At 46.1% G+C, this 138,287-nt stretch overlaps 8 protein-coding genes across 32 annotated transcripts; 2 read left to right on the top strand and 6 right to left on the bottom strand.

Moving 5' to 3' along the window:
* Positions 1-18,404: 18,404 nt before the first annotated feature.
* Positions 18,405-20,350, bottom strand: RPS26 (ribosomal protein S26). Its single transcript, XM_057703035.1, has 4 exons — positions 20,199-20,350; positions 19,760-19,937; positions 18,813-18,943; positions 18,405-18,510 (listed from the first exon to the last, which is right to left on the bottom strand). Exons 1-4 carry the CDS (start codon positions 20,199-20,201, stop codon positions 18,475-18,477), a joined length of 348 nt encoding a protein of 115 aa, XP_057559018.1. The 5' UTR covers positions 20,202-20,350; the 3' UTR covers positions 18,405-18,474.
* Positions 20,351-22,644: 2,294 nt separating this feature from the next.
* IKZF4 (IKAROS family zinc finger 4) lies at positions 22,645-47,699 on the bottom strand. 3 transcript variants are annotated; one of them, XM_057703809.1, is made up of 8 exons: positions 47,490-47,699; positions 39,488-39,539; positions 32,614-32,718; positions 31,358-31,618; positions 30,427-30,594; positions 27,653-27,802; positions 27,055-27,186; positions 22,645-26,442 (listed from the first exon to the last, which is right to left on the bottom strand). In XM_057703809.1, the coding sequence occupies exons 2-8, from the start codon at positions 39,525-39,527 to the stop codon at positions 25,682-25,684; spliced, it is 1,617 nt and encodes a 538-aa protein (XP_057559792.1). In that variant the 5' UTR covers positions 39,528-39,539; positions 47,490-47,699; the 3' UTR covers positions 22,645-25,681. The 3 variants fall into 3 exon arrangements, with proteins under 3 accessions (XP_057559792.1, XP_057559793.1, XP_057559794.1); XM_057703810.1 differs by lacking the exons at positions 39,488-39,539; positions 47,490-47,699 and adding exons at positions 33,971-34,045; positions 36,130-36,210; XM_057703811.1 differs by lacking the exons at positions 39,488-39,539; positions 47,490-47,699 and adding exons at positions 34,152-34,245; positions 36,000-36,086.
* Positions 47,700-48,368: 669 nt separating this feature from the next.
* On the bottom strand, positions 48,369-52,995 carry SUOX (sulfite oxidase). Of its 3 annotated transcripts, none has more exons than XM_057700735.1 (4): positions 52,465-52,995; positions 50,974-51,033; positions 50,535-50,712; positions 48,369-50,309 (listed from the first exon to the last, which is right to left on the bottom strand). In XM_057700735.1, the coding sequence occupies exons 1-4, from the start codon at positions 52,596-52,598 to the stop codon at positions 48,900-48,902; spliced, it is 1,782 nt and encodes a 593-aa protein (XP_057556718.1). In that variant the 5' UTR covers positions 52,599-52,995; the 3' UTR covers positions 48,369-48,899. The 3 variants fall into 3 exon arrangements, with proteins under 3 accessions (XP_057556718.1, XP_057556716.1, XP_057556719.1); XM_057700733.1 differs by having other exon boundaries at positions 52,497-52,995; XM_057700736.1 differs by having other exon boundaries at positions 52,445-52,490.
* Positions 52,996-54,619: 1,624 nt separating this feature from the next.
* On the bottom strand, positions 54,620-69,755 carry RAB5B (RAB5B, member RAS oncogene family). 3 transcript variants are annotated; one of them, XM_057702029.1, is made up of 7 exons: positions 69,624-69,653; positions 68,327-68,387; positions 59,717-59,979; positions 58,443-58,594; positions 58,050-58,172; positions 57,378-57,471; positions 54,620-57,078 (listed from the first exon to the last, which is right to left on the bottom strand). In XM_057702029.1, the coding sequence occupies exons 3-7, from the start codon at positions 59,877-59,879 to the stop codon at positions 56,963-56,965; spliced, it is 648 nt and encodes a 215-aa protein (XP_057558012.1). In that variant the 5' UTR covers positions 59,880-59,979; positions 68,327-68,387; positions 69,624-69,653; the 3' UTR covers positions 54,620-56,962. The 3 variants fall into 3 exon arrangements, with proteins under 3 accessions (XP_057558012.1, XP_057558013.1, XP_057558015.1); XM_057702030.1 differs by lacking the exon at positions 68,327-68,387 and having other exon boundaries at positions 69,624-69,755; XM_057702032.1 differs by lacking the exons at positions 68,327-68,387; positions 69,624-69,653 and adding an exon at positions 60,847-60,966.
* Positions 69,756-70,934: 1,179 nt separating this feature from the next.
* On the bottom strand, positions 70,935-77,217 carry CDK2 (cyclin dependent kinase 2). Of its 3 annotated transcripts, XM_057702540.1 has the most exons (8): positions 76,123-77,217; positions 75,323-75,400; positions 75,094-75,214; positions 74,256-74,426; positions 73,753-73,854; positions 72,949-73,092; positions 72,442-72,645; positions 70,935-72,164 (listed from the first exon to the last, which is right to left on the bottom strand). In XM_057702540.1, exons 1-8 carry the CDS (start codon positions 76,236-76,238, stop codon positions 72,060-72,062), a joined length of 1,041 nt encoding a protein of 346 aa, XP_057558523.1. In that variant the 5' UTR covers positions 76,239-77,217; the 3' UTR covers positions 70,935-72,059. The 3 variants fall into 3 exon arrangements, with proteins under 3 accessions (XP_057558523.1, XP_057558524.1, XP_057558525.1); XM_057702541.1 differs by lacking the exon at positions 72,949-73,092; XM_057702542.1 differs by lacking the exon at positions 70,935-72,164 and having other exon boundaries at positions 72,513-72,645; positions 72,949-73,001.
* On the top strand, positions 77,193-86,903 carry PMEL (premelanosome protein). Of its 2 annotated transcripts, none has more exons than XM_057702539.1 (11): positions 77,193-77,334; positions 81,542-81,652; positions 81,810-81,956; positions 82,773-82,907; positions 83,294-83,455; positions 83,985-84,341; positions 85,093-85,209; positions 85,448-85,532; positions 85,643-85,848; positions 85,951-86,038; positions 86,655-86,903. In XM_057702539.1, exons 1-11 carry the CDS (start codon positions 77,259-77,261, stop codon positions 86,794-86,796), a joined length of 1,626 nt encoding a protein of 541 aa, XP_057558522.1. In that variant the 5' UTR covers positions 77,193-77,258; the 3' UTR covers positions 86,797-86,903. The 2 variants fall into 2 exon arrangements, with proteins under 2 accessions (XP_057558522.1, XP_057558521.1); XM_057702538.1 differs by having other exon boundaries at positions 83,700-84,341.
* An 82-nt stretch (positions 86,904-86,985) lies between these two features.
* DGKA (diacylglycerol kinase alpha) lies at positions 86,986-105,893 on the bottom strand. 16 transcript variants are annotated; one of them, XM_057702526.1, is made up of 25 exons: positions 105,878-105,893; positions 105,645-105,796; positions 100,117-100,264; positions 99,633-99,706; positions 99,169-99,301; positions 98,849-98,923; positions 98,338-98,387; positions 97,925-97,999; positions 97,632-97,751; positions 97,404-97,518; positions 96,747-96,835; positions 96,491-96,610; positions 96,207-96,305; positions 95,890-95,973; positions 95,613-95,686; positions 95,226-95,300; positions 94,739-94,824; positions 94,558-94,647; positions 89,198-89,358; positions 88,882-88,946; positions 88,555-88,645; positions 88,073-88,271; positions 87,841-87,961; positions 87,588-87,648; positions 86,986-87,337 (listed from the first exon to the last, which is right to left on the bottom strand). In XM_057702526.1, the coding sequence occupies exons 3-25, from the start codon at positions 100,178-100,180 to the stop codon at positions 87,254-87,256; spliced, it is 2,205 nt and encodes a 734-aa protein (XP_057558509.1). In that variant the 5' UTR covers positions 100,181-100,264; positions 105,645-105,796; positions 105,878-105,893; the 3' UTR covers positions 86,986-87,253. The 16 variants fall into 16 exon arrangements, with proteins under 16 accessions (XP_057558509.1, XP_057558511.1, XP_057558515.1 ...); XM_057702528.1 differs by lacking the exon at positions 105,878-105,893 and adding an exon at positions 104,376-104,483 and having other exon boundaries at positions 105,645-105,802; XM_057702532.1 differs by lacking the exon at positions 105,878-105,893 and adding an exon at positions 104,376-104,483 and having other exon boundaries at positions 100,117-100,193; positions 105,645-105,802.
* Positions 105,894-108,862: 2,969 nt separating this feature from the next.
* On the top strand, positions 108,863-123,585 carry PYM1 (PYM homolog 1, exon junction complex associated factor). Its single transcript, XM_057702543.1, has 3 exons — positions 108,863-108,914; positions 122,163-122,256; positions 122,643-123,585. The coding sequence occupies exons 1-3, from the start codon at positions 108,881-108,883 to the stop codon at positions 123,124-123,126; spliced, it is 612 nt and encodes a 203-aa protein (XP_057558526.1). The 5' UTR covers positions 108,863-108,880; the 3' UTR covers positions 123,127-123,585.
* The last annotated feature ends 14,702 nt before the right edge of the window (positions 123,586-138,287 follow it).

Here is a 138,287-nt window from a genome sequence, read left to right as displayed (position 1 = left end):
TACACAAGCTATTATTTTTTCTTAATTGAACTATAGTTGATTTATAGTATTGTGTTAATTTCAGGTGTACAGCAAAGTATTTCAGTTATACATATATACATTCTTTTTCAGATTCTTTTCCATTATAGGTTATTGTAAGATATTGAATACAGTTCCCTGTGCTATACAGTAAATCCTTACTGTTTATTTTATATATAGCAGTGTGTAGCTTTTAATCCTATGCTACAAATTTATCCCTCCCCTCTTTCCCCTTTGAGAATAAGTTTGTTTTCAATGTCTGTTTCTATTTTGTAAATAAGTTCTTTTGTATTAGTTTTTGGATTCCACATATGTGATATCACATAATATTTATCTTCCACAAGCTATTATTAAGTCAGCCTATACTTGTTCATCAGTTATGAACTGAATGAATGAGGTTTCATTTATCTTGGCTAATTATCATTTTTTTGAGATTCATCCTTCTTCTGGCCTTTCTATTGCCTTTTGGATTCTGATTATGTTTTCCACTGTGCAAGCTATCTGAAAATCAGATCACTGTAATTCAATCTTTTATTCATCTTTTATACTCAAATGCTGGACTATTCCCATGGATTCTAATCTCATCTCTAGTTTTGCCTCCCACAATCCATTCTCTTTACTGCATTTTGTGATGAAAAACAAAACAAAACAAAAGAAAACCCCAGAAATTTCATCAGACCACTCCCTTGCTTAAAATCTTTTAAAGGATTTTCAATGCCTTCAAGGATAAAGGGCAAACTTCTTAACTGGCTTACAAGGCCCCATACTGACCCTGCCCAGTCCTCCTGCTTTATCTCTTACCACTTCTCTATCCCTGCTTTGTGTATCTGCCACAAACCGACTCTTTTCTGTCAACCTCCAAATAAGCTGCTTTTTCTGGAACATTCTTCCTTCACCAAATATTTACTGAGCCCCAACTACATTGCCAGGCGCTGTTCCTGAGCTCTCATGGCGCTTACATTTTGTGGAAAAAAAGATAATAAAGTACACCGTACACATGTCACTACAACATAAGAAAATAATAAAGCATAAGCAGAGTCCAACACAAGAGTAAGAGGGAGGGGTATGCGTGGTGCGGGAGAAGGCAGCCGCATCCACCTTTCGGATTTCGCAAAGCCCGCCGAAGCAAAAATAAAGACAAAACAGAGTAACTAGTTGGCAAAACCAAAAATTCACGGGCCAGATTTATAACAAAATTAGACGTCAGGGTATCCCCACAAACCCCAAAATACCAGTGAGAATGAACAAGTCACGGGACCTGCCTGTTGCCGTGTCTACGCAGGAGAGAGCAGAGGAAACAACAGATGTGTCCAGGAGCTGGAGGAGATCCGAACAGAACGCGGGGCAGGCCGACCTGACAACCAATGCTGGAACCCAGAGAGGTTTTGCGCCCCCCAGTGGCGCGTGCAGGCAAGGGCCCGCACGTGTCAGTAAGGACTCCAGAGTTTGCGGTAACTTCGCCCCTTTCAACCCTCCAAAAGGACCATCCAGGGCTTCCTTTCAGGATAGGCCCCATGCTGAAGGAAGACTGCTGAGAGAGGAATCAAAGTTGAGCAGCACAGGGACAACAGAGGCAAAGGAAGAGAAGGTCCAGAGAAAACTGGGGTGGGGGCACCCAGCCGGAAAAACCTGAGAGAGCAAGCCACTGTATTTTTGAACACGGCTGGAAGCAGCAAAAGAGGGATCTCGGTCTACATAGGTAAAGCTATCTGAACAAATCCTTCAGAAAAATTAAACTGAGGTAAAAATGAGCAATAGAAAGTATCAAGTTAAATCCTATACAAAATTACTATGAGAAAAAGGAGAATCAGGGGACTTCCCTGGTGGTCCAGTGGTTAAGACTCGCGCTCCCAATGCAGGGGGCCTGGGTTCCATCCCTGGTCAGGGAACTAGATCCCACATGCATGCGGCAACCAAGAGTTCGCATGCCACAACTAACATCCGGCACAGCCAAATAAATAAATAAATAACATTAAAAAAAGAGAGAGAGAATCAGAAAAGCATCCCTAAGACAAAGAAAGCATGCCAGAGAAATATGCTCACAAAATGGATGAAATTTATAATGTCAAAAATGCTTTTACTAATAAGAAAAAAAGTATCAAGTTGTACACTTTAAATATACGCAGTTTATTGTATGTCAAAAAAAAATGAAGCAATAGAACTCGAGGAAAAATTAAGTAAAAGAAAAAACAGTTTAGAAATGAAGACTAGGGAATTTCCTAGCAGTCTAGTGGTTAGGATTCTGCACTTTCACTGCGAGGCCCTGGGTTCATCCCTGGTCAGGGAACTAAGATCTCACAAGGCACGCTGGGAGGCCAAAAAAAAAAAAAAAGGACAAAACTATGAGGAATACGAGCAAATAAACACAACAAATAATGCCTTTGAAAAAAAGGTAAATTTTCAAAGTAAAAAGAAGTGAAGTAAGAGGATTCGGGAGAAAATGACAAACATTAAAGACAGACAAGGAAGATGTTATAAAATCCTAGGCTTATTTTCTTCTTTTTTGCTTTGGCCACACTGCACGACTTGAGGGACCTTAGTTCCCCAACCAGGGACTGAACCCATGGTCCACAGTGGGAGCGCCAAGTCCTAACCACTGGACCACCAGGGAATTCCCCATATTTTCTCTGCTTAGGTAACTTTCTTTCCTTTTCTTTCTTTCTTTCTTTTTTTTTTTTTCTTTTTTTGGCTTAAATGACAAACATTTATTTCTCATAGTTCTGGAGGGTGAGTCTAAGATCAAGGCTTTGTAGATGCAGTGTTTGAGGAGGACCCACTTCCTGTCTTAACAGACAGCCGCCTTCTCCCTGTATCCTCACATGGCTGAGAGAGAGAGGAAGCAAGGTCTCTCTTGCCTCTTCTTGTAAGGGCATCAATCCCATCATGAGGGCTCCACCCTAATTACCCAATCACCTCCCAAAGGTCTCATGTCCAAATATCTTTAGGTAACTTTCTTTGAGTGTCTTCATGGACCCCACTAATGGGTTAATAGAAATCTCTGAAAAAGAAAAACAAAGCAAAGGAACAACAACAACAAAAAAACACCAACTACTACTCAAAAAAACTTTCCTAAAGTTAAAAATTTCAAAACTATATATTTAAAGAATATAGAAGATACTTAAAAATATTGACCTAGAATGACCAACACCAAGACATATTCTAATAAAATTACTAGACTTATAGGGGAAAAAAAATCCATGATCAGACAAAAAGAGTATGACTCATAAGGAACAAGTTAAATAATTATCAGATTTTTTGACAGCAGTGCTTTATGCAAGAAAAAAACGAAGTTATTTTTAATACTCAAGAAAAGTGCTTGTGAGCCAAAGCAAACTAAGCTTCAACAGTAATGGCCACAGACAGATTGTTACCAATATGCAGAAACTCAGGCAGTATTGTTCCCATGAATCTCCCCTAAGAAATCCACTAGAGAATGCACTTCAGACAGCCAAACTTCCTAGACAGACATCAGCATGAGGGCTGTGAGCATTGTAATATTATTTACTCACAGAACTGGGACTGAATGAAGGTTAAAAGAGAGAGTATAGTATGTAATGACCATATCATCTGACAATGCAGATATTATAACCATACAAAATGGGAGAATGGGGATAGAATTTACAAAAATTTTTTAAATAAATTTATTTTATTTATTTATATTATTTATTGGCTGAGTTGGGTCTTTGTTTCTGTGCACAGACTTTCTCTATGGCAAGCAAAAGCTACTCTTCATTGAGGTGTGCAGGCTTCTCATTGCAATGGCTTCTCTTGCTGTGGAGTGCAGGCTCTAGGCAGGGGGGCTTCAGTAGTTGTGGCACACAGGCTTAGTTGCTCCTTGGCATGTGGGATTTTCCCAGACCAGGGATCAAACCTGTATCCCCTGCATTGGCAGGCGGATTCTTAAGCACTGTACCACCAGGGAAGTCCCTGAAAGTTGTTTGATCTTCTGTCCCATGAGCATCCATCCAGCTGCCTGTCAACTGGTAAACTGCAAGATTGCTGCTGTCATTAATGCCTTTGAAATCTTTAGGATAAGAGAAGGTCTGCTTTTGCTTAAAATTCCTTGTTCCATGCCATATAGCCAACCCAACTCTTCACACCTTTATATGAAAGGTCTCCAAAACCTGCACTCCAAGCAAGCCATCCACGGATAAAAACATATATCCAGCGGGGGTGGGGGTTGGAGGGGAATGAATTGGGAGATCGGGATTGCCATATATACATTACTAATAAGAAAAAAAAAAACCAAATTGTACACTCTAAATATATGCAGTCTAAAAAGAAAGCCTGCACACAGCAAAAAAGACCCAACACAGCCAATAAAAAAATATATATATATATGCAGTTTATTGTACGTTAACTGTATCTCAATAAAAGTTCATTAAAAAAAAAAAACTTAAAACAAAAACAAAAACCGTACATCTGGTAGCAAAACAAAAAATTGGTCCAGACACATCAAAGACTCAAGTTGACCCCTTCAACTTCCAGCTAATTCTGCCTAGTGCCTGTTTAGTGCCTGTTTGCCTGTGCCTAGAGTGTGAAGCATGTGCTTTAGAACCTGGGAAGAAGCAGCTTCATGTAAACTTAGGGGCAGTCTCTAAGAAGAACAATTTTCTTTCTTTTTTTTTTTTGGTCATGCCGCGCCGCTTGCGGCGATCTCAGTTTCCTGATTAGCGACTGAACCACCCGGGCCCTGGGCAGTGAAAATGCCAAATCGTAACCACTAGACCACCAGGGTACTCCCAAAGAACCACAATGTTTGATGGAAGAAAGAAAATGTAGACTTTTGGGGTCTGCAAATTTGAACTAGAAATGTCCGTACGAACACTATAGATACATAGCTTTGTCCACTGAAAAGACCTAGAGTGACCAGCACAGTGGTTATGAGCTTTCCTAGTTCATGGTGCTCTCTAATGGCCATTTCTCATTAAAGAAAGCAAGATTTTTGGAGCAATAGGTGGAAACTGTTGGATTCTGGGGAAACAGTAGGATCTATGGGTTGGAGGTGAACGTGAAGGAGACAAACTATTGAGGTAAGCATGTTTGAGCCAGTGACCTGAAGGTGAGGTGGTTATTGGAGAGCTGGGTTTGAGGTTTCTAAGGTGACACAGTTTTTTGGTGATGCCAAGGTCTATGTTATGACTGGTGGGATAAAGGAAAGATCACTGAGGACAAGGTGGTCAAGAAACTGAGAAGTCAGAGAATTAGATGGGAGATCCAAATGGATGTTGAGGGCACTAAGAATAATGAAGGAGGATGGTCTGCGGAAGAAGGCAGTGAACCAGGAGCCGAAGTTTTCAGAGAGTACGTCAGTGACCTGAGGGGCAAACAAGAGCATCGTGGAGGGACAGGGTGTCTGCGCCTGACTGAGTGAGTGTGTAAGGAGAAGGGGGTAGTGGGTGGTCTGCAGGCCATTAAGGAGTGACTGGGACAACACCCCCTGCCCCTAAGTTACGTGGAGGTATGAGAGAAGCCTAGAGAAGGCAGCCAGCAAAGAGGTGTGCTCTGGACACAGGCAGGTTTCAGTTAAGGTCAAGAGATGAAGGAGTCTTCCTAGGGTGCAAATCACAGAGTGGGGGTTCAGAAGAGCACAGAGGAGGGAGTTAGAGCGGAGGGAACAGGCTGGGACTGTGGCGGTCAGGGAGGTACACAGCAGTGTTGGACTGAATGTCTGGGGGGAAAGAAGGAATGAAGGAAGGAAGGACGGAAGAAGGGAGGGAGGGAGGGAGGAACATATGATGGGATTGGTCCAGATAGTCTCTTTGTGGAGAAAGACATTTCTTCTTAAACAGCTTTATTGGGGCGTAATTGACATACAATGAACTGCCTATGTTTAAAGGGGTCAGTTTGAGAAAAGCCTTCAGCTAGAATGACAGCCCCGTGTCCTGAGCAGAAGGGAGCTCCCAGAGTCCTCCTCATTGCAGTCAGTCCTCTGGACAATGTAGTTCATGCCAGGGTCATTCCCTTGTTCTGTGTTTTAATTGCATTAGTTTTTTAAAGTATATTAGCATATTGCTTGCAAGCAATGCCGTTTTAGCTCTTTCTGCTAAGTATTACACTTCTTTCTTTTTCTATTCTTAGAACATTGGCCAGAATCTCTAATACAATTCACTCAAAAAATATTGACAGTCAATTATGTTCAAGGTACTGGGGAGACAGTGCTAAACAAACATTTCTAAGGTCTCTGCCCTCAAAAAGCTTATGATCTATTTGCAAAAAGAAGCTACATATTAAATGGTAGTGAAGATAGTGGCCATCTGCATTATACTAACTGTAGTTAACATATGATACACACCTGTTAACCTTTACCAAGTGACCCTTCCTTCTCTTAGATTAATGAAAATTGTTTTTTAGATTTATTATAAATAGCATCCAACTTTACCAAAAGCTCTTTTTTGTCTCTCTTTGGATAATCCTATAATTTTCTCATTGAGTCCATTAACGTGATAAGTGACATTTTAAGATTTTCTGTTATTGAATCATTCTTGCATTTCTGGGATAAACTATTTGATAATTTATTTTAAATAGCCATTTGATTTCATTTGATTCAGTTCACTGCCACTTTTAAACAGACTTATTGAGATATAACTGACATACACTGAGCTGCAAGTGTGTAAGTTGATAAGCTTTGACAAATGTGTATGAGGGCATCATCATAGTTAAAGAATATATCTACGACTTACAAAGGTTTCTTGGGAGCACTCATTTCTAATGCATTACTTGGGTAGGGCTGCTTTGGGGGCCCACTGTGGTGGGGTCTGGTGGTGTGAGGGGACCCAGTGGTGGCAGTGGTGTTGCCTCAGTGGTGGCTGGGGGGCTGCTCCCTCAGGTTGCACTCCTGGCTAATTCCTTGTCATCCTTGGCCCTCAGCTGAGACCACGTTACTCTTAGACGCCCTCTCTGACATCTCCAGACAAGATTGGCTGCTCCTGTTCTGCTCATCCATTGCACCTACCATATCATTGGTCTCCTTTTATGGTTACTGATGGCTTCATTTTCTCCCTTTCCAAATAGATTGTGAGCTCTTTGAGGGAAGAGACCATCTCTCTGTTTCACACTATATCCCCAGTACCTTGAGCATAGCAGGCCTTCAATAAGTATTTTCAAATGAATGAATGAATGAATGAATGGATTCAGCGTTTTAAGTGAAGATGCAAAGATGAATAAACATTGGATCCTGCCCTAAAAGGCACACAACCTAATGGAGGAGCATATAGGTAGATTCCTTAATTTCTATGAAGTGCAGTTAAGTACTGTTACAGAGTACAGTACTGCGCAGGCACAAAAGGACTGGTTATCTTCTTCTGCAGAGGACGGGGTTTGGGAAGGTTTCAGGGGGGATGCAGTGCTTGAGTTAGGGTGACTGACCTAGGACAGAAGCTTTGGGCTGCTGCAGGCTGATTAATGGACCCCAAAGATGTCCAAATCCTAATCCGTGAAACCTGTGACTATTACCTTACATGGTAAAAGGGACATTGATGATGTGATTATGTTAAGAATCTTGAGATGAGAAAATCTCCTGCATTATCTGGGTTGGCCCAATGAGATCATAAGGGTCCTTATAAGGGAGGTACGACTGTCAGGGAAATTTGAAGATGCTATGCTGTTGACTTTGAAGATGGAGGAAGAGGCCACAGCCAAGGAATGCAGACAGCCTCTTGAAGCTGGAAAAGGGAAGGAAGTGCATTTTCCCAGAGCTCCAGAAGGAACTCAGCTCTGCTGCTCTTTTTTTCCCCCCTTTTTTGGCCGTGCCACATGGCTTGCAGGATCTTAGTTCCCTGACCAGGGATTGAACCTGGGCCCCCTGCATTGGGAGCTTGGAGTCTAAACCACTGCACCACCAGGGAAGTCCCTCTGCTGCTATATTGATTTTAGTTCTGTATGACTCATTTCGGACTTCTGACATCTAGAACTGTAAAGTATTAAATCTGTGTTGTTTTAAGCCATTGACTTTGTGGTAATTAGTTACATGGTAATTAGTTACCATGGGAACTGTCACAACAGTACACTCCCTGAAACCTTCCTACCTGACCTCTGACACCCTCCATTCATTCAGTGCCGCACCGTTCTAAACATCATTGAGGAAACAGCACTAAAATGAGATAAGGCCTCTGCCCTCAAGGAGCTTCCATTCTATGGAGGGTAGACAGTCAAGAGAGAACTGAAGAAATAACTGAAGTAGTAAGTGGCATGCCCAAAACAAAACGAGGTACTGGGGAAGTGACTACTGGTTTGCCAGGGGAGGGGCTTCTCTAGACAGAATGGTCAGAGGGGTATTCTCTCGGAGGACATGTGCACCAAGCCTCAGATGACGAGAAGGACTGGTTGTACGCAAAGCAACCGGCAAGGGCACAGGCCCTGAGGGAGGGAAGAGCTTGGAGTGTCTGAGGAACAGAAAGTCCATGTGGCTGGAGCAGAGAGGTTCCTCGGGAGGAGGTCAGAGAGGAAGCGAGGAGCCAGATCACGCAGAGGCTCACATCCACAGCAAAGAGCTGGGATTTTACTTTAATTGCAGCACGAGGCTATTAAAAGGACTTCAGCGGGGGAGGGACAGGATTGGGTTTATTTATTTAAATAATCAAGTCTTGTTGCTGTGTAGTGAATGAACTATGAAGGGTGAGAGTAGGGGCAAGACAACCAGTCACCAGGTCACTGCTGTAATCTAGGTGAGAGGTGATGGTGGCTTGGACCAGTGTCCACAGCTTGGAGGCAACAACTGCTACCAGTTTCTGGTAGATCTGCAGCATGCGGATCTCAGTTCCCTGACCAAGGATGGAACCCACGCTGCCTGTAGTGGAAGCTCGGAGACTCAACCACTGTACTGCCAGGAAAGTCCCAGTTTCGTGAGAATCCTTCTAGAACTGTTTCAAGTACAAATACAAAAAACATTTTTTTCAAATCCATTAAAAAAAATTGTTTTCATCTTTATTTTTTTCAATGACAATTTAAAAAGGTTAGTAAGAATGTATCCTGCCTATAGAGTCATAGAGTGTGCGTTGTGTTTATACAGAAATGATCTTTCCTAGATAAAATTATCCCTATAGTAGAGAGGGGCAATTTACTACTTCAGCCCTAATCCTGTGTGATTTTTAGGTTTATACTTTGGTCTCCTGAGTTAACTTATCTGCCTGGAGGGACTGTCCCACAGAAGGTACTGATGTTGATTCTTTTGCTAGGGACAGGTGCTGTTAAAAATACAGACACAGATTGGCACCTTTGCTTTAGGAGACAGCTGAGCGAATAAAGACAGAATTTGAATTGGATAGGTCCAAATCTGGGCTTTGCAATTTACTGTGTTAACGATTTATTGGTGGTCCAGTGGTTAGGACTCCAAGCACGCACTGCTGAGGACCAGGGTTCAGCCTCTGGTTGGGGAACTAAAATCCCACAAGGCACAGCCAAAAAAAATTTTAAAAACAAACAAAAAAAACCTATAAAAATTAGAAATGGGAGGAGTAACCAGAAAACCATGATCTTCATACAGAAGGCAAGGTACATTTGGACTATGCCAGAGTTGGGAAGTAAAAGCCCTAGAGGCTACTGGCACCTAGGCTGCATGCCACACCAATGGAACACAGGGGCTTGGAGGGAAAATCCTCAGAGGATCTGGGCAACAGAATTCTAGGCCCCTATCCCCACTGGCCATTCTAGATGTCTGGGTGGATACCATAAGGGCCCTCAACTTTTCTATGCTCGGCTTTCTTTTTCTCTTTTTTTAAAGCAGCAGCATTTTAATTCTTTTTTGGGGGAGGTTGCGTTGGGTCTTGGTTGCTGCGCACGGGCTTTCTCTAGTTGCCATGAGCAAGGGCTACTCTTCGTTGCAGTGCTTGGGCTTCTCATTGCGGTGGCTTCTCTTGTCGCAGAGCACGGACTCTAGGCGCGAGGGCTTCAGTAGTTGTGGTGCACGGGCTTAGTTGCTCTGTGGCATATGGGATCTTCCTGGCCCAGGGATCGAACCCATGTCGCCTGCATTGGCAGGCGGATTCTTGGATTCTTAACCACTGCGCCACCAGGCAAGTCCCGCTATTACCATTTTTAAATGAAGGTTTGGGGGTTCCAACAGAAAGTAACTTGCCCAAGGTCAAAAAGATACTGCATAGCAAAAGAATTCAAACTCAGGTCTGATTCCAAAGCTGAGCGCCTAACTGCTGCATTATACCACCCCCGTGGTCACCCCAGGTACTAAAATTGATGAAGCCTGTCTTCCCGTCCCTGACATCATCTTTAACTTAACTTTCATCCAGGTGGCCGGGATCAAGGTAGGCCATGGAGTACTTGATAACTTGAGAAAAGGGTTTGTCCTCAGAACTTCTTTTAGGGGCATGGGGAGATGGGAGGGTGACTCTGTACTGCTCCTCCTCACCCGTTTCTCTCCTCCTCTCCTGGTGTTCCCCACTTCCATCCCAGTGAGAGGGCCACTCTCACCTTGCTTCCTTCCCAGAAACCCCCCTATGTCAGCAATGTTGAGGGCAACACCGACCCAAGACAAGAGAGCAGAGAAACAAGGTCAGGAAAACAGCCCTGAAGAGGAGCTGCGAAGTCTGGGTCCCTGTAGACAGGTGAGCTGGGACTCTGGGCCCCACTGCACACCTGGCCTGCGAGGCATAATGTCTGCCAGGGCTCACTGCACCGTGGCCCTTATCCCTGTTCATGGGTGGTGCAGTTACCATAAGAAGCCCAGGACCCCAGGTGACCCTTCATCTGTCTCCCAGATGCTAATTCCCATGCAGTCCTTTCTGACCCTTTCTTCTCATCTCCTGAAACATTTTCATGGCCCTCTAGAACTCAGGGCTCATCATCAGCAGAATCCCCCAACTTTAACATTCCCTTTACCATCTGCTCTAAAGGAAACCTGGCTCTCCCAAAAGAACTCTTGACCAGTAACGGAAATGCTCCGGATTTTCTATTTTAAACATTCCACTCTCTGACTTCATAATTTTTTACCAGCTCTACTGTCCTAACTCCAAACAGAACTTGAACCTATTAATCATACACTCTTTCCACCGGACCTCACCCTCCGCATGTCCTATTTTTCCTGTGTCCACCTTAACCTCCATGATGCCATTATAATCACTCCCTGGAAAACACTCTGAAATCCTTTGCCCGCTCGCTCTTCAGCATACTCATTTGGCTCTGGTTAAATCCAATTCTCCATCCACTTTGGGTCTGCACCCAAACAACTGAACAGTTGGGGAAAAATACTTAATCGTGCCAGCTTGTCTCACTTTAAACTCCTGCCCTCCAACCTCAAGTGCTGCTGGGCATTCATCCTACATCAACCACACTCTTTAACACACGCACTTTCCATTCCCCCAGATACTTTTTTCTGTCTTCAAACCCCCAACTCCCCCTCCATAAACCCTCAATCTCAGCTGATGACCTTGACTCCTACTTTCCTGAGATGTAGAAGTAGCAAACAACCTACTTGCTTTTGGACTATATATTCCATCTCTCCTGTTATTGTAGATAAACGGTCCATGCTCCTATCCAAGGCCAACCTCTCCACTTGTGCACTGGACTCCATCCTTCTTGTCTGTCCAAAGACATGGTTCCCTGTCTCCTACATCATGTACTTTTCTCTATTTCTCTCAATTTTCCCAAGTTCAAGGAAAATATTTCTACCATTGGATAAAATTCCTCTCTTGACCTCTAGTTCTTCCTCTTTCCTTTGTCAGCAAAACTCCTTGAAAAAGATGTCTCCAATGTTCTTTCCATTCTCTCTTCTTACAATTAGTATCATATTTAATGATAATATGGGAATTCTATGGCGGTCAGTCCAGTGGTTAAGACTCAGTGCTTTTGCTGCTGTGGGCCTAGGTTCAATCCCTGGTTGGGGAAATATGATTCCCAGAAGCCAAGCAGCGTGACCAAAAAAAAAAAAAAAAAAGGGGGGGGGGTCTATACGCCATAGTTAACGATAATATACATTAGAGACATTCTGTCCCATTCTTTTTTTGGGGGGGCCTTGCAGCACGGCTTATGGGATCTTAGTTCCCTGACCAGGTATTCAATCCAGGCCCCCTGCATTAGGAATGCAGAATCTTAGCCACTGGACCACTAGGGAAGTCCTTTTCTTTTTTTTTCTTAACATACTTATAGTGATTTTTTTTTTCCCACTGCATGAGGTCTCAGTTGAGTCACGTGAGCTCTTTGCTGCGATGCGTGGGCTTCTCTCTAGTTGTGGCACACGAGCTCCAGAGCGTGTGAGCTCTGTAGTTGCGGCATGCGGGCTCTCTGGTTGTGGCGCACAGGCTTCGTTGCCCTGAGGCATGTGGGATCTTAGTTCCCTGACCAGGGATCGAACTGGTGTCCCCTGCATTGCAAGATGGATTCTTAACCACTGGACCACCAGGGAAGTCCCCATGATTTCTTTTTTTTAATAACAAATATATGTGAAAAGGAGTCAATTTAAAGAAAATGACAGTATTAGGACTTCCCTTGTGGCACGGTGGTTAAGAATCTACCTGCCAATGCAGGGGACACACATTCGATCCCTGGTCCGGGAAGATCCCATGTGCTGCAGAGCAACTAAGCCTATGTGCTACAATTACTGAGCCTGCGCTCTAGAGCCTGAGAGCCACAACTACTGAGCCCATGTGCTGCAGCTACTGAAGCCTGTGCACCTAGAGCCCGTGCTCTGCAACAAGAGAAGCCACCTCAATGAGAAGCCCAAACACTGCAACGAAGAGTAGCCCCTGCTTGCCACAACTAGGGAAAGCCTGTGCACAGCAACAAAGACCCAATGCAGCCAAAAAATAAATGTTTTTTAAAAATTGGGGGGCTTCCCTGGTCACACAGTGGTTAAGAATCTGCCTGCCAATGCAGGGGACATGGGTTCGAGCCTTGGTCCAGGAAGACCCCTCATGCCGAGGAGCGACTAAGCCCACGCACAACTACTGAACCCACGTGCCACAACTACTTAAGCCCAAGCACCTAGAGCCAGTGCTCCACAACAAGAGAAGCCACTGTAATAAGAAGCTCGTGCACTGAAATGAAGAGTAGCCCCCACTTTCACAACTACAGAAGGCCCATGCACTTTCACAACTACAGAAAGCCCATGCGCAGCAATGAAGACCCAATGTGGCCAATAAATAAAAAATAAAAATTTTTAAGTTTTTAATTGAAAAAAAAAAAAAGAAAATGACAGCAGAGATATGACAGAAATACCAAGAAGTACAAAAATGCCTGAAGTTTGGGAAATACTCATCTAGCATTCCAGAGGCAGCTGCGGCATAAGAAAAAAAAACCGAAAAAGAATAGCTGGGGGTGAGGGGAGGGGGGATTGGATGAAGGTGGTCAAAAGGTACAAACTTTCAGGTATAAGATAAATAAGTACTAGAGATGTAATGTACATGATAAATATACTTAACACTGCTGTATGCTATATATGCAAGATGTTAAGAGAGTAAATTCTGAGTTCTCATCACAAGGAAAAAATATTTATTTCCTTTAATTTTGTATCTAAATGAGTGTTCGCTAAACTTATTGTGGGAGTCATTTCATGATGTATGTTAAGGCAAATCGTTATGCTGTATACGTTAAACTTATACAGTGCCTGTACATCATACATCTCAATAAAACTGGAAGAAAGACTGACCCACTTACAGTGTACAATTCAATAGTTTTTAGTATGTTCACAGAGCTGTGCAACCACCACCACAATCAATCAGAAAATTTTCATTACCTCTAAAAGAAATCCCATACCATTTAACAACCGGTTCCCTTTCTCCCATCTTCCCTATCCCTAATCTATTTTCTGTCTTTATAGTTCTCCCTATTCTGGACATTTCATATAAATGGAATCATACAATATGTGGTCTTTTATGACTGGATTCTTTCACTTAGCACGTTTTCAAGGTTCATCAGTGTCCTAGAATGTAGCAAAACTCCATTCCTTTCCATGGCCAAATAACATTGCACTGTATGGATATGCCACAATTTATCCATTTTGCAGTTGGATATTTTTCCCTATTTTTCAACTGTTACGAACATTCAGGTACAAGTTTCTGTGTGCACACATGTATGTTTTAAATTCTCTTGGGTATACACACAGGAGTGGAATGGCTGGGTCATATGGTAATTGTGTTACCAACTTTTTGAGGAAGTGCCAGATTGCTTTCCAAAGTGGCTACACCATTTTACATTCCCACCAGCAGTGTGTAAAGGTTCCAATTTCACATCATCACAAGCACTTGTTATTGTCTTTTTATTACAGCCATTCTAGTGGGTGTGAAGTGGTATTTATCTCATTGTTTACTATCAGACCTTGAGTGAAGTCCAGAGTCTTTGCCAGGGCCTAAAAAGGCCCCATGTGATCTGGACCTGTCTTCTCTAACTTTATGTACCACAGGTACACAACCCCTTGTCTGCAACTAAGAAACCAAAGCAGCTCTAAAAATCAAGATTTTTTGAACTCACATGGCAGCAAAACCGGATATGAAACTCATGTTAGGTAATTTATAGTCTTTTTTTCTACTTAACATGACCACTCACATTTAACTGCAGAAATATTACTATGTTTGATGCTGGGTGCTGTTTCAGATCACTCTGAGGATGTTATCTATTAAATAGCATATGCTCTGTATTACTGTTATAAAATCAAAAAGCAATTCCAACGCAATTAAGTTTTCAAGGATTTCAAATGAAGGATTGTAGACATGAACCACTTGAATTTAGCCTCTGACTGCCTCGCGTTTTGTGACATGCCAGGCATACTCTTGCCTCAGGGCATCTGTACTTCTCATTCCCTTGACTGGAAAGCTATTTCCCCATTTATTCAAATGGCTTGCTCCTTCACTTTAATTTTCTAATCAAATGTTATCAATCTTATAAGGCCACCATATATAAAACTTACATAAAAGTAATGGCCTTCCTAATGCCAGATCACCATCTCACACTCCTCCCCCACTAAAATATAAAGCTCTATGAGATCAGGGTCTTGGTCACTGCTTACGTCTTTAGCACTTAGAAATGCCTGGCACATAATAGGTACTCAATAAACATTTCCTGAATAAATGATCATATCACTTAAACCACATCAAAATACTATGATTTAAGAATGACTGTCCTAAAGATTAGAAAACTGAAGACAGAGATTAGGTAACTCACCCAAGGTCACATAGCTTGAAGTATCAGAGGTGAGATTTACATCCAGGAGTCAGCTCTTAGATTAACTAGACGTCTGTTTTAATAGGGAATTGGGACTCAGAAACAAAGTGCCAAGCACATGGGCAATTAGCACTTACCAAACAAATAAATGAATGTAGATTTTAGCCCACTCTTTCACCTACTGCTCAGTCTCTGTTGACAAGCCTATTAGCTTGTTAGAGCCTGTGAAATGGACAGCCCTCTATACCTAAGTTACGGAGAGAATAAATAAGCTAAAAGTGTAAACTGAAAACACATTAGCCTCAACAGTGTGATAGGCAGCAATAATTTTTTCCTTATACATGCTAAGCTATGGAGAGGTAGGCAAAGAAAAATGAAAATCCACCAATTCAGGTTAAAGGAAAAGGTGGTCCAGAACCTCAATGAATCCTGGCTACCACATGGAATTGACCTGAAATCCAATAACCTCACAGGGGGGACACTGGACCAATGCCTGGAAGAGCCCAGAGACTTCTAACTGGCTTGAATACTCTTCACACATTGAGTCTGGAGAACACATCAGAAATGTTAGGGAGGGGCTTCCTAGGTGGTGCAGTGGTTAAGAATCCGCCTGCCAATGCAGGGGACATGGGTTTGTGGGATCTCCAGGAAGATCCCACGTGCCGCAGAGCAACTAAGCCCGTGTGCCACAACTACTGAGCCCATGTGTCACAACTACTGAAGCCCACGCGCCTAGAGCCTGTGCTCCACTAGAGAGACCATGGCAATAAGGAGCCTGCGCACCACAATGAAGAGTGGCCCCCTGCTCACCGCTACTAGAAAAAGCCTGTGCACAGCAATGAAGACCCAACACAGCCAATAAATTAATTAAACAAAATGTTGGGGAGGTGCTATGATTGCAATTAGCTTCCCCCTCGTAACAGTCCATTAAAACCAGGTGGGGGAAAAAAAAACCAAGGTGGGGGTGGGGATGGGGGCAGGGGCAGGGGCTCAAAGGTCTACACCACCTCTTTTGTGACCAACGACTAGAGCATTAGTCCACAACAGCTTATGCAGAGAAGGCTGCTGATCTGCAGTGTGAATATCTTGAGAACCTCAAACTGACCTGTGGGCCACTTCTGACAACTTAAGCGGCTTTCTTTTCTGGGATAGATGGCTGCCTACGTAAGAGGTATCTTTCTCATGGGTGGAAACTGGATATCCTGGTTGCTCATCAGACACGATTCTAGTTCTTTGCAACGGGTGGACTGCGAGGTGGGATGGGGCTATTCTACAGCCTGAGGCACACAGACAGCCCTTTTGTGAAAGGTATCTGGGGCACTCCAAGGTCGGTGAGTTTGGGATTATCTTCAAGAAGATAAACAACGAAACCAATTCTTAGCTTTTAGGCTCTCAAAGGTAGGATCCCTGGAGACAAGATTATACGTTGCATAAATCAATTCCTTAAAAATTTTTTATTTTTTGGGTGCCTTGGCTCTTCATTGCTGTGCACGGGCTTTTCTCTAATGTGGTGAGTGGGGGCTACTCTTCGTTGCGGTGTGAGGGCTTCTCATTGTGGTGGCCTCTCCTGTTGTGGAGCATGGGCTCTAGGTATGCAGGCTTCAGTAGCTGCAGCACGCAGGCTCAGTGGTTGGGGCTCGCAGGCTCTAGAGTGCAGGTTCAGTAGTTGCAGTGCATGGGCTTAACTGCTCCCCAGCATGTGGGATCTTCTGGGCCCAGGGATTGAACCCATGTCCCCTGCATTGGCAGGCGGATTCTAAACCAGTGTGCCATCATGGAAGTCCCACGCATAAATCAATTTTTAAACCCATGGGAGAGCCAGTTAAGACCTACCCTGAAAAAAGGATAGGCTGTGCCTATAAACATCTCAGCGGAATCTTGCAGCAGTCACATGGTCCTGATTTACTACTTGAATCTGGCTTTACTGAGCAAGCTGGGATTTGGCACCACCAGGTTTGGCATTCATTTTCACCTTGAACCTGATTTTCTACTATCCAACATTTTATCCCTGGTATAACAGGGTCATTACAGTGTAGAAGAATGAAGGAGCACAGGTATTGTGAGTCTCCCCCAAAGATGGAGACTCTAGCCTACATTCAATGTTCTAACAAATGCAGGACAAGCCACAGCTGTTCCAGCATATGCTTAGTACACTGACCATGAGCAAGAGAGGTCAACAGTTTCCAACTGGGTTTTCTTCATTTAAAGGGTTCTCCAATGAATATGACCACCTCTGTGCTCTGAAATACTCCACCCCTTCTTTGCTATCATATTCTTTTGAATACAGACATTTGCAAAAATGTATTTCCCAGAACAATGTGTATTTTAATCAACGCTTCCAACTTACTACTTTAGGTTAACTTACGGAAAAAAAAAATCACATAACCTAACCAGCAAAGAAAGTCCTTAGCAATCCATTCCCAAGTGAATTTCTCAGACATATACTCTTGACCCGTGAACAAAGCATGGTTTAAGGACACCACCCTGTCAAAAATCCTCATATAACTAACTTTAGAGTTGACCCTTCATATCTGTCTACACTTTCACAACTGAGGATGCAACCAACTGTGGATCTTGCAATGTGTATTTATTGAAAACAAAACAAAATGAAACAAAACCGAACCCTGATGTTAAACCCATGTTATTTAAGGGTCAATTGCACATCCATATCTGTTAACTTTCTAATTTCTGAATTCTGGGACAAACAAGCCTTTGTCACACAAATAAAATTAGGTACAGCCTTCCCTCTCGTGGCACTTCCACAAATTTTTATGGATGCCTGGTGTCCTGGATATTTTCACCCCATACATCAATGTACCATAGAAAAATGAAGGCCGGGTGAGAACTGGCTTACCAGAAGACCAAGGTAGGCAAATGAATCTCATGAAGTTAAGGATCTGAATATATACCCCCTTAAGCTATCCATGTCACGCACTTTGTGTCCTCCACCAGGGGTATGCACATCTCAGTCTAAGTCACTTCCTGATGATCTCCTCACTCAACAACACTCCTTACCCTGCTAGTTCCTTCACATTTTTAAGACACCAACTTAAGCCACTTGCCAGGCTGAATTATTCTAACACCCATAGATGCCTTAACTCCTTCCCTCCACTATGCAAATTGGGGAGGCCAAAGACAGAAACACTTAACTTACATGGATAAGCCTTCTCACCCCATGAAAGGGCTAACCACAACTGAATACCTGATAAAAGTAATTACAGTTCCTATGACATATACAACCCCCACTCCATGTGGCAGCAGACACTCAACATGCTACATAAAGTATAACTTCCATTTTATTTTCTTTTCAGAGAACAGGATTTCTTCAGTCTTTAAGGACTTAGCTCCTTACATGGGCTTTGGTGGAGGTCGTGGGGCAGCACCCTGAAAGACAAAGTGAAAGGATTAGAAAACTATGGATGGAAGATCCCCCCCTCACTCTCCTATCACTAACAAAGTATCTGGGCCATAAAGGCATGGACACATGTAGAAGACTACACTACTCAATCTGAAACAGATTCTAATAACTTTTCTTTAATCTCTAAGCAAATGTTTTAGATGTGGGTCTTACCAGAGTTAGCTGATCTCACCCACAGGCAGAATATCTTCATTTGATATTCCTTGTCCTCATCTATCTTTTGTCCACTACCCCTCTGGCTTCCACATCTCCTCTTTAAGATACTTACCGCAGGTCTAAATCGGGGTGGAGGTGTTCGGTCCTTCCGGGCTTCTCGAGAACGATTCCTAACTACTTTACTGTGAATGGCACAACTCACACAGTAATGTAGTTTCACATACAGCTTGGGCAGTACATAGGCTAAGAAAAAGAAAATGAGAAATGTGATATTAGGTATAGTACCCACCTTACTCTGTTCTTTCTGTTCATTCTATCAGTTAAAAGTAAGCTCACTTAAAGGTCTGTCAGGCATATCTACAAGATTTCAATCCCAAAGCCAACCATTCAGTTCCTGATATCTAAACACACACACGCAGTTTCACAAATGAACATTTCCTTACCAGCTAATAATGCTGTCACCATGGGGACTAAATCCACAGTACAGATGTAACACCACCAAGAATTCAGTTTCTTCAGCAACTGCATCAGCCCTAATGCCTACTCCTGAGCCCCTTCCAGTTACCTAAAAAAGCTAACTTGTCTTAAGAAAAAAAAAAAGATCAAAACACCACCATATTGCTTCAAAGATCACCTCTGTCGACCAAACAAGACTGCTCCCCCTCTTCAAGACTCTTTTCCACAAGTACTCAGACGTTCGTCAACAATTCAAAAGCGTTTTCACATTTACCTCTTATACAACCAGTACTCCCCAAGTTTTGATATAAGATAAGCACTATAAATGCTTCCGGAACCTCATCCCCTACACAGGCAATCACAAAACAAAACTCAAAGACCGTGCAATACGACAAAAAACTCCCCTGTCCAGACAAAGCTCGAAACAGCAAACAGCACAGCAAAAATACCACACTCTTCTACCAACAACCACCTTAAAAGACGTGCAACAAAATTGCTGGAGACGCTCCAATGAATAGACCCTGCGGGTTGGGGGCGGGAGCGGCAGAAGGTGGTTTATAGGTATTGGGATACTTGCACAGCTCGCGCCGGCAGCTCACTCACCGTCGAAAACACTCGCTTCGGAAATGTCCCTGACGGCTGCGGCCTCTACGATGTTCCGAATGACGAACTTCTTAATGGCCTTATCCTTGGGCACGCATCGGGCACAGTTCGTGCAACGAATTGGCTGCACGTGGCCGCGGCCCTTTTTGGCACGACCATTGTTCCTTCTTTTCTTGGTCTGCGTCAGGATAAAGATCCCATAGGGAGAAGGCCCACTTACGCACCCTTAGCCCCCTTCCGGCCACGTTCCGCGCCAGCAGCCCCCAGAAAGCGCCACTGAGATCTCCAGTCCCTCCGCAGATCCCTCCAAGCCTGGAACAAACTTACGTTCTTACCGTTCCTCCGCCGTGGTCAAGGCTTTCAACCCCCCACAACTCCAGAATCGGATCCTTTCAGCCTCCACCCGGCCCCCCCACGTTCACCACGCGCCACAACTCACCATCTTGGAAGCGAGGAGACGAAAGAGGACCCGGCGCCCGGTCAGGCTCTCTTATATAGAGCGAGATTCCTACGCTCACGCCGGGAGATTCCTCCAAGATGTCACGTCAAGAAAAGCAATCTACTTTACGCAGATTTTCTTTATTGTTCAGGGCCTCCACTGAAAGCTAGGGTAGGAAGATGTTTCTCGAGTTTATTTCCCCTGGCGCAAGGTGACTATGGGACTATTTAACCTGCTGGCGGAAGGAAATTAGAGTGATCAGTTTCCCAGCAACCCCTGCGACGCCCTAACCCGGAAGTAGTTCTGGGCGGTTATAATTATCAGGTTTTGCGACTCTAGGCGCGGAAGTTGCCCTGCGTAGGACCGCAAGTCATATTATTATTAGAAGCCGGAGGGGAAGAGATGCATGGCGGGAGTTGTAGTGCGAGGTTGGCAGGCCTCTGGCCTCAAGTGCTTAGACCGAAGGCGGCACTAGGCCACCGGGGGACGCTCTCGGCTTGTTTCTTTGACAGTTTTGTTACTTGGTGCGAGATTGAGAAACGGAAGCGGGTGGAGGAGGAAATAAAACATTTTGTTAATTCCTCTCTCCAATATGGAGAAAACCCCATAATGAGGAGCCATGAACAAGTTCGTTGGTGCTAGGGCTGTTTCTCGTTCACCTTTTTATTCCTGGGTCCTACTAGCACAATGCTAGGCGCTGTAGTAAGCATTGTATTAACTCATTTAACCCTCAACAAGCCTATACGGCAGGTTCTGTGATTATCCGTACTTTACAGGTATAGAGAGGTTGGCCAAAGTCACATCGTGCTAGTAAAAGGTGTTCTGGCTCCACTGTACTATGCTGCCTCTTACCTAACAAACAAATGGATGGAGGTCTAGCCTGGGCTAAGTGACTTAAACGATTTGTCTCAGACTCCTAGTAGAAATATATTTCACATTGGTAGTCAGTACGTATACAGATATACACACACAAAACTGAAACGCAAATTTCATGAAATAATGCCCTTACGACGTAAGGTGCAATTATGGTGCATGGTTCTATTTTATTTTAATAAGTGTTGACCAATCCCCACCAAGGTGATTTCACCACTCATTGAGGAATCTGGCCCCCTACTGACACATACTTTGTTATGTCTAAGTTCCCTTTACCTCTGGAGAGCCTTCAGAGAGTCTTTAGCCTTTAGCAGGAGTGGCTATACATGGGTAGACAACCACGCAGTTGTCTCCAAAATTGAAGAAACTTGGGTGTCAAGGTGACCTCCCAGCATTCAGACCCTAGATGGTACAGATGGAGACTGACCCTTCATTCATGAGTCATTCTGGAGTTCTGAATATACCAGATTCGCTTTTCCTCCCAAAACCCATTACGGTTTCTGTTAATTTGGAACCTACTTTATTGAGGTTAAAATTTATTTTCTAACTTTTGTTTCAGCTTCAAAACAACTATATTCATGGTCTTTTTCGAGTTTCAATTTGCTGGTTTCAATGGGGCCTGGTAAATGACAGACTCTAGATGGAAGTACCTCCAATTTCACCTCAATATAGTCTTATGGAAAACACAAAGCAGATAATATTGTGTGGAATGGCAACGAGGTAGCTAGAACAGATAGAAGTTCATGGAAGGGGACAGAAAATAGTTAATATTTAACGCAGAAGCAAGTTAATGTTTTTATGTTACCTTTCTTTGGATTTTCATAGGTGGAGGTTTTACTGGCTGGATTTCTGGGCATTAAGGGATAAACACTAACTTTGGAGTAACACACCATATCCTTGGCTTCAAATATGGGTTCTGTCACTTACTGGCTAATAAGTCTTGGGCAGGTTATTTATTCTCTCTTGGGCTTTCATTCATTTTTTTTTTTTTTTCCCATTCACACTGGGAGGCATGAGGGATCTTAGTTCCCAACCAGGGATTGAACCCACGGAGTCTTAACCACTGGACCGCCAGGGAAGTCCCAGTGGGTTTTTCTTCTTCACTAGTAATCATGATCATTCTTTTATAGGTTGTCTCTATAATTAAATGAATACTTGGCGCAGTGCTTGGCACTTATAAAATGCTTAATAAGTGGTAGACCTTATTATCATCATTATTCATGTTATTGTATCTTATATCTCCCCGGGCATATGGTGTGTTTTACAGATAGTAGGTACTCAACAAATGTTTGATGACTCTCTGCTTTGGATAGATAGGCAGGTTGGGCTTTCTCTCCTATCCTGAAGGCACTCCTGGTGGGAAAATCTCTGCCATTTCCCATTCTAGGTTGAAAATTATTCTGTTCCGTAGCAACAACTAGAGCATTTGTGTTTGGTTTCTTCTCAGCCTTAGACTTGTTCACCTTCAAAATGTTTAGTAGTTGGTACAATATGCTGCGAGGATGTCCCTCTCCCTCCCAGCAGCAAAGCAAGGCAAAGGAAGTCTGCAAAAACAACCAGGGGTGTTAAATTACTCATGTTTATTTATAACAGACCTTCAGCCAGTACAGTACAAAACTTACAGTAGTATATCTCCGTTACACAAATATTTACTTACAATATATTACATATACAAAATGCTTTGCAATAAGTCTCAAAAGCTAGTTTAACTCCCCTTGAGAAAGGAGAAAAACTCTTTAAAAAAAAGGGGGGGGAGGGGGAACCAGAGGAAGAGGAGGTGGTGAAGGGGTGGTAAGGTCCAAGGAGACACCAAGCATAGGCTACAAATGAAACCCTGGGAGAGAGAGAAGAGAGGTGGTATTGCACTTGCTTCTGTGTTTTTTTTTTTTTTTTCTTTTTGTTCATAACTTCTGATTAAAAATATATATTATATATATATATTATGTACATAAGGAAAGAAGCTGCCAGAAGTATTACAAAATCCCATCTGCAGCTTGGACACTGACACACAAAAAACAAATGCCTGGAAAAGTGTCTGTTTAGAAATTTTTTTGTGTGGTGTTGATTTTAAATATCAATATAAAAGGAAAACACCTCTTTTCTCCATGTGGGTTTCAATGTGTTTTTTCTTTTTCTTTACTTTTTTTTTTTATGCAAAAGGAGCTGGGAGAGAGCATGAGGATGTTTGAGGTTCCAGAGCTGGAAGGCTCTGGAAAGTAGGATTTTGTACCTAAGACCCTGGTTAAAGTGCAGTGATGGTCTGGAGGGAGACAGAGTGCCTTTCTCTCCCCTCCTTAGCACCTGGTCTTGCCCTTCCAGTCTCTGCTCTCATGGGCTCAGAGTACAGCCTCAGAGCATAGTCCTTCATGTTCCAGGAGGTTACAGGTGCCAAACCTGACTGGGGGAGGGGATGGGGCACCCTAAGGCTCTGATACCCCAGAAGGGACTCGTCCTTATGAGGTGTCACCAAATACACAGCAGACGCATAAGAGGTGGTGGGGGCAGGTCTAACAGGAAGGGGCTCAATAACCAAAACAGTTGAGGGGAACCCCAGATATTAACCTCAGCTCTGCTGCCCTTCTGAAACAAGGAGCTAGTTCCCTGGGAGGCTCTCTCCCCCCAGCTGGCGCCCCAGTCCTCTGCCCTCTGGCAACATCTGTTTATTGCTACATTGTCAGGGAGGAACAATCAACGCACAATGCCCCTCCCTGACAATCTGGTTCCCCTGGGGAGACCACGCAGTGGGGGAGAAAAGGAGGAAGAAGTTTTTTAGGGTCTCCCTGCCCATAAGAGGGTAAGGTAGACTCTCTCAGAGCCCTTAAGAGCCCCAACCCCAGGGTCTGTTCCTTAGCTAACCCTTTACCATCCCCCTAAATTATCCCTGATAGGGAGTGAGAAAAGTAGGAGGCAAAAGAGCCAATAAGGAAAGGACACGTGGAGAGAAAGATGGAAGGGAAGAGAGAAGGGGAGAGAGAGAAGGACCAAGTGTTACAACTTGTGAGGTGTTATGTTTGGTTTTTACTTTTTTTAATCTTTAAATATAGAAAAACAGGCTTTGGTTTGAATCTCAAGGAAGCAGAGAATGGGATGGCTGTGGCCTTGGGCAGGGAACTCTTGTAGAAAGAGACCTCCACTTGCAATGGAGCTGTATCTCCTCCTGCCCCCTTCTCACTAACTAGGTTACCCAAATAGCCAGGGGTCTCTGCAGTAGCCAGGAGAGTGCCTCCTCCTGCCCTACGTCTGGGAGCTGAGTGTAGAGGGCGGTAGTGAAGGATGACCCCCCAGTTCAGTTGTGCCCATCCCATTCTTGCTGGGACAGGAGTGGAATGGGGAGAGGGGCCTATGCCGTTGCTCATCCTGGGATAATTTTTGGTTATACTGAAAATCAGGAGAGAGAAAAGAGATATCCTTTTCTCCCTGCCACTGATCCTAAGAACAGGGCCCAGGAGCCCAGGAGTGAGAGAGTGAATCCTGCCGGGGCAGGGGGAGAAGAAGAAGGCAGCATGACTGGGGGGCTGAGGATACTCCCTTGTTATCAGGCAGCAACCCACCAGTTTCTCATAGGACCGGGACCAAAGGAGCCCTTGAGAGCCCAGGAAGGTCACTAGAGTGAAGAAGTTTGAGAGGTGGAAGAGAAAGAGAAGAATTTTGACCCATTCCCTCCCCTGGTTCCCAGTTAGGCACTGGCGGCTCCAAACACGTCAGAGACAGAGGACTGCTGACCTAGCCTTGGCCCCTGAGAATATAAAATTGGAGCACTCCAAGGAAAGAAAAACCACCACCGAGTAGACAGGCAGTTTGAAGAGAGTACAGCAGTGTTGGGGGTTGTTCGAGGAGAGAAGAGAAAGATATCACATCCTAGAGGCAGATCCTGAATGTGGGCTTTGGGGAGCTCATATACTAAGGGGATGTCAAGAGGACCCTCACTCCCATGGTGCCTGGGAGAAATTCTTCGGCCTCTCCTACTTCCAAATGAGGGATTTCTTCATTCCATCAGGAGTAGCGCAAGCTGCCTAGAGTGAGAGGGCACGAGAGGTATGGAGTACCAGGTTGAAGGGTCCCAGAGAGGAGATATAATGCCACAGAGCTAAGGAAGGGCCAGAGGGAGCTAACAACATCAAAACTGAAGAGTCAGATAATGTAAAAGATGAGGACTTAGATCAAGAAGCTCAAGGTCTCTTAGCACTAAGAGGAGCTTCCTACCCCTGGGGCTGCTGGAGAAAGCTGGATCAAAGAGAAAACTTAGGCCCAAAGTGGAAGGGGACTGTGGGCAGGAAGGTGGGGGTGTGTTAAGTGACTGATATAAGTTAAAGAAAAAAGCAAAAGAAAACTCAACAAATTATATTCATAAATAACTCAGTGAGTATGGTGAGATGCGAAGAGAAGAGTTTTAAAAAGGAGAAACGTAAGCAAAAGACCTGTTTCATCACGATACTTAGATCAGTCAGGGAAGAGGAGCAGCGTGGGTGAGGAGGGGTCAGGGTCAAGTGTGACGTCAGGCCGCCAGTGGTGGGGGCTACACAGCCCAACTGCTTGGGACGTGGCGGGGACAGGGCTGGACTCCTGCAGGCAGGCCAGGGCAGTGGTGGACTGGGGAGGGCGGGAGGTCGCTAGCCCACCTTGTGCTCGCCCCGGACAATGTGGGAAGAGAATTCGTAGCGGTCCTGGCTGTGGTGGCCACAGATGTTGCACTCAAAAGGGTCTCTGAAGCCATGGCAGCCCATGTGGATAGTGAACATGACATGGTCCAGGAAGAGGATGCGGCAGTGCTCACACCTGAAGGCCTTCACCGGCTCACCGCTCTCGCCCACCACCCGGAGCACTTCCCTGGAGGGGCCTGGGGTGCCCCGCAGTAACCCCTCCTGTGGCTTGGGGTCCTCTTTGGCGTAGGCAGGACTGGGCCGGCCCACCACAATGGTGGGAGCAGGCTGGGGTGGGGGACCCTGAGGGAGGGACACCACCCCCCCAACCCGATCTTCGTGGTTGCTCTCTGTATCCGTGGAGTCCTGGCAGCCATTGCTGGGGGATGCCCCAGGGTCAGTCAGGGGGCCTCGGGCCCGGTAGAGGAGGGGACCTCCATCAGCCAGATCCTCGGGTCCCTCACCTGCTTCTCGGGACCCCGGAAGCTCCAGTCGACCAGGGAGGGGCTGCATCTGCGTGTAGACAGAGCTGATGACGGGGGTGAGTTCTGAGATGCAATTGGTGGGTGGAAGGCGGAGGGGACGCAGATGTTCTGCCCCCACAAAGGCCAGAGAACCTCCAAAGCCAGGCTCCAGGCTGTGGTGTGCCACCAACTCCACATCCTTCTCGTAGCCACCCGAGTTCACATCGTAGGGGAGGTCCGAGAGGCTGAAGCGCATCTGCTTTTCGCCTGTGGACGGGAGGGTCAGAGCAGGGCTGGCTCTGGATCATTTCTAAGCTGCCCCAGGATCACGTCTTTCTTTTCTTTCCCTTGGGGATGGCTGTACCATTATTCACGAGCCCTCATTCACTTCCCTCGAGGTCCGGTCCTCTGTGGGGCTGCTCCCTGACTCTGGGCTACAACCTTAGGGAAGGGCTCAGTCCCAGCCTACTGGTCTTGGATACTTTCTTCACTGCTCTCTATAAAGCTCCAGGTCCTGAGACAGCGCATGACCAGGGCCAGGTCGGGGGACCCCATACACACCTCCTTTCTCTGACTCTAAGGGCCCTTCTCTCAGCCCCCTTAGACTGAAGTCCTTCCTGTTTTCAAAACCTGGAAGACCCTGAGCCCCCTGACCCCCTCCTCTTACAACCGCCCGGATAGCCCTCAACTCTGAGCCCTCTTCCACCCTCACGAGGGACATCCTCCCTCTTGGGATAGATTTTGAGCACCAGAGACTATCAGACCGCTTTCTTTCCCCCAAGCAAATCTCCAGACGCAGCTGGTCTAATGGCTACCAGTGCTCAGATTTAGATGAGCTGTGGCTTAAAGCTGATGTCTCCTCTCCAGCTGGACTCTTACCTACAAACTTCTGGGGGGTGGAACGCTTGCGTTTGGTGAGGCTGTTGGCCAGACGATCAATGAACGTTGGCCTCTCAGAGGATGAGTGCAGCATGGAGTCTGGCACCATCTCCAGGTCCCGCATCTCATCACCTAGTGGGAGGGAGGTGGGAAGAGGTAGGAGCAGCTGAGTAGGGGTAGCAGGGGCCCAGCTCCCTTTGCCTGGAGCAAACCAGCAGGACAGTAGCTGAGGAAGGTCACATCCCATGCCTGGGAAGTGGGGCTCTACTTGCTTCACCCCATCTAGAGCTCAGCACAGCACGTTTCCGATAACTGGGGGACAATTAAATACGTTTGACCCTTGATTGTATACTTCCTTGTGCTCGCTCTCTCCCATTCGACTGAGGACATAGATCAAACCCTCCCCTACCTCAGGACCTCCCAGCAGGACCCACCACAGGGCTCTGCACCAGCGAGGGTGCCCAGCACATTTACTGGGGTAACTGTCCCTGTTCCAGAGACCCCATCCTTTTATGGGGGTAGGTGCTGGGATCACCCTTGCGCGGCACCCCCTCTGGCCTTGTCCTCCACTCCCCGACGGTCCTGCCTGCAGCCTCACCCGACTGGCCAGCCAGAGCTTGGGCTTCAGTGCTGAGACTCTGCAGGTAGTTGTGGCAGCGCTCCTTGTGCTCCTCCAGGGTGCTCTGCTGTTTGTAGCTCCGGCCGCAGTAGTTACACTTGTAGGGCTTGCCCACTGTGGGAGAGGAGACTGGAGGAGAGAGAAAGAAAACACTGGGGTTACTTCTCGCTGCGCCCTGGATCTGCAAAACTGCCCAGGAGCAAATGTACACGGGCGTGAGGAGGAAGGGGTGTTGCTCAGTTGAGTTCTTCTGCTTGTCTTCCTTCCCCCAACTTCAGCTGCAAGCACAGACAGATGACCAAACCTTGGAGAAGAGGGACAACACGCAGCTGTGGGGGGAAGAGGGGACCCAGGGCACATGGCTTTGGACTGTGGGTAGGCCTCAAGATGGCCAAGTTGTTGTTCAAAGAGAGGGAGGACCCAGGGACTTTGCAGGGGATCATCCCTGGCAGGCAGGCTGGCCCCACCCCAGGATCTCAGAGTCTGGGGCCCAGACTGTGGTTTAACCTTTCCATGTGGCAGGCGGGTGTAAGTGCTGTTTATCAGACAAGGGGATTTTTCTGCTTACGAACTATCTGCTTCAGTTTGGGGGAAATTGGTGGGCTGGAGTGACAGAAACAAGAGCCCTGAGATCTGCTAATGTGGGGGGAGCAGTTTTCACTGACCTTTACTTGTACTTCTACCTCCATCCCCGGCCTGGTTGTACTGTTCGTTTTTCTTTCTCTCTACACTGAGATACCAAGAGAGCCCTAGAAAAACCATCACTGATAGAGAAATTCTGAGAAGAGAAAAAAAAAAGAAAGAAAGAAAGAAAAGAACAAGAGAAGGAGAAGAATAAAAGGAAGAAAACACCAATTTGGGGGTCTTTTTTTTTTTTTTTAATGAAGAACAGGTTATAAAGATTTTTTTTCCACTGAAGAAAAAAAGACTGGGAAAACTAAGATCAACACTTCCTTTAAAAACAACTTGAGAGATGATATTTGTGAAACTATCCTGCAACTACTGAGCAGGGAGACAGAAGATATCTCCAGGAGACTGGTAATTACTGTCTCCCCTCCCCACGCCTAAACAGGGCCTAGACGCAATCAATCTACTGCCATTCTGCTCTTGCTCTGTAAACCCAGGCATTTGGGGGGTGAGATGAAGGCCATGGTCCTCATCCACCTGAGACTCTTGGGGAAACGGTCTAACATCTGAGCGAGGAGCTCCTTTTTTCCTATAGGGTGGGCTGTGTTAGAAAACATCTGACAGTAGGTCTGTGTCTGCTTCTGTCCCTAACAGTCTCCTACAGAACAGTGTCCAGCATCCCTCCAGCTGGCCTCACTGTTGTTGGTAGGAATTCTAGGGGGCCAAGCCATCCTTGTTCCAAACCAGCAGGGGGAGCCACCCCTTTCCCTCAGGAAAGGAGCACGGCTCCCTGACACCTGCTGGCAGCAGGATTCCAGCGAGGCTGCAGAGCAGCTCTGTGACAGTAACATGGACCTTGGAATTGTTACGAGGATCACATGAGGGAGGAGACACACGTGAAATGCTTTGTAGATTATAAAGTGTGAAACAATAATGATCTTTCTCCCTGGTTCTCCACATACATAGAGATAAAGAGGTCCCAGCTCCAAAGTGAGAGAATCTAGAACAAGGTAAGCAGCAGGGAAAAGTAGAGGCTGGTGAGGTGACTGCTCTGTCCCTTTAAATCCTGGCCCAGGAGAGTTTAAGAAAAGAGAAAAACAGCAAGGAAAGTTTCCAAGGACAGACCCTACTAATTCTTTCCCCTCTGCCCTTCTTCCTTCCTTTTCCGAATCCTGAACTCCCTCCTTCCTGCCAGCTCAGCTCCTGGACTCTTCCCAAGTCCAAGTCAAAAGCTTAAAACTTAGTAAAATGCTTCAAAAGTGCTATCTGTCCAGCGGATTCAAAAAGATGTTGACTCAGCCCTTGGCTGGGGCAAGGAAACCTGGTTAGTCGAGCTCTTGGCCCTGTTCTAAACACCGACCTCGGGGCACCCTCTGGATTTGCTCTCACCTCTGGGAAGGTGACAACCTCTTGCGATGGGAAACAGAAGTGGGATATTCTTTCCCTAGGCGTCCTTTCTTCCAGTTTGGGAGGCCCATGGAAACTTACAGGAGCCAGCAGGAAGTCAAGGGGAGGACAGAGAGAGGTTGCCCGAGACCTCTGGTGTTGTTGGGGGAGATGAAGATGGTGACAGGTGTGTGGGGCCTAGGGCACACGGGAGAGGAAGGAGGGGTTTCCCTGGCACTCAGAAGTTGGGGGTGATGGGGCCCAGATGGTCTGGCATCAGCGTGAACTTTAAAAAACCAAGTCAGGGGACTTCCCTGGCAGTCCAGAGGTTAAGACTCTGCACTCCCGATACAGGGGGCCCGGGTTGGATCCCTGGTCAGGGAACTAGACCCCACATGCATGCTGCAACTAAAGATCCCACGTGCAGCAATGAAGATCCCACATGCCGCAACTAAGACCCGGCACAGGCAAATAAGTAATTAATTAAAAAAACAAAAACAAAAACCAAGTCGGGGGGGGGGTGACTGTTGAGAGCCAAGAACACCACCCCTGCTCCTCTTGTTCCATGTCCCAGAGCAGGGCAGATGTGACGTACCCCATCAACGAGCCCCAGACTCCCCGTGGGGCCTGCGGCCCCCCTCTGAATGCTCTGTCCTCCTCAGTGGCAGACATCGTGACTCCCCCAATACAAGAGAAGTGGCTGAGCTCCACTGGCTGGGTGTCCCGGACAGGCCACCTACCGGAGTGTGTGCGGAGGTGGCCAGTGAGCGCATCACGCCGGCGGCAGGCATAGTTGCAGAAGGGACACTTGAAGGGCTTCTCTCCAGAGTGCAGCTTGATGTGGCGCAGCAGGTTGCCCTTCTGGGTGAAGGAGGCCCCGCACTGGTTGCAGTGGAAGGGCCTTTCCCCTGCGAGTGCAAGAACAGATCCCAGAGGACTGGGCTTCAGGAACTGTGAAGGTTGAACCTAGTCCCCCACCCTCTGCTTCACCCACTCGGAGGAAGGGAGGTGCTCAGAACACACTTCTATGAGGCGGGGCTACGCCACACACACAACTCTTGCTTTACAAAGACCCCTTGGGAGCAGTCTCACCCTGAGATGCACGCTCGCAGTGTGTGGGGGGGGAAGGGCACTAGACCTGGAACTCTGAACCAAAGACTCTTAGCAAGAACTGAGCCCTGCAGGGCCCACTCTGCCCCAGACGTCGGAAGCCCAAAGCCCAGGAAAGCTGCGAAGAGGCTTTTCCTTTGTTAAAAAATCATGAGAGAGGGATCCCGGGCGGTCAGTCCAGCGGTTAAAACTCAGTGCTTCCACTGCAAGGGGCACAGGTTCAATCCCTGGTCGGGGAACTAGATCCCACGAGCCATGCAGAACGGCCCCCCACCAAAAAAAAAAAAAAAAAAATCATGAGACAGAAGGACCCACACAATACCCTGTTGGACTGCAGGACTCTTCTGAGGCAACAACACCTTCCCTCCATTATCTCCTGAGACACATACCAGCTTTTCTTTGTAACAAGAGCGGAGGGAAGTGCCAGGAAGTACAGGTATGGAGAGGCTTTCATCCCCAGCCATTTTTCCATCGGCTAGAAGTGGTGCTGGGAGAGACCCTTCCCTTCCCGAGGCTACCCCTGCGGTGCGGCCGCTGCCTCGGGGCACCTGCCACGCTCACCCGTGTGGCTGCGCTTGTGCACCATCAGCACATTGGGGCCGATGCAGACCATGCCGCAGACATCACACTTGAGCTTGCCGTTGGGCAGCCGGATGCCACCGGGGGAGTGAGGCTCCGGCCCACTTCCATCGCAGTAGCCCAGGGGCTCCGACAACGAGTCTTCCACGATCACGCTGTCGTCTTTTTCCAGGAGCCGCTCATCTGGCCCCAGCAGTCTGCTCGACTCCTCATCGCTGTACATCTCCACCTTGATGGAGTTGGCTGGAGGGTGGGAGGGTGTTTAGGATAGAGACAGGCAAATGGGGGAACCTGCCCTTGGGCCAGAAAGGCCCTCCTAAAGTCGGAAAGGCTGTCTCCATGCCCTGAGACACTCAGGCTTTAAAAGAAGCCAGTCCCCTAAGTATCCTAGGTGGTGATACGGGGGTCCTGCTGGGACTGGAAACAACCTTTTCCTCCTATCACACCCACCAGGCAAATAGGTTTCAAGAGAAAAAAAAGTTGGGGTACATGGGATGCCTTCAGTTACTGGGGAGAGGAGGAGGCTAAGGGGAGCCTTTTTCTCCTCTCTCTTGTCATTAAGAAAGATGTCTGGCTTGGCCCTGGGCAGGAAGCCAGCAAGTAACAGTGGCGGGAAAACGGTCCTAAGAAGACCGAGATGGTGGGCTAAAGAGAGGGCAAAACTGGAAGACAGGCATGGCTCCATTATCCTCCCATCCCACAGGACCGAACACCTCTACCCCCCTTCGTAAAAATCTGGAGAGGGGGACGGAGGAGGGAGGAGCCATTGAGGAGAAAGCTTTGGCTCCAGCTCTGACCTACATTCCTGGCGATTCCAACCATTTAGAGAATGTCACAGATCCAGGGCCAGCTGAGGAGGGGCAGTCATGGGGACCCTGTCTGGCAGGAGACTGGGGGGTGGTGATGAGGGGATCCTCCTCCTCTCTATTTCCTATCTAACTCCAGCTCACGACCATTTCTATCTACTCATTTCTCCAGTTCCAGAATTTCTCTTTGGAGCCTTTACCTTAATCCCATCCACGCCTCTTTTAATTCCACCCTAGTCACTGGGCAGGGACCGTTCACTCTCCTCTCAGAAGTCAGGGAAACCCTGGCCTGAGCGCCTTAGTCCTGTTAGAGACTCTGAGCCGGAAGCCAGAGGGAGGCTGTGATGGGGAAATGGCTGCCATGGAAGGCGGATGGAGGGCCGAACACAGGCAGGGCGCCTCGTGCCAGGGAGAGCAAGGGACTGCACTTACCACTGAGTGAGCGGCTGGGAGAAGAGTGCTGGCTGTTGGGGGTGCTCACTGAGGGCCCCACTGGGGCCCCGAGGAACTCCTTCTCCAGAGATGAGTCCCCGCTACCTTGGAGGAGAGAACAGGAGGGAAGGTGAAGCTGCAGCTCGAGCCATTTGCTCTCCATTGCCTAATCGCGTCGACGTGCAGTTAGGGTTCACAAACATTTATCTTGCAGCCACATACAAGGCAGTGTTGTATGTGGGGCACCGTACCTCGTGCCCTCGCCAGCCTGGGTGCCCGGTGCTGACTTCCGCCAGCTCCGTGGCGGCGCCTTGCCCACCCTACCTTCATCTAGGCCTGAGGGGAAGAGCATCACTGCCTGACGTCCACAGGAAGCAGGGCTGGGGCTGGGCGGGCCGGGGTGGAGAGGAAAATGGGGGCCTCGGGAGGGAGGCGGTTCAGGACAGCCGTTCTTCCCTACTGTTCCTCTCCGGAGCCCCCGACACCAGGTTCGGGATCTGCAGGAAGGGCAGCTGGAACTGTCTCTGAATCTAATGATAATAATAGTAATCATAGTAATAGCAGCTAACACTTTAATTTTTCAAAAAATTTTTAATTTTTTTGGGCACACCGCACGGTATATGGGTTCCTAGTTCCCAGACCAGGGATCGAACCCGCACGCCCTGCATTGGAAGCACGGAGGCTTAACCACAGGACAGCCAGGGAATTCACAATCGTAGCAAATATTAATTGAGTGCTTACTGTATGCTGGGCATTGTTCTATGCACTGTAAATGAATTATATAATCTTCACAACAACTCTGTGAAGTAGGTGCCAACATTATTTAATTTTACAGATGAGGAAACTGAGGCACAAAAAAAGGCTATGTTACTTGTGCAAGGTCACATAGCTGGTAGTGGTGGATCCCTGATCTGATCACAAACAGTAAGTACCAATGTTCTTAACCATTTCCTGTATAGCTAATTGGGAGTCACCGTTTCAGTAGGGGAGAGCTGAGCCCATTCGACTTTCTAAGATCAGCAAAACTGTGGCTACTCCAGAAAGCCTCCATATGATATATTCCAATCACATATTTGCTATTTGATGTTCCCTTGCCAGTGAAATAATCAGGTGATTCTCAATATATTCATTTTAACTTGTCGACAAACTGCTTTGTAAAACTGCTTTTTAAGAGTGTCATATATGTTTTTAAAAATCAGATCACACACCTGAAGATACGAATCATGTCTTTAAAAAAAATCCCTCCTCCCCACAATCTTCTGCACAAATATACAGATGAAATAAAGCACATGTAGATAAACACACACACAGACACGGACACACAGCACACATGTAGATGCACATGAGGAGAACACACCTACTGGGATGAACACAGTCAGAGCCTTCCACGTTATCTGCTAACACGAACATGCACAGATGTGTGCATACAGGCCTAAATATGGGAGACAGACAGAGAGAGAGAGAGACAAACCCTAAAACCCATCCCTAGAGTCCACCTATTAGTACTTTACCCAGTTTCCAGCTATGCACATACTTACTTTCACAAAATAAAGATTCCATTATAAAATGGTTGGAGTCTTGGGCCTGAGGCAAGAAATCCGGAACACACCCTCCTGAGGGATCCCTCTCCAGCTTTGGTCAGTGGGAAGAAAACAACCACTCAGGACTTTGGGACCATTTCCCATTCATATCCTTTACTAAAAGTCCCATTTCCCCCATTCTGTCCCATCAAAGCCTGAGGAAACTTGTTCACTGCCTGTGGAAGAAGCTTTACGGCTTGAAACTGAGGTTCCCCAGCTGGAGCTCTTAGATGAGCCACGGTTATCTAAAAACAGTTGCCCCATATCAGGACCACATGCATACTGTGAAGTGAGCACCTCAGAGTTCTGGGTTGAGGTGTGTAGACTCGGACCCAGTTGTAAAATATGTCCTTTCAACTAAGAGTAGGGTTTGCTAAGATTAGAAGGGCTGGAAGGGTATCTTCTAACTCCTTTTCAAATGTTAGTGCTGACTTGGCCTAAATCACTGGATGTTAGTAATGGGGGAAGAACGGGGCTCTGGGCCCTGGCGCTGAGTCCTTGACCCTAAAAGGATGAGTGAGCTTGCTGGAAATCCATCGCTGGTCCCAGCCTGCTAGGCTGAGGCTGCCTCTTGGGGCCTGGGGCTTGATATATGGGGAAAATATCCTTAAAGGGATATTTAGCGACATTAAGGGAAAACCATCCTTTGTGGCTCTCCCTCTTAAGGCCTGGGAACAGGAGGAAAGCAGGTACCTCCAGAGTCACACCAGTAGTTCAAGGGGTTCTTTGATGCTGTTGCCCTCCTTAGGCTAAAGGTAAAAGGCAAAACAGGCTCCATTCTACTTTTATGGAGTCAATACATAAAATAAACCCATTGCAGGGGTCAGAGAGTCTTTTGGGGCTCCAGAGATTTTGAGTTTTAGCCAGAGGGTGAGGAGAACTAGAGTCAGATTTAGGAAGTTCAGCAGTTCCTCTCTCAGCCCCAGAAACCCCAGTGAGGGAATTTCAAATGCCTGGGACTCCCAAGAAATCCCAGACTGTCAAAGCCAAGAATTAGGGCTGCTCTCAGGTCTCAGAGAAATTTTCTTGGTCAAAGTCATCACAGATTGGCTAAACCCCGGAGGGCAAAGCCAAATCATGAGGTTCACATCAGAGGAACCAGGAGGTGGGTAAAGGGCAGAAAAGCAGGAGGCACAGAAAGGAACCAGAGCGACGTCCCCCCAGCTGCATGTGTCCCCCACGTTGAGGGGGCCCAGCCCTCTGCTCCCTCCGCTCCTGCCGCCCTCCCTCCATCCCTTCCAACAGTGGCCACCTCTAGGGAAGAGCTGTGAGGTCCGAGAGCCTCCACACTTCTCTGCAAGGGACCTCATCCTAACTGCTTTCCCTTTCTTGACCATGGGCTCCAGGGGGCAGGATGCTAGCCGGCTAGCAGGCAAGAGTGGGGACAGGAGCAGAGAAAGACGCCCATCCCCAGCTCTATTGTGGGGAGGAGGCTGAGGCCCCTCAGATCTCAGTTCCAGGCCGAGGCAGCTGCTGCCAGGGCTCCTCTTTACCTCCATTCCTCCTGTTACCCATTCCCGCCCCAGCCTGTCTCGGCATTTCACCCCAGGCAGCTCTACATCTGTCCCCGAGGCCTAATCAAGATGTCACCACACGCTCCCACTGTCCAAGTCGCAGCCTTTGCTTAGCAACACCAAACACCCTTTCCCATCCTCCGCAAGTGTGAGGAGGAACGCCCCCTCCCCCGCTACACACGCAGCCCCCGTCCTCTCCCTCTCCTCAGGCTTGGGAGCTGTTCCTGAATTGGCTCCTCGGCCCCAGCACCCCCCGTCCCCCCTCCACTAGCCACCTTCTGCCTGAACTTACATTATCCTTCCCTTGCCGGTGAGACCCTGGGGTGCGAACGCGGCCGCCGCCTTGGAAACGGCGAGGGAGTGCGGGTGGTGTGTGCATGTCTGCGTCTCGGTGGCAGGCAGGGGTGAGCCCAGCCACTCACCTTCCAGGAAGCGTGGATTCCTGGAAGTGAGGGGAACCGCCGTCATTTCGCAGGCAGCGGCAGCGGCCCGGTGAGCAGGGGCCCACGGCTGCAGCCAGCAAGAAGAGCTCAGCCCAGGGTGTGTGTATGTGTGTGAGTGTGTGTGTGTGTGAGTGTGTGTGTGTGTGTGAGAGAGAGAGAGAGAGAGAGAGAGAGAAGGGGGGAGAGAGAGAGGGAGAGAGGGAGAGAGAGGGGCGAGGGAGAGGGAGAGCAGCACAGGCTTGGATGTGCCTGGGGAGGGGGCTGGAGAGAATGTGGGTGGGGGGGCGCTAGGCTACAGCATCCCTCTCTCAAGCCAGTGGAGGGCTGGGGGTGGCGGTATGCACATGGGGGGGGGGGGCAGATGCCGTTGCCCTCATGCCCAGCAGACAAAGAGGAACTGCACAACAAATGCCTGAGAGAGACAAGAGTGTGTGCAAGAGAGAGAGAGATGGATGGGCCCGCAGGGTTGGGGGAGAAAAGGGGGCCCCAGGGAAGGCCCAATCCTCTGCCAGCTGGGGAAGCCAAGGCCTCAGAGGTCATGGGGCCCAGGACACAGGGCAGCTTCAAGGCTCTCAGATCGGCAGAGAGCCCCTCCCCCACCAAACTCAGGCACTCCTATTCCCTCCTTTCCTTCCTCCTCCAGGAGGGAGGTCGCTCTCCAGATCTGGGGACTCACAGCCTCCCCTGTCCCAGTAGCCAGAGGGCCCTGCACAGTCGGATCTCAGGCTAGTGTTGCTCTGTGGCCCTGAGCCCTTTCAGATCCCAGGCAGAGTACTGGTATCGGCTCCCCATCTCCCCTCCCCTCCTGTGCCCCTGGGGCCCAGCAGCCGACAGCCCTGGATGAATCCGCCCTCTATCAAGACAAGGCCTCTGCTCCCTTCCCTTCCAGAGGAGCTGCTCACTGACGTGCTGACCTACTTTGGAAGACTAGATTTTCTGATTCCAAGAATTTGGGGGTGGGAGGGGCCATGAAACTTTGGGCTGCCTACCCCTGGATCCCTTTCAGCCAAGGTTCCCTTAAACATTTCACAGTCCCAGAAAACTTGGGACAAGCACTGCTCAGTCAATTAACTTCATGAGCTGGGTTTGAGCCACTCAGTTTCCCTTGAAAGATAGGGAATGGGGGTGGGGAGAGCATCTGTGTGGTAAATTAATGGACTCCTCCTTTCTTCCCTCTCTTCCCCAGGAGGGGATGATGTGCATCTGTAGAAAGAGATAGGGGAAGAAAAAGGTGGACTTTCTGAAATAGGTTCTGTGCTGTGGGAAAATCTCTTTGAAGAACAGGAGAGATACCCCCTTATCAACTGGCCAGGCAACGGAAAGCCCCAGGTGTGGAGGCGGAAGAGCTGCGATAACCCTGAAGGGGCCGCCGTGTGCTTTAGGAGGGGTGCACACTGCAGCCTTTCCCACTGCTTCCACATCAGTCCAGGAGAGATGGGTCAGCGACAGGCCCTCAGGCGCCCCTCCTGGACTGTCTCAGCCACGCCCAGTCCTGCAGGGGCTGCTTTTCAGATCTAATGTTTGCCCTGCCTTGATTTTCCCCTGTCCCTCTCTAAGATACAATAGCTGCTGACGTCTAGAATTCTCAAAACAGGAGGGGTTTCTGGCCTCCACTTTCATTCAAAAACCATCCTGTGCAGAGGACTCTTCTTATCTAGGAAATGCCAACCTGCGGAAAGCAGGGAAAAGCTTGGTTTCATAGCACAGTGAAGCCAACACCCTCAGAAGTTTTCTTCTAATATCCAACATTCTCCAGAGATAGGACCGAAAAGAGCCCCATGGGATATTTCCCCAGCCAGCTTCCTAGCTTCTCACTTGCCTGCCTTAGGGCAGGGACTGGTTTTTCTCCATCTGAGTGTTCCCCTGCACCAAGGCAGGGTCCTGAGAACAGGTGTTGCTCAGTTGTGGTTTTCTGAATAGGCTTAACTGAGCAGGAGGTAGGAGGATTGGCTGGTTCCTCAGAAGGGTCATGACTTTAGTTCCAATAAAGTCTCTTTCAACTAAATCAGCCCACTTGATCCCTGTTACTCTGTCCAGCATGTAGCAGGTATCAAATGCCTGTACCCATTCCAACTCCTTCCCTCCTTAAATGAGAAAGGGGTCAGAGTCAACCTCTTACCTTGACATTAAGCAGGTGTTGCCAATGACTCATATGTGTGTCTGACCCATCTTGCTATCTCCCTTAGCGCATGCCCATAATTCCTCCATTGGTCCCACTTTAAGGTAAAGAAATAAACTATAGGTCATTTCTACAATGGTGCTTGGATTACTGATGGGGATACACATCATGACAAAACCCAATTCTGGCCTACCTTACCTCTTACAATCATTTCCTGCCTGCACATTCTAATGGTCCAAAAAGTGATTCCTTCCATCCTAGAGACAAACTCTGTTTTAGGCCCTTTCCTACACCCTCTGAGAGAGAGCCAGATGAAGTTCCTCATTTATTTTCATCTTGTGAAACTCTTAAGAGCGTCCTGATTACTTTCACATCCCTAAAAGCCATCTGGACTATAAGCAGTGATCGCTTCTGCCTCAATAAGAGTATTTGGCAGGTATGAAAAGCTACAACATATTATGATCAGGGAAAGGATTGGGGGAGAATCGGGCTCTCTATCTCTGCTTCAAAGGTGTAAGCTCTTGGCCCACTGGCTGAATTCAGTCCAGAGACAAATTTGGCTTGCCCCATGGAACATTTTTTAAAATATGGAGTTATTATTTTTAAATGGAGACATTTCATATAAAATCCTGATTTCTGATTTCCTTTGAAATACTAGAAGTTTGGGCCACACTGGATACATATTCCCACACGGCAATGCCTGGTGGGACCTGCAGAGCTGCTGCTCCTTGAGGTGTGGCACGTTCTCCCCAGTCCACGATGCTCCCCATCTTTCTCTTCTGCTCATTATCCAAACCCAGTTCACTCTTTTACAGACCTACCTGGTCTGTAAGGTAGGACCCTGCAGGCCTTTGAAACCTGTTCTACTCTCTACCTGGCTGGGACAGAATGTCATGTTTGGCTCGTGACTTCAGAGCACAGGAGAAGGAACCATATCCTCCCTCCATCTCTTTGTTTCAAATCAGTCCTCTCTCTTACAGTCTCCATCCATATTCCCCTCCTATTTCCACTACTCCTATCCCCCAAGAAGTCTGGGAAGAGAATCACTTTTTAGGGAATGTAAAATGACCAGAATAAACCCACACTATCAAGAGTGAGTGACAGCTCTGTGACCGGGGCACTCAGAGGTCTCGTGCTAGGCTGAAGGCTCTCCAATCTGTTCCACAGGAGAGTGTCTGCTCCCAGCCCCTTACAAATAAAATGCACAAGAGGGCATACCAGACATATAGGAGCGGCCATTGCAATCTTCTATGTCCATCTTAGAGAGATTCTGCTGGAAGAGAAAACAGCTACTATTAAAAGCCAGATCTGGGGCTTCCCTGGTGGCACAGTGGATAAGACTGCACTCCCAATGCAGGGGGCCTGGGTTTGATTCCTGGTCAGGGAACTAGATCCCACATGCATGCCACAACTAAGAGTTCGCATGTCACAACTAAGGAGCTCACCTGCTGCAACTAAAGGAGCCCATGTGCCGCAACTAAGACTTTGTGCAATCAAATAAAATAAATAGATAAATATTAAAATAAAATAAAATAAAAGCCAGATCTGCAAAGGGAGGCTTCTAACATTCTGGAGTTTGCAAGAACCCTAAAGGATCACTTAAGTGTGCCTTGACACTAGCTAAAGAAGCAAAACCTCATACTTTGTCCTGCTGAGAAAGATGATGTACCCTGACTTAAAAACCTCAGGATCTCCTCCAACCCCCAACTTCTGCAGGCTTCCCCAGTCTCTTGGGTGAAAACAGTGTCTTATTTCAGACTGGTCCCTGACTGTGTTGTTTGGAGAGTAGACCCTCTCCCTGTAAATGGAGCTGATGGTGTAGGAAAGGAGACAGGTTACAGCTCAGCGGTCACAAAGCAAAGAAACAACCCCATAGAGGCTCTAAACCTTAAGGATGGGGTAGTAATAGGAGGAAGAAGCTAGATTCAGTAATTCAAGTGGGATACTTTTTGGGGGGGGAGGGAGGGGGACAGGAAAGCAGAAGATAGAGGAGAGCAGCCCACCTCAGGTTCAGGGAGGAGTCCTCTACTAAAGGTGTAATAGTCAAATTAAACCTTTAAGTGGTTTCCCCCTTCCTTCTTGTCAATTACTTTACTATGTTTATTTTTTTAAAAGCATAGTTGGTGAGGGGGACCTGAATTTAAAATGCAGGTTAGTCTATTTGAGGGAAGTCAAACAGTAACTGGCAGTAGAGTATTAAACAATCAAGAACTGAGGACAATTAAAAGTGATAATTTGTTGCAATGAGTTATCTCCTTAGGAGCCTGTGGGAGGAGAAAAAACAGTCTATTTGGTGGAAATTTACATATATCCAAAATTGCTTTCACCAGTCACCTAATGAAAAATAAATACCCCGGGGAGGGGGGGGGGCTGGAGTGGGGTGAGGGAACAGCCTGAGCTGCCACCAGGATTCTTGGTTTCTTTGAAGGAGCTCACTGAGGCAGATGGATGAAAATTTGGTTTGCTTGTAATACTGTATACTGATAGAGGTGGTTTGGGGGGTTCTGGAGGGCACGCAGGGGAGAAGTATCTATTATCCTGTCTCCCCACCACCACCACACCCTTGTCACTCTTGTCTAGTGCTGAGAGACATCATACTCTAAATAAAGTCTCATGAGAAAGCCTGAGACACGGGCTTTCCTTCACTTTGCAAAGCAACTCTCCTAGATTTCATTAGAGAGATTTCTAGTCTCACCCAGGAAGCCTGGGTGTGAAAGAAAAAATTCCCCAGGTTCATTTTCAACTCCTCTTTTCTTGACAGCCTCCCTGTGATAGACTGAACTTTGGGACCAGGCTGCTAGACCAATCAGTGGTTCCTTGAAGTTTCCCTTAGGGGCAATGATGCGAAAAGCCCAAGTCCACAGTGCTTAGTGAACTCATATCCTCTGGAACTAGCCATAGAACTTGCAGTGGTCAGAGATGCAAATACGAGGGAAGGCGGTCTGGTACTCTTGGGGCCCCTTTCATTTCCGAATCATTAGCTCCATAACTGCCCTTTGGGATTTTGCACAGCTCAAGATGCCACACATGACTCCCCCCGCCCCGCCCCTCCTGATGCAGGAGAAGCAAGAGTGAGCAGGTTTTTCCTCATTTTCTGCTTGGAGAAACTGAGGCTCAGAGCAGCTAAGTGACTTGTCTCAGGGCTCATAGGGAGCCTGGAACAAGGAAGAGAACCCAAGTCTCCTGCCTCTCTGAGGTGTGCTCTTTCCATTAAAATATCTTGCTTCCTTTCAAAAGCCAGGGTACTCAAGGCCTTCGTGGATCGTCTTGCTTTTCCCTGGTTCTAACATATTTTCCTTTGGTGTGATCCCTGTGGGAGTGGGGTCTGTTACTTAAAAAGTACGAGCAAATTGAGCAGCCTATGGGGAGAAATATCCTAATGCAATTTTGTGTGTGTGTGTGTGTGTGTGTGAGAGAGAGAGGGAGAGGGGGAGAGAGAGAGTGGGGGGCGGAGAGGGAGAACTGGGAGCTAGACAGGCACTAGGTGGGCAGAGCAGTTGAAGCGTAGCATTCGGCTAGTACTGGCTCAGGAAGTGCATCTCATTCTTGGACACCTGCCCAAATGGCCCCAAAACAATTTCCAGAAGGGTCTGAAGGAGTTGTTTTCTGAGTTGGACTTTGTTCCTAGAAGTAAACTGGGCTCTTCTGCTTCTTCATTGTTCTTAACAGGTGCTCCATGACACATCTTGGGCAAAATCAGCCTTTAGCTGCCTCCAACTGGTCTAAATGCCAAGCTGGTGGCCCTGGAAGTGAGACGGGATTGAGATTCTGCTGTTCCTGATCCTGGTATTCTGAGAGCCAGGAGCACATCAGGAGATGTAGTTCACTGTTTGCTCAAGTCTCCAGACAGCACACCCCTCTGCACCTTCCCACTCCTTGCCCCTCAAAGTACCTCCTCCCCTGCCTGGCCTGCCAGGCAGATCTTAGTGCCTCCTTAGAGGAACTGGGTCAAATTAGGCAGTGCCAGTTGGAGACACACCACAGCGGGAGGAGGTATAAGGAGGGAGAAGTTAGCGACACAAGACAGGTTTAGTTCAAAGATCTCAAAAGGAAACTGGTTTTATAGCAACACAGACATCATTCAGTGATGGATGTAGGCACATATGTACTGTAAATTCAGTTCAGTGAGCTGAATACAAAGCAACTAGAAACAGCCAGTCTCCCAGGAAGTATCTTTATGAGGAGGGAGGAAAGGTTGGTCGTTGTAACCTGAGACAAAGATTTTCTTCCCTGTTCTTGTGAATGCACCCGGCACCATCATAAGAATCCTCCATGGCCCTGGCTTTCTCCCATCAACATGATATCGCATTTAAACAGGGTCTGGGCAGGTACGGGTATCCCTCCCAGACGAAGATTTCCCACCACACTTCCTGACCAGCAGCAGGTGAGACCAGTCCAAGGTCTGACTTCCAAGGTCAGGCATCAGCTACCACCCTCACCTCCCCTTCTCCACAAAAATGTTCCCATACTCTGTTGGTGACAGAAGTATCAGAAAGTCAAGCTTTCTCTATGTAGTGGCTCTGAAAGCCTGAAATAATATGGACATCACAAGTTATTAAAGCTCTTCAAATCCTCCCAAGAATCCTGTTTGATCCAGTGACACTCCAAAATTGGAATTTAAAACACATTCCATGTGGCCTAGTGGGTAGATAGGTAGTGAGGAGGATGTTGTTGGGAAAGAGCGTAAAAATAGAGAGGGGGCAAGGATCCATGTCATCCTCCTGGTTGTAACAGGGAGAAGGGGAATTCTTTTTCTCTGGGCTCTCTTAGGATATGGGATATGAGGTGGAACCCAGTGACTTTGAAAAAATTTTTTTATTGGGGTGTAGTTGATTTACAATGTTGTATTAGTTTCAGGTGTATAGCAAAGTGAATCTGTTATACATATACATATATTCACTCTTTTTAAGAATCTTTTCCCATAGAGGCCATTACAGAGTATTGAGTAGTGTTCCCTGTGCGATACAGTAGGTCCTTATTAGCTATCTATTTTATATATAGCGGTGTGTATGTCAATGCCTATCTCCCAATTCATCCCTCTCCCCCTTACCCCCTCCCCCAGTAACCACAAGTTTATTTTCTACATCTGTAACTCTATTTCTGTTTTGTAGATAAGTTCATTTGTAGTCTTTTTGTAGATTCCACATATAAGCGATATTATACGATACTTGCCCAGTGATTGTTAACAAGAGAGGTCTTCCCACCTGCCTGGGACTGAGCAGAGCAGGTACTACAGGTGGACCAAACCTAGATCATTATCCTCTCTTGTCTGTGCCTTCCTGAACGGAAGGAAATCTGGGCAAAAAACATGTGGGAATCACATGGCTGGCTCTGCTCTCTATCAGGACTGTGCATAATTGGGGAGGGGGAAAAGGTAAAGGGTTGAGGGAAGAGGTGGAAGAGGTGGAATTAGGCTTTGTCTGCGACCTGACTACATGCCCCTTTCCAGGAACCAGACCTAGATATCGAGTAATTTGCAGCTCTGAAATGCTCTTTAGGTCAACCTAATGCCCGCTGAAGGAAACCCACCAACGTTTTCTCAGCTTATGTGTCTGTATTTACAGCACAAAGATCTGACTTATTTTTTCACCAGGTTGTAGATAGTGACTTTCTGTCTACATATAACACAGACGAGGACTGCTCAGCTTCATTATCCAAGTGCTTGGGGGCAGTACGGGGTTCGGGGGGTGGGAGTGAATTCCCAGGTCACCCTAGCAATGGCCAGTCTCTAAAATAAGAAGGGGTAAGAGCTGGGTAGTGGGAAAATACCACCTCATTGTCTCCTTTTAGCTCTCAGTTGGATGCATCTTTTCTCTTGTTCTTTTGCTTCCCTGGCCTCCCCACGTAGACTGCAGAAGAGAGAAAAAGCTGAGGTTTATGGGTGGGAGGAAAGACAATCTCACCCCTCCCATGTCTCATTTCAGGACTAAGGAAAAGGCCAAACTAAACAGTTTAAGTCACTAGGTGTGATGCACATGAGATGATACTTTCTGGGGTTTTTGGGTATACCCTTGAGTATATAAGCCCTGTGTTTATAGAAAGGCCCCACAAGGTCACTGCTGTTTAGCTGTACATTTAGGTAGGGGTGGGTAAAGTAGAGCAGGGCAGTTCAATTTGAGTTTTATAATAATGTTTTGAAGCCAAAATGCCCCAAACAGAGTTCGCTCTCTCAAATGAAGTTTGAAATGACACGGAAGTCTCAATTAACTCTTCTGATTGGGGTAGGGTGGCAAAAAGGTGGAAGAGCCAGGAACAGCTGCCTTTGTTGGCAGTCCTGGCCAGAAGCCCCTAATGCATGGTGACCAAAAGAGCACACTGTTGTTTGGGCCAGGAAGATGTTTTCAGGCTCCTCTGCTAACAATGAATCTTGCTCTGACAATCCAGTTTAGTAAGTCTCTGTTCATTTGAAGGGCCTGAGGCAGGGGTGCTCCAGGACCTGGGAAATCTTGGAGCTGGAATAGAGTTGAGAGTTGATCTCCAATCTCTTGGTTTTTAACAGAAGAAAAAACTAAGCCCAGAGTCACCCACCTGGTTCAAGACAGAAGCAGGACAAACAGAACCCAGGTTACCAGTCTGGGGTTCTTTCCACTACAGCATGAAGTCAAATCTTGCCATAGCTCTAAGACTCCTCTGCTTGCCTTCTTTCTTGGGTGATGAAATGAACCGTTTTGGGGTCTGCATTGTAGTGACTTAAATCCTTGAACTAGAAACACAGGTCTATGGATGGGAAAAGAAATAATCCTCTCCCTCCCGTGTCTGTTTTCAGAGATTATGGACCTGAGGAAAAAGCCAACCTAGACTCTCACTAGATCTCTTTAATGTAGGAACAGGGTTCCTTGGCTCAAGGATTAGAGCTGCATACGTATTCCAGCAGAGTCTGCAAGGTTGATGACCCCTGGGCGGGGGGACCACGCCATTCATATTAGCACTAGCCTTTCTTAGATGCTTTCCTCTGATAAACCTTGAACCTGTCTCTCTGTTTCCAATGGAGTCCACAACTCTTCTGAGAAAAGGAGGCAAAGCAAAGAGCCAGGAATTCAGAGCTGTCTCCAGCAGGGTCAAAAGACCAACAAAGGGAGTCCCTCTGCCTTGTGGCACTGGCTACACCCACAGGGTTCCACACTCTTATTTGTTCCTACAGAGTGAAATGAGCCTAGAAATACCTGCCCAACAATAACCTATCTTTATTTTTCCTTGATTATTTTGTGTGTGTTGAGGGAAGAGAGATGGCCAGCCTGGGAGAAGATAATTTCTTTGTGGATGCTGGGTGGGGAAGGTAGGATAAAAGGTGGGATAATGTTCCTCCCATGCTGGGAAGTCCTAAGCATTTACTAAGAGGAAATAAGGAATAAACTTTCAGTTGCATTTTCCACTGGAAAAAAGTCAGGACTTACTTCTGAGCCAAGACCTCCAAATGTGATTTACCCTTAACCTACTGAGAGTAAGGGGATTGCCCAGAAGCTACAATTGAACTAACTAACTGCACTCAGTGGGCAACAACGACATTAGCTTGAGACATCAGCATCTATTGAGTAGGACAAGATATATTCTGAAGCTGCCAAATTGAGGGCAGCTCCCACCATCCTGGGGCCCACTCCAGAAGCTCCAGTGAGACCTCTCCTGCTTCCCAATGGTAAGGCTATTTTCTTCTTTAAAGACTTTATTTTTATCTCAGGAGTTACTCTTTTGACTGTTCTCATGACCCAGGGAGCTGTCTGGATTCTCTGAATTAGGCTGTAAGTGGGGAAGGCTTAAGTCCCCCACACACCACAAAGCAAGATTCACTGACCTACTGGCAGACCCATGAGGAGATGAGGAATTCCCAGCTGGGCATTTCACATACCCCTATCAATTAAGATGTTATACCCAAAGAATGTCTGATTTGGTCTTTTATCTGGTCTTGTCCTCAGAATCTGAGTCCTCTTACACGGAAATATTCTAGGTAGACACCTGTTTTTAATGCTTCCTAAGGATACAAACATGTACCTTCACCCAGGCAAAGTGAACAAGCAGCAGTAAGGGGAAACAGCCAGGCCTCAATAGTCTTCTGCTTGGCCATGATGCTGGAAGGCCTACAGCTGACCTATGAGCAAGTCCCAACCATACCAAGCTCACCACTGATGCTTTGAGGGCTCAGACTAAGGAGACTGGGGTAGAGCTGGAGCTATCACACACATAAGTGGAGGTGAATAAGTCACAGCAGTAGATAGTTTTGCTTATAAGAGAAGGGACTGAAGGGAAAGAAGGTGTGCAAAGTTTGACACAATGTGGTCGGTAATACATCAAATCTTCCTGGAAGCAGAGTCAGTAAATTCATGACCTTCCAGGGGGAAATGGGGTAGCACATTTATTTCCTAAACATCTCATATCTAAAGGTCCATGTTCCCATTAAACATTGTCACCACACAGGACCAGTCATAATTAAAAAGAAAAAAAAAAAAAGAAAAAAGCATAGAAAGCAAACATAGTGAGAATCTACAAATACAAGGGGGAAGAAAATAATGGGATGAGGCTGTGTGAGGAGGTACAGGGAGGGCTGTTTTAGTTTAGACCTGCTTCCCAAGTCTGTTGTTCCCTCTGGTTGTCTGCCCCAGGGCTTCCTCTGTTACATTTCTTTCCTAAGGCTCCTATGCAACGAATCTCTTCCTTCCCAGCCTCACTTCTCAGGTTCCCTGGACTTCTCACCCTACATAGTACCACAGACAGCACTTTCCGCTCCACCCTAAGTTTCTTCTCTACCACATGCTTCTCCCACTCTGTTCACTGCCTCCCAGTCTTCCCACTTAGGCCTATGTCGTTCTTTTTAACCTTCTTGACCGACGCCTCTCCAACCTCTCCCCCATCCGCTGTCTCTCGCGTCTTTGCCCAGGTTCCCGTCTAATTCTCCTTTCTCCGCCCTGTCCGTCTGTTCTACCCTAGCTGTACCCCACGAAGGAGCCTCGCGCACACCAGCTCCTGCCTGTCCTCGGTCCTCTGCCTTGACCCATCTCCCGCCTTTTTAGGGCGCCTAGGTCCCTGCTACGTCCGCCTCAATCCTGCGGCCTCGCGCCAACCCCCCCGCCCCCATTCCTCCCTTGGGCCGAAGCCCACCCACCAACCCTCTTCGCGTCTGGCCCCTGCCCACGTGTCCCCTCCCTTCACGCCCAAGCCCCTCAGGCCCCGCCCCCGGCGGCCGAGGCCCCGCCCCTCGCGCTTCGCCCAAACCCCGCCCCTCACTCACCTGAGGCAGCTCCGCGCGCGCGCAGGCTGGGGGGGTGACGGGGAGAGCACGGTATTGGGGGAGAGGGGGGCGGGGCAGCGGGGGTCCCCCACTCTGGCCCGGGCGGCCCAGTGCGGGGGGAGTGGGGTCACTGAGCTGGCCGCCACCGGGCCGGAGGCGGGACCCGGGCGCACAGCGGCGGCGGTGGCTCCATCTCCATCAGCGGCTTCACCTGAGGAGGGACGGGCCCCCCCCATAAACCCCCCCAGCAAGGCTGTCCCCCCTCCCCCGAACAACTTCCGGTCCCACTACCAGGCGACAGGCGGCGTGGCCGAACACCGAGCGCCCCCAAGATGGGGAGACGAGACAGGAAGAGCTAGGGGAGAGTAGACGAGCGCCGAAAGATTCAAGTCCTAAAGGCGCGGTCGCAGGCAACGGGTAACTCAATGACTGGCCCTTCATCTGCAACTACTTTGCATACAAGGCCATGTCAGTCGCCCTGGTTGCTATGGCACATCTGCCCCTAGTGCCAAGTTTTGCCTTTGTCGCTCCTAAGACAATATTGATTTTAACCTCTTAGCATTCTTTGCCTTTCCTGCCAAGTCCGTAGGAATTGTGTGGGGGCGGGGCTTAAGGATGCCAAATTAAAAAAAATTTCCTCTTGGGGGGTATCCTGAGGTCATTCACCTAAGTAGCCCCGCAGATACTGAGACGTCAGAGAAGGAAACCCCAATCTTGACTTCTCCCTGCATCTGCTTCCTTTTTCCCTTCCCCCTACCTTTTGTTTGTTTTGGGTCGTCTCACTCGATATCCCAGTACCAGGGCACCTCCCCCCTGCAACTTACTCACTCTCCAGCCTCAAGTCCCAAAAGCCATAATCTTTTTTTTGGTTTTTCAGAGTGGTAGTCTAAACAGATATTTTATTGACATATTTAGAAAAGTGGAACTATAAAGGGAGAGGGTTGCACCCTTCACAACCCCTGGCAACCTAGACAGGCAGTAAAAAGTTGCGTATACAATTTTCTTACATATATCTTCACACATTCTCTGAAGAATCCAAGAAGAAAAGCAAAATAAAGCCTCAGTGGTGACAGTCATTAGAAATGGAGATAGGGTAGGTAGAGAAAATAGTGCTTATTTCCAGAATTACTTTCCCTACTTCTAGCCCTCTGCTCCGACAGCTCTTACCTCCTTGAAGGCACAGGGTCTGTGTCCAGGAGGGGAATGTAAGTGTCAAAGGCGGGTGGGTGCCTGGGTGGAAACGTGCAATGCATGTACCTGTGTGTGGCTTCGGAAGGCATAGTCAGGGTTGTGATCCAAGACATGGAGAGGTGGAAAGAAAGATTTTTTTGTGGTAATGAGGTCAAAGGGTAGGTGTGAAAAGGGGCTCAGAAGGTGTTTCTGGAGAGTAGATGGTTCCATTTCATCTTCTCATGGGGCAACATGGACGTGGATACGGTGCCAGGCATTGTTGAGCACGCCTCGCAGGTTCCAGATTGGGGCCACCGTGTCTGGCTGCACATTGTAGCTGTCATCTACAGCCTTACAGACGATGTTCAGTTCCTTTTTCCCAGCCGGCACAGGGGCTTGCAGCTGCCACAGCCGCCAGGCCCAGGCCTTTCGGGCATGCTGTTCCTCTCCATCCAGCTCAGCTACCTGCCAGGTTAGGCCCCCATCCAGAGACACATCCACCCTGACCACAGCTCTTCCTCCACCACTCCATGCATAGCCTTTGACAGTCACCTCCCCTGATTCTATTGTCTCCCCATCTTTGGGCTGTGTGATGGCTGACTGGACAGGAAGTTCCTGAATAGATGGAGCCGAGTCAAAATCTACAGTGTCCCAGTCCACAGATGGAGAGAAGCCTTTGTAATCCCGCCGCTGCCAGTGGCTGTAACTTTCCTCTGGTTCCACACTCACTTTGCCCAGCCATTTGACATGGCGGGCACCCACCACACCAGGAACCACCACCCGCACAGGGAAGCCATGGTCACGAGGCAGAGGCTGCCCATTCATCTCATATGCCAACAGGACCTCAGCTTCAGGGTCCATGGCCCGAGCCAGAGGGATGGATGCTCCATAGGCAGCCCCTGTTGGGTCTGAGTCCAGTCCCTCAAAGCAGACGTGGGCCTCAGTTTCAGAGAGCTGGTGGCCAGCCTGAGCTAACACATCACAGAGCCGTGCCCCAGCCCAGCGTGCGGTGCTAATGGCCCCTGCACTCCACTCCAGACCTTTTACTTCTTTGAACCGAGTCATCTCAGAACGCCGGTTGCCAGCACACTGCAGAGTGACCGTGATCTCATGCTTGGGGAACTGGTACAAGTCATCCAGGGATAGGCACAGTGACTGACCCCCAGGTGGTCCTACTACATGTAGGCGATAGGTGTCTGGGTCCAGGTTAGGTACAGGCAAATGATTTCGGGTGAAGAAGATAGGGTTGGGTGTGATGTAGTTTTCTGTCAGCAGCTCAGGGGGGGGCTCTGCATTAAAGGGGCGCTGGCTGTTGACCTTCAGGGCTGGGTGACGTATAGGATCATCAGCGTAAGGGTCAGACGTCTTCATGATGGAGGCTGCCTCGTCGTCGGGGCTCAGCTCCCCAATCTTGTACTGAGCCAGTATCTCTCGTACGTGGGACTGGTTATGAACAGCATAGAGGGCCCAGAAGGGCTCTAGAGGACCCCCAGCTGCTAGCATCAGCTTTGAGGGCCCCCCTGGGTGTAGGTCCACAAATTCTGTGACATCAAAGACCTCAGAGCCAAAAGTCACCCAGATCCCAGCCTCAGGGCTGCTGTGGGATCTCACTTCCTCCCTTGTGTATATGCGTGGTGACTCCTGAGCAGCCTGCAGGCAGGGCAGGGGTGAGGCAAAAGGGAACAGAAAGTTAAGAAGAAATCACTCTACCTCACCCTGACCCAACTCACAAAGTTGTGGCCACTGGGAAATGGAGGTAACAGATTCCATCTCTGCTGTGCATGAAGGCAGTGTCACTGTGGGCTCTATGGTTGCCTGGGGAGCTCACTAGGGCTCCTTTGTTCTGACAGTTTAGTCCCTTCCTTCCCTACTTACCCTGCACCGGTGGTCATGATAGGCCAACACTGCACCAAGGCCTAGCAGGGTCCCCATGACTCTCCATCCCCTGGTGCTGGACTTATCACCAGAGAAGGCGAGGCTGGAGCACTGTGGCTGAAATGAATCATCTGTAGAGCAGGCCCGAATGCAGAGACTTGAGGGGGTTGACTTGAGTCTGGAAGAGAGAGAAGTTTTCTTAGTAGCACACTTCTCGTGATCATAAGAAAGGGCCAGGGAAGGCCGGAGGTGTACCTCTCCCAGGTTAGCCATTGATTCCTTCAGTTGGGACTTAGTTTCTCAGGGATGGGTGGGACAAGTGGGATGTGGCTTTCCCTTTCCTCCCTGGCCACTATCTCAACCATCTTATCGGCAGATAAGATAAGAGTCATAAAGTCACAGCGGGTAGGAGATATGGGCTAGGAACTGGATGGCCTACCTGTAGGCCTGGCGGAGGCCTAGGACCACAGTTCTGTGCAGCAGCAGCATTATGGCAGACCTAGGATAGAAGGCAGATTCCAGGATCAAGACAGGGAGTCCTGGGAGGTGATAAAATTAGGGCAGCTTGAGGGAATGGGTGGGAGGAGGACACAGAGGCGATCAGCTAGGAGCTCTCTGGACAAATGCGGAAACTTTTTTCTGTAGCATGAGGCCAAAGAATGAGAGTGGGGGTCCAAATGGGCCCTTAGAGAAAACCTGGAGAACTTCGGAGACAGAATATGCTGACAGGATGGAGAGGAATGGGGGGTGGGAAGGAGTCTCCTAGAATCGCCTGTCTCCCATCCTCCACTCTCTACTTTGTCCACTGCAGAGAACAATGGGGGCCAGGGCCTAAAGGGCAGAAGCCAAAAGTCTATTGTCCAGTTTGCCAGTTTATTATTTGTGAAGTAAGCAGAGGACAACTCCAGGGTATACTCACTTAAAGAGAGACAAAAAGGTGAAAAACATAGTGGCAGCCTAATGAGGTGAAGGAGCTCGGATGTTGGAGTCAAACTGCTTTGCTTTTGTAAAACCTGTCCTGCCATCAACCAGCCCTGCTCCTGGGCAAGACACCAAGCCTCTCTGAACTTGTGTCCTCACGTATGAAATGAGATCTACCCAGCAGAGCTGCTGCGATGAGCAAGCAAGCAATAACACTGGCATTGAAGGCCTTTCCCTCCTCTCCCTCCACCCGCCCTAAAAAAATAAAAAATGAACCCGGCTGGGAACTGGACCCCAACCTGGGGTTAACACCCCTACCTTGTCTACGCTATTCCAGCGACCTCAGCAAACTGAGGAGTTAATGGCCAGGGTGTCAGGGGATGGGCTAGAGAAGGAAGGTAATTCTTCTGCTCTGGCCTGCAGCATTTTCTTCCTTACAGCACTGAGCAGATCACTGACCCCAGGAGGGCCAAAGTGGGGAGGGCTGAGAAGAATCAGAATTGCTGATAAGATGCTAAAGGGGGGTGCCAGCGAGGAAGCGAGGAGTAGGAGCAGAGTCTGCGTTTTACTCCTGGGCCTGGGGCCCTTGCTCTCTCTCCCACTTTCCCTCAGTCCCAGCAGCCCACTATAACCAGACTGGAGCGGTGCCCGGGTTTGGGAGAAGCAGTCTTCTGCTACAAAACTGATGCCACCCGCTTGTGCGGGTAGTGGCCAGTCTCTCCACAGGGGCACTCTGGGTAGAATATGGGTATGTCCAGCACCGGGGCACAAGCGCCCGGTTCCACGTCACTGCCCAACAGCTGGCCCAAGAGTGTCTTGTAGCAGCACCCCGTGGCCCAGGAGCAACTGGCTAGTGGGCGTGGAGGCGGGTCCTGGCAGTTTTGCTGTCCTTGGGATTCGGAGCACCGTTGGGTGCCCAGACCTCCGCCACCGCCCAGGTGACTGACCCTGCCTCCTCCTCTTCCCTCTCCGGGGCCCAGCCGCCTTACCCTGCTCGGCGTCCCCTTACCCTGCTCGGCGTCCGCTCGGAGGCTGACTTACCCGCCCGGCGCCCAGCGCTGCCGGCGGAGGGGCGGGGCCTGCGCCGTGACGCTGTGCGGGAGCGAAGGACCCCTCTCGCCCCTCGGCTCTTCCCCCAGCCATTGGCGGGCGGCGGGCCGCCTCCCAGCTGCTGTGCCCGCCTCCTGCGGCTCGGAGTTAGGGCGGGCTGTTTTTGTTTCCACTCCCGCCAGACGTGGGACCCTCATGATGTCGGAAGCACGCGCGGTGGAAGGTGATGACTCCAAAGGTTGGGCTGAGAGGTCCCCGCCCCGCCCGCTGAGACACAAGGTGCTTTAACTAGACGCCTCGGGATCCAGCCTGCTTTCTCCCGGTGGTGCGCTCCGCCTCTACCCTATTTTTTGACAAACATGTGTGTTGCAACTACAACAGCCCTGATTATCTTTTAGAGAAAACAAGATCAAGGGTTCAATTCTTTTATATCCAGGAATGAAAGCAGAAATGGGGCCTAAATAGTGGTTCAAAGACGTCGAGATTCCTTGGACTAGCTGAATTTCTCCTCAATTTATATTATAGAACCAACAACACTGAACAGCCATCTTTTTAATTTGGCTTGTCAATTTCTTTTAAAAAGTCGTCATTTAATGACATTTAAACACCCCAAAGTAGGAAGATTATAATTGCTAATAATCAGAATAACGGGCACTAATAGAAATTGTTTGCTATTACCCTTTTATCACTTGGTGTGGGAGCGAAAACTTGTCATTGGCTAGCTGTGGACCTGGGGCAAACGTATCCACACTGCCCTCTAGAGACTAAAAGGTTGAGTTACAATCTTACTTTAAGTGAAGGTCTTTCACCTTAGCTTTGGAAGATCACTTCCCCTCCCTTTCTGCTTTCCTAAACAGAGCTAGAAGAGCTTTTGCTAGGAATGAAGAAGCCGTGGGGGGAGTACTAAAAGATCTACAGAAAGGGGAACTGACAGTGAAACGGGGATTTTGGCTCTAAGGTTTTTGGAATAAGAAAGATTCCCAACTCAACTGTGTACAATTAAATCATGCAAGAGGCCTGATGCCCAACCTATCCTACCAGTCTTAAAAAATAGGCTCAGCCCAAGGATACGGAGAAGTCAGTTAAGAGCTGTCTGAAGCCATGGGATGAGACTTCTGCCTAATGACAGTGTTACCCTACATAAAGCCACACACATGCTTTGTATAATTGACCTTATAAATCTCAAATTTTCTTCATTTTACAGAAGAAACTGAGGCAGAGAACAGCTAAGTAACTTGATCAAGGCCTCAGCTGGTAAACTATCAGACATGGGACTGAATTCCAGGCTCTGTCTTTCCTGTCCTTCAGATTCTTTGGAATTTAAAACTCCTCCTGCAACCATACTTAATCTTTTCTCTGTATCATTCTCCCCCACCCACTTCCACTTAGACTGTGAGGGACTGAGGGCTTAAGTACAGCAGGAAACAGTAGAATTTCCTGTTGAAATTTTCCTGTTGGGGTAGAAGCTACATGATCAACCAATAATGTTAATTCAGAGATTTTTAAAAAACCTTCTTAAGTCATGGACTCCTTTGAGATACTAATTAAGGCAGTGGGCCCTCTCCCTAGAAAGTTGCACATAAACTTTTGCATAATACTCTGAAGTATTCACAAATCCCACCTTTCCCTCCAATCTCATCAACTGTCTGCCCAGGTCCATAGACCACCACCCCCTTCCATATATACATTCTGTTCGGATGGCATAAAAAAATAAGCTAGGGACAGATTTGATGAGCTCTCTCTAGTGGCCTGGTAACAGGCGTGATTAAACAGCAATAAAAGGGATATTTTCCAAATTGGGTTATCTCACTATTCAAGAAAAGATTAATGAGAAAAATCATTACCAAGGTACCAAGATGCAAGGGAGGGTGTGTTTCTGATCCAATAAAGCATCATTGGGTTGCCCTTTCAAATTTCTAGTATCAGACAGAGAAACAGGAAAAAAAAAAAAAAAAAAGACGAAGCAACACTCCAATATGCTTTTTTTTTCTCCTTTTTTACTTACATTAAATACATCGGTAAATCAGCAGTCGCATTCTGTTACCACGATTGTTATGTTGGGAGAGGAACAAAGGGGAAAAAAGGCAAATGCTTTCTTAGAAGCAAAAAAAAAATAAACAGATACCCCCCTCCCTTTAAAAAAACTGATCAGAAGAAAAAAATGAAGAGCTGGGAAATAAAAACTAAGATTCCCCAAGCCCAAAAGAGCTCAAAGGAAAGCAGAAGAGCTGACAGGAAGTAGAAGGAAGACAGCAGATAGGCCCAGAAGCTGAGGCCAATCTTGTTCCTAAGGGGGGCAGGGGAGGAGAGAAGAAGCCTGGAGAAGTGGTTTCCTAGCCCCAAGGCAATGAACCATCTTCACTCGTGCTTCATGGAGAAAACTACACAGAGAAAGAACTTCATTTCTAAGAAACTTAAGAGAGCCATCCTAGTTCTTCCACTTGTAAGGATGCACTGGGTGCTTTGGAGGACTAGTGGGTGCTGGGAAAAGAGGGGGAAATGTATGTGTGTTTCAGGGCCACGGGAACTAAGGCTGCCCCTGGTAAAGGAAGGGAATTGAGGCGTAAATGGAAGAACCTAAGCTGGGTCCTTCAGAATCTCAGCTTCATGGATTTCTCAGCTGCTCTGGGACAGAAGGCAGTCTGCAAGCCAAAAGGGCAGAAAGGTTCCAATCCTAGGTCACTATGGCCTCTATCTTATTTTCCCAAAACTCTGGGCTCGAACAAGAAGGAATTTAGAGTTCTCTCTTGCCTTGATAGCTTCCCAAAGACATCTTAAAATACCTGATGAGGGATGTGAAGAGAGACTAGAGATTTAGAAAGGACCAACATCCTCTGGTGACGTGAGACAGCTGTGAGGGACCTTCAGTGCCAGTCATTCCTTGTCCACAGGAACAGGTGGTATGATATCAGGGGGCCACAAGCAGGCCTCTGTGGTACTACCTCCTAGTGGTACGTGGATTAAACCACTGGTTGCATGGGGGATGGGTTTGGGGCTGTGAGCATGGAGGGACCAAACTGAAGATGCCAACAAAGGAGAAAAGACACAGGGCCTGATGGGAGGTGGGGGGCAGAACAGACTGTACAGTGGGAATAAAGATTATACCTATTCACAGGGAAGAAGAAAAGGCATGGTAATGGGTGGATCAAATTGAATGGGAACCCTACGAAAGGACAGAAAACTCCTCCCTCTTGCTGACTCCTCTTCAGTCCCCTACAATGGCCTATGCTATCCTGAGACTGCTCTCTAGTTGCTCAGTTAATTCCCCAGGAAAGGTAAACCCATACCCACAATTTAGGTTGGCAAGAATACAGGTAAAATAAGAATCAGAGTTGGAGGAAGCCAGCAGTGGAGATTGGGCTTGAGTAGCTGCCACCAGTATTGTTCTCTACAGCCCCTTCCCAAACCTCATATACACCTCGGATTCCACTTAATTAAAAAGAGGGCAGGTAATCAATCAAAACCCCCCTAAGACAAGTATCACAACTGAACTACCATCAATTAAAGTGCAAACTGCAGGGGAATATAGTGGCTGGGGCTGAGGCCATCTGAAGGCCAGAGAGAAAAAAAATGCATATGTATAAGTCAGAGGACAGGTATCAGAAACTTGTCCCTCCTCCATTTAGATCACAGCAGAGCCAAAGATGCAGGCAACCAGTGAAGATTCTTTGGAGGACTCTGGGGTCTAGAATCTCCCCCACTATGGGGGAGAAGCTACCTAAGAGGCTGGGTGAGGGGGAAAGTAGGCCTTGGAAGAGTTCCTGAGCCACAGATGACAACGCATCTCCACCTCTTCCACCTCTGCCCAGTTAGCTAACAACAAGACTCCAACCTGGTGCCCGAGAGCTTGCCTTCCCATTCTCACCTCTACCTAGAAACACCCTCCACAAGACCAACTCAGTGTTTTCAAATATGAGAAACTCCAACCAAATAAAAACAAAAAGGAAATGTTTCCTTACTCCCCTCTATTCTGAGCCTCACTTTCCCCCAGGGCCCTTAATGTGACTGAATCTCCTTCGTCGGTTCCTGGGTTCACCACCTTCTCCATCCTGGGGAGAGGAGGAAAGGGGGATCAAGAACAGAGACTGACCAAAAGCAGAAGGGGAAGGGGCAGGACACAAAAAATGGTTTCTGAAAAAATGGGGAGGAGGAGGAAAGATAAGTAGGTCACTGTCTTGCACCTATAATACAAAGTGAAGAAAGTTTGTTTTGGAAGGTAAGTCCTGGGGGATCTGACCCCCAAGCCCCAGAGTAGGGGTAGGAGGCCAGTGGCAACAGCTGCCTGGTGTTGTTGCTGAAGCGTTAAAAAGTGCCACGACGGAGCTGTCAAGAGGCAGCCCTTGGGAGCCAGGGCTCAGTGTGCTGTTACCGTAGGGGCTGTGTGCTGAGGGGTGGGGATGGAGGTTATTTCTTAGCTCTTGTGCTAGCTCCATACTTCTTCGCTGCTGGCCACCCCCTCAGTTGCTACAACACTGGCTCTTGTTCTGCTGGGATTGCTCATGGAGATCCACACCCCGGCTTCGGCCTGCTGCACCCCCCAGGTTCTGGGGTTCACTCTTTGGCAACTTCTTAGCTAGAGATAAAAACAGAAAGGAACAAAGTATGGTAGGTTTTACTCATCCCCCGAAAAAGGACTACTGGGGGGAAGGGGAAATGTGCGAGACCAGAAGATGTTCTGAAGAGGGGTGGGGTCACTGTAAATTACATTGAAGATGAGGGGGCTCAAGCTGCAGCCAAAGGATGGAGGTCACAATGGAAAGTTATGTTTTCATACGAGGAGACACTCCCATTTATCCTTATGACTTGGGTTAGTGATCTTGCCTAGAGGCAAGGGAAAAAAGACAGGAAGGCCTCAGGCTGCTCTAACCTTACCTATTGCCAGGAAGAGATCGTTCACGTTCATAGCTGTCTTGGCTGAAGTCTCCATAAACAATAAGCTGTTGTCATCTGCATACGCCTGGGCCTCCTGCAAGGAGTGGGGTGTACTGGTACTCAGACTGTAGGGCTGGAACAAGCGCTGCCTTTCCACTCCCATGTAGCTCCAGAGCTAGGCAATATCCTAGGTTCCCTCCCCTTAATTGCCCCCCTGAGCCAGCTGGCCCTGGACCCATATTGTGATGAGGACTCCCTCAAGGGATAACCCATGGTCTAGACCATTTAATCCAACAAACAGATGTCAGGAATCTTAATTACGGGGGAGAAGGTAAGTTGGTTGGGGGCTTTTGGGTTCTGACACTTGAGTAGTCCCTTACCTCAAATTCAATTGCTCCCTCCTTCCTCTTTTCACACTGGTACCCCCACAGCTGGTACTCCCACAGCTGGTACTGGTACTCCCCTACCCCTCTGCTCTGGAATTTTCTTCTGACTCCTCTAAAATCTCCTGGCTGGCATTAGGGTCACAGTGTTGCTGTATTTAACTTGGTGCAGAACTGGGGAATAAGACGATGAATGTCCTCAGATGAGGTTTTCAGAGAGGGCAGGTTTGGAAAAAAGAGGTCCCAAGCACAGAGGGAGTGTCAGAGAGGGACTCTGTGGCCATCTTACTTCATACTCCACCATACGCTTGTTGGCCAGGTCAGCTTTGTTCCCCGCCAGAGCAATAACGATGCTAGGACTGGCCTGTCTCTGTAGTTCCTTTACCCATGTCTTCGCTCGGGCGAAGGTTTCCTAGGAAAACACAAAGATGAGAATAGGTAGGCTGGAATGACTGCCAATCCAGGCCCATCACCTTCAAAGCCCAGGCTCAAAACTCACCTCTTCTAAGCAGCCTTCACTCACTGAAACCACTTGTCTCTGGTAATGCATTACCTCTGTCTTCTCAGTACTTGGAAGCATAATTTGTATTCTTATTTTGCTATTTCAAGAACTGGTTTCCTCTCCCCCAACTAATTTAATTCCTATAAATAAAAGCAAGGACAATTTTCACAGCCCACTTACCTGATTAGTAATGTCATAAACCACAATTGCAGCTTGGGCACCTCTGTAGTACATAGGGGCCAAGCTATGGTATCGCTCCTGCCCAGCTGTGTCCCAGATCTCAAACTTGACTGTTGTGTCATCTAGACAAACAGACTGGGTGAGGAAGGCCGCTATGAATGAGAAAACGGAGGAGAAGTTGTTGTAAGTGGGAGGATGCATGGAAACATTCCACGCTCCTTCAAAATACCTCCACTCTCAGAGTCTAAGACCAGTCACCACCCAGGCCATTCAGCTACAGGAAAGGTTTAGCATTCTCCTCCTTATACACAAGAAAGGTTTACCATTCTCCTTCAGGTCCTGGAACCAGAATTAAGCCTGCTCTTGACTAAATCCTTCCTGCCAGAAGTTTCTCTAGCTAAGGAATGGGGGCACATTGTAAATTCTGAGGGATAGAAAGAACTGGCACTAATACCAGAGTCATCCCTCTTCTAACCAAAATAGAGGAGTAAGAGATAATGACAGAGTTAATAAGCTTCAGATAAGTCACATCAAGAACTGATCAGAAGATTTTAAAGCCTGATGTGAGGTCCCACCATTATCAATATTATTTGGCTATTACTTTTTCGTATCGCTTCTGCTGGTCCAAGAACACATTTCTAAGGTGACTAATAAAAGTGGTGAAGGAGTAACATGGGAGTTCTTATAAAAGATCCCTTATTGAATTAGCACCCTATTTTGGGGTAGTGGCAGGCAGAAGGTAGCAAAGGTGGGAAAGGCAGATTCCTTTATCTTTTGTATTTTACCAGATATATGCAGCAGGATCATTTAAGGAGCTTTTCCAAACATATATGTCTATACTGTCACCAATCTCACCTCATCTCCAATACTAATCAGTAGATCTAGCATAGGGCCCAAGCACGCACAGGATGAAAATGTTCCCCCGGTTATTCTGACATACATCTTTGATTATAAGCCACTGCCCCAAACCAACCCTGCTCAAGATGGCACTCAAGTGAACTTCACTGGCATTAAGATGAGAGTGGGAGGAGGAAAACAGACTGAGATAAAAAATTAGTGGTCTTCTTGGTGCTCAAAGGCCAACCTTTCTAACTTTCTTCTGGAAAGTAAGAGGATGAACATAGACCTGCTTTTGGGCATTATAGCAATTTTTTTGTTTCATAAAGGAATTCCATTCCAGGGAGCTAAGAGGGTCAGCTCCACAATCAGATCCCTAGATCTCCCTTCAAAAGCCCTTCAAAGCACTGAACCTCTTCTCTCCCTGAAGTACTCACCTCCAATGGTGCTCTCCTGGTATTCGTGGAACTGCCCTTTGACAAAGCGTAATACCAGGCTAGACTTCCCCACTGCAGATTCACCCAGCAGGACCAATTTGAACTGGCATATTTTGCTGGCCTGGGGCTGCCCATTGGGCCTGGCTGTGCTTCTGCTAGTCATGGCTAGATTATCAGAGTGGGAAAGGGTGGAGGGAGGGGGATGCCACAAAGCGGCAGAGGGGGGAGGGGGGAGGGGAGGGGACTTCCAGGCTTCAATAGTCCTGCAAGAAAAAAAGTAGGTAAAATTAAACACAGGGCCATTACAGCTACAATCACTTTTTAGAGAAAGGATATAATTTTTTTCATTTTTTTGCTCCTATGAGGACTTAACTCTTACAATCACCCACTATTAAAAAGTTATACCACAAATAAATAAAAAAATAATAAAATTAAAAAATTAAAAAAAAAAAATGTTATACCACTGAGAGGGTCCCAGGCACCTGACACTCAGTGGTAAGAGTGGGGAACAATAAAATAAAAATCGCATCTATAGCAGTGTGCTGAAATGGAGAGACTGAAAACTGTATGAGAGTAGTTCTTAATCTCCAAATCATTCCCCACCAGGTCTTCAAAGAAGAGCAAACTGGTCACCTTTTGGTTTGGCCTGCAGAATGCCCAGAGCCACCCAAAAGTGTCCTAGAACCTCCTAGTCCCTTGGTGTCCTGGCACTGTCCTTTTTTCACCCCCCTTTTTTTCTAGCTTTCAAAATGAGAAATTCCCTCTAGGGGTATGGGAGAAGAGTCACCCCTCCTAAGAGTAGAGGGATAGCTTCTGATTCTATATCCTTCATACACGACCATTTCTGAAAATGGACGTTTCTGAAAATGTAACCAGGGTCCAATTACCAGAAAATCCATCCTGTCTCACTTCTGGTCAAAAGTAATAGAGAAACAGATCCTATTTAGTATTGTCTTTCACTTTGCTTCTGCCACCTCTCCAAGTCTGAAAATCCACCAAGTCTGAGTCAGTAGGCTTGACTTACTCTCAATTTACAGCTGTCTTCCTAGTGCCTAGGGATTAGACTACCCTCCACACTGAAAGGGCCTAACAGCTGTAGCCCTCCAAATTAGAGGCAGAGAAAGGTGTACCTTCTAAACACATGCAGGAATCTCCAGAAGATGGTATAGGGGATAAGTCTTCAAGCAATAAATATTTGATGAAAGAATAAAACTGAACCACCTTCTCTACCTTCCAAGTGGCTAGGAAAGCTGGTGGTGGAAGAGGAGACAGAGAGAAAATTGGGACTTCTGAGTGTCCAATCATCCAAACCTGAATATATTTCATCATCCTGACTCTGAGGGGAAAGGAACTATGAGATTCAAAGAAGTGTTAGCATGATCAGAGCATGAAAACCTCTCCCCAAAACCTAAGTGTTGCTTGAATTGGACTTTGCTTATTCAATTAATCCTTCCTTTCTCCAAGATGGATTCCAGTGACTCCATAAACACATACTCTGTGACATATACAGAGAAACATTATTTTTTCACTATAGCAAATTCTTTGGGATCAGATCAGGGTTAAAAATATCTGCAATCCTAGTAAAGACAGAAAAGACAAAAAAACCATACAGGAAGAGACGCAGAGGAACAAAAGTTGTGAAGTTCAATTCACTGGATCTATTTTATAGTTCTGCTTACTAGCTGTGAACCTTTGGACAAGCTACTAAATCTACCTGTGCATTTGTTTCCTCATCTGTAAAAGGGGATAACAGCCTATGAGCACCTATTTCATAAGGTTGTTGTGAGGATTAAATGAGATAATACAAAGAATTCAAATAAATATTTGACAAAAAGTACCATATCAATGAATATTAAGCTACTAATCATTATTAACAATACAGTAAGAAAATTTCTCTGCTGGAGCCTTACCTTCCACCTTTATAAAATGGAAAAAATACCTACCTCGTAGAGTAGCCCTGAGGATTAAGTGAAAGATGTGTTTAACATAGTGCTAATAAACAGTAAGACAGGTATTGTTATTTAGTGGCCCTGATTCACAGAAAAGATCTATTTAATATATTAAAGGGCATTTCAATATTAGTTGTTATCAATACATTCCTAAAGAGCAGCCATGACATGAAAGAGATAGAGAAAAAAAAAAGTGTAAAGAGGAAGTTAACAGAGAAATGACATAGAAATGAGAATCCAGAAAAGTCCCAAAGTAGACTAGATTAAGACAGAGGACTGTAAGAAATTACTCTGATCCTACTGGGTATTTTGTAGTCCCCTAGGCCAGTGAGTCCTAAGAATCCAGATATACATGTGCTACTTTGTGATGGAGTTTTCACCGGTCTATGATGAAATGATTAAAAAAAAATGATATAGCAAGTTTTTCATAAAGCTAAATTTATTCAATTTAAGAGTATCCTTTATAACAAGATCTCTAGCTTCTTACTTTTTTATATCAATTTTCCCTCAAAGGTAAATATGTATTTATTGCATGGATAAACCTCTAAGACCTATAGTTAAAAAAAAAAGTTGGAGAACAAAACATGTGGTTGATCCTATTTCTATAAAACAAAGCAACATTCTGCAGAGAAAAAGGTATGGAAAAATACACACTCATCTGTTAACAGTGGTTACCTCCCTCTGAGGAGAGTGGGACTGAGGAAAACAGTATGTGAAGGACTCAAGCTTTTTCATTCCACATAATTCTTCTTTAACAGGAAATATATCTTTTTAAAGTTTCCTACATAACTTTTTTAAAAAAATGCTTTTTTTAAAAATTACAAATAATGGTGTTGACAGAAGGTAGTAAGTTTTCTAAATACACTTATGTGGAAAAATAGAAACCCCCAAATTTAAATTAATAGGTCCATTAAATCCAAAATTCTGGGAACCAGTACTGTAAGAATCAGTATTAATTAGCTTCTTAACCACTAGTCACAGTTCTTTAGCTCCTTTTATCCTCAAACCTTTACAGCAGTGTTTCTCAAACTGTGGGCTGTCAGCCAGTAGTGACCTTGAAATCATTTGCTGGATCATGATCAGTATATTTTAAAAAAAGAAAGAGAGAGAAAGAAAATAAATAGAAAAAAATATCAAGTGGATTGCAAATAATAAGCAATCCACTTGAGAATTATTTTGTGAAGATGTTTCACTTGTGGGTGTATGTACACACACTGAATTATAATGTAAAAAAATTTTTTTTAATGAGCCATGATCAAAAAAAGTTTAAAAAACACCGCTTTGGAGAGGCCTGACACTGAAAGATGGGTTAGTAGGAAGTCTAGTCTCTGGCCAGCCTATAAAAGCACTTCCAGGTGAAATTAAAATGAGGGCTGAATATAGCTCTCCAGGGCTCAGAAGTTCTCCAACCCTGCTACTAAAGTTATGGAGCAATTATGCAAATGGAAAGCTAAAGTTGACAAGAGGCAGTCCCGCGCAGTGGTAAGGGCTTTGGAATCAGGCAAGCCTGAGTTTTATTCTCTGCTTTGCCAATCAACCCATTGTGATCTTAGGCCACTCACGCCCTTTGCCTTTCGGAGCTTCAGATTCCTTATCTATGAGGATCTGGGGGTGGTATAGGGAGGATAATAGGTGAAAATAGTAAAAGGCAGAATGTGAATCCGATTCCAAAGTTGTGGGTGCATTTAAGAACTGTGTTTCTCTTAGGGCTTCTCAGCATCTGTGAGGATTATTTTTAAATACATATTTATGTAGTACTTCATATACATTGTTTTATAGGAAAAGAAGATAGGCCATCATAACTCTATACTTTAAAACAGCAAACAGATGACACAATAGGAAAAAAAAAACCCTATACGTGATAAGCTGATCAAGTTTCCTTTAAGCTGACACACATATACTATACTCTTAAGAAAGAACAGAAGAAGTTACTAGATTCTTCGACTTACTCCCTCACATTTCAATGCACGTGATCCAAGGGGCAGAACACTAAATTAGAGTGGACTGAATTCTCATGGGTAGACACGTCACTCTAGGCCTGGGAAAACAGTAGGGAGTTGGAAAAGTGTGAAGATAAGAAACAGTTGGGAATTCCCTGGCGGTCCAGTGGTTAGGACTCCGAGCTTTCACTGCCATGGCCGGGGTTCAATCCCTGGTCGGGGACCTGCAAGCTGCACGGCATAGCCAAAAGAAAAAAAAAAAGATAGGAAACAGTCATAGACACTCAGGTTGAAAAGCCCTTGGTCACTAACCCCCACAGATGGTAAGTCAAGCCAGAGCCAATCAGCAAACTTTCTTGAACTGTCAGAGATCAGTTACTACTGGATTAGAAAAGAATTCCTATGTTTCCTATGTTTCAGCTTAAGAATAGGTCCTACCTTCTCTGTTCACAGTAATTGATGGGCTGCCCATCTCTGTGCCTTGATCTTTAATCCCAATGTGTTAACAAAGGTATCATGTTTCTTATGCAATAGCTAGACTCTCAAAAGATCAGAGGTACAGAAATGGAATAACACATATAAGATTCAATTGATTTCTCCCCTGTTGTAGCAGTGATTTTTTTGCTAACATCTGAGAGTGGGCAAACGATCCGACCAAAGGCAAAAAACAAATCACAGCCAACCAGTCAAGTGACGTGATGACTGTTACCTTCAAACCTGAGGCAAAAAAAGGGAGAAGGAGGTTTTTCCTCCCTTCAACCCTTTCAGTTCTGATGAAAAGAAATGACCTAACTTCCCTCAGAAGTATGGCTCCACAAGAATGGCTTCTCAAATGACCATGAACTAGGAGGATTAAGGCTTGACCATGTCATCAGTCCATTGGGGAAGGGGTGAAGGATGAGGGGCAAGTCCTTTAGTATGAGCAGCTCTCCCAGCAGTACAGGAAAATATGAATAGGAAAGGTTTCTTAGGGACTTCCCTGGCGGTTCAGTGGTTAAGACTCTGAGCTTCCACTGCAGGGGTCACGGGTTCAATCCCTGGTCCGGGAACTAAGATCCCCGCAAACTGCGTGGTTTAAAAAAAAGAAAGAAAGAAAGAAAGATTTCTCAGTCTGCTGATCCCCAGTAGGGCAAGACTCCATTCCTCAGATCCCTTCCCATTTGGCAGCTTTGAGTTCCTATGCCAACTACATATGAACCTCTAGAAGTCTGTCATCTATCAATAGAGACTGAGTTCCAGGTATAGAGCCACTGAAGTCTAGTCCCCTCCCAAATGTTAGCCCTGTAATTCCAGTTTGCCAGATAAGAGGCAGTTTAGAGGTCATCTAGTCCAGTCTATATTTTCCGGTGAGGAAACTGAGGCAAATAAAATCAACCAATTTGCCAGGTGTTACCATACAGCCAGCTATCACACAACTGCTTAATAGCGAATCTCCTTATAGCAAGTACTCCTGGTCAGGTACTCCTGGTCCTATTATACCACTATACCTCTTAAGGAAGCAGGAGATGCTGAACTCTGAAATGAAATCCAAAGAAGGCACCAGGACAGGAACAAGAACTTAGACTGGATAGTTTCTGCTTCTATTCAGTTTAGATAAGCCCTTCATTTGGGACTGAAAACAAGTTAGGAAGGCCCAGGCACTCCCTAGGAACTGGAATCTAGTCCCATATCCTTCTGACAGAAGGACTCACCCATTACTATGCTTCTCTAAAAGGTCTTGACCAACCCCTGCTAGAACAGTTGAAATGGAAGCAATTTAATGGAAGGTGCTAGGGAAAGCAGTGGTAATTTCTGCAGAATTCAATGGGTCGTGGGATTAATGAGATTTACTGAGTAGAGAAGATAGAGCAGAAGCCAGTAAATATCTTCAACTCTCCAACTTTGTTTAGACCCCAAATTACCAAAATCTTAAACTGAATTCCACTACTTGGCTCACTGTGTTGATCCAATGTTAACCAATGACTCACAGGCTTAAATAAGAGTCCTTCCACTTCCCCAACCCTCTGCCTTATATTTCCCCAAGAGGCAAAAAGCATATTTATCTCTTATCAGCATGGTACTGCAAACTCCCTATTATTGACCTAGGAAAGACTGGAATGTCTTTCTCCACTTTGTCTGCCTAGCAAACTCCTAATGTATCTTTTAAAGCCAAGCTCAAATGTCACCTTCTCTGTGAGATTGCACAATTACCCTCTCACCCCAGCAGAATTCATCACTGCTTCCTCTGGGATCCCACAGTATTAAAAGACTGGTTTCTTGGAAATTCCCTGGTGGTCCAGTGGTTAGGACTCAGTGCTTTCACTGTTAGGGCCTGGGTTCAATCCCTGGTCAGGAAACTAAAATCCCGCAAGCTGTGTGGCACAGGCAGAAAAAAAAAAAAAGACTATTCTTATTACAGCATTTATTACATTATTTGAGTTAATTGTTTGTGTCTGTCTGCTCTGCTAAACCATGAACTTCTTAAAAAGTGTGACTATTTTTTATGTCATCTTGAATCTCCAGAGCAGAATATAATGCCTGGTCCCTAGTAGGTGTTCATTAAGGCCAAAGCAATCCTGCCTCCTTCCTCCATCTACTCCTCTCCTTCTGTGCCATCTGGATAGATTCTTACTCAGTTCCATTTGGGAATATTTTTAATGGGCCAATTCTCCCTCTTGCCTCTTTGCGATCTCCCTCGAATGGAGGGGCCTCTTGGGACCCAGCCCACAAGGTACTGTTGCAACTCACATGGGCTAACTGCTTTTCCTGTCACCCGTTACTATGCCTCGGATGGCCTAATCACACCAAATATGCAGCCCTCCCACCGTAACACTGAGGTAACTGTGGCTGAAAACAAAGTTCTCTGAATCTTCAGTTGATGTTAAGTGTTCAAAGAACCTTGGGTCATTATCTCTATTAATTCCTGAACTTGAGAAACACAAGTTTTAAAAAAAATGATACCACTATAAAAAGGTACCCACTGCTCCTCAACAGAAACTATAACCTGGCCCAGAAATCTGCACACACTTTGCTCACCTGGGTGGCTCCTTACTCAGCTCAGTTACCGTTCAGTCAATGACTAACTCTTTTCTAAAACACTCTTGGGAAGTGGGAGTGTATTGTGTAGGGTTTTAAGGTATCCCTCCTAGGAGAAGGCTGTTGCACTTCCTTATTTTAAATTCATTGTCTCACACTTTGGTTACTTTCCAGTCTGAAATGCCTTAGGAGTAGGGAGCAGGCTATACACTTGCTTCTCCTATCCCATGTCCCCTCATAAGTCAAATTCGTATCAATGAGCACAAACAACCAAACTATAAAAGAGCAAGCAATCCTTACTCCTGGGCAAAGTAAGACTTAGAAGGGATGAGGTATAACTTCAAGGGCAATGGGAAAGTCCTCTTCTCCAGATATATTTTTGTAACTCCAGACCTATGTTTGAAATTCTATATTGATAATTTCCACTCCTTAGCTCCCTCTTTAAGAAGCAAAAACTTTTGGAAGGATTACTACTTTAAGTGACCATTTGTTATTGGCATCTTAACATGGAGCAATTCCAGATCGTTTTCTGAAGGCAGGCTTTGATTAAGGGGAAGGTGGAAAAGACAAGAAGGGATGTATAAAAAAAAGGGACAGGGTATCATCAGGATGTAGGAAATGGCAAAGCCTAGTAAGGATTTAAAAAACAAACATTACACACACACACACATCTACACAATTTTCTCTAGGACTGGCTTTGTAGGAGAGAAAATAAAAGCTCCTGGAGGGACAACAGGCAAGGTTTCCGAGGGCACTGTACAAGGGCTGGGCACCTCACAGGGCTTCTAAAGCCAGTAAGGACAAATTCAGTTAACAAGGCGGTGTATAAAATGTCCCAGCTGTGCTGAGTTTTAGAGCAAAACCAATTTCAAAGCCAGAGACATTTGGAAGCTTCTTATATCACTAAAGACAGACAGACACGGGGCCCCTTAGGAGAACCATCACCTTCTTTTGGGATAATGAAGGGGCAGTCACATAATCTGAACACACAGCGACCATGAACCAGAAGACAGAAGTCTCAAATACCTCACTTTAACAGAGAGGCCAATAATTCTCCCAAACAAAATGATTCACTTTAACGTGTCTTTCCTGTCCATAAAAGAGAAAGGTGTTTTGGCCATCTATTTGGGCATTTCCTAGGATACCCAGTGCACAAGTGGGTGTGTGTGTGTGTTTGTGTGTGTGTGTAAGGATGGGAGGGATAACCCAGAGTACGGCTCTCTGCTTGCCTGAATTTGATAAAAGCAAGACAAAATGAACTGTGAAAGGAGCACAATAAATAACAGAATATCATCCCAGAAAGGAAAACTGGGAAGAATGAGAAACCAGAGTTTAGTGGGAACATGAAAACAGAATTGCTTTTGGTGGCACATCCCCCAAAGTGAAGTAAGATTAGTCTGATCTGCAGTCTCTTATCTCTGACCTTTCTGGGTGAAATGAGTGAGGTTTATGTGGGAGGATTTACACTTTCTACACTTCTGTAAAACTTGAGTATTTTAAAATATGTACATATCACTTTTCTAATTAAGAGGAAATGCAGTTTACAATACAGTGGTATAAAAGGGAAAAAGGAGGAAGTATAATAAGGGAAAATCCAATAAGCTCCAATCTATGGGGGGGACTAAGGAGATCAGTAGACTGTTAAAAATATATGGGAGGAGGGGACCCCTGTGTCTTAGAAATCCATCTTCCTTTTCTCTACTCACCTCCTTCCCCAAGTGCCTCTCTGTCTGACCCAACTTTTTAATAGCTCAGAAACCCGGGCTCCTGAAGAAGTAGACAAAGAACAGGGGTGATGCCAACCTTCTGGAATGGAATTTCTCACTCTTCCCCAAATCCCTTCCTCAGTGATATCACCTCATATTGCCAGGCTTGGTTCCACATAACCATTACCTGCCTGGGAAATACCCAAGTCTAAAGTGCCACAAAAGTTTCACCAACTATTGGTCAGAAGATCTCTGGATGGCTGGGGATCCCTAAGCCCAATTCCAGTGCAGAAAACGAAATCACTGATTCCCCGCTTCTACGTGAGAGATGGTCTCCAATATAGACCACCTTATTAAGTAGGAAAGAAACGAACATCCCCCCAAATCTAACTTCTTAGCTTTCTCACAGGACATGAAACAGGAGATAAGAAGAAACACAGAGACTGCAGCCTAAACCAGCTTGAGGCCAAGGGACAGTGTAGGGGCTGAGTTTGGAACAGCCAAAAGTCACAGGAAAAAAAAAAAAAAAGTTACTTTTGTCGTCTTTGGCTACCCTGGGAGTACCAAAAAGCTTCAAGTTGCCACATCTCCACACTAATGGGAACAAAAGCATGACTGCTCGCAAGACCCTGAGCCTCCAGCCCACCCTCCAGCATTCCCAGAAGCTCCCACAACTGACGCGAGGCCCTGCTTCCACGGCCCCAGCTGCCTGAGTCTTCAGGTTTGGAAAGCTTTCCTCGCTGGTCTCAGTTCTCCCACACTGAACCCAAATCCCTCTCGCCTCGACTCTGGGGCACCCGAGTTATTTTTATAATAGTCACCATCCCCTGAAAAGAATGCCTCTTACCCGGCCCTTCCAGTGAGACCTCTCGAGAGCCTCGGTCCCGGGTCCCCTCGGGGCCCGGGCGTCGGGCGTGACCCCTCCTCACCTCCCGGCGAATGGACTTACCTCACCCGCCGCCCAGTCCCTTTCCCCCAGCTCCTCCCTCTTCGGCGCCGCTCAGTGAGGCCTGCCCCTGCCCGCACGCGAGCCCCGGGCCTCCCGCGCCGGCCCCCAGCCCGGCCGCCACCACCACACGGCCGCCTCCCCGACTCACCAACTTCGGGCTCCCAGCCCGCCCGGCCCCCTCCTCAGCGCCCCCATTAGGCCTGCCGGGGCCCGGCCCCCTTCTCCCCTCTCGGGTGGGCCACTCTAACCCCTCGCTGAGGCCCAGACCCGCCCCTGCCTTCAGGCCAGGCTGCTCTCCTCTCCGGGACGCCTCCGCCCCTGCCCTTGCGGGCTCCATCAGACCGGTACCTGGGGCTCCGTCTCCCCCGCCGGGCCCAAGCCTGTCGAACAGACAAACAGCTGCAGCTCAACCAAACCCTCCTGCCCCTCCTCCTCCCCTCGCCCTGGGGCGGGGGCCCCAGCCAATTGCATGACTACCCGCCTACCACCAAGGGTGGGCTCTGTGCGTGCTACTCCGCCAATCCTCTGGAGAAAGGCGGGTCTCTTTCGCCGCTGTCGCCAACGAATACGAGCAAAGGACTGGACAGGCGGTGCCTCAGGCCAATACAGTGAGGGAAGTCTTGAAGATGGACGAGGCGAGGAGCCACTAAAGAGCGAGCTCCCCAAGAGAGGGGGCGGTACCCTGTTGACAGGCGTACATCTCAACCAATAAAATCTCGACACCCTCGTGACCCCTCCGCCTTTTAACTCATACACATCTAATCAGGTGAGCGATGGAGGCGGGTCAAAGTGAAACTTTAACCAGTACTGCGAAAATTCGGGGCTTGAATGGCAGGAAAGGCGGGGTTGAAAGAAGCCTTAGAAAGGCCGCTACTGACCTTCGCCCCTCCCCCGGGATTTGGCGGGGGCTGCCTCCGGCGCCCCGCCTTCTATGACAGATTCGCGGGCGTGAAGTGGAATACCTCCGCTAGGGACCCGGAGCCTGGGAATTTAAGCAGCCTTCACGTCGGTGCTTTTCCTTTTAGTGGGGCCCCAGAGCACAGGAATTTTGGGGGTGGCCCGCGGGCAGTCGTAGATGTTTTTTGGTGAGCTGAGACAACGGCAACTCCAAGAAGTGGTAGCTTGGGGAGGCTTTAGCCCCTTTATAATAGTTTTTCATACAGATGATCGATATATTCTGAATCGTATGTAAATGTGAATAAATATCTTTGGAAAACTTTGCTGTTTGTGATATGCACCAAAAAGGGCGGGGGGGGGGGGGGAGAGCTTACTGGGAAATGCAGCGTCAATGCGAATTCCCTTGGAGCCCACTTCCAACCATATTGCTGCTCCTGAGCCCTAACTAACATTGAAAATCTGGAACTGAAGCCTGGTATGTATGTGTGTGATGGGGGGCGGGCGATGCAAGTTTAGGGGAAAGTAAAGTAGGAAATACATTGGCTTCACTTTCCCCAGCTGTAAAATGGGGGCAATAATTCCCACTTCACCCACCCGCGGCAATTGCATCACAGAGGTCGAAATGGAGTGGGGTGGGTTGCCCCAAACTAAGTGATTAGGGAAAAAGGGTCTGAAACTTATTATCACATACACACCTATCATCTCACACCATTCTTTCAGTAAATACACAAAAGTAAAAGAGGAAAGAGATGAACTACAAAACTAGGAACTTTTTTTTTTAATCAGTTACAAACTAAGTTACAAATAATGTTAACGGCAAGAACACTCAAGGACAAAAGGTAGAAGAGAGACAAAATCATAAAAAGAAAAAAAGCTTTTTTTTTTTTTAACATTTGCATTACAAACTCCAAGGTGCACGTGGCAACAAATCCCCACCCGTTCCCAATTAAAAAACTACTATAACCTGAAATATAAATATAATTGTTCATCCTTCTTTTAAAGAAATTTTTTTCCCCAATGTCCCCACTCAGCCACAGCCCTAAAAAAGTGTCAGCATTCTCAAAATGATGTCTCAACCTTAACTTTCACTCCTATAGGGTGGCCTTCAGAGGAAGAAGGGACCTAGCACCTGAACTAAGAATCTTAAAAGAGAAAAATTCAAACATCTTTCACTTGCCTCATAAGGCCTCAGTGAAGCAGTCCCTGTCCCAGAGCCTCCCAGACACACTTTGCCTGTAGGCAGGACAGGAAAGAAGACTAGGAGCAATTATTTGTACTGCAGCCCCACCAGGACTGCAAAGACTGGGAATCTGAGACTGGGAGTCGTCAGTCTCCCAGACTATTAGGTGAGATGAAACACTAAAACTAGGGTATAAACTGGTTGGATCTATTTTTTTTTAATCTAATTCTTTAAAACAGGCCCCTCCCTATGTTTTCGTTTTGCTTGGTTTTCAAAAGTTCCAGCTTAGCTCCTCTGCTATCAGTTGGCCTTACACAGTGGCTGCGGGAAGCTTGGGGGTCTCTGTCATCCCAAACACAGAAAATAATAATTGTAGGGCTTTCAGAGACTGGGATAGCAAACCCTACGTGGAGGGAGGAGAAAGAGTCAGTCTTTTTTTTTTTTTTAATACCATCCCTCCTAAGGAATGAGTAAGAGGAGGGGAAGATGGTGGTGGAGGCTGACTTAAGTGCATCTAATACTGAAGCTTCCTTTCAATTTCACCTTTCTCCCTTCCACCCCATCTCCCCAGAGTTGGCTGGCTGAGAGGGGCTAGTGAGTGCTAAGGCAGCCAGACAAGATCAGTGAGCTAGGAGCCCTGGGCCAAGCCAGAACACGCCCCCACTGGAGGAGAGGGTGAGACTGGAGGTAAGGGCTTGAGAAGGCCATCAGAGTCGAAGGTGAGGTACTGGCTTGGTCACATCCTGGAAGAAAGGGTGAGCCAGAGCTGCCTTTGCTGAAATCCGCTTGTTGGGGTCGTAGTGCAGCATTTGCTGGAGGGAGAAATGTATGCTGACTTCAGTAATGTGATAACGGACTAAATGGGCAGCAGGTGTTTTGAGAAACTGGAAAACAGAATTCCTTTCACCCAAGGCAGAGTTCCCACTTCCCTCCTCCTTATATCTAACGGGTGCACCAACAACGAGAGGGAAGCAGGGGCTAGGGAGAGGCTGAGACCAGGAGTCCAGGGCCTCAATCTTCCTTCATCCTGGATAAGCCCTGCCCTGGGGAGTGAATGAGAAGAAATGGGTGCCCACTCCCCACTCTCACCGATAACAAGCTCCGTCCATCTTCATCCAGGGGAGGCACAACTTTGCTAAAATCTTGCCTGGCCCACTTGGGGAAACTTGGCTTATAATCAGGCATAGAAGTAACTCCTGGCCAAACCACCTCGTCTGGGGTCCCCAGAGTCCGAAAGATCCGGAAGAGTTGGTCGATCTCAGAATCTCCAGGGAATAGGGCCCGGCGGGTCACCTGAAAATGGGGAGAGAGGAAAGGCCAAGACCCACAATGACGTTAGTCAAAAATGCCCACTGGATAATGGAGGTGCCCACAGGCAGTGGAAGGTCAGCAGGGCCCCATGACTCCCTCCCCAGGGCCTTTCATGGGGTCAGTCACACAGAGCCTGAGACAATGAAGTCCCTTCATCTGTCTCCTTGCCCCCTCCTTCCTTCCCCCAACCATGGCTTTGCAGAGCCCCAAGGCTGGGTGGGGCTGGGAGGGGGTGAATGTCTGGGGTGCCACTGGCATGTAGCAAAGGGATCCCAAGCCACTCACGGGGTGTGGGGGAGACACTGCGGTCATCCCCCCTCCTTGTGATGCAGCCACTTCTAGATAGGAGCACAGCGGGCAGAGACTGTGTCTTCCATGTCTTCTGTGTTCCCCACAGCACCTAGCATGGTGCTGGGTACACACTAGGTGCTTAACAAATATTTTTGGATGAATTGAGAGACAAATATGGGCAATTGTAAAGTAATGCACTGGGGGATAAATGCACATTATATATATATGGGCTAATGGTCTCCATGCCCCCAGTTACAACCCAGAGAAGGGACCATAAAACGTACTGCTGTTCACTCCACTGTAGTATTAAAAGGGATGAGAGCTCCCGTATAAGGCTGGGCCTCAGGGATCCTTCAATCAATCTGAAAAGCCAGAGGTTGAGGGGGGATGTGATCTACATCTGCAGTTTAAATAAAAGGTGATAAGCTGAACACAGCTGGCCTCACCACATTCCTGGTGCCCTGCAATAAGGTCTATGGGCCAAATGAAGGAGATGCTAGATGGAACTCATTTTCCCAAATATATGCAGACTAAAGCTAAAAAAGTTGCAGAAATGATTTAGCTCACTTCAGAGAAGAGATATGTATACTGGATGCGAAGGCTGTTTGAGGATATCCTAACATTGTGGTTGACATCAGGGATGACAGTCCTATCCTTTCTCTACCACCCCCTTTGTGCTACTCTAGAGGAAGGACCCTGTGATAAGAGAAGGGCCATGGGTCTGGGCCAATAAACAGTTCCGTTGTTCTTGAATGTGGGGAGGAGTGGGCTGGGTAGAACTCAGGCATGCCTCCGTACCATCTCAGCAAAGATGCAGCCCAGGCTCCAGATGTCCACAGCTGTGGAGTAGTATTTGCAGCCCAGAAGGATTTCAGGTGCTCGGTACCACAGAGTCACCACCTGGGGACAAGAGTAGGAAGGGGAGGGGTGGTGAGTGGGGCATGGAGATTCCCACATCTCAGGCCCTCAGTACTACTCTGCTCACTCTGCTTCTTAACAAGCAGCTTCTTTCCCTCCATCCTTCCCTTCCCTCTGATTTCCCCTAAGTAAGATAACTGCATACTGTACAACTGCTTAGCTCAGAGTTAGCCTAATCCACGGCTCTGGGGACCATATTTTCTGAACCCCAATATCTATCAAAGTATGAACTCTGTGCATACTCTAAGACCTCTTGGGGTGTCAGAGATACTTTCCACCTAGTGAGAGAGAAATTGCTGGCCAGATAGTTACTAAAAACTTTGTGAATGTCCCTGTTAACACCTCCCAGGAAGTTCAGAGAAGACATGTAGAGAGGGACTCACCTCATGGGTGTAAGTACGAACAGGGACTCCAAAAGCTCTGGCTAGTCCAAAGTCTGCTAGCTTGATGGCCCCATCTGCGTTGATAAGCAGATTCTGAGGTTTGAGGTCTCGGTGCAGGACCCGATGAGAATGGCAGAAAGCTAGGCCCTGGAGTAGCTGGAACAGATAGCTCTGACAAGGGGAGAGAAAAGACTATGTTTTTCCATCACCGTGAGCAGATTAGGGTCTCCTCTATGCCTTCAAAGTTCTACTAAAGACTTTACTAGTTGGATTATAATTATTACATGTTTAGGAGATATTTCTCTGATTGGACTGTCAGCCCAGTGAGGATAAGGATCAGATCTTACTCAGTTTTGTACCTCTTTTCTATGTCCTGTGTCCAGCACATTGAAGGTGTTCAATAAATGTGTGTTGGATAAACATTTGTTGATAGATTGAAAGTAGCTCCATGAGTAAAGAACCCAGAAAAACAGACAATAGACACTCACTGGCTATTTCTTCCACCAAACAGGAGGAAAGGCTTTTTGGAGGAGTCTACCAAGTGCCCTCCAATCCCATTTATCTGAGTTTCATCTCACCTTCCACCTGAGCTGCTAAATTGACTCAGTAGAGTTTCAACTGCTTTGATTCTCCTGCCCAACCCTAGGGTTAATAAGCATAATGAGCAGGGAAAGAGCCACAAAAAAGGTATGCGTGATTGTGTGTGTGTGTGTGTGTGTGTAGGGGGATGAGTGCTGGGAAGGAAGCCAAGATCACAAATCAACACTCAGTCTGATTGCCTGCCTTCAGTCCCCCCAAGACATGCCCATGTTGGGGAGGAATTGATGAGAAGGATTACCTTTATGAGGGGAAGAGGAATGCCAGTGAGAGCAGAGGCATCCATGAATTTCTTGAGATCCTGGTGCAGAAACTCAAAAACCAGGTAGAGTTTGTTTTCTGTGTGAATGACATCCAGCAGCCTAGGGAAGGGGGGTCCAGGAATAGAGGTGAAGGAGAGAAACAGCCAGACAACACAAACAGAGGGCATCCTCCTTTACTGTCAGAGCACCTCCCAGATACATACTTACTTGACAATATTAGGGTGGTTAAGCTCCTTAAGCAGAGAGATCTCTCGTATGGCAGTACTGGGTACACCCTCCGTCTCACTTGGAGAAGTTGGGAAAGCAGAGATGGGAATGTGGTTACAAATATTCCTTTTCCCCCATCCCAGTCATTCCACCCCCAAGACACTACCCCAGTGTCCCCTAGGAAAGTGACAGAAGAAAAGGGGTGCTTCAGGGGTTAATTCATGGATGGACAGGAGCGGCTTTTGGACACATTAAGGTCATTATTTCTTCTTTGCCCAGGGTTGGTTAGCAAAGTCTCCTGGTGAAGGTGAAGAAGGTAACAGGGGGAAAAAAGGTGGGGGAGGGGGGGAGTAGCAGCACCCAGCCTCTCTAGAGGGGCCAGTGAGGTTCAACGGCCATTCTTTTGAAAGGGGGAGAGAATTCTAAGATGAGGGTGGGGTTGGGGCAGTGAAGAGGGCTCGTCATTAAAAGAGGTGCTCTTTACCGCTTATCATAAAACCCACCTCCACAGAGAGTCCTGGACCCCATCTCAGAGGCCTCCTTCCTTTTCCTGAGTCTTTCTAACTGTACAATTGGGGGCGTCACCCGAACTTGGGGAGGAAATTTCCCATGGATTCTACACTACCCTATAGTCTTCGCAGGGAAACCCTCTACTTGTCCTTCAACCCACCTCTCCACTTCAAAAGTCGTCCCTCCCTGCTACCTTCCGGTCCCTGGATAGCTACCCGCCTGTTGGGGTGGGGGTGGGGGGCACTCAAGGAGCTCCCGTGTTAGGAGTCCCGGGTACAGAGGCCACTTACGTGTCCAGGCGGATTTTTTTAAGCGCCACCACTTCTCCCGTCACCTTGTTTCTGGCTTTGTACACAACTCCGTACGTGCCCTCTCCGATCTTTTCCACTTTTTGGAAGTTCTCCATGAAGCGCTAGCGAGTCGGGTCAGCCCGGCCCTGGAGCGGGGGCCTGGGAACCCTGCAGAAAGCGGCACCCAGCCCTCGGGGGCCGAGCAGCGGAAACGCGGCCCAGCTCCGCAACCCCAGGTCGGGATGGAACGCAGTGTATTTCTCGCTCTTGTCAATTTGTCCAACTTGAAACAATGTTGCCGCCTCCCCCGCCCAGTTCCCTACCGCCACCAGAAGCCCCGCCCCTCCTTCCCGCGTTTCCTTGGCTCCGCCCTCAAACCTTCCTATTGGTCTACGTCAGAGCGGGCGGGGCCAGCCCTGCGTCCCTCGCTGCAAAAGACCCCGCCCCGCGCAAGTTTGGCTCCGAGAGGCATTAAGACAAGTTTCAGCCTAGGTGGGGAGGCTGAACACCTTTTTCCAAGTACCTGATTTGGGATCGAGTTTACCTGTATCCCGAGTCTATAGGGATTTCCTGATCTCTAATTCACCGTTTTCATCTCCCCTAGGAAAATGTGTACTGACCCAAGATTAATTCCACCTGGCCTATGGGAGCCTTCTCTGAAAGCGGAAAACTGGGTATCTCATTGTAAGGGTTTCCTGGACCTCGCAGGAGTCTCTGGCTCCTTTTTTCAGCCTACCCTTATACTGTCTCTCTTTGTTTTTGGATCCAGGGTCACTGCATCCACAGTCTTTTTGAGAAGTTCCTGGTTTGGACTCAATAGAGTGATCCCCTCTCCCGTGATGAATTGCGTGTGTCCGGTACGTGTTACGTTTTGCAGCTGGACTTCAGTCAGTTCTTTCCCCGGGGGGATGGAGTGCTTAGGATGAGAGTGACCCTGTGAAACCAGAAACTGTCACTGAGTAGTGGGATGTCCAGGGACCAGGAGCCCTCCTCAGTTCTGCCTTTCTCAGGTCCTCCTGCTCCTCCCAGGCCTCCCCTGGAGGGAGGGGGGGAGGGCTATGCAAATGAGCACCCCTTTCTTATATAGGGGCTTGTCCTATGCCTCAGAGTCTTTGGTTACTGGCAGGAAGAACAGGATGGATCTGGTGCTGAGAAAATGCCTTCTCCATGTGGCTGTGATGGGTGCTCTTCTGGCTGTGGGGGCCACAGAAGGTGAGTGTGGGGTGTGTGGACATGAACAAGTGTGAGTCTGGGGTTGCACACCTGCTCTAGGTTTTCCCTCCCTCATGGGAGATACCAGCAATACTTCAGGCGTCTCCCACCCATTTGATTTAGTGAGGACGTGGGCAACTGAACTCCCTCCTCACATGAAGATTTGGGACTGAGCCTGAAAATAACCTCATCTGCTTGGAAGGGGCAAGAGAGGAGTGGGTCTTTGTGGCCTAATTCTGAGACCCCCCTGGGCAGTGAGCTGGAGCAGGGGCTCCAAGGGAGTAAAATGAGTGGAGACTCTTTTAGACAATGTCTCTCAGGCACTTGGGATAGGGTTTTTAAAGTGAGGAGAAGGGAGTGTGGTATTGGGTAGAGGGTAAAAAGGCAACACATCCCCTCTTTGGGATGGGCATGGGTGAACACAGCCCAGGCTTTTGTTCTGAGGCTGGAAGAGACAGGCAGAAGGGTCTCAGCTGAGCATCACATGAAAGGGCTCTGGGGGATTGGGGCCTCGTGACAGGAGCAAGGGGTGGAGGCGGGGGGTGGTGATAGGGTCTGGAATGTCCCGTGCTGCTCTAAGGAGGGAGAGTTGGGAGTGGAGAAAGAATGGGGCATCTTATGATTCTCTTGCTCTAGTGGTGGGATGCTCAGCAGGATCATTCCAGATCCTCCCCCAGCAGAATCAACCAGGTTTCCGGTGCATGTTAGAAATGGAGTGAAGATAGTCCCTGCTGTGCTGAAATATCTACATCATATCCAAGGGCCCCCCTTTCTCTAGATCCCTGGTCTCACAGACTTCTAGGAAGTTCTTGATCTGACTTCCCTCATTCATGGTGCAGTTTCAAGTCTTTTTCTTTTACTGTGTTCCTTGTTGTACTCTGGAAACATTCTGCTCATACGTGCTCACCCGAGGCTCTTAAAATGTTGTGCTTACTTTTTGGATCCTGGTTTTTAAAATCAGAAGACAATTTTAGATATTCATGAAATTTTTTATGGACTAGGTTTGATCATTTTGTCTAGTGTGCTTTATGCTTATTCAGGAAAAAATATATATATTTTTATAGATACATACTGAATTTGTAGGGTTTTAAATAACATAATGTCTGGGATTTGCTTTTTTTTAATTTAATTTTTATTTTATATTGGAGTATAATTGATTTACGTTATGTTAGTTTCACATGTACAGCAAAGTGAATCAGTTATTCATATACATATGTCCGTTCTTTTTCAGATTCTTTTCCCATATAGGTCATTACAGAGTATTGAGTAGAGTTCCCTGTGCAACACAGTGGATACTGGTTGATTGTCTATTTTACACATAGTAGTGTGTATATGTTAGTCCCAAACTCCTAATTTTTCCCTACCTCCCTATCTTTTTATATTATAAAGTGACAGAATTCTTTATTTTTTGATTTATTAAGCCACATAAAAATAATCTCTATTATCACATCAAAAATGACTTCTCCTTGCTGTTGGTTTCAATCGCTTATGTGTTTCATTTGCATTGTATCTTTGCTGTTCTGTGCAGTAGGCATGAGCTGCATGTAGCTATAGCTATTTAAATTATTTAAAATTAGTATGTTAAAAAATTTCATTTTTTTTTAATGAGCATTGGCCACATTTCAAATGCTCAATAGCTATCTGTGGCTCGTTGCTACCTAGGCATTGTTGTATTTCTGCAGCTATAGGCAACTATAATCAAAAATAGGAAACAGCATTATTGATTTTCAACAGTGCTAACTTTTCAGGATTTTGTTTTTGCTTTTGCTTTAAAAAATTGGTTTTTTTTCTCATTTCAGGATTTACTGGTGTTTGAGGTATTCAGACGGTAGAATTTGAAACTGTAGATTCTTTGAATTACATAGACTTATCTGTGGTTGGTAGAAATAAACTATTTAAAATACATGGTACAACTTCCCACTTTTTGGAACAGTGAATTAGTTTGGTGGGATAAACCCTCCTATGGGTAGGATAAAAAGGTAAAATCAAAACAAAAAGTAAACACACTCCAAAAACCCCAGACAACTTGCGGTTACTTTTGAGAACCAAAAAGCAGACAGAGACTTAGAGGAGAGGGGTCTGACTCAGGAAGGTGGGTCACAACAGGTGAGATTTGGGAGTTTACAGCCTTTTGCCTGAGGACACTCCCTAATCTGAACTTGGTTTGGGAGGCAGAAAGCGATGCTCTGCTTGAGGTGTCAGGAGACAGTTTTTTTTGTTTTTTTTTTTTTTTTTTTGGCACACAGGCTTAGTTGCTCCGCGGCATGTGGGATCTTCCTGGAGCTGGGATCGAACCCGTGACCTCTGCATTGGCAGGCAGGCTCTCAACCACTGCGCCACCTAGGAAGCCCCAGGAGACAGTTTTAAGGGCTGGCTGAGCAGCCAGGAACTTAGGGAATAAAACCTGGAAGGGTGAGTGTTGCAAAGCGTGGTGAACCCCAAATTTGTGTAAAAACTTCTCCCAGATCTTTAGATTTCTATCAAACAGTATATAGTGGGAGACCTTAAAGAACACAACAAAAAAAGCAGCAGATGGAAGCTGAAATAGTTGAACAGAGACGTTTGCTGCTACCAGCACTTGGGAGACAGTGTTTCCTGTTTGAATGTAGAACAAATACACAACTATATATTGTCTACAAGAGACACTTAACATGCAAAGACACAAGTAGATTTAAATTTAAATGGAGGGACTTCCTAGGTGGCGCAGTGGGTAAGAATCCGCCTGCCAATGCAGGGGGACACGGGTTCAAGCCCTGCCCCAGGAAGATACCACATGCCACGGAGCAACTAAGCCCGTGTGCCACAACTGTTGATCCTGTGCTCTAGAGCCTGTGAGTCACAACTATTGAGCCCATGTGCTGCAACTACTGAAGTCCACGTGCCTAGAGCCCGTGCTCTGCAACGAGAGGCCACCGCAATGAGAAGCCCATGCACCACAACTAGAGAAAGCCCATGTGTAGCAATGAAGACCCAACACAGCCAATAAAATAAATAAATAAATTTATAAAAAAAAAAGTTAAATGGATAGAAAAGATACATGTGCAAACACTAATCTTAAGAAGGCTAGTCTGGGGCTTCCTAGGTGGCGCAGTGGTTAAGAATCCGCCTGCCAATGCAGAGGTCATGGGTTCGATCCCAGCTCCAGGAAGATCCCACATGCCGCGGAGCAACTAAGCCTGTGTGCCAAAAAAATAAATAAATAAATAAAAAAAAAAAAAAAAAAAAGAAGGCTAGTCTGTATGGAATTTGCTTTTAAATGCTTTAACCAAAAAGCAAACCAACAACAACAAAGGATAGATAAAGCAAATGTGGCAAATGTTGATAGTTACTGGATCTGGGTGAGACATATGGAGAGCCACCCTATCCCTTTTTTTCAGATCTCTCTCTTGGTCAGTTATAATTTGGTTTGTCTCCGATCCCAATTTCTACCTGCCTTGGTCCATCCTCCTCACTACTTGCTGAAGTGATCCTTCTAGGATACAAATCTGATCATACTCAAAAAGGTTTTGTACAGCTGATTCACTTTGGTGTACCTCAAAAGCTGGTACAAGAGTGTAAAGCAATTATATTCCTACAAAGAGCTTTAAAAAAAAAAAAAAAGCTTTTGAAGGGTAAATTTTATGGCGTGTGACATATCTCAATACAACAAACAAAATCTTCTGAGGTGGACTTGCCTACAGGATAAAGGCCAGACTCCTTTGCCTGGCACTCAAAGCCCCTACCCTGTCTTCTTGGCCTCATCTCTCACAGTGTATATCAGCCACATTGCTGGTGGTCCCCTATCATGCCTTGTGCTTCCATGCCTCCGCACATCTGCTTATGCTGGGCCCTCTGCCTGGAATGCTTTATGCCACCGGCCAGCTCCTCACTGGGTCTTTCCCAGACTACCAGAATGGAATTAATCTGTTCAGTCTGTCATTTTGCTGTATATTGTGCACATCTACTATGGCTCATATTAAGCAGTGCCTTGAATTATAGTAATTTATGTACATGTCTATTTCATACACTTTAACTTGAATCTCTTCAGGACCATTTCTTTTTCATCACTTAAGTTCTTTGCACCTAGCACAGTTCCTGGTACATGGTGGGTATTCAATAAATTAAAATGCACTTTGAATGTGAGAATGAGTGATGTGACATGGGACACTGTTGTCCCGAGAAGGGAGTGAGTAATGACCTCAGGGCCCTCATTATACCTTCCTTTTAGGACCCAGAGGCCAGGACTGGCTTGGTGTCTCAAGGCAGCTCAGAACCAAAGCATGGAACAGGCGGCTATATCCACAGTGGACAGAAAGCCAGGGGCCTGACTGCTGGAGAGGTTGGAGCTTGGCAATTTCTGGGGAGAGGGTATGGTGGGAATGAGGTGGGGAGAGGAGCAAGAATTGCGTTGAATGTAGCTTGGGAAGATAGGAAGGGAAAAGGCATATGGGGAGGGGAAGCCAAGGAGTCCCAGCTAATGCAGCGGCCCTTCCCAGGTGGCCAGGTATCCCTGAAGGTCAGCAATGATGGGCCTACGCTGCTTGGGGCAAATGCCTCCTTTTCTATCGCCCTGCACTTTCCTAAAAGCCAAAAGGTGCTGCCAGATGGGCAGGTCATCTGGGCCAACAACACCATCATCAATGGTGAGTACCTCTCCACTCCAGGCCTCATAATCCCTGGTATCCCCAATGAGCTCAAGGAATGCCTCTTCTTCTTTTCTTTTTCTTTCTTTCTTCCTTTTTCCCCCCCACAAATTATATATGTAATGAGAAAACACAGATAAATCAAAAAGAAAAAAAAATTGTAGTTCCCAAAATGGGGGACAGAAGACCCAGTGGATAGAGAAGTTGGACAGACTTGGATTTAAACTTGGATGTGACCCTGGGCAAGTCACTTAACTGTTTTGTGCTTCCATTCCCTTATCTGTAGAATGGGGATGATACTACTTTAAAAGGTTGTTGTAAGGATTAAAGTGTGATAATATATTAAGAATTCAGCATAATGCCTGCCCTAGCCTACAATAAAGGCTCAATAAATGTCAGCTGGTGCTGTTATGTTTCCTTTTATCCCACTAGCTAGAGCAAATCATTCCAAACATTTTGATACATGGCCTTCTAATCTCTTTCTCTTCCAATCTCTATGTCTATACTTACATAGGAACCTTTTTTTTGGCCATGTGGCATGTGGGATCTCAGTTCCCTGACCAGGGATCGAACCCGCACCTCCTACATTGGAAACGTGTATTCTTAACCACTGGATCGCCAGGGAAGTCCCTACATGGGAATCTTTAATTATGGTTTCCATTCTCCCCACTACCACCCCAAATGGGTTATACCAAGGAGAATATATTTTGTAGCTAGGGAGTATTCCCAGAGCTCCTCTCTGGGAGCCATGTTAAAGGTTTTGGTGTATAGTAAGGAATGCCAGGGTTTGAGGGTGACTTTGTATCTTCCTTTCAGGGAGCCAGGTGTGGGGAGGACAGCCAGTGTATCCCCAAGAACCTGATGATATGTGCATCTTCCCCGATGGGGGGGCCTGCCCACCTGTCTCATCACCTCCGAGAAGAAGTTTTGTTTATGTCTGGAAGACCTGGGGTGAGAGACTCCATTCTCTGGCCTGTCATCCAAACTTGGATTCACCTCTTCCAACCTGATCCCCTTTCTTTTGGTCCCACCCCTAAGCTCTGTGAATTTCCCTAATCTTCACTTTCCCCATGACTCCTTCCTCTTCCACAGCACCTGGCCAATTCTCTCTATTATACTTCTTTCGGGGAACCCTCCTCCAATTAGAGTCCCATCCCATTGAACCCCTCGTTAGGACTTCTTCCCTGCCCCCTCTATACAAGCTTCCAAACACCCTCGGAAATAACCATCCTCAATACATCTTCTGACCTTCCTTCTCTGGTGCCCTGTCTCTAACCCTGCACCAGTCCCCTTTGACCAGTAACCCCCTTCCCCACTCTTCTTTCCAAAAACCTCAGGCCAATACTGGCAAGTTCTGGGGGGCCCAGTGTCCGGACTGAGCATTGGGACAGGCAAGGCAGTGCTGGGCACACACACCATGGAAGTGACTGTCTACCACCGCCGGGGGTCCCAGAGCTACGTGCCCCTCGCTTACTCCCGCTCAGCCTTCACTATTACTGGTAAGGACTTAGGAAGGGACAAGGCCAGTCTCAGGGCAGGAGGAGGTGGGGAGGCTTGGCTGGACAGGAAAGAGGAAAGAGGAAATGGTGTGTAACCTTATAGGGACAGAGCCAGGAAGACGTGGGTAAAGGAATGTGGGGCTTGGAGCCAGTGAAGGGCCAGGCAACTTGGGGTTAGAGGATGTGGCTGTGAAAGAAGCTGTGGCCCAGTCCTGGTTCTCACCTTTTCTGGCTCCAATCCCAGACCAGGTGCCCTTCTCCGTAAGCGTGTCTCAACTGCAGGCCTTGGATGGAGGGAACAAGCACTTCCTGAGAAAGCAACCTCTGACCTTTGCCCTCCGGCTCCACGACCCCAGTGGTTATTTGGCTGAGGCTGACCTCTCCTACACCTGGGACTTTGGAGACAGTACTGGGACCCTGATCTCTCGGGCGCTTGTGGTCACTCATACTTACCTAGAGTCTGGCCCAGTCACTGCACAGGTGGTGCTGCAGGCTGCCATTCCTCTCAGCTCCTGTGGCTCCTCCCCAGTTCCAGGCACCACTGATGGGCATGTGCCAACTGCAGAGGCCCCTGGCACCACAGCTGGCCAAGTACCTACTGCAGAAGTCACAGGCACTACACCTGGTCAGGTGCCGACTGCAGAGGGCAGAGCTACCACACCTGAGCAGGTGCCAACCTCAGAAGTCATAAGTACCATACCTGCAGAGAGGCCAACTGCAGAGGCCACAGGTACGACACCTGAAGTGTCAACCGCAGAGCCCTCTGGAACCACAGTTGCACAGGTAACAACTACAGAGCTGGTGGAGACCACAGCTGGAGAGGTACCCACCCCTGAGCCTGATGGTCCAGATGCCAGCCCATTCATGCCTACAGAAGGTATTACAGGTAAGAGGGCCAGTATGAATGAGGTTCATTGAAGTGGGGCATTTGTCACTATTCTAAAGACCTGAAAGACTTACTTCAGACCCAGATGTTACCCAATCCTTAGCCTAGCAGTGGAGTCCCCTCAGAGGCTTCAGTGATTTTATTTTAAATCCCCCCAAGTCCCTCTTAATGGCATGGAAGACATCCAGAGTTCAGGAAACCAGGGTCTTCTCCTAGGCCATGGGGAGAGAACTTGTTGCTTCTCTACCCCAGAAAAGAGCTGTTCCCTGAAGGCAAGGTCAGGGAGCAGTCTGTGATCCTTTACGTAGTACTTATATCTCATTTTCTGATTAAGTGTAAATGCACGAAATTTTTCCCAGTTTCTGACACCATTTCCCACCCCTGGATTCTCATCCCAAAGTAGGTCTACCTGGAATTGTGGTAGAAACATTGAAAAAGGAGGAATAGGATAGTGACACTATAATGAGTTAACATAGGTCAAGTGTCTAACCCAGGACCTGGCACAGTGTGGGATGTGATAAACATTCAGGATTTTTAAAACTCCAACTCTACCCCTAACTGTGACTCTGGGGCAGTCATTTCTCCTTCTGGGCCTCTGTTTCCTTATCTATAAAATGAGATTTCCCAGCTCTTGTCTGATTCTAAGCCTGGATCCAGGAGCTCTGACTCTACCTGGAAAAATGCCTGCTTGGCCTGTTTCCAGGTGAGTTATTGGTCTCTTGACTTTGCCTCTTCAATCCTCTCCTGCCAGGTTCCCAGAGCCCCCTGCAGGATGACACAGCCACCTTGAACCTGGTGAAGCGACAAGTCCCCCTGGATTGTGTTCTGTATCGATATGGCTCCTTTTCCCTCATCCTGGACATTGTCCGTGAGTCTTGCCTACTTTGGGAGCCGGTGGAGGGAGGCATGTGCTGCTTAGGGCTGCCCAGTGGGAGCACACCTTGGAAGGAGTTACTCACCTGGACAAGAAGAATACCCAAATCCCTGGGTTTTCATTTGAAGGCATGAGGATGGGACTGGGGTGCAGCCCGAGGACCTCCCTGTCGGTGGGCCTTTGGGGAGGACTGGTAGAGGAGTCCCAGGCTTAAAATCATGCAACTTTGCAGAGGGTATTGAGAATGCTGAGATCCTGCAGGCTGTGCCATCCAGTGAAGGGGATGCATTTGAGCTGACTGTGTCTTGCCAAGGCGGGTGAGTGTCCCACCGGTTGCCCTGAGACCTCTTGGGCTGATGGCTGCCCTGCTCTCTGGTATCTAGTGTTCCTTCCCAGACTCCTTGACGTAAGCTGACATCTCTCCCAGGCTACCCAAGGAAGCCTGCATGGACATCTCATCGCCAGGGTGCCAGCCCCCAGCCCAGCGGCTGTGTCAGCCGGTGCCACCCAGCCCAGCCTGCCAGCTGGTTCTGCACCAGGTACTGAAGGGCGGCTCGGGGACCTACTGCCTCAATGTGTCTTTGGCTGATGCCAATAGCCTGGCAATGGTCAGCACCCAGCTTGTTATGCCTGGTAGGTACTTGGACAAGAGGTAGGATGATGAAGTGGAGTGGAAGAGGCTACCTGACAGGAAGCAGACACTGACTATGGCTGTGTCTGGGATTCTGCTCATAGGTCAAGAGGCCGGCCTCGGGCAGGCTGCCCTGTTCGTGGGCGTCTTGCTGGTGTTGATGGCTCTGCTGCTCGCATCTCTGATATACAGGTGAGGCCCCACCATCCCGCTCACACCCCTTATCCCTTATCACGAGCACTCACTCTCCTTCAAGGCAAGAAGGAACCACTACCCTCTTTGAGAAAGCATAGTGTCCAGGAAAGAGCACAGACTTGGAAGTTAAACAGGTCTGGGCTGCAGTCTTGCTGGTGGGACCTCGGGGAAGCAGGTTAACCTTTCTGAGCCTCTGAAAGGTAGGAAAACTCACACCTGCCCTGTGGGGCTGTTGTCAGGATTCTAGACAATGTGGGTAAAGCACCTGGTTCTGAAGCAAGAGTGCAATAAATGGTGATCTTGTTGAATGTCATTATGAATGATATTAAAAAGCGGAGGAGGCTGGGCCAGCTGAGTCTCTACCTGCAAGAAGGGCAAATCCCCAGACGTGGAGTGCCAAGGTCCTCAAAGCAGGGAAGCTTGCAGGGTAAGGGGAATGGAAAGAGGTTACCATAAAAGTAAGAGAGGATGAACCCTGTTGGTGAGAAGGGGAGGGAGCCAGGATCAAGGCCAAGTAGACCTGGGATATGGTTTATCCTCTTCTTTGGAGAAGCACAAACAGGCTGTCATTGACCACCACTAACCAGTATCCCCGCTTTTCTCCCAATATCAGGCGAAGACTTATGAAGCAGGGCTCAGCTCCTCCCCTTCCCCAGCTGCCACACGATAGAACCCACTGGCGACGTCTGCCCTGGGTTTTCCGCTCTTGCCCCACTGGTGAGAGCAGCCCCCTCCTCCGTGGGCAGCAGGTCTGAGTACTGTCATGTGATGTCATGATTTACCCAGGGTAGACAGCAACGCCTGTCTTTTCTCCAGTCTTCCCTTGAAGACTACCATTGCCTGAAATAAAGACTCAGAACCTGGTGCTGGTATTTCCTTACTTCTGGGAGAATCTATATCCTTTAAGGAGTAGAGGTATAAAGGAAGGAGGTGTACCACTTACGTAACACATATCCCAGTGGGACAAAAAAAAGTCATTTTATTCAGATGAGGCACTTTCAACATATTGTTTGTGACATGTGTGTGTATGTGTGTGTGCACGTGTGCACGGGGAAGAGTGCAGGTGGTGTAGGATAATAAATACTGTGAGGGTGAAGGAACACTCCCCTGAGCTGGCAGGAGGGTGTAGCAGCAATGTACAGAGCCTGGGGGGGGACAGTCCAGGGACAAGGAGGTGGGTTCAGGGCTGGCTTGGAGGCTGAGATGTCCCCCTCAGCACAAGAAGCCAAAGAAATTGGAGGAGCGGGGGGGTGGGCCCACGAGCATGGGCATCTGGTTCCTGTGGGTAATCCTGATCTGCAAGGGAAGGAGGCATATTCAGAGAGGCAGGACCTGGTGCTTGGGGCTGGAGCAGCAGAGATGTGGGGGAAAATCTGTAGGGTTCAGGGTGGGTTGCCAGGGCCAGGGGCTGAGAAATCAGGATTTGGGAGGAAGGATGCACAGAGGCACTTGAGGCCTCAGAAAGAAGTAAAGAAGCTGTCGAATAGAAATTTAGGAGGCACGGAGCCTGGGGGTGCGGTTCTGGGCAGGCATAGGCAATACTCACTGTACAGGGTGTCTGCATCCAGGGTTCTCCATCAATTTGCATGGGGAGGGTTTTTGTGGTGCTGTGTGAGGTCAAGGCAGATTGGTGACGATTCCTTTACCCACCGAGTCCCAAAACTCTGTTCTTAGGTTGGCTTTGAGACCCTTTGTTACTGAGGAAGGTATAGTACCGTCCCACCCCACCGTTCCCATGACCCTTCTGCTTTCCTGGCCCCACTCCTTCCCTCAGAGCCCCCAGCTGGAGTTTTCCTTACTGGAAGGTGATCTCAGAGCACTTGGCCAGCCGATGTCCAGCATTCTTGAGCTTGGTATAGATCTGGCCCATCTCAATCGCACCCTCCAGCCCTACTACTTCCAGCCGCTTGTCGCTTAGGTCTGGGGGGAGGGAAGTAGGGAGACAGGTTTTATAGAAGCAGGGTGCCTCCAAAGAGAGTCACACCTTCACCTTAGTCCCTGCCTCTCAGCTCCCAAGGCTGCTCCTCTTACCTGGAACACAGGTTTTCAGGATATCAGGGTCAGTGATGACTTTGGCTGTAGCACCTAAGGCCTGGTTGATCCCGTGGATATCACCGTGTGGTCTCTTGGTATCACCCCAGAGATTGGAGCCACCATGCGTGCTTGGGATGTTCAGCACTGCGATGCCTTCTAGGGACAAGTCGCTCAGATCCAGTGGTTTCCCACAGATCTGAGGGGAGGAGCACATAGGTCCTTGCCTCAGGGCATCACAACGGATGTGACTGCTCCCTCTGCCAGATCACACACAGGGAAGGCTAGGATTTGGAGGTTTGTAAGGGGTAGAGGGAAGTAGGGACTGGTGTATCTTGAGAACGGGGGAAATCAGGATTAGAGAGCTGGGAGGTCAAAGTATAGGTTCAAGAATATGGCAAGTTCCTGAGGGCTCCTGTGGAGGGAGAAAGTAAGATATAAGAGGCTGAAAAGGATGTGGGGTTGGCTCTCATCACACCCACCTCCACTGTCAAAGATTCCTCCAGCTTTTTGCAGGTTGAGAAGATAGATTCAGAAGTGGCAAACTCGAAGTACCACAGCTTGTTCTTCATTCTGTGTCAGCCCCAACACCAGGCCCAGGAGGGGGGGCACAAATTACACAGTGCAGGCAGAGGCGGGCTAAGTGACAGGGAAGGGCGTCAACCTCCCAACGGCAGTCCCATGGGGAACAGGGAAGCTTGGCTGAGGGGCCTCCTAGAGGTGTCACTGCCCATCTAAGCACGGAGGCAAACTTGGCCACAACCTGCTCCCTTCCACTGTGTGTGCCCATATCCCCCGCCCTCTCTCACCTGCTGTTGAACTTCTCAGGATATTTCTCCCGCATGATGTGAAACCGGTGAGCAATGGAGGCGTCCTGCGGAGTCCAGGGCGTGTGAGGTCAGAGGCGGCCTCCTTTCTCAGCACAGAACTCTCTCTCTCTTTAACTCTCCGGTTTGGGAGTGATATGTCCCACATTCTTTTCTTGCAACTCACACCGCCGGGCCCCACTCCTGATTTCCCTGTTTCACAGCTGCCTTACCCTCTACCTTCCTTTTCTGCCCTCCTCCAGCCTCTGCCTGCTTAACCCCCACCTCCTCCCTTCCCCCCATGCCCCACTCCACTGACCACACCGATGGAGAAGTAGTTATTGATGATTTGAAAGGGGACTGGGTCACTCTTCTCTTCAGTTTGTTGGGGTATCACCTCCACGGACCATCGATCCATATGTACCACCTTACTCGTCTCTAAATCCTTGAGGATCTTCCCCAGGTTCTGTCCCTCATACCCTAAGGTGGGGGAGGAGACAGGTTAGCACTGAGCCCAGGATCCCAGACCTCTTCTCAGCTCCCAGCTCCACAAATTCCCGGGGATCCTCTGCCCTGGTTCTGTAGACCCTCCCAGCCCTAAGCAGAGAACGGGCAGGGTGTTCAGTCATGGCTCCCATGGACCAATCTTAAAGTCAGACTTCCTGACCCTTTTCTTCACACTGTCACTTTCATGGAGGGTGAAAGTTCCTGGTGTGTGTGCGCATCTAACAGTGATGCCAAAGTTCATCTGAAAGAGTAAAGAAAATAGCCAGGAAAGTGAAAAGTGCTGGAAGAGATGAGTGACGAATGGGAATAATCTCTTTCTCTGATGCCCCCTCTCCCCATTCTACCAGACAGAACACAGTATAAAGCAAGGGTATCAAAACATACGGGCACAGTGACTAGAATAAAAAGTTCAATAGTAAAGAACAGAATGCCCAGAAATAGATTCAAATATATAGAGGGAATTTAGTATATGATGACATTTCAAATAAATGGGGAAAGATAGATTATTCAGTAAATGGCACTGGGTGTAGAAGTCACCCCTTACACTAAAATAAATTCAAGATGGGTCAAAGAATTTAAACGTAAGCAGAATTTGTACTAGCAGAAAACAGGAGTGAATGTTTTAATAACCTTTGAGTGGAAAAGGCCTTTCTAAGGCATACTACAAAACTCAGAGCCAAACAAGAAAAAGATTGATAGATTCAATTATATTAAAATTAAAAACTTCTGAAATCGGGACTTCCCTGATGGCACAGTGGTTGAGAATCCACCTGCCAATGTAGGGGAAACGGATTTGGTCCCTGGTCTGGAAAGATCCCACGTGCCGCAGAGCAACTAAGCCTGTGCACCACAACTACTGAGCCTGTCTGCCACATCTACTGAAGCCTACATGCTCTAGGGGCCCACGTGCTGCAACTACTGAGCTACTGAGTCCACGTGCTGCAACTACTGAAGCCCTCGCACCTAGAGCCCAAGCTCCACAACAAGAGAAGCCACTGCAGTGAGAAGCCTGCGCACCACAACAACGAGTAGCTCCCACTCACCATAACCAGAGAAAGCCCACGCGCAGCAACAAAGACCCAATGCAGGTAAAGAAAAAAAAAAGTCAATAGGAAAATGGGCAAATAACTCAAGCCATTCACAGAAGAAGAAATACAAATGGCCAATATACATATTAAAGATGCTCAATATTATTATTAATAATTAAAAGAACTGTAAATTAAAATTGTAAATTAGTTAACTTTTTGTTGCCTATCAGATTGACAAACTATGAAGAAACTGAGAAAACCAAGTGTCAATGGGGTTATGAATAAACTGGCACTCTCATTTGCTGATAGTTGAAGCATAAATTGGCATTTCATTTTTGGAAGACAATTTGGCAACTTTTATCAAAATGTTATCAAATTTTATCAAAACATATTCTCTGACACAGCAATTCCACTTTTAGGAATTTTTCCTACAGAAACAAAAATGCACAGAAATGGATGTATAAGGATTTTTGCTGAGGTATTCTCTAAAACAGCAAAAAACTGTAAACAATCTAAACGTCCATTCGGAGGGGAAGGTTATATAAATTATGACAAATCCATCCTATAAAATAATGTGTATTGAAGTCAGCATGAAATCTCTAAGCAGTATCATGGAAAGTTCTCCAAGACATATTCAGTGAAAAAAGGAAGTCCCAGGAGAACGTGTGTAGTATGACCCTATTTATGTTTGTTTAGAAGTTTTACGTGTGTGTGTGTGTGTGTTTGTGAAAACAGAAAAATGAGTGCAAATAGGAAACAGTGGTTATCTCTGGTATCTCTGGGGAGGAACGTAGAATTTGGTGAGGGGGTAGGGAAGAGGAAACCTGTATGTGAAGACTCACACATTTTACTTTCCTCTTTCACAGTGACAATGTAGTGATACATTATTTGTGTAATTTTTAAAAAATAAAATAGCTAGTAAAATGTTTATACTCTTTGAGCCAACAATTCCACTTCTAGAAATCTTTCCTAGGGAAATTCTCACATCTGTGTGTAAAGATAGACTGCAGCATGGTGTGTAATAAAAAACTGAATGCTACCCAAACGTCTATCAATATGGGACTAGTTAGGGAATTCCCTGGCGGTCCAGTGGTTAACACTCTGAGATTCCACTTCAGGGGGAACGGGTTCGATCCCTGGTTGGGGAACTGGAACTAAGATCCCACATTCCATGCAGTGCAGCAAAAAAAAAAAAAAAGAGTCTTCACTTCCTCATATTCCATCAATGGTTCAACCCAGTATAATTTGCCTTTCTCCATACCACCCTGCTGAAACTCTTTCGGCAAAGATTGCCAGTGATTCCTGCCAAAACCAATAGTATATGTTTGATTCTCATTTTAACTCATGAAACTCCTCACTTCACCTCTAAAATACCACTAAAGTTACAGAGGACCCTCTCTGTTTTTCCTTAGTTTCTGTGGTAAGCAAAACAACGGCCCTTCAGAGATGTCCACAACCTAATCTCCAGAATCTGTGAATATGTTGCCTTAAAGGGCAAAAGAGACTTTGCAGATGTGATTAAATTAAGGATTTTCAGATGAGATTATCCTGGATTATCTGGCTGGGCCCTATGTAATCACAGGGCTCCTACTAAGTGGAAGAAGGCTGCAAGAGAGAAGAGTCATGGAAGGAGATTCGACAATGGAAGCAGAGCTTGGAATGATAACATTGCTGGTTGGAAGGGGGGGCCGTGAGCCAGGGAATGCAGGCAGCCTCTAGTAATTGGAAAAGGCGAGGCAAGGGATTCTCCCCTAGAGCCTCTAGAAAAAATACAGCCCTGCCAACATCTTGATTTTAGTGCAGTGGAAACGATTTTGGATTTGTGCCCTCCAGAACAAAGATAAATTTGTGTTGTTTTTAGGCACCATGATGGTTTGTTACAGCAGCAATAGGACACTAATACAGACTCCTTTAATAATTCATCTTTTTCTGTTCAACCCGTAAGTAGGGTGTTTACCAGGATCTGACTGTCCTTATCCACTTTCTCTTCTTACCTCTTTCCCTGGGTAACTCATCTCCTCTGAGGATGTCAATTACCTCCTAGGAGCAGATGACTCTCAAACACATATATTCAGCCCTGCCTTCTCTCCTAAATTCTGAACATCAATTTCTAACTACCCATGACACATCTCTATCTGGGTGCTCCACTGATACCTCAACTCAATACATCCAAAACTGAATCTATCTTTCTTCCCTAAACTGCTCCTCCTCCTATATTCCCTATTTTAATAAGTGGTACCCCCATCTGCTCAGCCCACAAACCTAGAAAATGTCTTAGACTTGCCTTCACCTCCTCCTCTGCAATCCGTTAGTTACCAAGCATTGTGGCTTCTACCTCATGACCCCACTGGTGCTGCCTTTGCTTTTGTGCTCACCATCTCGTTACTAGACCATTGCAGTCGAGGTCCTGCCTCCTTCCTCCAATCCATCCTCCACAGAGCTCCCACAGAAGCATGCCTCTCATCAATCCTTCTTTGAATCTTAAGATTTTTTTTTCCATATCAACACAAATTTTCATTAGTGCTGTATTTATATCATTATTTTCATGATTCAGATGGAATTAGCAGAAACTGCTATGAGAGTCTCATTTGCAAAACACAAAGTGAAGACTCAGAGTTCATGATTTCAAAGTGTCTAATACTGTACATGAAAACAAACTCAGATGTTGAGGACTTCAGAATGCCCCTCTTCAATGGTCATATGTTTACATACAAGATTTAAATTATATTATACAGCGACATTTCTACTTTTTGGAATAATATTTTATATAAAGAGCAATTTTTATTATGTATAAAGCATATTTATACACATAAAGTGTAATATATATATATACACCTATTTTGTTTTTAGTTACGGCTTTCATGAGCTCCAGTTTCCTGTGGCTCAGGGAAGGCACATTCAAATGCCTCAGAGGCTAGAAAGGTAAAGTGAATGAGTGGCAGGGAGCCGAGGGGATTGTGGTGAATTGAAGAACACATGATCCACTTCTTAGATTTAGCCAAGGTCAAAAAAACTTTAAAACACTGCAAGGCAAACAATACAAAATGATACAAATCACTTCTATGGGTCATCAGTGCTCAGTCTCTGGCAGGATGAAGTTAAGAACTCCTCACCACAGCATTCATGACCCTCCATTATCTGGGCCCAGCTCAGTTCAGTCCTCCCTCTTCCCACTGCCCACTGTGCACCCTACGTCCCAGTCACAATGAATGACTCACTTTGCAAAACGTACCACCACGTTGCTTGGTAACTCCTCTGGCCTTATACAACTTCTTCCACCCAGAATACTTTTCACTCTCCTTAGCAGACTCTTATAATCTCCTGTGAGATCTCAAAGCTGGACTCAGTCCAAGAGCCTCAATTCCAAGGCAACTCCCTCAATTCCAAGACAATTTCAACCTGTCCTACACTGACCTCTTTTTCTACCAATACCATCCCTCAAACTTTCTCTTTGAAGGGAAAAAGAGACTAGAAATGGGAGAGCAGTTAGGAGACTGTTGCAATATATATGGGAAAAATTATGATGAATGAATGAATGACTCCTGATGACAGTTGACCCTTGAGTAATGTGGGGCTTAATCCACATTTAACTTATAGTTGGTGCTCCATACCCACTGTTCCTCCGTATCCTCGGATTCAACTAACCACGGACTGTGTAGTCCTGTAGTATTTACTACTGCAAAATAGCCTCAATAAGTGGACCAGCGCAGTTCAAGACCATGTTGTTCAACTGGTTGAATAAATGAATGAATCATGGCCAAAGCTCCCTGCTAGCTCCATCACTCAGCATTAGGCTTAGCTCTTATGCTAACTTCCTTATTCCCACATTGTCCTCTCTACCCCCATATTCTTTGATTCTGAGCCCTAAGACTTGCGAGAAACGGAAGGATATTTTTAGGTTTATAGGGAAGAGGACTGTCACCCTTGACCCTTCTACATTCAGACTATCATTCTTGACCCTCCAGGTCCTTACTTCTTCCAAAGCTCTCTTCTTTGGGACAATCCACTTTGAGACCCACCCATCTGTGTCTCTCCTCTCCGCCAACCCTTTTTCTTCACCAGATGCCTAAATGTCTTCTCGATATGCCTTCCCCTTGCTGCCCAACTCCCCCATTCCCCAGGAAAACAATTTCTAACCACTTACCTCCTCCCCATCTTAGGCAACGAGCCAGATCGTTTCCAGTGCCCAGGGGCAACACAGCAACAGGAGGCACGACGGGCAAGTTGGCTTTGTCTGGGGAGGCAGGTGAGGAGACGGATGAAGGGAGTTAGCTGTGGAAGGCCACTGCCCTTGGGCCCAGCCCGCAGCCTCTCCCTGCACTGACCAATGGTCTCTAGAATCCAGCCTACTGTACCATCTCCGCCACACACCAGAATCCGGTAATCAGGAACATCTCTGAAGAATCTGAGTCTGAGACAAGAGGTGAGAGAAGATGAGGAAGGATAGCAGGAGTGAGGCTACCCAGCTCTTGAACCGGCAGTGTAAGTACTTCCTGTCCCTCATTCCTTACAACACCCTTCCCCTTTGTCAAAAGACTTGTTTCTATTAAGGGTAGAGAAAAGGGGGGAATGGGGAAACCTTACAGCCACTGCTCAGTGGCGAGGGAGAAGTTGGTGTCTCTACTCTTTGGGAGCAGAACAAAGACGAGCCAGAGAACTCAGAGGTGGGGATACCCAGCAAAACCGCATCATGAAGTCTGGTTTCTTGGGCTTTCCTGGCCCTCCCCTCCCAACAGGCACTCTTTCCTGCTCTCTTCCAACATACACAGATAGGCAGACACACACAAACCCTATGATACAGCCTACACTCACCCTGGCTCAGGACCATCCTTCAGGAGGTTGAACACCTGTCGAGGGTTTAGTAGATACTGGAATTTCCACAGCACCCTGTGTGAGGGAAAAGGAGGAAAGCTCATGGCAGGGGATGGATATTCTGTACTCCACTCTCTCTCTCTCTCTTTTTGGCCATGCCTCGAGGCTTGCGGAATCTTAGTTCCCTGACAGGGATGGAACCTGTGCCCCCTGCAGTGGAAGCGCAGAGTCTTAACCACTGGATCGCCAGGGAAGTCCCTGTACTCCACTCTCTTAATGTCATCCTCAAGGTATCTCCCCCTCAAGGTATGTCCCCTCCGTACACAGATTCCCAACCTCTGTCGTCTTCCCTCTCTATTTTACAAGACCTAGTATACGTCTTCTCACCTCTCCCCTTGCTTCCCGCCACTCTTGGGGTTGACAAAGACCAGAAGTGGGTGGGTGTTAGAAACAGGGTCAATCTGCATTGAGGGAAGAAAACAAGGATAAGGAAAGAAGGATTTTCTCAGAGTTAAGAAGGGCCCTGGAGACAGGAGCAGAGGGCTGGCATTCCCCCCAGGAGGCCTTCCCCTCCCCAAGGGAGCAGGCTCCGGTCCCCAGGTTTCCCACTTCATTCCCTCCCATGAAGTCCCCACCATGAAGCCCAAGCTTCTCAGCCCTGTACCCGCAGAGCCTCAGAGGTGCTCAAATTTAATTCATCCACGCTCTTCTGGTTTGTTTTGCTAATTTTACGCTCCTGTCCAGAGGCCTAGGAAGCGAAGAAGGCAGAGGGAAGGAAAACTGGATTGCGTGAGTCCATAAACAGATGAGAGTCTGACTTGAATCCTAAAAATATAGGCTCTCTGCCCTAAATGGCACTCTGTGTGTGTGTGTGTGTGTGTGTGTGTGTGTGTGTGTGTGTGTGTGTTTACACTGGGGAAGCATCCGGGTCCCCTCCCAGCCGCTGCTGGGACGCTGGCAAGTACCACCCAAGGGTCTCACCAGGACGCTGGGATAGATGGAAGATGGAGGCAAGATGTGATCGCGGAGCAGCCCACAGTCACACTCTTGGCCCATGGTTGGCAGGCAGTCATCATGGATCTGAAAGACAAGGCACGCATGGAGAGATCGTGGAGGGAACCCCGTCACCTCTCACCTTGGGGTCTGGTACTGAAAGAGAGCCCTCGGGAGTAGGGCAACCAAGGCTGTAAGGCAGGTGTGCTGGAGGAGGCGGCGGTTTCGGGAGGGGCCCAAAGCAAGGCTGGAGGGATAGGTCCCAGACTGACCTCTAGGTGGCACCACACACAATGCAGCCCAACCAGACTGTGGTAGATCCGGATCTTTTTCTGACAGCGGTCGCATCGCCCGGATTCACAGCCTCCTCGCACCCATACATGTGATTGAACCTTGGGGAGAAAAGCAATCTCTTGTCGGAGAGGGTCTGCGCAGGGACTCCGGGAAGGCCTGAGGGCAGCAATGGGCTAAGAGCCAGGACCAGGGCCAGGATGCAGGAGGTGATCAGATGGGCATGGGGTCACTCACACCAATGTCCTTCCGAGACTTGGCATAGGTGCTGACTTCACAGGGCAGGGCCTTCATGGCACACTGGTCATGAACCACATATTTACAGACTGGGCGAGAGGGAAGAAGATCAGAGCCTTAGCTGCAGCCCCTCCCCCTATTTCCTCCTTACCTGGGGGTGAGGCAGAATCACTGAAACATGGCATAGAACCCCTTGCTGTGAGGGCGTGGTAGAGAATTAAACTTTGGGGTGGGGGCTCCCCTCCAAGACCTGTGCCTTTTGCTTGCTCTTCCCCCAGAAGAGCAATTGCTCCTGCACGCCCAACCCCACTTCATTCACGTGTCAGGAACTGAGCTGGATGGTGTAAAGGAGGCCCAGATATAATGACAACAACAATAAGAATAATAATAGCTAATTTTTATCGCAGACCTAATAGCATGTACATGCACTGCATGAAGCACTTTTCTTGCATCAGCTTATTTAATGCTCACAATTACTTCATCTTCAGTTGAAGAAACGAAGACTTAAAGAAGTTATGTGGCTTTCCCAAGATCACATAACCCATCACTGGCAGAGCCCAGGATTCAAACCCAGGTCCCTCTAAGTTTAAAGAGCTGTGTTCCCACAAATAGCTGGGCTGCCCCTCCACTCCCACTCTCCCAGGCCCCATCACTCACGGTTACAGCTCAGCCCCTGTTTGCCAAGACCAATGCTTGACTCGCACAGGTTGCAGTAGACGGGTCGGGGGAACCTCTTGGGTCTCCACATGTGCTGTCCATTGTCCTTCAGGGTCTGGGAGGGCACAGCAGATGCTGGGGAATGTCTAAGCCCTTAGAGGGCCAACCTCTGGCAAGTATGACCCAAAGCAACTGCTTCACCCATCCTCACAAGTCTCTCCTACTCACCATCTCCAGACCCAGCAGTACTAGCAGTGGCACGGTGGTGGCCCCAGCCCGAAGCCACTCAGCTAGGGAGACAGAGCCACTGCCATCATAGTCAATCTCTTTCATCATCTCCTGAAGAATCTGAGCAGAGAATGTGGGGAGGTGGACTTTTGGTGCGAGGAACCCCTCAGATCTGACACCTCTCCACTGCCCCCCAGGCCGCCCAGTCTAGCCAACCTAGCCAAGGGCACCAGGCTAGGGGTGAGGTAGATGAGGGACTCACTAGGGAGCAGGTATAGAAAGAATTGCCATACCGGCCTCAGCTCAGATACGTCCCAGTCCAGGTATTCAGCCACTCGCATCATCTGTATGATGATTTTGTCCACTTCCTGGGGGCCAAGACGGTAAGAGCCACAGCCATATCCCGCCTCACGACCACCACCCAAACTCTCCTCTAAAATCATGGTTCCTGAGTTCCACCCACAGACCCCCTCTCATTCTTAGGTGTCTCTGCCAAGTAAATGAGTGTCTGTGTGTCTGTGTTTGCAAGGGAGCCCCCAATTCACGTCTCCAGAATCCTCTTTTAGGGATCAAGCGCTCGGGACCTACTCCCAAATTTAGTCCTAGAGCTTCCTCTGCATCTTAAGATCCTGGAAGAGTTGGGACAGGAGGGCACAGACAAATGGACACATACTCCCTTGCCCAGCAAACAGGTCCCCCAACTCACTGAGCTGTCCAGGATCCCATTTCTGTCCGTGTCGTACAGCTTGAAGGTGACTGTGGGGTGTTTTAGGGGGCCAGGGTCAGTTTGTGAGGGATACCCAAAGAATTCATAACAGAATACAAGGGAAACAAAGAGACAAGGAGAGACTTTTTGGATGAAGAGCCCAGGACTTGGGGCTGGGAGTGAGATGGGAGACAAAAAGGGAGGGAAAACAGGCCTGGATTCCACCCTTGGTGAACCTGATAGGGGAGACAGGACACACCTCCCACATCCCAAGAACATCCCAGGTCACCCACATGAAAATATACAAGACGCGGGAACTAGGGTGACTATGGTGGATGGCGCTGGTTATAAGGAGTCTGGGGAAACGGAGGAAATGGGCCCATTCTCTGGCCCCACCTTTGTCTGGCCTGTCAGCCCTTAGGAATCCTGAAAAAATGAGGGAAGGAAGACTGGGGAATACCCTCTCTCCCTTCACCTTTCCTCCCCCTCCCAGTCCAGAATGGCAACTCACACTCTAGCTTATCTTCTGGCCGGCCACCCTCCAGAAGGGAAAAGTAGCAGGAGACATCACTGAGACACACCACATCTGGTTACAAAAAGTACAGCAGATCTGAGCTTGGGGTTCCCTCCCGTCTGGCTCTTCTCTTTTCCTTTGTTTGTTCCAACTCTTCCCTTTAACTTTCCTCCCTCTGGCTCCTAGACCAGCCTGGCTACCCTCTGCCTCTCCCTCCTACCACCCTGCCCCCAGCATGTGACTCATTTCAGCTCTCAGCACACTTAATCTGACTTTTCTTCAGGAGGCCCAGCCCAGTCCCACCTACATGACCATACCTTCTTTTACAGTCTCTTCTAAGCAGTAACCAGTCTGGAAGGATTGAAACAGTGCCAGGCTTAGGGGACTGGGAACATTATCCACTTCCAGATAGATTTTCAGGAATTCCTGGAATCCCTCGTACCCAATGGCCTATGATGAGAGCAAGCATTACCCGGGGCGGTAGTCTGCAGCATGGGAGTTGGGGACTGAATTGGGAGTGGTGGGGACAGTGACAATAAACGCAGAGTTGAGAAGCATCTGAGGCAGGAGTATGATTTATTGGGCTAAGTCCTGAGTTACTAGAATCTCTTGTTTTGTCCTAAAGCAATAGTTGCAGTAACAATGGATGCTGGGGGATCTGGAGAGAGGATAGCAAGGGCTGGACGCAGAATAATCCCTGGAAGTTGGGCATCCCAATGGAGTAACAAAAACAAAGGTCGGAGGAGTTGGTGAAGGAGAGGATTTCCCAGCTGCCACTCACATCTCCTTGGAGATATTCAGCCATTTCACCATCCTCAAAGAGTTTTAGGACATCACTGACCTTTTTGGTGGAGTCTAGGGTGTGAAGAGAGTGAAGAGAGCATTAGTCTGGTTCAGCTCTCCCTGCCCTCTGCCAGAGTCCCACCCAGACATCCAACAGGAAAGAAGATTCCAGTGACATGAAAAAGAAATTCCAAGAAGAAACACAGAAATACAAAGAGAAAAACATTTCAGGTCCTCCAAAGTGGTTACCCTCTTTATTTCTCTTTTCTGAGGTTTGGTGTAGGCAGTCAAGGTTCAGAGAAGGTGGGTTGAGAGCTAAGACTCCCTATTCCCCTCCCCTCCTGCTCCCAGACATGCATATCTCAGAAGCAACCTGTCTCAAGGCCACTGGGGAAAAGAGGGGGAGCTGGGGGGAATGAGGAGGAGGAGGTATTGTCTAAGGGTAAGGTCTCCAAGACTGAATAACTGAGAGGAAGACTCACATTCCATATATTTTTGCAGCTGGGCAAAATCACTGGGGCTTATTAGGCCCCTCTCCTTGGCCATCTTTCTTTTTTTCCTAAGGATGAACACAAAGGCAGCTTGGTAGTAGTACTTCTGGCACCTGGAACCCTGCTTCCAAGGGTAGCTCTGGAGGAAGATGACAAGAGCATGTGGCAGGACTGGCCAGCTGTCTGTGCCTCTTTGCTTCTGTCTACTCTGTTCATTTCCCACCCCTACTATTATTTGTGTTCTTTCCTTGTCTCTGAGTCCTTCCCTAAGTCTCTTCCTTTCCCTGCGTTCCTCTCCTCGGTGTCTCTGTCTCTCCCTGCCGGGGTCTGTCCTCTGTCTCTGTTTCTCTGACTCATCCTGACTTTCTCTCCAACATTTCTGGATCCTTCTCCAGCTCTCTGATGTCTCCCCGAATCTGTCTTGATCCATCTCTGACCGTCCTCGCCTCCCCGCCCCCCAACCCCGCTCTCCCCGCGTCTCTGCGAGTGTGTCTCTCGCCTGCTTCTACCTTTTCTCCCTCCACCCCCAATCTCCGCAGGCTCTGCCGGGCCGCGCTCCGGCCCATCTGCCTTCGGCTCCCGCAGTCCCGGCCCTCCAGGGACTCTCACTGAGATGGCGGCGCGCCTCCCCGGCCACGACCCCATTTCGCTCCTCCTCCAGCCCGGGTCCCCAGCCCCGCTCGGCCACCACGCCCAGAGCCACCCACGCCCCGCAACGACCTCTAGCGCTTCTGACGCGCGCGACACAGAACCAGCTCTAGCCGGGTCCCCAGCCCGGCCCCGCCTCGTCCGCGTGCTGCAGAGCTCCACTGGGGAAGGGCGGGACCCAGGCACGAGAGATGGGGAGGAGGCAGGGGAAGAAGGCTCTGAGCATCTGCCTGGCTTCTCAGCTCCGGGAGGGTTGCGCTGAGTGTGGGAGCCTACCTTCCACCCCGCTAGGTTAGCACTGTTTAGGGAGCCCCAACTTTCAGCTGTGGGAGCCAGGGACCAAGGCGGAGCCGTCAAGGTGGATCATGCTGACCACTGACCCAGGGGCCAAGCTGCAGAGGGCAACTTGCTTTGAGGATTCAATAAAAGCAATAATATCTTACATGAGCATAGTACAGCACCACTTTGGAGTCAAACAGAACGGGGTTCCATTTTTAGCTCTGATACTGCTGTGTGACTTGGGCAAATTACATCTATAAAATGGGGAGAATGATACTTGTCTTTCATAGTTGTGAGGACTAAGTCAGATAATGTATGAAAAGTACCTAGTGGGACTTTCCGAGTGGTCCAGTGGTAAAGAATCCATCCTGCAATGCAGGAGATGTGGGTTTTATCCCTGGTCTGGGAACTAAGATCCCATGCCGCAGGGCAACTAAGCCTGCGTACCACAACTACTGAGCCTGTGTGCCACAACTAGAGAGAGAAAATCCACACGCAACAACTAGAGAGAAGCCCACGTGCCGCAGAGAAGAGCCTGCGCCCCCGCAACAAAAGATCCCGCATGCTGCAACTGACTCATGCAGCCAAGAATAAAAATAAATAAAATAAAATAAATATTTTTAAAAAGTACCTAGTATAACACCTGGCATATAGAAAGCCTACAAGGAATGGTAGTTATTAGTGTACTAACTAGTAAAATCAAATTCTATGAAATAGGAAACTATTGGTATAGCCATTCTACAGATGAAGAAACTGGAGCTGAAAGAGGTTGGGACTTCCCAAGGCAGGTGACGAGTGGAGGAGCCCAGGCTCCAACACAAGAACTTTGGGGTCCGCCCCCCCCCCCCGCCTCTCTGTCTGCCTCTTGTTCCACTCTCCCCTTCACACACTGCCTTCTAGTCTCACTGCCCTCCTTTCTGTTCCTCAAGCACGCCAAGTTCCCTGCTCAGGGCTATGAGACTTACTGTTCTGTCTGCCTGGAACACCCTTCCCTGCTCTTGGCAGAGCTGACTTCTTGCCTAAGTTGAAATGTCAGCTCCTCCAAAAGACCCTCCCTGATCATTCTGTCTTAAGGTAGCCCCCCTCCTTTGCATAGCACCCTCCTTTGTTTCCTTTATAGAACTTATCACAAATGGAAATTATCTTGCCAATTTATTTGCTTCTTTGTTTACTGTTCGTCTTCTCCTACCAAGATGTAAGTTGTTCACCACATTATCCCCAACACCCAATGCCCATCATGTTGTAAGTGCTCCATATTGGTTGTACAAATAGTTGCATAAACTTAGGGAGTCATATTTGGATACTATTAATCCAAATATGGTCAAATGGGATGCCAGAGTATCCATCTGGACCGTGAGGGGAATATGAGACAACGTGGAGCACATATAGTAGGTGCTAAAGAAATATCTGTTAAATGAGTGAACGATGCTAAAAAGCACTTATTGTGGTATTCCCTGACCTTCTATCTCCCCTCCACCCACTTATTTAGGGTTGTTGGGGCAAACTTAAGGAGGCACTTAGGACCTACTAGAATTTCTTTTCTGACGGTGCAAGAACCTTCTCTGTGGCCTCTGCCCTTGGGACATCTTTGCCACTCACCTCCACATATAGCATTCCTGTTCTGGAGGCTCGCTGGGAACACTTAGAGGGGAGTTCTGAGACACTAATATTCTGGAGAAAGGACTCCACCCATCTGGCCCTTTCAATGACTGTAATCTAACTTCTCCTGCCAACAGATCTAGTGAATACATAATAGTCTTATGGCTAATGGGGCCTGTATGGCTTAATTAGCCTCTCTGATTACCCCTGGGGATTCTTAGATGGCTCCAAGGTTCTAGGAAATGGAATCTGAGAGAGGAAAGTGACAGGGAGAGAGCAAACAAGGGACAAACAGGAGAAGACACAATACTTCTCTCTTGCCTGTCTTTTCAAAGCCCCCCACCCCCCCTCAGGTGAGTTATTGCATCTCCCTGAACCTGTTTCTTCATCAGTAAAATGGGTACCTGGAGAAATCATTCACCATGTGGGAATTAAATAAGGTAATATCCATACATGTAATATACTTAGCAAACTGCATGGCACAGAGAAAGAACTCAATAAACATTTATTATTATTATTGTTATTATTATTATACAAGGGTGGTACCTAGAGAGACATATCTGGAAATTAGGAAACATGATGCCGTTAACCCAGGAAGGCAAAAATTCTAGGGACTCCCAGCAGCAGTGAAGCCCAGTTGTACAACTTCCCACTTGCGTCACGTCTCAGGCACAGACGTGTAATATCAGGATCCTGCACTTTGCCTCTGGGAGGGTGAGGAGACGGCTATAGAAACTAGACTATCAGGGTCCAAGGACACCCCTGGGCTGGGACCTTGGACGTAAAGGCTGCTGGGATTTTTTCAGTTGTCCAGGGCCTTAAAAATCTGAAACACGTCCAATTTTGTCCTGCTCCATCCCAACCCTGAGGCTATAACCTGGGCTAGTCCAGGCAAATGCTAGGGCTGGGAGGGTGGGGTCTGCCGCCCGCCTGCCCGCCCGCTATTTGTGACTCACCCTTCCCTTCCCTCCTCTGGTTTCCCTGCCCGCCCCTACCAACTTGGGGTGAGAAAGTAAGAAGTTGACTTGGAGGCAGAGAGAATCCTAGAACATCCTCAGAGCTGGGAGGCACCTACTCTCTTATTTTACAGAGGAGGATACTGAGGCCCAGAGAGAGAGCCACTCTCTCAGGGTCACATCGACTCTAGACATCCTGTCCTTAGTCCATTACATTAAATCTTAGTGTCTCTGGTCTTCTAGATCTTATTTTAAACATTACATACTAAAATTGCTGGTAACTGAGAGAGAAATATGATTTCCAAAGCCAGTGCTAACATTTAAAGTTTCGTTTTTTCATTTCAACACTCATTGGTCACATTCCAAGTCATGTAGGTTTACCATTACCCAAGAATCAGCTATGCCCCCAGAACATTCAAGGGCTGACCCAATGAGGAACCCCAAGCAGCAGGCACTCCCCTTTGAGGGCCCAGACCTGATTACTTGCACTTCTGAATCCCTTAACCACACCAGGGCTTGCATCCTCCTCCTCTTTCTGAGGACGGAAGGAGGGTGTCTTCTTTCCTGCCCATCCCTGCTACCAGTCAGCGGCCCCTGAGGGGGAATCATTTGGCTTGAAGCCTTACATTTTGTTCAGCAGACAGGAGTGTTGCCTGACTAAGGGGGTGGTGTCTGGGGGGGGGGGGCGGGAGGAGGCGGGGGTATGTCATTGTGTAGTACGGGAGGAAGTTACTGATGTTGGCATGGTTGGGGGATGTGGGCTCTTACGGTTAGGAGGTTGAGATGCCCAGCAATATTTGCATTTCTTCCTCAGTAAAGCTCATTTCCTCCATTTAAAGATGAAAAGTGGGATTCAGATCCAGTTTCAGAAACTTCCTGGTGACAGGTGTGGAAAGGAGAGGGGTGGGAAGGTGGGGTCCAGGAGGCCAAACAGGAACCCTTCTCCACCCATGCAGCTCTGTGGAGGTTCCACAAGGTACTTTCCTCCGACACGGGTCCCTAGGAGCAGCTTCAGCAACCGTCTGAGCGATCGGGGGAGACGGACGGGAAGGTCTGGGGGAGTCGCTGCCTACCGGGTTCTGGGCCAGCCCTCCCGCCGCCCCCGGCTCCGGGCGCAAACCCTTCTAGCTCCCCGCTCCAGCTGTCACTCTTCCTCCTTCTCGGCGCAGCAGCCCTACCCCAGCCCGGGGGGCGTCCCCTCTCGCGGCCCCCGCCCCGGCCTGCTCTGGTGCGGGAGGGCGGGAGGCGGCGGGGGCTCGCGGGGTCTCTACCTTGCCTGCGGAGGGCGCGCGGTCGGAGCTGGAGCGCCGGCGCGGGAGCTGGAGCCCGAGCTGGGCTGGAGGGGACGGGCCAGGCAGACGCGGCCGCCGCGGGGCCGCCCTGCTCCTGACGACACAGCTGCCCGCCCCCCACCCCGGCCGGCCGGCCGGCCCGCCCGCGCCCGCGCCCGGAGCCCCCAACGCCGGGAACTTCTAGTTCACCAGACCGGCTTCCTCCCTCCTCCATTTATCTCCAGGGCTCTGGTCTGTGCCACTTTCTCCACATTCCTGCACTGCTCATCTTCCCGCCCCGGTAACAGCTCTGTTTCTGTCTTTCCAATTCCTTCTTCCCACTCACAGCCTCTCCCCGCATCCCAACCCTGGGAGGCCAAGATAGGGGGCGGGGCCGCTGATAAGACAGCTTGGCAGTCACTCACCCACCCAACGTCTCACCCTCTTCTAATTGCTGCCATTAGGGGACTTCCTTTCCCAACTCCTTTCCATCCACCATGGATTGAGTTCATACTCAGCAGATCCACAAGCAGCAAGGCCAGAGTTCCAGACTGCACATCCTGAGACCAGACACTTCCCTGCCACCGTGGGCTCCACACTGCTTGACACTACTTGAGAGAATCTGCCCGCCTTTGCCTCCAGGTTCCTCATCTCCGTTAAACCCAAACCCCAGAGGTTTCAGATTTGTTTTCCCCAGGCTAAGGACACCTCCTCTCAAGACTCAGATTCTTCCCTTAATTCTGGTGCCCTAACCCTCTCACTTTACCTGTTGGCCTCGGCAGGTGGTGTGGAAGGCCAAAACTCCGGGTGAAAGGAGATCCTTTCAGCTTCTCCTGTCTGGAATCTGTTCGGAGTTAAGGCTCTTGGGGCAGCATGGATGGTGGTGAGGCTGGTAGAGCAAGGGAGAGAGACAGAGGCCTAGGGACTTACTGGTAGGAACCGAGGACCCAGGCATCCTGCTCCCTGGCCCCGCCCCAACCCCGTCTAACCCCCTCCTACCCTTCATTGAAGTAGGACACAGTAACAAAGGCTTGAGTTCCTGGAATCTTCCCTTTTACACCTGGTGGTGGAGGGGGGGAGGGGAGGGCTCTGATTGGAAGGGTGTATGTGGGTGTTGTGTGTATGTTGTGCGTGTATGTACACACAGAAAAACACAAATGTAATATTTATATATTTATAGATACACTTTTGGTGGGGGTTGGAGAGGAGAAGGAATGAATACATGAGGCCCTCTAGTGGAAACAGAGGGATCTAAGCAGTTCTTGACTGTTTTGAGACTTGGAAGAGAATCATCCATTTTTATCAGAAATATAGCTGCTGAGTAATAGGGTTTGGAGTATTGTTGTTGCATCTGAACTGGAGCTCTGAGGCAGCAGTTGGAGAGGACCTGTCTCTCTGCTCCTGTCTCCCCTCTAATCTTAAAAAGACAAGGACCCTGCCACTCCCCATCCTTCATCTCCCCTTCCTACATGACCTCCTTAGTCAGGAAATCATAAGCACTTTTGAAGGCTTATTGTGCACCAGGTCCTGTACTTTGTTCTGCAGGACAGCCAAAGACATAGGTAGCCCAGCTTAGGGACTGCACCAAAGAGTGGCTTGGTGTGTGTGGGTATGTGTGTAAGCCATCCTAAACAAATATACAATATAAGTAAGAACAGGTCCCCTAGTTCCTCTTCCAATCAGTTTTCTGTCCCTAAGCCCCTCATCTAGAAATCCTGGAATGATACTAATCCTTAAGGCACTCAGCTTTCCTTGCAAATAACACTTGCAGTGATACCACCCTATGTACGACCTGTATTTTTCCACTCATCCTCAGCTACGTTTCTACATGAAATTAAAGATGCTCCTTTTAAGACATTTTTTGAGACTTCAAAGTGGGGAATGAGGTGATCTCTCTAATAAGGCATAAAATGGAATCAGTCATACTCTGGGCTTGTGTCTTCTTTAGGATCTGTGCTGCATCATACCCCAGTCAGTTATTGGTGGGGGTGGGAGAAGAAAGGCCAAGAACCATCTAAGGAGGAGGCCTCTAGGTGTCTAATGCCTACAGTTCCAGGTGCACATTTCTTTAATCAACCACATCATAAAAAACAGAAAGAAAGAAACCGCAATGAACAAAGGGAAAGGAAAAAACAACAGCCTTATTCTCCCCAGCCTCTTCGTTCCCCTCTTCCTCCTCAGGGTGGGGGGGCCACATCCGGGGTTCAGGGCTGGGTCCCAGGCAGGTCTGCTAGGCAGACAATTGAGTTTCACTTCCTGTCAACCCCAGAGCTAAGACAGGATGTCTAAGGGCATAGCGGGGGGCCTAGGGGTGGGTGGTCAATAGGGGCCACTTTAGGATTGCTTCTTGCTGCGGAAAGGTCCTTTGATTAGCCCACTAGTACTCCTCAGGTAGTACAATCAGGACCAAAGCATCCCTCTAGTTTTTAGAAGCCTCATCTCACGCGTACCTTTAATCGTTAGCAACAAGGCTATGGACAGGATACTACTAGACCTAGCAGGACTGAAGCACAATTGGTAAAAGAAGGGAAGGGATTAAGGATGGTAGTGTTAGAACACTTGCAATGACTGTGTGTTGAATGCAAATCAGTTTTTAAATGAGCCTTTTTGAGATCTTTTGAGTTGGGCCTCTGGTGGAACTCAGGAAGGTGGCATATGGGAGAGAAGGCAAGCTGTGACCCCCGTAAAACTTCTGAAGCTTCATTTCAAAGCTTTAGTAAGTTCCTAGCCAGCCATTGCTCTGTGGGTTTTTTGTTTGTTTTTTAAGTGGGACACGCAGCCTAGTGCTGGAGGTGGTCACTAAGTGGTCCTGTTGGACATTAACCCAAGCCAAAGTGGGGGATTTGGAGGAAGGTGAAAGGGGTTGATGAGGAAAAAGTGGAGGAGGGCAGGGCCGACACCTGAGGAGAGGAACCGGTAGCCGGCCCCGCCCAAGCTGTGGGGGAAACGAGTTTAAGCAGGACTTAGCCCAAAAGGAACAAGAGCTGTTGAAAAGAGCGGGGGAGGGAGAATGTTTGGGTTCTCTAAAGAATAGGGAGGCACGGGGCGGGGCAGGGCAGGGCTGCAGAGGGAGTGACTGTACGGCTCAGGCTCTCGGCGCGTTGCCCGGATTTCGATCCCCAGCGCCCAGAGACTCGCACGAGGTTAATTAGAATACTAATTGGGTCCGCCCAGAAGCCTTCACCTTGCCCTCCGACCCCGGGGCCAAGCCCGAGGAGGCTCCGGGGGTCGAAGGGCAGAGCAAAATTGGGCCGTCGCCACTCCGCCGCCCGAGTCCCTGGGGCCGCCCCAGGGGCAGGGCCAGGCCGGGGCTGCCCGCCCAGCCGGCCCGCCGCGCCTCCTCAGCCAGAGACGCCGCCGGCAACCCTGAGGCTGCGGGGACAGGTGACCGACCGGCAGCGCCCGCGGCCTTGCACGCCCCTCTCTCGGGTCCCAGTCGGCAGGGACACTCGGCGCGCGAGTTCGACCTCCCCACCTTCTGAGAGAGGGTTAGTTAGGGGGTCTTGTGTGTGCCCCCAACACTGGTGCGTCCCAGTGCGGTCCCGGAGTGTGCCCGCCCCGCCCCACGTCCCCCAGCTGCTCTGGGACCTGGGTGAAGGCCAGGGCCTGAATATTCCTCTTTTCCTCGTTTATTAGCTGCCCCCCGCCCTTTCTGGGTGCACGTGGGCCTTGCCCGCGTTTCTCCCGCAGGTCCTAGACGGACGAAGAGTGCCTGTGAGGAGAAGGGCTGTGGCTCGGAACTTCTCTCGGCGCCCAGAGAACTGCCGTAGACGCGGCAGGCGCTCAAAAATGGTATCAGTGGCAGTAAAAGGGCCCACGGCTCTTATTTTATTACAGTCTTCAGCTTCTACTCGCTTCCTCCCCCTCCACGTCTATCCACCAAATGGTGTACTCTCCCTTTAAGACTAAAATGGTGGCTTGCTACAATCAGGACTCCACTTCCGGTGGGGAGGGGGGCGGGACCCCAGCCCGCTCACGCCGGAAGTGGTTTGCGTTTTCAAGATGGCGACTCCCTATGTAACTGACGAGACCGGCGGTGAGTGCGGGAGACGCGGAGCCGCTTCTCCCCGGGCTCTCGGGGCAGGGGTTCGGACTTGTAAAGGGGTCTGTGCCCCGCCCATCCCGGGGCCCCTCCTTTGCCCCGCCCTCCGGACCGCCTTCCCCATTCATTCTCTCCTACGGGGTGTCATCTGCGCCCCCTTCTGGTCTCGTGTTTGGGGGTCTCCGCTTCCGGTCACCCAAACCCTGGGGTTCTTCAATGCTGGCCCTTGCTCCAGGACCCTCACGGGCTCTTAGCTTTTCTCCAGCAGTTGGAGCTCCCATATCTCTTTTGGGTTCTTCAGCCTTGGGGGCTCCTCCACTCTCAGTTCCCTCCAATTCCTGCTTTCCCCCTTTTCCCCTCCCCCATCTCTCAGTGTACCTGCTTTCTGCCCTACCCCAGCCCCGTTTAAATTCTTCTCGAGGCTGTATCTGTTGGAGACCTCGTCGTTGCCACATAGTTCTTTTTCCACTCTCCCTCATCTTCATTAGTGGGTCACTGAGGTCCAGAGATGTGAAGGGAAGAGGAACCTAATACAACTTTCAGCTTGAATTTTCTCCTTGATGGCACTGCCCTTCTGTACCTTCTCTGGTGATGGGAGTTGAGGGATCTAAGGTGGTAGAAGGTAAACAGGCCTCTAGTGGCCTCTCAAGCCCTCTGACAAGTTTATAGAACCTACTATTCCTTCTGGTCAGAGAAGATTTTCCAACCTGGCTGATTGAGATGCTGAACTGTCTGCTGTGTATGTGAGGTTTATGTGTTGAAAACTGAGAATCAAGATTTTCATTTTGGCTATATTCCATTTCTGATTTCTTCATCTTCAGAAAAATGTGCATATCTACCCAATGACAGTCAAATAAGATAGTATATATGAAAGCAATTTATAAAATGCCGTGCAAGGCAAAGTGTTACTGTTTTTTTGTAACCATCATTGTGTGTGTATATTCTATAGAAGTGACAGTGTGTGTGTGTGCTTTGTTACATACAGTCTCTTTTAAAATGTACCGTTTATGCCTCTTGCTTTGCTTGTTTTCCATGTTACGTACATCTCAACTCATCTCTCCTATGGTATCTAATGACAACTCAATGTCTGCTACTTCTCTGCAACCTCACCTTTCAAAATGGTGCAACCTCTTCTCTTGCTCTCTACATCGTAGATAATTCTTCAATTAGCTTCTTTTAATGTGTGCTTTGAATATATTACTCATTGTCCAATGCACTTCTCTTTATTCTTAACTGTTTTCTTTAAACTGATTTAATGAAAATCCAGATATCACATCTCACCCTCCTGTCCCACCAAGAGGTATCTTCTGTTCTTTGTGTGGAAAAGGAGAAGGAATCACTGCTTTTTTGCTTTCCCTTACTACTTCTAGATCATTGATCTACCACTGTCACTGTAATTCTCATGGAAGGTATTGCCATGCAATTATAGGATTTTATCTAAAACCTCAGGGCCATCATCCACTGCCCACAGGACCCAGATGTACTGTATCATTTTTTTTTTAAATTTTTTATTCTGTTTCTCAGTGTCTCCACTCATTCTCAGTGTCTTCAGCGTCTTTGGAATACTCTTATAGTTCCTCAACATGAGACCATTGGCTTTCCTTTGAATTTTCAAACCAGCTACATATCAGAATCACTACAATCTGGACCTACTACGTATCCCCATTACTTATTTTAGCTTCCTTACCCAATCACCTTTTTTCCTTCCAAACACGCATAGAATCAGCTTTTTGCCCTTCTTAGGTTCTCTGGTCCTTAACCTTTCCCATTTCATTGAGTCTACTAGTATCTTCATGACTACTTTTCAGGAAGATAATTTTTTTTTTTTTTTTTTAATTTTATTGGCACACGGGCTTAGTTGCTCCCTGGCATGTGGGATCTTCCCGGAGCTGGGATCGAACCTGTGACCTCTGCATTGTCAGGCGGATTCTCAACCACTGCACCACCTAGGAAGCCCCCTTCATGACTACTTTTGATGCTGCCCTGCTAGACCTCTATGACCAGTCACTATCCTCATTGCTTTCTTCATTCATGTTGATTTTCCATACTAAACAAGCACTTTTGTTATCTTGAATCATACCCATCAACTGTTTTCTTGGCTTCTGCTTCTAGGCCACAGCACATGGCTAGAGAAAAGGCACAGACAGTAGCACATTCAGTATAATATAACTTAATGTTAACTTTTGCCAAGATCACAGCTTTTCTCCAATTCTTCTTTCTTGGTTTGCTTACATTCTGCCATGGCTGTTTCCCCTGCCTTTCTCAGCTCTCGGTGACTTTCCCTTTTAATTCTTCTTGTGGCAAATGGCCTCACTTTCTATTTCATTGAGAAATCAAGGTCTGTTACTTCAGTTTCTTTCCTGTTCACAGCCTGATTTCTTGAATATCAGGTCCTCACATACTGTTTCCATTCCTTTACTGCTTACTTGTTCCTTAACTTTTTTTTTTTGGCCTTGCAGCTTGTGGGATCTTAGTTCCGCAACCAGGGATCGAACCTGGGCCACAGCAGTGAAAGCGCCAAATCCTAACCTTACCACTGGACCGCCAGGGAATTCCCTGTTCCTTAACTCTTTACAATGTTTTCTTTCTAGTACCAGCCTCTCTCCTGAGTTGTCAGTTCCCTTTTCTAATTGTTTGGTGAGTAGTTTCATTCTTGGATGTACTGTTGCACCTTAAATCCAGTCTGACCAAAATCAATATCAGTTTTTCCTTCCTTATTTCTGTTAAAGGCCCGTTGTTCTAGCCAACCCAACATCAACTTATTGCATCATTTCTCTCTCTCTTTTTTTATCTTAAATAGATCTTATTTTTTAGAACAGTTTTAGATTTATAGAAAAATTGCGAAAAATGATAGACAATTCCCATATACCTTAAACTCAGTTTCCCCTGTTATTAACATCTTACATTAGTATGATATGATTATTGAAATTAATGAAGCAATATTCATACATTGTTATTAACTAAGGTCCATATATTATTCAGATTTACTTAATTTTTACCTAATTTTTTTTCTGTTCCAGAACCCCTTGTTACATTTAGTTCTCATGTCTTCTTAAGCTCATATTGGCTGTGACAGTTTCTCAGACTTTGCTTGTTTTTGATGACCTTGACAATTTTGAGGAGTATTGGTCAGCTATTTTTGTAGGATGCTGCTCTATTGGAATTTGATATTTTTCTCATGGTTAGACTGGGATTATGTGCTTTTTAGGGGAGGACCATAGAAGTAAAGTGACATCTTTATCATATCTTATCGAGGATACATAGTATCGCAAAGGTGTTTTTACTCTTGATGTTTACCATGATCTCCGGACTGAGGTAGTGTTTGGAAGCCTTCTCCACTGTAAAGTGATTTTTTTCCCCTTCTCCTTTCCATTTTGTACTCTTTAGAAGGAAGTCACCATTCATAGCCCAAGTTATGCTGCCTCCCTTAAGGATGGAGTGTTTATATACGTCATTTGGAATTCTGCTGCGAAGGAGATTTGTCTCTTCTCTGCCGTTTATTTATTCAGTCATTTATTTGTATCAGTATGAACTTTGGCTTATTTTATTTATCTTATTGCTCAGATGTTCCAGCTTTGAATATTGGCAGCTCTTTTAGTTGGCCTTCTGTCCCTTTGACATACCCCCATCAGTGTAGGGTTGTTTTGTTTAGCTCTTCCTTATTTTCTGGCACTAGAAGATGCTCCAGGCTCATCTTGTATATTTCCTGCCCCAGTCCCAGAAACAGCTATTTCTCTAAGGAGCCCTTGTTCCTTTTATTGAAGAATGGTGTGGGAAACCAAGATCAGAGCACTAGGTGTTTTCGTTGTTATTAACAAAATTAACCAGAGTGTTGTTTTTGGATTGTCTTTTACTCCCTCCTCTCTCCTTCATCCCCCAGTTGTCAAAAGTATCATTCTTCTGTTTCTGCTGCCATTACCCTTATCCCATCTTCCATATTTGTTAGATATATGGTCTGGGAATTTTAAGCCTAGGGAATCCAAGCCTTAGTTTTCTCATCAATGAAATAGGAATAATAACTCCTACAACATACAATTATTGTGAGAATTAAAATTTAAATGAAATAACGTACATGTCTAGCACATAGAAAGTACCCAAAAAATGGTTCTGTAATTATTACTGATATAAGATTATGGATTAGAAGAGATTATATGTGTAAAGTATCAAGCAGAATACTTGGGTCAGTCTAAGTGCCTAATAAAATTCTAGGTTCCTTTGTCCTGCAAATATTGCAGTTACCTCCTAAACAGTTGTCCTGCCTCTGTCTGTCTGTCTGTGTCTGTCTGTCTGTCTGTCTGTCTCTCTCGTCCAGTTCATTTGATACACTGTTACCTTATTGCTGCTCCTTAAGTACAAATTTAATTATGTAATTTTTGTTCAGTATAATCATCCACTGTTAAATTTGGCTTATACCCTTATAATTTTTCTGTGCATTTTTAAAACGTTTTTTTAATCAGGCAGTGTTTACATTTTTATGCGTTGCCTTTTCATTTAACCTCATGACATAAATATTTTTCCTTGCTATTGAAAACTCATTTGTAAACATCTTTTAAAATACTGGCAGAGTGTTTTATTGTTTGAGCATGTACCCTCTCTTGTATTTCTTCTATTGGACTTCTAGATTGTTTCCAGAATTTTAATTACAAGAACTCTATGAATATTTTTGTACATAAATTTTTGTCTGCATTTAGTGTTATTTTCTTAGGCTAGATTTCTCAGAAGTAGAATTACTGGATTGGAGGGTACAGATTTTATTTTTATTAATTATAAAATTAATTCACATTGATTGTAGAAAACTTGGAAAATATTTTCATAACTAGGATAAAATATAAGACACAAGCATGTTTGGAAATTTCAGAGCCCAAAGATAATTATAGTTACATTTCCTTTTAGTTTTTCTTTCTATGCACATATACAGCATATCTATTTAACATAATTTGGATCATACCAAATGGCTGTACTTCCCAAAATATGATTCTCAGAATACTTAGTAGTCTTGTGAGATGTGCTGTAAAATAAAAAACTAAAATAAAAATAAGGTTCCTGTGGTCAGATAAAGTTGGGGAACACTGTAAACCACATTTCCAACAGAATATTCACATGAATAAGAACATAACTCATTTTAGTCTTGCTAATAAGAACAAAATCTTTTGTTTTCCTATGTTTAACCCAGAATTTCTCAAACTTATGTAACAATTTTTTGGGGGTAACCCTTGTTAATATCTTACAGAAATAGTGTTTTATATAACAAAATAGTTAGGAAATGCTGCTAAATGACTGGACTACCTTATACTCTCACTTAGCCATATTGCTTTCTAAAAGGTTTTCCCATTGACAGTATATGAATATACTAGTTTCATCACTTCTCTGACTACATTGGTATTCTGATCTTTAAAAATTCTTCTGCTTTGATAGGTAAAAATGATATTTTATAGTTTTAATTTGTATTCCTTTGGTTACTAGTAAGGTTGAACTTTCTGGTTATTCTTTTTCAGTTATAACACAATACACAATAGTAGTGTAAAAAGCACAGCCTTTGGAACCCACAGCTTGGGTTTGAATTCTACTGCAGTTTATTGACATTGTAACTTTGGGCAAATTATTAATTTTCTCATCATGTGTGAAACTGGAGTAATCCTTCATGGGGTTGTGAAAATGAAATAATATATATAAATACTGAGTACTGTCCTTGGCATGAAGCAAGCACTCAGTAAAGGGTAGCTGCTATTATCTTTTTGGAATTGACTATCGAATTTACATGTGGACCATTCACTTTTACATTCAAGATACTCCTCTCTAACAACAAACCACTTTTCAATACAGTATTATCACATACTATGTCTCTGCCTAAACCCTCCAGTGAAACTGGGCTGTGTAGTATAAAACAGGTGGAATAGCAGTGTGCTGATGTGTAAGCTTCAGCATCAGAACTGGGTTCAGACTGCAGCTACATACTGCCTTTGTGATCTTGGACATATCTCCAACCTCTTGAAGACTTTGTTTCCTCACCTGTAGATGATAATAATCTACCTATTGTCTGGATTCAGTCAGGTAGTGTATGTAAATTTCCTGGTGTAACGTAGCCACTTATTAATAAATGTCTTTTCCTAATTGTTAACATACTGTGAGTTTTACACTGCCATCATTTTACTTGTAGTTATTCCTCTTAGAATGCCCTTTCCCTTCCTTTCTCTGCCTGCAGAAATATCAGCCGCTGATTTACTGTTGTTGTTATTACTGCTACTTCCTAGTCTTTGAGGTCAAGTCCCTGAGATTTTCCTAATTTCCTGTCACCTTCCCCCATCAAATGGGCTGTGGTTATTTATTCTCCTGAAATCTCCTATTAGTATGTATCAGTGTCTCTTAGGGATACGTAAGACATGTCTATTTTTGTTTTATTCTTGGTTTGCCTAACTTGCCTCCCTTCTCTGTACTTACAGTGTGCATTTCTTGAAAGTAGGAGCCATTTTACTGATTTTGATAACCCCTGTAGCACTTAGTATAGTATTTTTATCATTGGAGGCTTTCAATAAACGTTCATTGCACTTAATTAATGTGTAGTCTGGCTGCTTTTCTGAGGCTGTATTCTTGAACTTAATTAGGAATTTCCAAAGTACCAAAATCAAAAACGTTTTTCTACTCAGTTCTCCTTTTCCTTAATATCTCTGTAGTATTTAATACTGTTAATCATCTGCCCTTATTTCAAACTCTTGGTCTCATAAAATAGTACTTTCCTGGTCCTTCTTTTCTAAGGATTATTTCCTGGCGTTGCTGACACCTTTTCTTCCTTGTGGAAAATAATCATGACCGTTTTCCCAGGGTCATTCCTCCCAATTGGATCTTTTAATACTTTCTCTCTGTTAGAAACCACATCTAAGTCTTATAATTGTTGGCCCTGGGGCTCAGATCTGTGACCCAGAGCTCCTTTCTTAACTTTGAAGCAGGCCCCAGGGATTCAGCACACCTTTAACAGTCACTTCCACCTAAACTTTGGAATTCTTTCCAGCCTTGTTGTGTTGTCTCTTCACTGTCTTCCTGGCACCCCTGGAAATAAGGCCCTTTTCACTTTAAGGAAACAGCCTGAGGATTACAAAACAGCAGATGTGGGGAAATAACAATGCTTACAAAGTTTGTATAGTAGCAGTCTCTAACCTCTAGTTTCTGGTTCTCTCTCGCTACCTGAAAATCATGGTATTCTGCCCATGGTTTTTATTTCTAGGGCTAGGAATCAGCAAACCTCTCCCTTCTTTTTGACTTTACCTTTGGATACCATCAAGGCCAGGGAATGAAACCAAAATAACATAAAATAGGTGCTCCTTTGTGATAATTGGCTATTTGTATCTCTGAGGGCTTCCAGTTAGGATGGCCATTTGAGAAGCTTCTGCCCTATCTTTTCTCACATTCCATCTTTATTAGTCTTTTTTTCCCCTGTGTTTGTTTATTTGTTTATTTATTTATTTATTTTGGAGTAAAGTTGTTTTATACTGCTATGTCAGTTTCTGCTGTACAGCAAAGTGAATCATCCATATGTACACATATATCCCCTCTTTTTAGGATTTCCTTCCCATTTAGGTCACCATAGAGTTCCCTGTGCTATACAGTAGGTTCTCATTAGTGATCTGTTTTATACATAGTAGTGTATATATGTCAATCCTAATCTCCCAATTCCTCCCCCCAACCCCCCCACCTTGGTATCCATACATTTGTTCTCTGTGTCTGTGTCTCTATTTCTGCTTTGCAAATAAGATCATCTATACCATTTTTCTAGATTCCACTTATATGGGTTAATATATGCTATTTGTTTTCCTCTTTCTTACTTCACTCTGTATGCAGTCTCTAGGTCCATCCACGTCTCTGCCATCTTTGCTAGTCTAAAGTCTTCAACTATAATCTCTGCAGTTTACTTAAATGTATGTTTCTAGCATTGTCTCTTTCTCCTTAATTCCATGTAAAAACACTGCCTGTCTAGAACTGAATTAGTTATTTTCACAAAGTTGTCTTCTCCTTTGGACTTTCTTTATATCAGTAGTTTTTATTCTCCTCCAAATTGTCCACATTCAGAAGTGATACTCAATTAGTTTGTTCATTTGTGTCCTTACCTTTCTTTTTAGCTAGAATGCATGCTCCCAGAAGGCAAGACCCTTGCTTGCTTTATTTGTTCATTGTTGTATCCCTAGCTCCTGTTACAGTGCCTGCCACGACAGCAAGTGCTCAATAAACATTTAAAATCCATGTGTGAATAATGTTATTACCATATGCCCTACATACCCACAGGTATGTTGTGAAAAATAAGAGAAAACATGTGAAAAGCACCAGAGTAAATCCACTGTAGCACAATGATTTCCTCTCACTAAAATCTTGGCAGTCTTCGGATCCTGACTATTTACTCTTCATAATGAATTTCTCATTCATTTGCTTTTCAACACCCATAGAGACCATTTAAATCGTCTTCTCACATTACAGCTATTGCTTTCATTTTTTTTACCTTTAGTTTATGTTACACATTTTCAGGTTGATCTTCTTAAAGAATGCTTTGAGCAGATCATCTGCACTCCTTTGATGGCCTCCAGTGTTCTCCCACATTCTGAAGCTTGAGTCCAAACTCTAGAGGAGATTGGGTACCTTTTATATTCTGACTAATTTACCTCTAGTCTGTTTTCCCATTACATAGGCTTTTTGCCCAAATATATACTGGATTCTTGCTATTCGCTAATATGATACTTAAATTTATTTATTCATTAATTTGAATTAATTACAGCCTTCCATGGACCAGGCCCTTTGTTTCAAAGATCAAAGGCAGAGTTTCTGCTCTCCAGCAAGCAAACAATTATGTTAAACATTAGATCATGATAAAAGGCCAAAACGGGTGCTGTGGGTGCACAAAGGGCAACTTCTAAACTGGTTTGGGGTGGGGAGGTCAGGAAAGACTTCACTGAAGAGTTTATACTTGAACTTGACCTTTAAAGACCAATAGGCATTAACTAAGATAAGAATCAAGAAAAGTCTATTCCAAGCCAAAGGATGTAAAAGCAAAACGGCATAGAGAGTGAAGACACAGTCTGGTGAGATTTGTGACTGTTTCAGTTGCTGGAGCAGAGAATGTGAGTGATTGGGTGCTAAGAAGCTGGAGACTAGCAAGAGCTGGGTCAAGAAGGCCTTTGTGTGTGGTTCCATCTTCCATGTAAATACCCTGAGGGCAACAGGAATCCAGAAAGAATTTTAAGTAGGGGAATGACTAGTCTGATTTGTTCCTTTGTTTATGTTGCTATATAAGCCTGAAATACTTCCCTTTCTCCTCTTTCCTCATAACCACACCCCTGCCTCCACCTGTCTAAATACTGCTTGTCTTCCAAAGATCACAAAGATGCTTTGTCTTCCATAAAATCTTTATAAGTCACCTGGTCAAAGTAATTTCACTCTCCTTTGTGTACTCATTCTCCACTTATATCTGAAACCCAAAATGAGATTTTTAAAAACTCACAATATAGCAGTAACCTTAATGGGAATTTTTAAAAGGAAAAGTTATTCATAATCCAGTCACCAAACATAACTTTTCATATTGCACATTCTTTTCTAAACTTATGAATATGCATAACAATCATTGAAATCATAGTGTATATGTAATTTTATTATGTCTTCCATTCCATTATATTAATGATTAAATTTTTAATCATTATTTTTAATGGCTATATTATAAACCATTCCTGTATAACTGGATGTGAAGTTTGTTTTTAATTTTTAGCTATTTATAGCTAATGCCATAATTTTCACATGATTACTCTCCCTTTCCTTTTTTTTTTCTGTTTTTGCTTTTTCCTGTTGGAAGTATTTCCTTATGCCAAATTTTCAAGATCTGCATTACTAAAACAAAGTGTTGAATTGTCTTTGACTTAACCTCTTTACCCCTCCCCCGTCAGTGAATTACCAAGTGCTGTTAATTCTTTGATAATGTATCTGGCAGCATTCTCTTCCTTTCTACTCTCAGCCAGTTCTGTCTCTCATGCCAGGATTATTGCTGTCTTTTTTTCCTAACTGATTTCCTCAGTCTCCAATGTTTTCCCTTAACAATTCATCTTTTCATCATGCCAGATTAGTTGCCCTAAAACTCTGCTTTGGATAAAAGATTCATTCATTTGATAAACATTTATTGGATGCATGCCATGTGCCAGATATTAAACTCCTTAACTGGCATTTCAGGGTCTGAACATTCTCTCATTTACTTTATATCAGCCCTGACTCAGCCAGGCTGGTCTAGTCACCGTCTCCTACCCATGCAATCTGCATTCCCACGTCCGAAATTTTGTTTTAGAGCAGGATTCTGTTTAGAATCCATTCTGCTTCCCTTTTCATTTTCTTTAGTTTGACTCTTTCTTCAAAGCCCAGCTCTAGGCTCAGTTCTTCCTCTGTGGAGCCTCTGTGTTTTTGTTCTTGAGTTTTTACTCCTGTCCCTAAACTGTGGCAGCCAGGCAAACAATATCCTCAGTGGCCTTCTTTTATTCACCAGAGAAATTAATTCCTTGACCTTGTTTTTAAGGCTTTCTAAGATCTGGCCCCATTTAAAATTTTCAACCTAGCTTCATATTATTCCCCAGCATGAACTGTCCGGTTTTCCTGGACTCCTCTGTTTTCTATTCTCTACGTACTCCAGGATATCCCACATCCAAGCCTTTCATGGCTCATGTTTGTTCTTTCTCCCATCCCCTCTCCCTGTTAAATCTTACCCATTTTCTTTAACATTTTTTGTTTTAATTTGTTAATGATATTTGCATTTTGAACAAAAACCCAATTCATGTAACAATGTATAATTCATGTGGGAGGCTCTGGACTTGACTTTATTTTGTTAATCTTTTTTCTTTTTCTTTTCTTTTTTTAACAAAAGTTATACTAAAAAAAAAAACAAGAATAACACATATATTTGTGTGTTTTAAAAAAATGTTATTAAAGGGTAATGGTTTCTACCACCTCTTCTTCCAGGTTATCCCTCTTAAGGTAACCAGCATTAAAGTCTTGGTATCTTGGTATGTGTCCTTCCACACCTTCCCCTTTGCCCCTATACACAAAATGTGGGGACCTCTAAGTGCTGCTCCTTGCCCCCAACAAGAATGGGAGCATCCTCTACACCAGCAGTTCTCAAAATGTTGTGCAGGACCCTTGGGGATTCCCTAAGACCCTTTCTGGAGGTCTGCAAGCGTAACTATTTTGATGATATACTAAGATGTTATTTGCCTCTTTTCTGGGTTAACATTTGCACTGAGAGTACAAAAGCAGTGGTGGGTAAAACTGCTGGCCTCTTAGCACCAGTCAAGGTGGTGGCGCCAAACTGTGCAAGCCGTGGTCTTCACTGCCACATGCTTGCAGTAAATAATGCCAGTTTCACTTAAGAATAGCCTTGATGGGGCTTCCTAGGTGGCGCAGTGGTTAAGAATCCACCTGCCAATGCAGGGGACACAGGTTCCATCCCTGCTCCAGGAGGATCCCACATGCCATGGAGCGGCTGGGCCTGTGCGTCACAACTATTGAGCCTGCGCTTTAGAGCCCGCGAGCCACAACTGTTGAGCTCATGTGCTGCAACTACTGAAGCCCACGCGCCTAGAGTCTGTGCTCTGCAACAGTAGAAGCCACGGTAATGAGGAGCCCACACACCGCAACTAAAAGAAAGCTCGTGTACAGCATAAAAGACCCAACACAGCCAATAAAATAAATAAATAAATAAATTTATTAAAAAAAAAGAATATCCTTGATGATGCAATAAAAGTTATTAATTTTATTAAACCCTGGCCCTTTAATACACATCTTTTTCTTTATTTTTCTTCCACCTTTATTGAGATATTGACATTTAACGTTGTATACAATGTTCTAGGTATACAGTGTAATGATGTGATACATATTTATATTGTGAAAGGTGTCTCACAGTGTGGTTAGTTAACATCCTTTTCCTCACATAATTACCATTTCATTGATTTACAGTAAGAATATTAAAACTCACAGCAGCTTTCAAGTATACAATTCAGTTTTGCTGACTATAGTCACCATGCTGTACCTTGTATTCCCAGAACTTATTCATCTTATAACTGAAAATCACACATCTTTTTAGCATTCTCTGTGAATTAAATGGAAAATAAGCATGAAACACTGCTGCACATTGAAGTCATGTCTCAAGGAGAAGCACTGGCACAATTGTCAGAGTTGCAAGCTAAACAAGCTTCCTTTCCACAGAACTCTATTTTTACTTGAAAGAACCAATGACAAACTATGGTAATTCAGACTTGCGTATCTGATAGGCATTTTCCTGAAAATGAAAGAAGTGAGCCTGTCATTTTAAGAAAAACAACTGACTCAGTGTTGCCAGTGATGAAATCCAAGCCTTCAAGTGAAAATGAGAATTTTGGAAAACTTGTATCTGCCACTGTGAGCACAACAGCTTTGCAGTAAAGAGTTTTCTGATAAGATTAATGGATATGATTTTTTTAAAAAATTGCACCGTGAAATGCATAGTATTAGAAAATAAGAGCCTGTGGAGGATTCTGAAATAGGAAAGTTTGAGGATCTATACATATTATCCAGCAACTTGTTTTTCACTTAGTATATCATGAATACCATTTAAGGTCAGTGCTTTTGTATCTGACATTCTTTTTCATAACAGCACGGTGTTCCATCATGTGGGTGACTCACATCTGTTTAGTCACTCATCTATTGATGGTCATTCAAGTTGCTTTCAGTTTTTTGCTAATTTAAATAATGCAGCAACATTATTATAATGCAAACATCTTTTACATGTAGCCTGTGTACTAGTGCTTTTATATCTACAGTATGGATTCCTGAAAGTTGACCTGTTTTTCACCATCCACCTTAATAAAGCTTCCTCTTTTCTACAACATCTCTGGTCATTTCTCCTTCCTATGATTCTTGTTTTTGCCCTTTTTAGACTCTTAGGCATGTGCTGTCTTTTGATGTCCTCATGCTGTTTTGTGTTTTTTAAACTTTCTCTGTGCCTGCCTTGTCTTGCCAACTAGATTATAAAAGTAGAAACTCCCTGAGGGCAGGGATGGTGTATTAAAGGGTATATAGGCACTCAGTAAATAATGAGAGCGGGATTGAGTGTTGATATGAGAGAAGAATGCCTTAACGGATGCGTTTAGTGGAAGGTGCTGGGGGAAGCTGTGTGCATTCATGCATCCTTTCATCTTGGGAGCCATCTGAAAATTAGAAAGAGTAACTCTCCAATTAATTCTCCCATTTCAGGCAAGTACATCGCCTCAACACAGCGACCTGACGGGACCTGGCGAAAACAGCGGAGGGTGAAAGAAGGCTATGTGCCCCAGGAGGAGGTCCCAGTGTGCGTGGTTAGGCATGGGGAGGGGGTATTTAATGGGGTCCCTACAACAAGAAAGAACATGTGTGCCTGTGAGATCAGGGAAGAATTTCCAGATCCCAGGATCCTAGGAAATAGAAGGAGGGGGCTGGGATTCAGGAATGAGTGAGGGATGAATAACCACGTGACTGACTCGTGTTCCTGTAGCCTCTGTTCAGCAGAACCTGTAAATAGCATTAAGAGATCCAGAGTTTTAGGACCTAGGGACCCTACAACCTGCAGAGCAGAGGAAAGTTGAGGAGGGGCCAGTGGGAGAGGAAGGAAGCAGGAAAGTGAAAAGGGTGAAGTAAATTATAAGGTTAGGGAAAGGGCTTGAAAAGTCAGTGATTCTTTGACACTATTACCCGCAGGTATGAGAACAAGTATGTGAAGTTTTTCAAGAGTAAACCAGAACTGCCCCCCGGCCTGAGCCCGGAGGCCACTGCTCCGGTCACTCCGTCCAGGCCTGAAGGCGGTGAACCAGGCCTCTCCAAGGCAGCCAAACGCAACCTGAAGCGGAAGGAGAAGAGGCGGCAGCAGCAAGAGAAAGGGGAGGCGGAGGCCTTGAGCCGGACTCTCGAGAAGGTGTCCCTGGGAGAGACAGCCCAGGTCCCCAGTGCCCCACAGGCCTCCCGGGCAGCGCCTACAGCTGCCTCCGACCAGCCCGACTCAGCTGCCACCGCCGAGAAGGCCAAGAAGATAAAGAACCTAAAGAAGAAGCTTCGGCAGGTGGAGGAGCTGCAGCAGCGGATCCAAGCTGGGGAAGTCAGCCAGCCCAGCAAAGAGCAGCTGGAGAAGCTCGCGAGGAGGAGGGCGCTGGAGGAGGAGCTAGAGGACTTGGAGCTGGGCCTGTGAGGCCTTTGGGGAATAGGGGATGGACTACAGAACAAACCATGGGGCTCTCTGGGGTCCTGGGGAACGTGAGCAGCAGCAGTCAGGAGGGGTACCCCCGTACTGGCTCACTTCCACCTCTCAAGGCCCACATCCGTCCTCCAGAGCCTAGCCTCTCCCTCATTCCTTCCCTTTTCTTCCCAACTCCTATTTTTTTGGACTTTCTCCCTCCCATTCCCAGTGTTCAAAATCTCAGTGACTACCCCAGGTACCTTTGCTGCTGATTTGGGTGTCTTGATTAAAAGAAAATTGGGTGGGTGGGAGTCTCCCAGAGAACTGAGGTTGAGGGTAGGGGAAGTACGCCCAAGTCTTGGAGTCTTGGTTCCTGTTCACAGTGTTTATGGGTTATTTCCCCCTCCATCCCTAACCTCTTTTTTTTTCTTTTCTTTTTTTTTAAAGAACAGAATAAACTCAAGTAGACAATATGTCTTGTTTTGCGTCTTTTCAGCTTCTAGTAGGTGTTTTATCCCCTTCAGTTTGGCACAGGAAGATAAATGTTGGGAGTAATATAACTTTTGATTTTTAAAAATTATATGTAACACCAAATTAGCAACACTGGCTTCTGTACATATTTGCTCAGACTTCAGTGTACAGAAATTAGTGTCATAGTAAAATGAAACTTCGGGGTCTTCCCTGGTGGTCCAGTGGTAAAGAATCTGGCTTCCAATGCAGGGGATGCAGATTCGATCCCTGGTCAGGGAACTAAGACCCCACATCCATGGGGTAACTAAGCCCAAGCGCTACAATGACTGAGCTTGCACGCCTCAACTAGAGACCGCATGCTGCAAACTCCAGAGCCCACTCACTCTGGAACCCGTGCACTGCAACTAGAGAGCCTGCGACAAAGTACCCGTGTGCACTGCAACGCAAGGTCCTGCATGCCTCAGTGAAGATTCCACATGCTGCAACTAAGACCCAATGCGGCCAAAAATAAATAATAAATAAATGAGATAAATATTTTTTTAGAAATGAAACAAATTTAATTTTGTATTAGTTTACATGTATCATCATTATTGTGCTGCATAACAATGGGGCCCTAGTATCTCCCTTACTGTTATTTCTGAAGATCATTGACCTAATTTTTTCTTTTTTTTCTTTTTTTCGGCCACGCTGCACAGCTTGTGGGATCTAGTTCTCTGACAAGAGATTGGACCTGGGCCACTGCAGTGAAAGCGCTGAGTTCTAACCACTGGACTGCCAAGGAGTTCCCCAGACAGCTCTTTTGAAATTGTCCCTTCTCAGATGCCACCCCAAGAGGGCATTGTGGGCCAAACTAATGATACAGGAAGAGGGATTTACAGCCAAGAAGAGCTGTCATTTACTTTTTGCATATCTTCTGATTTCCACACTTTCACTTGTCACATTCTTTATTTCTAGCCAGCTGCCAGAATAGAAACCAGTGGAAGGGAAGTCAGCCTCAATGAACTATCTGAAGAGTTCAAAGTTTTTTTTTTTAATTAATTAATTAATTAACTTATTGGCTGCGTTGGGTCTTCATTGCTGTGCAGGATTTCTCTAGTTGTGGAGAGCAGGGGCTACTATTTGTTGTGGTACCAGGGCTCCTCATCGCGGTGGCTTCTCTTGTTGCGGACCTCGGGCTCTAGGTGCACGTGCTTCAGTAGTTGTGGCATGTGGGCTCAGTAGTTGTGTCTCATGGGCTCTAGGGCCCAGGCTCAGTAGTTGCGGCTCACCAGCTTCGTTGCTCTGCCGCATGTGGGATCTTCCTGGACCAGGGCTCGAACCCGTGTCCGCTATACTGGCAGGCGGATTCTTAACCACTGCGCCACCAGGGAAGTCCCTGAAGAGTTCAGAGTTCTTAGCCTGACTCTTAAGGTCCCATCCAATCTGGCTTTATTTCTTGCCATTCCTTAACTTTGGTCAAACTGCTCCAACTCTACTGAACTACTTTCAGTTCATTGAATGAGCCATATTCTCTCTGAACCTTAGTCCTTTGCCTCTGCTGGTCCCTCTGCCTAGAATACTCTTCCTGTCCCCTTCTCCCTAATCAACTCTTTCTTAGCTTTAGGCTCTCTGCTTAAACGTTATCTTCTCCGGGAAGACTTTTATTACCCTCAAATATTAATTTAGGCGTCTTTCTTAACTTGATTCCTTAACACTCCACGCTTTTACTTGTGGTGGCAATCATCACACTTGTTTTCTTGGTAGCCTCCTCTTCCTTATTAGATCATGTGCTCCTCGAGCATTGGGATTGTTTATTATCATTGCATCCCGGTGCCCAGTATAGTAAATTCTCAAATATTTGGCTGAACAAATGAAGCCACAAACCGTGTGGTGCAACAGAAGATGAGGGAAAAATGTGTGCCTTGCACACCTGAGCAGGTGATGAGACCTTGATTGGGCACCTCAGTGTGAGACCAAAAGCCCAAGTTCCCTTGTGTAATACCTCTATGCAATTATAAAAATGTTAAATAAGACGTGATTGGCTTATAAGTAGGTATCTGATACTTTATAAGTTCAGATGTTATAGAGGAATCTATACTTTAAAAGTCATTACTAAAGAGAGATTATTTGCTTTTCAAAAGCATAGTATTTACCGCAGGCAGTATTTACCTAAGTAAACCTTTAAATTTCCCAGATCTTTAGTGGTTTGAAGTTTATTTTGGTATCTGTTGAGTCCTATCAATCATTGGGCTAGTCTGGAGGGATGCAATTATGAACACATTTTACACAATTTTACACGTTGTAGAACCTTCATTTAAGGAAGCTGTTAAGTCATGTAAATCACTACGTACTAGTCAGATTTCACTAAGTGCTGTGGTGGAGGTATCAGCAATGACTTGAGGGAGAGCTAAGAAAGAAACAGTTTATTCTGACTGGTGGGATGAGGACACTTAATAGTGGAGTTGGATCTTAAAGAAGACCATGACTAACATCTCAAGAAAGACAGGTAGGGGAGGATAAGTATGTACAAAGGCTTGGCAGCATGAAAGATATGTGGTAAATTTGGTTTCAATTTTTGAATTTTCTTTTTTTTTTTGGCCATGAAGCATGCGAAATCTTAGTTCCCAGACCAGGAATCAAATCCATATCCCCTGCAGTGGAAGCTCGGAGTCTTAACCACTGGACCACTGGGAAGTCCCAATTTGCTTTCAATTTTGTAGGAGCATATCCTTATATAAAATTAAAGTTAATCACTTGATATAGAATGAAAATTTGCACAAAGTGTTTTTCTATATGTGGGTTATGAAATTGGTTTAGAAACTTGTGACCAGTATTGTTTCTTTGTTTCTTTTTTAAATATTTATTTATTTATTTGGTTGCACTGAGTTTTAGCTGTGGCTCTCAGGCTCCTTAGTTGTGGCAGGCTGGCTTCTTACTTGTGGCATACATGTGGGATTTAGGTCCCTGACCACCAGGGAAGTCCCCCAATATTTTTTTAATTAATTAATTAATTAATTAATTATTTTTGACTGTGTTGGGTCTTTGTTGCTGCATGCGGGCTGTGAGCGGGGGTGGGGGGGCTACTCTTCATTGAAGCGTGCAGGCTTCTCATTGTGGTAGTTTCTCTTGTTGTGGAGCATGGGCTCTAGGCGCACGGACTTCAGTAGTTGTGGCTGGCAGGCTCTAGAGTGCAGGCTCAGCAGTTGTGGCCCATGGGCTTCGTTGCTTTGTGGCATGTGGAATCCTCCTGGACCAGGGCTCGAACCCGTGTCTCCTGCATTGGCAGGCAGATACTTAACCACTGTGCTACCAGGGAAGTCCCAGTATTGTTTCTTTAATAGAATATAATAGAAAAGAGCAGAGACTGATGCTTGATAGGAGTAAATATGTCTCATGATAATTTTGTTTCAGATATATACTATGTGAGTATTGGGTTAGAATGTAAGATATTTTCCTTACCTTTATATGCAGGAAAACAAATTTCAAAGCCACTGATAAAATCAATACTGAGAAGCTGAGGCATCACACACTTTGCTTCTGGTCTTTACATTCGCGTTGGGTGGGAGAGAAGGATATTAGTTTAATTATTTCCCCAAGGACCCTTACAGCTTATGGTGAAGTACATTAGCCCTTGGCTTTCTTTTTAATCCTGAGACTATACCACTATTTACTTAGTATTTCTTTCCTCCTTGCAGAGGAATCCTCTCTCCTAATGTGTAAACAGCAAAGATTCTAGGGATCCAGAAGTGAATTATTTTAGGATTGGCCTTTTACCCTCACCGGCTCAGAATCCGTGTGTTAGTTTCTTACTGTCCACTAGGTGGTACTGTGAGGGGTCAATACTTGCAACTTATCTTGTCCCTAGACTCCAGCTTGTTTTGAAATTAGCAGATAGGTTTACTTAGCTAGAAAATCTTTTCTCTTCAGGCTCCCAGACACTCCAGGATGGGGTATGTAGATCTCCATTACCTCCCCAACTATAACCTAGTGCTATAAATTGAGGAGCATAGAGAATCTGGGATGGAGAGGGTACCTCTTTTTTGTCACTTATGCCATCTCTCAAAAGAAACAGTAATGCTTTCCATTCTCTTCTGGAGATCAAAGAAGATGCTGAACTGCAGTGGAAGGGAAGGAGATTATACTCCCCAATAGATAACTGGCTGAGTGGCGGTAATAGAATTGGCTGAGAGGAGGGGAGAGAGATGTTAAAGGATCTCTGTTTCGGGAAAGCAGCAAGACATGGAATTTGATTAAATTCAGCAAACATTTTTCAAGAGGCTTCTATAGGCCAGGAGAACCCAAATTTGGATAAATTTTGGTATCTCCCTGCTAGAACTTCAAGAAAAACAAAGAGGCAAACACTCAACAACAATAAAGTGTGAAAGATACTCTATTAGGGGCATGCACAGAGTGCAGTGGAAGCACAGAAGGGACTCCTAAGTCCCCTACCTGTGCGGGTGGGGACAGGTAGGTGGTAATCAGGGAAGCCTCCCCAGAGGAGATGACTAGGCTGAGTCTGGAAGGATGAGTAGGAGTCCTCTAAAGTTCTAGAAATCTACAAGTTTCTGCTGTACCAAGTCTCGCTTGGTGACTTCATTTAGTCTTTTTTTTTTTTAATTTATGTATTGGCTGCATTGGGTCTTTGTTGCTGCACACAGGCTTTCTCTAGTTGCAGCGAGTGGGGGCTACTCTTCATTGCAGTGTGTGGGCTTCTCTTGTCATGGAGCACAGGCTCTAGGCACACGGGCTTCAGTAGTTGTGGCATGTGGGCTCAGTAGTTGTGGCACATGGGCTTAGTTGCTCCATGGCATGTGGGATCTTCCTGGACCAGGGATTGAAACTGTGTCCCCTGAATTGGCAGGTGGATTCTTAACCACTGCGCCACCAGGGAAGTCCCCATTTACTCTTGTGATTTCAATAATTACCTCTGTGCTAATAACTCTCAAATTGCTCTAACCCGACCACCTCTAAAACCTGCCTATTCAATATCTCCTATTTGGATGCTGGTGCTTCAGATTCAATTTATCTAAAACCAAAAACTGAAAGAAGCCTGAGGTTATTGGTTTTTACAGTAGTCATATAATTTTTTTTAGTCATATAATTTTTATCCTTATTCATTATCTACTTGTCTGAACTACTGCAAAAGCACTCTGACTGGTCTCCAACTTAGATCTCTCTCCACTACCCACTTCCCCAGTTAGTGCCACGCACTTTGATCTTCAACAAGATTTACTTCCCTTAAGCCCAGTGTTGATGGTATCATTTCACCAACCAACCACCTTTAGTGGGTTCCCGTTGGTCTATCCAATGGAGATCAGCTTATTCATTAGATAATTAAGGCAGTTGCTATGGTCTGAATGTTCACGTCCCCCCAAAGTCATATGTTGAAATCCTAACCCCCAAAGGGTATTAGGAGGTGGGACCTTTGAGAGGTGATTCGGTCATGAGGGTGGAGCCCTCCTGAATGGGATTAATGCTCTTAAAAAAGAGACCCCACAAACTCCTGAGCCCCTTCCACCGTGTGAGGATACAGGAAGCCTGAAACCTGGAAAAGGACCCTCACCTGACCATGCTGGCACCCTGATCTCAGACTTCCAGCCTCTAGAATTGTGAGCAATAACTTTTTCTTTTTTATCAAGGTATAGTTGAAATACAATATTATGTAAGTTTCAGGTGTACAACATAGTGATTCACAATTTTAAAATGTTATGCTCCATTTATAGTTATTATAAACTATTGACTATATTCCCTGTGCTGTACAATATATTCTTTTTTCAAAACTAGATTTTTCTTTATTTTTCTTTCAATAAATTTATTTATCTTCAGTGCTGCACATGGGCTTTCTCTAGTTGCAGCAAGTGGGGGCTACTCTTCATTGTGGTGCACAGGCTCCTCATTTTGGTGGCTTCTCTTGTTGTGGAGCATAGGCTCTAGGCACGAGGGCTTCAGTAGTTGTGGCACATGGGCTCAATAGTTGTGGCTCTCGGGCTCTAGAGCACAGGCTCAATAGTTGTGGTGCACGGGCTGAGTTGCTCTGAGGCATGTGGGCTCTTCCTGGAGCAGGGCTCCAACCCGTGTCCCCTGCATTGGCAGGTGGATCCTTAACCACTGTGCCACCTAGGAAGTCCCTCTTTACTTTTTAAAATTTTGTTTTTGGCTGCATTGGGTCTTTGTTGCTGCATGTGGGCTTTCTCTAGTTGTGGTGAGTGGGGGCTACTCTTCCTTGCAGTGCATGGGCTTCTCAGTGAGGTGGCTTCTCTTGTTGTGGAGCACTGGCTCTAGGCGTGTGGGCTTCAACAGTTTCAGCACTCAGGCTCAGTAGTTGTGGTGCATGGGCTTCAGTGGTTTTGGCTTGCGGGCTCTGTAGTTGTGGCGCATGGGCTTAGTTGCTCTGAGGCATGTGGGATCTTCCCCAACCTGGGATCGAACCCATGTTCCCTGCATAGGCAGGCGGATTCTTAACCATTGCGCTACCAGGGAAGTCCCTGTACAATATATTCTTGTAGTTTGTTCATTTCATACATAGTAGTTTCTACCTCTTAATTCCCTACTTCTGTGGGAATTAAGTGGCCTTTTCCACTGTGAGCAAAAAATTTCTGTTGTTTATAAGCTATCCAGTCTGTGGTATTTTGTTATAGCAGCCTGAATAGACTGAGATAGCACTCAATGTTTTGGTCCTGAATTGCTCTTTCTACCTTATATTCTGTGATTCCCTTAAGTGCCTTTTATAGCTAAACTCGCCTACTCAATATTTATTTCCTAAATACAGCTCATGCTTCCTCAATATTTAAATTTTTTAAAATTGATTTTTTATTGAAGTATAGTTGATTTACAATGTTGTGTTAATTTCTGCTGTACAGCAAAGTGACTTTGTCATACACATATATACATTCTTTTTTATATTCTCTTCCATTATGGTTTATCCTAGGCGATTGAATATAGTCCCCTTTGCTATAGAGTAGGACCTTGTTGTTTATCCATTCTGTATGTAATAGTTTGCATCTACTAACCCCAAACTCCCAGTCCATCCCTCCCCCACTCTCCTCCCCCTTGGCAAGCACAAGTCAGTTCTCTATGTCTATGAGTCTGTTTCTGTTTCATAGATAGGTTCATTTGTGCCATATTTTAGATTTCACATTTAAGTCATATCATATGGTATTGGCTTTCTCTTTCTGACTTACTTCACTTAGTGTGATGATCTCTAGTTGCATCCATGTTGCTGCAAATGGGATTGTTTCATTCTTTTTTATGGCTGAGTAGTATTCCATTTTGTGTAAGTACCACATCTTCTTTATCCATTCATCTGTTGATGGGCATTTAGGTTGTTTCCATTTCTTGGCTGTTGTGAATAATGCTGCCCTGAACATAGGGGTGCATGTATCTTTTTGAATTATATACCCAGGAGTGGGATTGCTGGATCATCTGGTAATTCTATTTTCAGTACCCTGAGTCAGTGTATAAGTTTATAGTAATCTCATCTTCCTTGTCAAAATGCTATGTATTTATTTTGGGCAGGGAAAGATTTCCTGAGCATAACTGTAAAGGCAGAAAACATATATAACAAAATCTTTATATTTTATTATATAAGGAGCTCTTGCAAATCAACATGAAAAGACAACCTCTCCAATAGAAAGATAGGCAAAGTCCATAAACAGACAATTCTATTTGATATGGTCACGTTTAAGTCCCAACCACCATGCTGTTTGTTTTCTACTTGTCCTTTTCCTATCTATTTTTGCTCCTTTCTTCCTTCTGACCTTGGACTGAGTATTTTTAGTATTTCATTTTATCTCCTATTATTAATTATATTTATTTTCTTCAGTATTTGCTCTAGGGTTTACCATATGCATCTTTAACTTATCACATTCTATGTTCAAATAATGTTATGTTTCATATATAAAGTAAAAACTGTACAAAAGCATACTTCCATTTTCCCTTCTCCCAACCTTTTAACTATTGTTGTCACACGTTTTACTTCCACATATATTATATCCCACTATATATTAGTACTATTTTTGTCTTGAAGAATTGATGATTTTTAAACAATATTTTTTGGCCACACTGTGCAGCTTGAGGGATCTTAGTTCCCCAGCCAGGGACTGAACCCAGCCACAGCAGTGAAGGCACTGAGTCCTAACCACTGGACTGCCAGGGACCTCCCTAAACAATTTTTAAAATGTCTTTTATATTTATCCACATGTTTACTATTTCCATGCTCTTAATTCTTTTGTGTAGATCTGTTTCCACTTGGTATCATCTTTCTTCAATCTGAAGAACCTCCTTTAATGTTTCTTGTAATGCAAGTGATACATTATTTTTCAACTTTCGTTTGTCTTAAAATTTCTTTTTTGTCTTCATTTTAAATTTTCAAATAAATTTATTTATTTATTTATTTATTTATTTATTTATTTATTTATTTAATCAATCTGTTTATTGGCTGCGTTGGGTCTTCATTACTGTGCACAGGCTTTCGGCTTTCTCTAGTTGCAGTAAGCAGGTGCCGCTCCTGATTGCACAGGCCACACATTGTGGTGGCTTCTCTTGTTGTGGAACATGGGCTCTATGCACGTGGGCTTCAGTAGTTGTGGCACACAGGCTCAATAGTTGTGGCTCATGGGCTCTAGTGTGCAGGCTTGATAGTTGTGGCACAAAGGCTTAGTTGCTCTGCGGCACGTGGGATCTTCTGAGAGCAGGGATTGAACACGTGTCCCCTGTGTTGGCAGGCAGATTCTTAACCACTGCACCACCTAGGAAGTCCCTAATTTTTAATTTTTTGGCTCTTCTGGGTCTTTGCTTCATTGCGGCACACAGGCTTCTCTAGTTGTGAGTGCAGGCTTAGTTCCCTGTGGCATATGAGATCTTATTTCCCTGACCAGGGATGGAATCCACGTCCCCTGCATTGGAAGGCAGATTCTTAATCAGTGGACCACCAAGGAAGTCACCTGTCTTCATTTTTTAAAAATTAATCAATTAATTAATTTTATTGGCTGTGTTGGGTCTTTTTTTTTTGCTGTGCACAGGCTTTCTTTTAGTTGCAGTGAATGGGGACCACTCTTTGTCGTGGTGCGCAGGCTCCTCATTGCCGTGGCTTCTCCCGTTGTGGAGCACGGGCTCCAGGCACATGGGCTTCAGTAGTTGCAGCACATGGGCTCAATAGTTGTGGCCTGCGGGCTCTAAAGCACAGGCTCAATAGTTGTGGTGCATGGGCTTAGTTGCTCCGCGGCATGTGGGATCTTCCCGGAGCAGGTATTGAACCTGTGTACCCTGCTTTGGCAGGCGGATTCTCAACCACTACACCACCTAAGAAGCCCTCCTGTCTTCATTTTTGATGGGTGTTTCCACTGGGTATAGAATTCTAGATTGATTCCTTTTTCATTTAGTACTTTAAAGGCATCATTCCATTGTTTTCTGTCTTGAATTGTTTCTGATGAGAGTTAATGGTTATTCTTATATCTGCTTCCCTGTATGTAATGATCTCTTTCTCCGGCTTCTTTTTAGATGCCCTTTTTCTCAATGGTTTTCAGCATTTTATTAATGCTATGTCTTCATACAGTTTTCTTTGTGTTTATACTGCTTGTGTTTCATCAAACTTTTTGGATCTGGGTGTGTTGATATTTTCTTCATTAAATATGGTGAATTTTTTACCATTATTCTTCAAATATTCTTTTCTGTTCCTCTTGTTTTTCAGTCCTCCCAATCACATGTATGGTAGTGTACTTGATATTTTCCAACAGGTCACAGAGGCTTTGTTCATTTTTTACCCCCAGTTTTCTTTTCTTTCTATGCTTCACTTTAGATAGTTTTTATTTCTATGTCTTCAGTTTCGTTGATCTTTCAACTGCCATGTCTAATTTGCTATTAAGGCCATACAGTGGTATTTTTCATTTCCTTTTTGTAGTCTCTATTTCTTTCCTCATTTTACTTATAGTTTTCTTTTCTCTTGAATTTATAATAGGTGTTGAAAAAATTTTACCCACTAATTCCATAATTTCTGTCCTTTCTGTGTCTATTTTTATTGTCTGATTTTTCTGCTGGCTAGAGATCCCATTTTCCTTTTTTATTTTATTTACTTATTTATTTATTTGGTGGTTGCAAGGAGCATGTCTAGTAATTTCCTATTAGATGCTGGACATTTTTAATGTTACATTGTTGAGTTTCTGGATTTTATTTCCTTCCTCTAAAGAGTGTTGGGCTTTGTCCTGGCAGGCAGCTAATTTACTTGAATATCAGCTTGACACTTTTGAGGCATGTTTTTAAACTTTGTTAGGGGGCCTTCCTAGGTGGTGCAGTGGTTGAGTCCACCTGCCAATGCAGGGGATATGGGTTCAGTCTCTGCTCCAGGAGGATCCTACATGCTGCAGAGTGACTAGGCCAGTGTGCCACAACTATTGAGCCTGCACTCTGAAGCCCGTAAGCCACAACTATTGAGCCTGTGTGCCACAACTGCTGAAGCCCACGTGCCTGGAGCCTGTGCTCTGCAACAAGAGAAGCCACCGCAGTGAGGAGTGCACACACTGCAATGAGGAGTGGCTCCCCACTCGCTGCAGCTAGAGAGGGCACATGTGCAGCAGCGAAGACCCAACATAGCCAATAAATAAATAAATAAATTTATATAAAAAAATTTGTTAGGGTAGGTATAGAGTAGCTTTACTCTCGGGCTTGTAGGAGCCCTTCTCTTAAGGTGGAGCTTTTTTGAGGTCTCTACTGAGTGCTCTGAGTATTTAACAAGGTCTCTTCAGTCTGGCTGGTTGGAACTCTAATTGTTCCATCCCTGTGTAAGTGCCAGTAATTATTCACTTTGTAATTCTTCAGCAGTTGATTTTTACCTGATAGTTGATTTTTGGCCAGTTTCATGGAGTCTCCCCTCTCACGCCCATGCATGGGCAGTCTATTGTTCAGTCAAAGACTCACAAGGCCACTATGAAAATTTGCAAAGTTCTTTCTTCGCATAGCTCTCTTCTCTCTAGTTACTCTCTTCCACAAAATCACACCTCTTCAGCCTTCCCAAAATCTAATCTCTGTCCCTTCATCTCAGCAAAACCATTGTACTCTGCTTGGATTTCCCATCCCTGTGATATTGTCTGGCAAGTATCTCTGGTCAGATAGTTGGGATAATTGAAAGGCTCACGTAATTTGTTTTCTTTTTCTCTCAGGGACTGTGATCCTGTGTTGCCTTTGTCCAATATCTGAAAACAGTTCGTTCATCTATTTTGTACAGTTTTCTAGTTTTTTAAAATTAAATGGTGGGAGAGCTAACCTGTCAGATTACTTTGTCATGTCAGAAATAAACAGACTATTCAATTTTCACTGGGTAGGTTGGCATTTTTTTCTTCCAGAACTGCAAAGATGTCATTCCATTGTCTTTTTACTTGCATTGTTATCTTTGTTTTTCCAAATGTGTCTTTATCAGGAATGAAAAGTAAAACAACAATAAGATATACTTTACTATTATGTTGTTAAAAATTAGTATAGTGTTCATAAGTACCAGAGAAATGGACACATTCATACTTTGGTGGTGCAAATTGTCAAAGTCTTCTTGTAGGGACAAATTGCCAAAAATATTAGAGGCCTGTAGCCAAAAATCAGGAAAAACCCAAATGTGATATGTACATGTAATAGAATGTTATTCAGCCATAAAATGAATAAAATTCTGATATATGCTCCAAGATGGATGAACCTCGGAAACATGCAAGTGAAAGAAGCCAGAGATGAAAAAGACAAATATTGTATGATTCTGCTTAAATGAGGTAACTGTAATAGGCAAATTCATAGAGATAATAGGTAGAGTTGAGATTAACAGGGGCTGGGAGAAGTGAAATAGGGAGTTATTGCTTTATGCATAGAGAGTTTTTGCTTGAGATGATGAAAAAGTTCTGGAAATATATAGTGGTGATAGTTACACAATGTTGTGAATGTACTTAATGCCACTGTATGTTTACTTAAAAAATGGTTAAAATATGTATATTTTTTCACAATTTTTTTAAAAGTTAATGAGAGGCCTAAAAAAGATTTTTTTTTTTTTGGACAAAGCAATTATTCTTGCAAGAAATTGTCCTAAGGAAAATACGAGGAGTTATGTAAAGATTTAGTCACAAAGATGTTTTGTTAAGAGTATTTTTACAACAACAAAATGAGACAAAGTAAAACAAAAACAAAGAATACATTTTTTTTTTCTTTTTTTGGCCATGCCATGCGGCTTGTGGCATCTTAGTTTTCCAACCAGGGATTGAACCTGGGCCCTCAGCAATGAAAGTGCAGAGTCCTAACCACTGGGCCACCAGGGAATTCCCAAGAATACAATTTCAATGTCCCCAAACAAGCCATTGATGAAATATACTATGATATATAATAGACTTCCATAGAGAAATTTAAAAAAAGAACTATGTTCTTTTTAAGAAGAACACTTAGTTACATGGAAAGACAAAGAAGAAATACTGCAAAATGTTAGTGATGTTTATTTCTGGGTAGTGGGATTATAGATGATCTTTCTTTTATGTAATTTTTATATTCTAAATTTGTTACAATAAATACTCATTTTTAATAAACTAAAAAATTGAAGTTTAATTTAAAATGTCTTATCCATCCTTCAAAGATCAGCTGAGAAGTTATTCATCTGTGAACTGTTCTCAGAATCTTCCAACTGAAAAAGGTTCTTTCCTTCTCTAAATTCTATAGCCCCTTATATGTCTCTCGTGGTACTTATCACACAGGCTAACGTATTGAAGTTATTTATGGGGGCTTCATAGGTGGCGCAGTGGTTAAGAATCCGCCTGCCAATGCAGAGGTCACGGGTTCGATCCCCGCTCCAGGAAGATCCCACATGCCGCGGAGCAACTAAGCCCGTGTGCCAAATAAAAATAAAATAAAATAAAGTTATTTATGAGTTTGGCTTACCTGTCCTGCTGAGCATATGTGAGACTACCTTAGCAGGCACTATCTAAATCAGGGATATTGCCTATTTCAGCACCACTTGATTGACAATCTGTATGACTCAGTTTGGTACACTCAGCAGGGGCTAGTCTGACGTAGGCATCAAAACTGATCTGGAGAAAGACGGGTCATCCTGAGTTCAGGTTGACCTGAAGGTTGGCCTAAGGTTAATGACATTGGAATGGACTATTTAACCTAATTTAGAAACAAAGGAAATTATTGGGAAGAACAACACTATGTAAACTACTTATATATTCGTCAAGCAATTAACATAGACAGACATAGAATTAATTACAAGTGTGTTTTTGTTTAATGCAAATCCCTCTGCTTAGAGTTTCTTCTTGGGTGGCAAGCTTGTTTTAATTGGATTATACAAACAATACTTTAGTAATAATGTCCCAGATAATAATGTGCAGGCTGTATTAATACTAAAACACTCAAATACAAACAGAAATTATAGTTCCTTTTGTACAATGTAAGGTATAGTGTTTTCTGTTCCACTTGTTTCCGCCCTTGGTATAAACATTTCTGCACTTTGTACATACTTATTCCTGCTAGAATGGGAGCTCCTCATGGCAGAAGAAATAAGGCTAGTCTTATTCATATCTGAATTCCTGGTTCTTGATACACATAATGAAACACAATATAGGTTTGTTTGTTGAATGACTCTAGTCATTTCTCATCTACCATGAGAAACAAAATATTTGGGTCAGCACAACCAGTGCTCTACCTTCCCACAAACATTGCTCCTAATTTGGTTCACCAAATTATATTCAGGTCACTTAGTGAACATACATGTTTCTCATGACTGCTGTAACAAATTACCACAAACATGGTGACTTAAAACAGCAAAAACTTACTTTCTCACAGTTCTGGATCTCAGACATCCAATATCACTATCACTGGATCAAAATTAAGGTGCAGCAAAGCAGCACTCCCCTCAGAGGATGTAAGGGAGAATCTATTCGTGGCCTTTTCCAGCTTCTGGTGGTTGCCAGCACTCCTTAGCTTGTGACAGCATCTCTCCAGTCTCCGCTTCCATCTTCACACTGTCTTCTCCTCTTTGTAATGTGAAATCTCCCTTTCTCTCTGTCTTGTAAGGATACATTTGATTGCATTTAGCGCCCACTCAGATAATCCAAAATAATCTCCTTATCTCAAAATCCTTAATTTAATCACATCTGCGAAGCCCTCCCCCACCTTTTTTTTTTTTTTTTTTTGCTATATAAGGTAATATTCATAGATTCCTGGGATTCAGATTGGATATCTTTTTTGTGAGGTGCATTTTTCAGCCTACCACAGGGTGGAACTTGGGATTTGAAAAGTAAATTATACTACTAGAAAGACTGAAGGCATCAGACTACACTGTGTGATGTATTAACTTTCACAGTAGGAATGGCCTTGTCAAATGGCCTGAATACTCAAGCCCATTGCCAAGATTCATTTTCTTAATACAGTGCTTGGATGGCCATTGCCAGTGTTTGCTTCTGTGACTGCTTTTTGATACCTCCATGACTAACACAACTCCTTTTTTTAAAAAAAAAAATTTTTTTGGCCACACCACGTGGCATATGGGATCTTAGTTCCCCGACCAGGGATCAAACCTGTGCCCCCTGTAGTGGAAGCGTGGAATCTTAACCACTGGACAGCCAGGGAAGTGCAACAAAACTCCTTTTGATCAAGCTAGCTTTTCTTTTCTCCCCTTCCTTCCTACTTTCCTTCCTTCCTTTTCTTCTTTCTTTCCTTTTTCTTTTTCTTTCTTCTTTTTTTTTTCTCTTGCCTGGGAACTATTC

This window comes from Hippopotamus amphibius, chromosome 12, assembly GCF_030028045.1.
Source record: "Hippopotamus amphibius kiboko isolate mHipAmp2 chromosome 12, mHipAmp2.hap2, whole genome shotgun sequence".
Lineage (NCBI taxonomy): Eukaryota > Metazoa > Chordata > Mammalia > Artiodactyla > Hippopotamidae > Hippopotamus > Hippopotamus amphibius.
Note: the sequence above shows the minus strand (reverse complement) of the source record. Positions and strands in the feature narration are given on the sequence as shown.

Coding starts and splice junctions, on each gene's coding strand:
- RPS26 (XM_057703035.1), bottom strand. Junction 18,944..19,759: donor CGAAGCGAGTGTTTTCGACG/GTGAGTGAGCTG, acceptor TCTTTTTCTTAG/CCTATGTACTGCCCAAGCTG. Junction 18,511..18,812: donor CACCCCGATTTAGACCTGCG/GTAAGTATCTTA, acceptor TTTGTCTTTCAG/GGTGCTGCCCCACGACCTCC.
- IKZF4 (XM_057703811.1), bottom strand. CDS start 36,086: ATGCACACACCACCCGCACTCCCTCGCCGTTTCCAAGGCGGCGGCCGC. Junction 34,246..35,999: donor ACCGGCAAGGGAAGGATAAT/GTAAGTTCAGGC, acceptor CACTGACCAAAG/CTGGAGAGGGATCCCTCAGG. Junction 30,595..31,357: donor GCACAAGCGCAGCCACACGG/GTGAGCGTGGCA, acceptor TTGCACTCGCAG/GGGAAAGGCCCTTCCACTGC.
- SUOX (XM_057700733.1), bottom strand. CDS start 52,702: ATGAGGGTCCCACGTCTGGCGGGAGTGGAAACAAAAACAGCCCGCCCT. Junction 50,713..50,973: donor GGCCTCCGCCAGGCCTACAG/GTAGGCCATCCA, acceptor TCTCTCTTCCAG/ACTCAAGTCAACCCCCTCAA. Junction 50,310..50,534: donor ATCATGACCACCGGTGCAGG/GTAAGTAGGGAA, acceptor CCCTGCCTGCAG/GCTGCTCAGGAGTCACCACG.
- RAB5B (XM_057702030.1), bottom strand. CDS start 59,879: ATGACTAGCAGAAGCACAGCCAGGCCCAATGGGCAGCCCCAGGCCAGC. Junction 58,173..58,442: donor TTTATGACATTACTAATCAG/GTAAGTGGGCTG, acceptor GTGTTTTCCTAG/GAAACCTTCGCCCGAGCGAA. Junction 57,472..58,049: donor AGCGTATGGTGGAGTATGAA/GTAAGATGGCCA, acceptor CACTCCTTGCAG/GAGGCCCAGGCGTATGCAGA.
- CDK2 (XM_057702540.1), bottom strand. CDS start 76,238: ATGGAGAACTTCCAAAAAGTGGAAAAGATCGGAGAGGGCACGTACGGA. Junction 75,401..76,122: donor AAAAAAATCCGCCTGGACAC/GTAAGTGGCCTC, acceptor AACTTCTCCAAG/TGAGACGGAGGGTGTACCCA. Junction 74,427..75,093: donor TTCCTCTTCCCCTCATAAAG/GTAATCCTTCTC, acceptor TCCCCTTGTCAG/AGCTATCTGTTCCAGCTACT.
- PMEL (XM_057702538.1), top strand. CDS start 77,259: ATGGATCTGGTGCTGAGAAAATGCCTTCTCCATGTGGCTGTGATGGGT. Junction 82,908..83,293: donor TTATGTCTGGAAGACCTGGG/GTGAGAGACTCC, acceptor CAAAAACCTCAG/GCCAATACTGGCAAGTTCTG. Junction 83,456..83,699: donor CTCAGCCTTCACTATTACTG/GTAAGGACTTAG, acceptor CTCCAATCCCAG/ACCAGGTGCCCTTCTCCGTA.
- DGKA (XM_057702520.1), bottom strand. CDS start 100,691: ATGGGCCGGAGCGCGGCCCGGCAGAGCCTGCGGAGATTGGGGGTGGAG. Junction 97,519..97,631: donor TACTGCTGGGTCTGGAGATG/GTGAGTAGGAGA, acceptor GTGCCCTCCCAG/ACCCTGAAGGACAATGGACA. Junction 96,836..97,403: donor ACAGGGGCTGAGCTGTAACC/GTGAGTGATGGG, acceptor CCTCTCGCCCAG/TCTGTAAATATGTGGTTCAT.
- PYM1 (XM_057702543.1), top strand. CDS start 108,881: ATGGCGACTCCCTATGTAACTGACGAGACCGGCG. Junction 108,915..122,162: donor TGTAACTGACGAGACCGGCG/GTGAGTGCGGGA, acceptor CTCCCATTTCAG/GCAAGTACATCGCCTCAACA. Junction 122,257..122,642: donor CCCCAGGAGGAGGTCCCAGT/GTGCGTGGTTAG, acceptor TATTACCCGCAG/GTATGAGAACAAGTATGTGA.